The following is a 144,179-nucleotide window of genomic DNA, read 5'->3' as shown; positions in this document are numbered from 1 at the left end:
CGGTCCTTATCAGAGGATTCGCTGGACCCAGCGGCGATGGACAGCGGGACCCTTCCGTCGGCCACCTCTCCCCGGGACCTAGATGGCGCCGAAGCGTCATCCCAAAGGATCCCCGGCCCAGGAGAGAATCCAGCGGCCGTCCGGGAGGCGCTAGAGGGTGAAGCCTCGGCTGCTGGACACACGGGGGAGCAGACCCCCATGGATACTGATGATGGGGGCCGTATTCAATTCGGCCCTCATCCGAATATAATTCCGGAGACCCCTATAGTTCCGGAATCAGGAGAGCAGCCCCCTTCGATGGGAAGGGTCGCGCCTACCCCGCCGGTGACCTCTGTCCAACCAGAGGCACTGGACAGGTTGCTGGAAGCCCTGAAAGGTGCTTCCATCATTGACGAACACCGTACCCTGATGGGTAAGGTGATTGGGAAGGTCCAGTCCGCGAAAAGAGGATTGACCGAAGCCTGCACTAGCCTTCTAACAGGCTTTGAGGTAAGCAACGTAATTAGAAAAAGAATGTCAGAGTATAGACAATAGCCCCTGATGCTGTGTCCGGTGTTCGAAAAGAAAAGCCGAATAGAGGCTCACATAATTTTCGCAGGAGTCTAATCTGATATGTCTATGTGAGTAAGCAGGCGTCGCTGCTGGCTGCGACCACTCACACTGCGGAAGTCTCCGGACTGAAGCAGAATCTGGAGCGGGCCGAGGAGGAGCTCGGCCACGTGAAGAAGCAGCTGGAGGACAGTCAAGGTATGCAGTAACCTTGTATATACTCAGGAAGGATGAATGATTCGTGTTGACTAAAGTGTCATGATCTTTATTAGGGGCAACAACCGAGGTAGCTTCCCTCAAGAAGGCGCTGACCGAGGCCGAGGACAAGGCGGCCAAGGAGCGGGCCGCACATGAAAAGCATGAGGCCCGGGTCAATGAGGTTTAGCAAGAGCTCTAGGACACCGTCAAGAAGTACGTGTCCTTGGAGCGCGATTTTAAGAATCAAGAGTCCGAACTTGCCAAGGCCTGCCAGAGTGCACAAGATGCCCGAGCCGAAGCCTAGGGCGCCCTCCAGGAAATCCAGGCGGCCAAGAAGATTACGGCGGGTAAGGCTTTCATTATGCAAAGCAGATATGTGAAGGAAAGGTTCCTTTTACTTACCCGGATTTGGGGCTCTCCAGGGGCGTTTGTGGATCTGCCGCGCAGCGTGTCAGACGCTGCGGAATTCTATCGAGCCGAAGAGGGGAACTCAACGGAGAAGCTGTTCTGGTCGCAATACCTTGGACCAGAACATCCAGTTCCCTTTAGCGATTAGCTGAAACAGCTGGTCGAGCTGCATAAGGCGGCCAAACTAGCCATGAAGGACTTAATAATCCGGCTATGTCCTGCCGAGCCGATGCCCAACAGCTACTTCGGACTTGTGAAGCGGCTTGTCAGTGCCTGCCCATGGCTTGAAGCCATCAAGTGGTCGGTCTGCATCGAAGGCGCGCGGATGGCCTTTGCCCGCACTAAGATGCATTGGGCGAAGATGGACGCCACGAAGCTTATGACCGAGGGGCCGCCTGAGGGCAAGGAGCACCGCCGACCCGAACTGTATTTTGACAGTGTCTTGGAGGGATCCCGCCTTGTGGCGGAGCAATGCGCTAAGGATATCATATTCCCATGAATACATTCATGTTATCCTGTCCTGTAATATGAAACAAGATCTATTTGTAATATAATGCTTGTTTATTTAAAAGTTTACCTCCTGTGCGGCCGTTTAATGAAATCTGAGAGTTGGCTAGTCGTCGGCTTCTGCCCCCACGTAGATAGTGGGGTGTTCGGGATAAATCTAAACACTCTTTACTCCAAATTTTGGTCCTTAAAGGAGGTGTTTAGCGCAACGAACAAGGCAATCGGACTATACGGCTTTATCACCCTCACTTAGCCATAGGAGTTTGACAATGATAATTTTGGCGCGGCCCCTGGTGTTTGAAAGTCTGAACTTGGGGCGCTATACACGGCTAATCGGATAAAAACCGATTCCTCGCATAATGCGGAAAAATCTCTAAGGATTTGAAACCTCTCGGACAGTTGACCAGCTCTCGCCGTATCATGATAGTCAGTTTTCGGCTTTCTGTACCGAGGTGCTCGTCCGGAAGAACCGGAACACAATCGCAGCAGTTCTCCCTTTAGTACCCTAGCCGATATAGAGGAACGTAAGGTAGTAAGCACAGGAGCCGGGCAACCCAACTATTGACCAAAGACATGATTCAGAGCTGATGCATATAATGCTATAAGTTCGGGGTGCCGAACTATACTATAAAAGTGTTCGGACTTTATTGCCGTGTTATGGGGTATGATGAAGCCCCTGGTAAATTAAGGCATTGATAACCCACAAGTATAGGGGGTCAATTGTAGCCTCTTTCGATAAGTAAGAGTGTCGAACCCAACGAGGAGCTAAAGGTAGAACAAATATTCCCTCAAGTTCTATCGACCACCGATACAACTCTACGCACGCTTAACGTTCGCTTTATCTAGAACAAGTATGAAACTAGAAGGACTGTGTAGGAGTTGTTGCATAGGTTTGCAAGATAATAAAGACCACGTAAATATAAACTAGGGGCTGTTTAGATGAAGACACAACTAAGTTAGTTTTAGTAGAGAGCTTTTTGTCACGAGAAAGTTATTTGTCCCTAGGCAATCGATAACTAGACCGGTAATAACTATTACAATTTTATTTGAGGGAGAGGCATAATCTAACATACTTTCTCTCCTTGGATCATATGCACTTATGATTGGAACTCTAGCAAGCTTCCGCAACTACTAAAGATCATTAAGGTAAAACCCAACCATAGCATTAGAGTATCAAGTCCTCTTTATCCCATACGCAACAACCCCCTTACTCGGGTTTATGCTTCTGTCACTCAAGCAACCCACTATAAGAGAATCATGAACGTATTGCAACACCCTACAGCGGGTGAGGGAGTCCTGGATTAGGGGGTATCCGGACAGCCGGACTAAATACTTTGGCCGGATTGTTGGACTATGAAGATACAAGATTGAAGACTTCGTCCCGTGTCCGGATGGGACTCTCCTTTGCGTGGAAGGAAAGCTTGGTGATTCGGATATGCAGATTTCCTTCTCTGTAACCAACTCTGTATAACCCTAGCCCCCTCTGGTGTCTATATAAACCGGAGGGTTTAGTCCGTAGGACCAACAACATCATCATCAACAATCATACCATAGGCTAGCCTCTAGGGTTTAGCCTCTACGATCTCGTGGTTGATCAACTCTTGTAATACTCATATCATCAAGATCAATCAAGCAGGAAGTAGGGTATTACCTCCATCGAGAGGGCCTGAACCTGGGTAAACATCGTGTCCCCTGCCTCCTGTTACCATTAGCCTTAGACGCATAGTTCCGGACCCCCTACCCGAGATCCGCCGGTTTTGACACCGACATTGGTGCTTTCATTGAGAGTTCCACTGTGTCGTCGCAATAAGGCTTGATGGCTCAGTCAATCATCTTCAACGATGCAATCCAGGGTGAGGTTTTTCTCCCTGGACAGATCTTCGTATTCGGCGGCTTCGCACTGCGGGCCAACTCGCTTGGCCATCTAGAGCAGATCGATAGCTACGCCCCTGGTCATCAGATCAGGTTTGGAAGCTTGAACTATACGGCCGACATCCGCGAAGACTTGATCTTCGATGGATTCGAGCCCATGGCAGGTGCGCCGAATAGTCACGATGAGCACGACTTAGATCTGCCATGGGACAGTGTTCGGGAGATCGCGCCTGCGGCTGCCCCGGCTCTTAATCTGGAGCAGATCGTGCCATCCGAGGACGGGTGGATGGACCCCGCCACGGAGGCCGCACACTCAACGGCGATAGAGCCGAACACAGGCTTCGCCTCCAATGAGGCATGTGTCATCGGATCCTCGGACTCGTTTCCGGCCATAGGCTCCGAACCACGTGCATCCGTGCCTATAGAATCTGATTGGGCACCGGTCATGGAGTTTACCTTCGCGGATATCTCTCAGCACTCGCCCTTGGGCGACGTGCTACATTCATTGAGATCTCTCTCCTTGTCAGGAGACTCGCGGCCGAACTATGTCCGGCTCAAGTGGGAAGCGGACGACGAAGAAATTCGTCTCCCACCCACCACCCACTTAATAGCCACCGTCGACGACGTAACCGACATGCTTGACTTCGACTCCGAAGACATCGACGGTATGGACGACGAGGCCGGAGAAGAACAGGAACCACCACTCACAGGGCGCTGGACAGCCACCTCATCATACGACATATACATGGTGGACACACCCAAAGAAGGCAATGGCAATGAGGCAACGGAGGATAATCCCCTTGAGAAGCAATCTAAGCACCGGCGTCATAGGCGCCACTCTAAGCCTCTCCATGGCAAAAATAATGATACCGGCATAGGAGACAATAACGCTCCGGATGGTGCCGAAGACGAAAACAACCCCGCCAGGCCAGACTTCGAGCACGCCGAACGGGGAGATGGGCAGGATAGCCCCGAGGAACAGGCAACTAATGGAGACATGGAGGACGACAATTACATGCCCCTCTCCGAAGACGAGGTGAGCCTTGGCAACGACGAATTCATCGTGCTTGAGGATCCCGTCGAGCAGGAACGCTTCAAGTGCCGGCTTATAGCCACTGCAAAAAGCCTGAAGAAAAAGCAGCAGTAGCTTCAAGCTGATCAAGATCTGCTAACTGATAGATGGACTGAGGTCCTGGCAGCCGAGGAATATGGACTCGAGCGCCCAACAAAAAGATACCCAAAAGCGCAAGTTGTTACCTCAATTTGAGGAGGAGACACTAGAGCTGGATGCGGCTGAGCGGCCACCACGTGGCCGGTACAAGGCATATCAGCCCAAACACCATCCCACACCCTGTTGCCAGTCAAATAAAAATACGGATCACGGGGGCGCACCCCAAGGCCTGTCGACAATCACCACGCCGGATATTCCAAAAATAAATCTGGCCGGGCCGAATACAACAGACCCAGCTCATCTGAACTGCGTCGTGATATAGCCCGACACAGAGGCGCCGCACACCCCCTATAATTCACTGACGAAGTAATGGATCATGAATTCCCGGAAGGGTTTAAACTCGTAAATATCGAGCCCTATGATGGGACTACGGACCCCGCGGTATGGATAGAAGATTTCTTCCTCCACATTCACATGGCCCGCAGGGATGATTTACACGCAATCAAGTACATCCCACTTACACTGAAGGGACCGGCTCGGCATTGGCTGAATAGTTTGCCGGAAAATTCCATTGGAAGTTGGGACAACCTGGCAGACGCACTCCAGGATAACTTCCAGGGCACTTATGTGTGACCACCAGATGCTGATGACTTAAGTCACATAACACAACAGCCCGGAGAGTCAGCCAGGAAATTCTGGACTCGGTTCCTAACTAAAAAGAACCAAATTGTCGACTGTCCGGATGCCGAAGCCCTAGCGGCCTTTAAGCATAATATCCATGACGAGTGGCTTGCCCGACACCTCGGCCAAGAAAAGCCGAAGTCCATGGCAGCCCTCACGACACTCATGACCCGCATTTGTGCGGGCGAGGATAGTTGGTTGGTTCGCAGCAACAACACAGCAAGCAATCCTGGCACATCAGAGGCCAGAGACAGCAGCGGCAAACCCCGACGCAACAAACATAAGTGTCGTAAAAATGGGGATAACGCGGGTGACACGGCAGTTAATGCCGGATTCCGTGGCTATAAGTCCGGTCAGCGGAAAAAGCCACTACAAAAGAACAATTCGGGCCCGTCCAATCTGGACCGCATACTCGATCGTCCATGCCAAATTCATGGCACCCCAGGAACACCAGCCAATCATACCAACAGAGAATGATGGGTCTTCAAACAAGCCGGCAGGTCAGGTGCCGACCATAACGAGAAGGGGCCTCAAATCGATGACGACGACGAGGAGCCCCGATCACCGAGCACAGGAGGGAAAAGAAATTTCCCCCCGCAAATTAAAATGGTGAATATGATAAAAGCCACCCACATGCCCAAGTCGGAACGGATGTGTACTGTTACGGATGTTGACTTGACGAAGTCTGTCACCCCAGTATGGCCGATCACTTTCGATCGCACGGATCGTCCGGCCAATGTTAATTTGGGCAATTCAGCCGCACTAGTCCTTGACCCAATAATTAACGGATTTCGCCTCACGCGAGTCCTTATGGACGGAGGTAGCAGTCTAAACATGCTATATCAGGACACAGTGCTCAAGATGGGCATCGATCATTCAATGATCAAACCCACTAAAACTACTTTCAAAGGTGTTATACCAGGTGTGGAAGCCCGCTGTACAGGCTCCATCACCCTGAAGGTAGTCTTCGGATCACCGGACAATCACCGTACCGAAGAGCTAACCTTCGGCATCATCCCGTTTCACACAATTATCATGCACTGCTCGGACGAACCGCGTTTGCTCGATTCAACGCGGTGCCACACTATGCCTACCGTAAGCTCAAGATGCCCGGTCCGCATGGCGTCATAACGGTTAACGGCAAGGCCAAACTCCACCCCTGTGCCGAAGAACGTACCGCCGCCTTGACAGTAGAAGCAACTAAAGGCATCTCTCAATCGAACCTCGAGTCGATGGCCAAGCTCCCGGACACCGTCAAGGGTGTCCGGATTACTCTGCGGCAGGATAACCCATAAACAGAAGCACATAGAGGATAGGCCACACAAGGGGGCTCAACTGCTGCATAGCACATAAATTACAGGTCCCCCTTTACGTAGGCCAGGACTAGCGACACGGACACAACTCGAATGCGTAAGGGAATCCTTAGAGACGGCCCTTGATGACCATCCGACCATACTACGGATCCGCACACAGCCTTCTCCCGCCTAAGTCCCAGTAGGTTCCGAAGTCATATTTATTTTTATCACATTATTTGTACTCATACGCATTAACGTGTTATTTTCACAAATGTGGCTCTATATGGCACTTATCTGTTGTTGTTTTTTATTGACACTCTTTGTCAAATGGCATCTGCATATTGTGATACGCCTTAATATGCCAGGGGCTTCACTGCACCCATAATACGGCAATAAAGCCCGAACACCTTCACGGCCGTTCGGCACCCCGAACTTATAGCATTATATGCATCAGCTCCGAATCATGTCTTTGGTCAAATGTTGGGTTTTCCCGGCTCCCTTGTTTTGGTGCCTTACATTCCGCTATATCGGCTAAGGTAGCGTGGGGAGAACTACTGCGATTGTGTCCCAGTTCTTCCAGACGAGCACCTCAGTAGAGAAAGCCGAAAACCGACTCTCATGATACGGCGAGAGCTGGTCGCTGTTCGAGAGGTTATAAAATCTTTAAGGATTTCTTCCGCATTATGCGATAACTAATGCAGCATGCGATGGATCAGTTTTCTTCCGATCAGGTGCTCATAGAGCCCCTCGTGCAGTCTTCCGAACACCAGGGGTTGCGCCTACCTTCCTTTTGTCAAACTCCTATGGCTAAGAGAGAGCGATAAAGCCTTATAGTACGATTGCCTGGTTCGTTGTGCTGAACACCTCCTTCACGGACCCAACACTGGGATAAAGAGTGTTCAGGTTTATCCCGAACACCCCCGTACTTCCTACGTGGGGGCTGAAGCCGACGACTGGCCGACTCTCAGACCTAATATATAAAACGGCCGCGCTGGAGGTAAAAATTTCAAATAACAGGCAATAAATAATAGAAATGACCTTGTTTAAATATTACAAATGACTACATGACTGTATTGATGGAAATATAATGTCCTTAGTACATTGCTCCGCCGCAAGGTAGGACCCTTTCAGCACACTATCATAATATAATTCGGGCTTGCGGTGCTCCTTCCCCTCCGGCGGTCCCTCGGTCATCAGCTTTTCAGCATCCATCTTCCCCCAGTGCACCTTTGCGCGGGCGAAGGCCATTCACGCACCTTCGATACAGACTGACCGCTTGATGGCATCAAGTCGAGGGCAGGCACTCACAAGCCGCTTCACGATCCCGAAGTAGCTGCTTGGAATTCGCTCGGCGGGCCACAGCTGGATAACTAAATCCTTCATGGCTAGTTCGGCCACCTTATGCAGTTCGATCAGCTGTTTCAGCTGATCGGCAAATGGCACCGGATAATTCGGCGCCAGATACTGCGACCAGAAGAGCTTCTCCGCAGTGCTCCTTTCTTCGGCTCGGTAGAATTGGGCAGTGTCAGATATGCTGCATGGCAGCTCCGCAAATACCCCTGGGGAAACCCGAATTCAAATTAGTGAGCATGATTTTCTCTTTTTAAATACAAGCTTCGCATAGACAAAGCATTACAAGCCGCAATCTTTCTCGCCTCCTGAATCTCCTTCAGGGCGCCCTGGGCTTCCCCCGGGCATCATTTTCGGCTTGGCGAGCTTGGGCGAGTTCGGATTCTTTTCCTGATAGACTCTGCTCCAAGGCCTCGCATTTCTTTATGGCCTCTTGAAGCTCTCGCTCAGCTTCAGTCACCCTGGCTTCGTGCTTCTCGCGACGAGCCTGCTCTGCGGCTGCGTTCTTCTCGGCCTCGGCCATAGCCCTCTTAAGAGCCTCGACTTCTGTCATCACCCCTAGAGCGAATCATGAAACATATTTTCATCATACTAAATCATTCATTCGCGTTGAACGCGAGCATGGTTTTTGCATACCTTGTTTATCCTCCAACTGCTTTTTCAGTTGGCCAAGTTCTTCTTTGGCCTTCTCCAGACTCTCAGTCAGTCCGAAGACTTCCGCATTATGCGATGCGACAGTCGTGATAGACGCCTGCTTTTAAACAAGAGAGAGATGCCATAAAGTAAGTCTCCTGCGGAATTATATTTGATCCCCTGTTCGGTTCTTTCTTTCACCGAACAGTGTATCAGGGGCTACTACCTACACTATGACATTCTTTGAAACCACACAAAACATACCTCAAAGCCCGTTATAAGGCAGAAGCAGCCTTCATTTAGTCAACTTTCGGCGGACTGAATCTTCTCAATCACCGTGCTCATAAGGACACGGTGTTCTTCAACGATGCAGGCGCTCTTTAGCGCTGCCAATAAAGTATCCGGCACCTCTGGTTGGACAGAAGTGGCCGGTGGAATAGGCGCAACCCCTCCAACGGGGGGGGGGGGGGCTGCTCCCGTGATCCTGGAGCCGCGCTGGTCTCCGGAATTGCGTCCGGCTGGGGGCTGAATTCAAGATAGCCGCCACCGTCGGCATCCGCGGGAGCTTTTTCTCCCGTGTGTCCGAACCTGGAAGCTCGGCCCCTTGGAGCCGACTTTATGGTCTTCTCCCCCCTCCTTGGCCTTGATCCCTCTTGGACGTTGCCTCGGAGTCATCTATATGTTTTGGGGAAGGGGCCTTCGGGGGTGTCCCGCTGTCCATAGCATCCGAACCGAGGGAACCCTCCGATGAGGATGGTTCGGTACGGGACCTCGCCGGACTATTAAAAAAGTATGGATCGATTATTAAAACATCATGCTATAGTGACTTCGGATACGCAAACGTGTTTGGATTTTATATACTCACGAGTTCACCAGGGGCTGGACCATGGGGTCCCACCCCGGGGTGCTGTCGGCAGTGGCGATGGACTCCTCCGGAAGGGGGGTTTTACCCTTCTTAGGGGACTTGGCCTCCAAAGATACGGAGGCCGTCCTTTTCTTTCTTCCCCTCACTGGGGATTGGTCTTCCTCCTCTTCCTCGACCTCTTCGGGGGAAGAGCGGACATCGGAGTCTTCGGGCATTGCATCCGAAGTATCGCGGCGACGAAGGCCGCCCCTGGTCTTTTTGGCCTCCTTTTCGGTCTTCTTCTCCGGCGCCTTGTAAGGCGCCGGGACCAGCATCTTCGTCAGAAGTGGGCCGGCCAGTTCTTCTAGCAGTGGGGCCGGACAGTAAATCCGCCCCGCCTTCTTCGTCCAGCCCTAGGAGAGTGATGGAAAACGCATCAAGTATTTCCCTCTAGTTATGCGAATAACCCTTATGAATTACCAACGTACAATAACTTACCGGACTTGCAGGGCGGGACAGTTGGTACCCGCGGTCCTCGGCGGAGTCCGGCCACGATTTGCCGGACATGAAAAGCACCTTCCAGATGTCCTCGTGCGAGGAGCCGAAGAGCTCTTGCATGGTCTGGTGCTTGGCCGGATCGAATTCCCATAGACTGCAAGGTCTGCGTTGGCAAGGAAGAGTCCGGTGAACTAACATCACCTGGACTACATCGACAAGCTTGATATTCTTGTCTTCCATATTCTTGACGTGTGTCTGGAGCTACGACAGTTCGTCGGACGAAGACCAGTTCAGGCCCTTCTCGGGCCAGGACGTAAGCCGCAAGGGAGCTGCAGACCGGAATTCGGGAGCTGCATCCCATTTTGGGTCGCGCGGCTCAGTGACATAGAACCACTGCTGCTGCCACTCCTTGATGGAATCATTGAAAGTACCTGATGGCCATGTGACATTGGGCATCTTGCTCACCATGGCGCCTCCGCACTCGGTGTGCTCGCCGCTCACTACCTTGGGCTTCAGATTAAAAATCTTCTGCCACAAGCCAAAGTGTGGCGAGAGGCGGAGAAAGGCCTCACACACGACGATGAATGTCGACATGTTGAGGAAGGAATTGGGAGATAGATCATGAAAATCGATCCCGTAATAATACATGATGCCGTGAATGAATGGGTGGAGGGGAAACCCTAGCCCGCGGATGAAATGAGGGAGGAATACAACCCTCTCGTGGGGTTTCGGAGTAGGGACGATCTGTCCCGCCGTCGGAAGGCGGTGGCTGATTTTCTTGGCCAGATATCCGGCCTCCCGAAGATTTTTGATATCCTTCTCCTGGACTGTAGATGCCATCCATTTGCCTCCCGCTCTGGATCCGGACATTTTCGGAGGGCCTTTGTGGGCAGAGAAGACGAACGCTTGAGCATTGGACTTCGAGCAAGGGATAATGGATGAAAAGAGGAAGAAGAAGGCGTGGGTGAAAAAGGGGAGTCCTTGTCTCCTTATCCTGCGCCCCCCACTTGCCCCGTAAAACTCGCTCATTCCCCAAGCGTCGTGTTAACGGCGCGGTTGGGTTCCCCACACCCGTATTGATGAGAACCCCATGATAAGGGGACATGATCTCTGCTTCGACAAGACATGCCAATGAAACCGCCTCACGATATGCGTAGTGGCTGGTTGAGAAAAATGGTTCGAATAATGACCGGGCCGCGGCGTGATGTCACGCTATGAAAAGTTGTCAGCAGAGTAGGTTTGTGAAATATATTCTCTCTATGGTGTTGTGTGGAATTTGTTTTGCAGAGCCGGACACGATCCTCGTGTTCACAATCTTCTATGGAGTACTCGGAGAAGGAACCCGCCTTGCAATGCCGAAGACAATCTGCGCGTTGGACTCATCGTCATTCAAGCCTATTTTAGGGGCTACTGAGGGAGTCCTGGATTAGGGGGTATCCGGACAGCCGGACTCATCGTCATTCAAGCCTAGTTTAGGGGTATCCGGACTCATCGTCATTCAAGCCTAGTTTAGGGAGTCCTGGAAGACAATCTGCGCTTCGGGTAGCTTTTGGTTGGGCCATCGAGGCCATATTCCTCGGATGCCAGGAACTTAGTCCATCTTTCATTGAGCAGATCTTGATCAGCTTGAAGCTGTTGCTGCTTCTTTTTCAGGCTTCTTGCAGTGGCAATTAGCTGACGCTTAAAGCGTCCCTGTTCGGCGGGCTCCTCGGGCACGATGAAATCTTCGTCACCAAGGCTCACCTCGTCCTCGGAGAGCGGAAGGTAGTTGCTATCCTCCGAGTCTTCGTTCATGGCCTGTTCGCGAGGGCTGACTCGCCCATCCTCTCATTCCTCCTGCTTGGAGGTTGGCTCAACAGGGTCTTCATTGTCTTCGGCATTGTCCGGAGTGTTATTTTCTCCTGTGACGGTATTGCTGTTTCTACTATGACGTGGCTTAGAGTGGCGCCGCTGACGTCGGCGCTTTGGCTGTATCTCAAGAGGTTTATCCTCGAGTGGATTTTCATTGTCGCCTATGTTTACTTTGGGTGTATCCACCATGTATATGTTGTACGAGGAGGTGGTTGTCCAGCGCCCTGTATGCAATGGTTCCTGCTCCTCTCCGGCATCGTCGTCCATACCGTCAATGTCTTTGGAGTCGTAGTCAAGCATGTCAGTTAAGTCGTGGACAGTGGCTATAAAGTGGGTGGTGGGTGGGAAACAAAGTTCTTCGTCGTCCACTTCCCATTGGAGCCGGACATAGTTCGGCCGAGAGTCCCCCGATAAGGAGAGGGATTTTAATGAGTTCAACACGTCGCCAAAAGGCGAGTGCTAGAAGTTGTCCGCACAGCTGAGCTCCAAGACCGGCGCCCAATCATGTTCGATGGACGCAGATGCACGCGGTCCGAAACCCATGGCCGGAGATGAGTCTGTGGTTCTGGTGACACAGGCCTAGCTCGATGTTGGGTCTATGTGCGGCTCGAGCGCCGCTGAGTCTGCGGCCCCCGCGACGGGGATAAGCTTCCCATCTAGGGACGACGCAGTCCGCCCCGGCTCTAGGGCCAGGGCGGTCACATGCGCTATCTCATGCGCGCGGCCAGATGACAGATCTAGGTCATGTTAATCATGGTGGCCGGGGACAGCCGTCATGGGCTCGAACCCGTCGAAGATCAAGTCTCCACAGATATCGGCCACAAAATTCAGGCTTCCAAATCTTACTTGATGGCGAGGGGCGTAGCTATCGATCTGCTATAGATGGCCAAGCGAGTTGGCCCGCAGTGGGAAGCCGCCGAATACGAAGATCTGACCAGGGAGGAAGATCTCCCCCTGGACTGCGTTGTTATAGATGATTCATGGAGCCATCAAGCCTTCTGGTGATGATGCAGTGGGACTGTCAATGAAAGCACCAATGTCGGTGTCAAAACCGGCGGATCTTGGGTAGGGGGTCCCGAATTGTGCGTCCAAGGCTAATGGTAACAGGAGGCGGGGGACACAATGTTTACCCAGGTTCGGGCTCTCGGAGGTAATACCCTATGATACGTCTCCAACGTATCTATAATTTTTGATTGTTCCATGCTATTATATTACCTATTTTGGATTTTTATGGGCTTTACTTTACATATTTATATCATTTTTGGGACTAAATTACTAACCGGAGGCCAAGCCCGTATTGTTGTTTTTTTGCCTAATTCAGTATTTCGAAGAAAAGGAATATCAAATGGAGTCCAAACGGAATGAAACCTTCGGGAGCGTGATTTTTGGAACGAACATGATCCGGAGGACTTGGAGTGCACATCAAGAAGCAATCGAGGCGGCCAGGAGGGTGGAGGGGGCGCCCTTCCCTGGTGGGCGCGCCCCCTGTCTCCTGGGCCCCTCGGGTGGCCACCGACCTACTTCTTCCTCCTATATATACCAACGAACCCCGAAAACATCAGAGGTGACCACGAAAAACAATTTCCACCATCGTAACCTTCTGTATCCGCGAGATCCCATCTTGGAGCCTTCGTCGGCGCTCCGCCGGAGGGGGAATCGACCATCGAGGGCTTCTACATCAACACCATAGCCCTTCCGATGAGTTGTGAGTAGTTTACCACAGACCTTCGGGTCCATAGTTATTAGCTAGATGGCTTCTTCTCTCTTTTTGGATCTCAATACAATGTTCTCCCCCTCTCTCATGGAGGTCTATTCGATGTAATCTCTTTTTGCGGTGTGTTTGTCGAGATCCGATGAATTGTGGGTTTATGATCAAGTTTATCTATGAGAAATATTTGAATCTTTTCTGAATTCTTTTATGTATGATTGAGTTATCTTTGAAGTCTCTTCGAATTATCAGTTTGGCTTGGCCTACTAGATTGATCTTTCTTGCAATGGGAGAAGTGCTTAGCTTTGGGTTCAATCTTGCGGTGTCCTTTCCCAGTGACAGCAGGGGCAGCAAGGCACATATTGTATTGTTGCCATCGAGGATAAAAAGATGGGGTTTATATCATATTGCACGGGTTTATCCCTCTACATCATGTCATCTTTCTTAATGCGTTACTCTGTTCGTTATGAACTTAATACTCTAGATGCAGGCAGGAGTCGGTCAATGTGTGGAGTAATAGTAGTAGATGTAGGCAGGAGTCGGTCTACTTGTCACGGACATGATGCCTATATACATGATCATGCCTAGATAATCTCATAATTATTTGCTTTTCTATCAATTGCTTAACAGTAATTTGTTCACCCACCGTAATACTTATGCTATCTTGAGAGAAGCCACTAGTGAAACCTATGGCCCCTGGGTCTATCTTTTATCATATAAGCTTGCTATTTACTTTTATTTGCATCTTTACTTTTCCAATCTATATCATAAAAATACCAAAAATATTTATCTTATCATATTATCTCTATCAGATCTCACTTTCGCAAGTGGCCGTGAAGGGATTGACAACCCCTTTATTGCATTGGTTGCGAGTTCTTTGTTTGTTTGTGTAGGTGCGTGGGACATTTTGGGGAGTCTCCTACTGGATTGATACCTTGGTTCTAAAAACTGAGGGAAATACTTACGCTACTGTGCTGCATCACCCTTTCCTCTTCAAGGAAAACCAACGGAAGCTCAAGACGTAGCACCCTACTTCCTGCTTGATCAATCTTGATGAATATGAGTATTAAAAGAGTTGATCTACCACGAGATCGTAATGGCTAAACCCTAGAAGTCTAGCTTATGAGGTTATGATTGTTGTGGCTAAACCATAGAAGCTAAACCCTCCGGTTTATATAGACACCGGAGGGGGCTAGGGTTGTACAAAGTAGGTTACAGAGAAAGGAATCTACATATCCGAATCGCCAAGCTTGCCTTCCACGCAAAGGAGAGTCCCATCCGGACATGGGACGAAGTCTTCTATCTTGTATCTTCATAGTCCAACACTCCGGACCAAGTATACAGTCCGGCTGTCCGAGGACCCCTTAACCCGGGACTCCCTTAGCCGGGAAGGGAGATGTCCTCAATATAGAACCAATCGGAAGGCCACTCTTCGGATGCCTTCTTCGGCGTGCCGGACCAGTATCCGGTCTCGGCGATGCGCCATACCTCGGCGCCGCCCACTTGAAATATTGACCTCTCTTGATTACGAGGGACGAGGCATAATAGTTTCTTCCATAATTCAAAATGGCCCTCGCAACCCACGAATATCTCACAAAGAGCAACATAACCCGCAATGTGCAGGATGGAGGCAGGAGTGAAATTGTGTAGTTGGAGGCCATAATACTCCAGAAGCCCTCGGAGGAACTGATGGATTGGAAATCCGACACCTCTCAACAAGTAGGGCGCAAAGCATACTCGTTCCCCCTGGATAGGTTGGGGAAATTCTCCGCGTGCTCCCCACCGTCGAAGGAAGCCAATCCGGCTTGAACAGGACTAGATCTGCGGGGGGAAGAAATCCCTGTGTCTGCAGCTTCACTAGCTGATTGTGGGATACATAACACTTTTCCCAATCGCCCTTTTTGGGGCCGTGGGGGCGGGAGGAAGAGCTGGGAGCGCTAGCCATGTTGGAATGGTTTCTGCTGGCAAGCTCTGAGGATTCCTCGCTTGCTGTGGACTAGATCTGAAGATCCCCATCTCTTTAAATAGACAACTTTCTTACATGGTCAGGATGGTATGTGCAAAAATGACCTGACCTCTCATATTCGCTCGACACGTGGAAGCTGAAATCATGAAGGTGCGGAAGCCGATGAGCAGGACATGAAATGAAAATCCGGATACTGCCCTTTAAGTCAGGTACTTTGAAGTAATCGGAGACGGAACCCGCCTTGCAATGCCGAAGACAATCTGCGCGCCGGACACCTCGTCATTTAAGCCTTGTTCGGGGGCTCCTGAGGGAGTCCTGGATTAAGGGGTCCTCGGACATCCGGTCTATTGACATGGGCCGGACTGTTGGGCTATAAAGATACAAGACAGAAGACTTCTTCCCGTGTTCGGATGGAACTCTCCTTTGCGTGGATGGCAAGCTTGGTCATTCGGATATGTAGATTCCTTTATCTGTAACCGACTTTGTATAACCCTAGTCCCCTCGGGTGTCTATTTAAACCGGAGGGTTTAGTCCGTAGAGACAATCATAATCATATAGGCTAGACTCCTAGGGTTTTAGCCATTACGATCTCGTGGTAGATCAACTCTTGTAATACTCATATTCATCAAGATCAATCAAGCAGGAAGTATGTATTACCTCCACAGAGAGGGACCGAACCTGGGTAAACATCGTGTCCCCCGCCTCCTGTTACCATCCGCCTTAGACGCACAGTTTGGGACCACCTACCCGAGATCCGCCGATTTTGACACCGACAGACACCGCCTGAAAAGAGCCAAACCGAAGAGATGCTGCCGGAGTGGACAAGTGGGCCGATCCCTTCTTTGTCCTCGGTTCAGTCGACTATTTTCCGGTCGGCGCCTTCTTCCCGGACTGGTCACTACTATTTCCATCCATCCCCTGGTTACCACTGCCGTCACCGTATCCGCCTTCGGACATGTGAACATCAGTGTCCCCAATATTATCTGCCTGAGGTGCTGCCTTAACCACAACATCAAGATCACAAATCAGCCCATCATAGTTCCATGGCACATAATCAGGAATGTACTCCGCACCGACCACTCCAACGAGTAGCCTAGCAACTCCATGCATACGAGTTTATGACATATCCACCGTCTTTGTTTTACCGAATAGAGACCCAAGACTCGAGGCAATAAGATAATCATTAAGTAGAGTCCCTTGAACACCTGTGAGTTTGATCCACACCTTCTCCAGCGGTGTCCCTGTCAGCTCAGGCTTAGCGCACCGTCAAACTCAAGAATACACTTGCTCCCGGGCACCCTACTGAGTCCGCACTTAAGCAAGTGGTTAAGATCCTCTCGCCTAGGGACCTCAACCCTGTAAACCTGGTCCTCCAACAAAACAGGTGCCCAATGAAAAGACTCAGACACCAGATGTCTGAGCTGCTGACACACATGTTCCTCTATCAATGTCCCTTTAGTAACTCTAACCAAACCAAATTTCCAGCTCTCCGTTGAGGGACTCACCGAGATCGTCCGAGGAGTCTCGAAGAACATGCGCTTGGTCTTACAAACCCCAAAAATATTCACGATCGGTGCTAGAACCAAAAGCAATGGACAGTGGTCAGCTGAGTGTCCAGGCTTCAAGCATAAGTCACATAACACAGTCGTGCAATCAGTCACAAAGTGTCCTGGAAGCCCATAACTTTATTTTCTTGTTACGATGATTCTCCACTTTAATCTGAAATATCTTAAACTTTTCAAATGGTTCAGACTTGTGTTTCAATAAGTAGATATACCCATATCTGCTCAAATCATCTGTGAAGGTCAGAGAATCACGATACCCGCCGCGTTCCTCAACAATCGTTAGGACCGCATATATCAGTATGTATTATTGCCAGTAAGTCATTGGTTGCTCGATTGTTCCGGAGAACGCAGTTTTAGTAATCTTGCCCATCATGGTTCGCAAGTATCAAATTATTCATAATCAAGTGATTCCAAAAGTCCATTTGCATGGAGTTTCTTCATGCACTTTATACCAATATGACCTAAACGGCAGTGCCACAAATATGTTGCACTATCTTTATCAACTTTGCATCTTTTGGCATCAATATTATAAAAATGTGTATCACCACAATCAAGATTCAACAGAAATAGACCACTTTTCAAGGCTGCATGACCATAAAAGATATTACTCATATAAATAGAACAAACATTATTCTCTGATTTAAATGAGTAACCATCTCGCACTAAACCACATCCATATATAATGTTCTTGCTCAACGCTGGCACCAAATAACAATTATTCAGGTCTAAAACTAACCCCAGAGGTAGATGTAGGGGTAGCGTGCCGATGGCAATCACATCGACCTTGGAACCATTCCCGGCGCGCATCGTCACCTCGTCCTTAGCCAATCTTCGTTTAATCCGTAGCTCCTGTTTCGAGTTACAAATATGAGCAACCGAACCATTATCAAATACCCAGGCGCTACTAGGAGCATTAGTAAGGTACACATCAATAACATGTATATCAAATATACCTTTGTTCAGTTTGCCATCCTTCTTATCCGCCAAATACTTGGGGCAGTTCCGCTTCCAGTCCCTTTGAAGTAGAAGCACTCAGTTTCAGGCTTGGGTCCTTCTTTGAGCTTCTTCCCAAGAGTGGCATCTTGCTTGCCATTCTTCTTGAAGTTCCCTTTCTTTCCCTTGCCCTTTTTCTTGAAACTAGTGGTCTTGTTAACATTCAACACTTGATGCTCCTTCTTGATTTCTACCTCCGCAGCCTTAAGCATTGCGAAGAGCTCGTAAATTGTTTTGTTCATCTGTTGCATATTATAGTTCATCACGTAGCCTTTATAGCTTGGTGCCCGTGATTGAAGAACTCTATCAATAACACAATCAACTGGAAGATCAACTCCCAGCTGAGTCAAGTGATTGTAATACCCAGACATTTTGAGTATGTTTTCACTGACAGAACTATTCTCCTCCATCTTGCAGCTATAGAACTTGTTGGAGACTTCATATCTCTCAACCCAGGCATTTTCTTGAAATATTAACTTCAACTCTTGGAACATCTCATATGCTCCATGACGTTCAAAACGTCTTTGAAGTGCCAGTTCTAAGCCGGAAAGAATGGCACACTGAACTATCGAGTAGTCACCAGATCGAGCTTGCCAGACGTTCAAAATATCAACATCTGGTCCTGCAGCAGGCCTTTCACCTAGCCATACATCAAGGACATAATTCTTAGGTGTACAAAAAGTTTAGTTTTAGCCATGTCCTTGAAGTGTTCGGTGTTCAACCTCGTCCTTTTCCTTGGCGTCTAAACACAGTTACTATTGATAATTTGAAGAAGGTGTTCGTGCAACTAGGTTTAAGTAGAGATGATTTTATCTACTATAGAAGCAGGCTGGATAGGTATGACCAAGTTGGCTGCAGGACGAAAATGCTACCACATCAAAATAGAATTGCTACCATGGTTGAAGAATAAAATTCATGGCAGACTATTGAATTGCATTGTTACAGCAAACCTGATTGGTTTATAGAAGCAGCTCCATATGTTTCCGCACATGGACCTGATGTTGCTGAGCAAGGAGCTGCTGTTGCTGATCATGGAACAACTGTCGAGGAAGAAATTCAGTTAAGTCAAGCTAATTGTCAAGATTGTTTTTTCATCTGATTTCACATGAAAAGTGCAACTTGCTGATTTCATCTGATTGTCTTTTCCTGAGACTACAGAGTTGAGAAAAGAATATGAAGAGAAGAGGCAGAAAGAGATGGCAGAAACTAGTGTTCAATCAGGGGAAGAGTATGAGGACTTGTTTGTTGGTGAGGATGCTGACACAATGGTGATCTGTCACTTAGAAATGTTGAAGCAAATATGTTTTGCAAAGGCAGAGGAGAAAGATCGAAGATAGGAAGATGGCTGTACAAAAGAGGAGGGCTGAGAAGAGGAGGGAGGAGAAGATAAGGTCACTGAAGAGGAAGCTAGATGATGAGAAAAGAAAAAAGGAAGGATGGAGGACTGTGGTTTATTTGATGAGAAAGACATAAAAGAAGAAATGAACCCTAGAATGCAATTTGATGGTTCATGAAAGCTGTATTGAAATCATGCTTTTGCATTATTGAACTATTGAACTCATGCTTTGTTCATCTACCAAGATTGGTACTCTATATTTGATGAGTCAAATGCAATTCTACTTTTGTTCTAAATTACTTTAGCAAACTGGTAGACTGATTAAATTTAGTGTGTTTCAGCAAGTACATTGGTAAACATTTAGAGTGCTTCAGGAAACAAGTACATTGCATAGCAAACTTAAGTCCACAAAACAAACTACTCATTGTTCACACATACATATTAAATGATACTAAACGATAGAACTACAAATACTGGCATTGTTCAAGCTTAGTCAAACTCAAATGTATCTCAAACTGACACTGATACTAAAGCTAAAATTGACAATGAAATTGAAACTAAAAACTGGAACTGAAACTAATACGGAAGCTTTAGTTTACTGCTGCCCAAGTGGTCACGTCATCATGTGTGTTGCTACGAGATCAAACAATATTTGAACAGTAGTGGCATGAGACCGATCATTCTCGAAGGCGTGGTCGGAGCTCTCGACCGTCAGCGCTTGGTCGTCCTCGAGTGCACGACCGTCCACCTCGTCCTCGATCATATGTTGTCCTTCTTCGCGAACGTTTGGGCAGCCGTCACCATGTGGACATCCTTCAAAGCATGGTCATCATCTATCTTGACGAATCCTTGGTGGCCCATGTTGTGAATGCATGTCGACGTCTTGGTTGTTATAAAGTACTGGTCGATCATGTCGCTGAGAGCCTGCTGGCCATGGCCAATGTAAGCGAGAGCCTGCTGGCCGGCCTGGCCTGCAAGCATTCCCAAATTGATTCAACATTATTAACCTGCCTAATTAATTAATTACAATCAAAATTAATTGTTTTCCTAATTATCCGCATACCTAATTAACCGCCTGCGTACTTCTAATAATCTACAGGCATACTTAATTGCATGTCTAATTAACTATTGATTTTCAAATTGATTCAGTGAAAGAAAATAACTATTTAAAAGGACCCAATTAATTGCATGTGTAATTAACCGTCGGGATAATTAACTGTATTAATGTCATAGATTTCCAAATTTGTTTGGCGCTCAGTTTCTGTATTGTTTTCGCATCACTGGTTGCGTCTCAAGGACTAAGCACACATTCCCCTTTAATAGTAGACCAGAACAATGTCGTGTGTTGCAATGAGATATAAATCTTCTAATACGTTGGCTTATAATTTATCTGTCTTTAATACCGTGATTATGTAAACATATGATCTTCAAATTCTACACGCAAAAGGTTGTAGCATCAGGTTGCAGTTCTCTCGTCGTTGAAGCACACACCATCGCCGGTCCTGACATACAGCGCCGCCGGTTGGAACTCCCACATGCTCGTGATTGCAGCCTCGCCGGCGACAGGCCTCACTAGTTGCAGCTTGGCTGGTTGTAGCATCACCAACGGTTGCAGCTATGGCGAACATGGTTGTAGCTTTTGCGGTGCAGGGTTGTAGCATTTGTGGATGACGGCGCCGCCGGTTCCAGCTTCCGTGTGAATGGTTGTAGCATCGACTAGAACTGTTTGTAGCTCCTGCGACACACGGTTGTAACATTCGTCAACGACGGTGTCGTCGGCTGCAGCTCCGGCGAACACGGTTGCCGCTCTGGCGAACGTGGTTGTAGCTTCTGCAGTACACGGTTGTAGCATTCTCCAACGAGGCGTCACCGGTTACAACTCTGGTGTACAGGGTTGTAGCATCACTGTGAATTGGTTGTAGCTTCTGCGGTGCGTGGTTGCAGCATTCGACAGCGACGCCGTCAATGACGCATTTATGCGGCTTGAAACTCCCTCGTAGCACTGGCAGCTCGCGTCATCTCTGCCCCACAGGGGCGCCCCAAGCAGCAAGCCCTTGTCGTGCCGGGTGGCTACAGCAGCAATGCCGTCCCCTGCGCTCGACAGGCCGCCGGTGGTGAGATAAAAAGAGAACCCAAGGTACGACGGAGAACGATAAGAGCAACAGGACAGCGCACGGCGAGCAGCCTGTCATGGCTAGAACAAGGCAGCAATTGTTTTTGGATGAGAAAAATGAGAGGTGGAGAACGATTGGTGAGATGGTAAGACAAAAAAGGAAAAAATAAAGACAGGCTGAATAGCGCACGATTTCGTTTGCTCGAGCGGCGCCAGTTCGACCCGCCCGAGCTTTCCGCCGGCAGTCCGGAAGCAAACGTTTCACTAATAATAAGCAAACAGGATTAAGGAAGCAAAGAATTTAAGACAAACATATGGGACGCCGATAACTGCCACACGTGTGGTGTATCAGATGATTGTGCCGCACACCTCGTGTGACATGGAGAAAAACCCGCCCGCACGACCGCGTCCGGGCGCGCGCAGCCACAGCCCGCACGTCCGGTGTGTGGCAAAACCGCCCACACGTCTGGGCCAGACAACCGCGCTGCCCGCACGACCCAGCTGTCCCGACCTCCTTTCGATCCCCAGTCCGAACTGCCGCCAACGTCTCCCACCTCTCGATCCCCTACCTCCATCGCCGTCCTTCTCTGGTTGCCATGGCAACCAGAGCAGATCCATAGCGCCTTCCCACCGCTAACCACCCCCACCCCCCCACTCCAACCCCGCCCTCCCAAGACGACCAGCTAAAAGCAGGTGAATCTCCGATCTCATACTGTTTCTCGTCCTTCTTCTGGCCAGAATTAGAAATTGCAAATTTGCCAATGAAGATGGCGACTGGATCCACGCTATCGGGGCAAAACACCACACGGATTTGTGTGTATTCGCATTTGCCAACCAGCATACGCCAGATCTGCCATGTACTACGCTAGAGTTGAGCTAAGGTTCTCGGTTGGCTTCTTGCAAGTCGTTGGTAATGAGGGATGCGTAGGAAAAAAGGGAGAGAAAGGAGAAATTTGGCATAGGGGGGTGGGAAAAATAGTTGCCACTTGTGTCTAACATCAGTTGCCACCTATCGTTGCGGTTAACTGCCACCATGTTAACCTGTTGCTTGCCATCCTATTTTAGTGGCTGTTGCCATCGCTTCAAAAATGATAGCTGGCACCCAGATTTCAGAAAAGAGAGTATATGTGCATGTCCTACTTGCCCTGATGTGTTGGTTGCCTATGCAGGAAATGTGATAAGATTGCCGTATTATCTTCTACGTGCAAACAACAAAAAATGCATTTTTTGCGGATTGTTGATGCGTTCTTGTTCATGCAGTGACTGAGAACACATTGGGAAACAAAACGCAGAAGAATGAATCACGAATACGGCACTGATCCTTGGGTTTCTCAAAGGCCAAAAACGCCCCCTTGGGATGCAGCAGAGTACAATCAACTCATTTCTGCAGGGCCGTTGCTGCCACTACTAGAGCAATTCGCAGGCATCGGTATGATGCATGATAACAAGAAAAGAACATTTGCCATGTTCGCGACCATGAAGATGACATTGTACTTATGTCCTACAATGTCATTTTTCGCAGGTTCTTCTGACCAAAACACATTCAGGGGGCACCATGGCAAGTTCAGTCACAGGGTGGTAACACTGACAAATGCACGGGCAGCCAACTTCAACTAGCTAATATGGCAAATCAAGGTAACGCATACGAAAAACAAACATACTGGTGTGGACATGAAAAATAAACTTGCGAAAGGATGGCAAAAGACTCACGAGTTATATCGGAAAAAATGTAGGACCTTCATGCAGCACGTGGCATCAGGCGGCAACCATGTACCTGCCATCGACGTCATACACAGGTGAGTAAATAAAAGTGAAGTTGCGAACGGTGAATTAGAAAAAGGGAGCATAGCTGACAGCTGCAGTTGCCATGTCTGGACAACTGCAGTTGCCATGTATGATCCAATGTGATTGCAATGTCTAAGCAACCATGGATGACAAGTGTGAACAAATTTGTGTGGCATGGTTGGACCACTACATTTGCCATGTTGAAGAAACTACAGTTGCCATGCAGTGACCAACTTCTACCATGATCACAGGTTGTTACGGTGGGACTACATCGGCAAATGTCTCATGGCAAGCTTCACAGTTGTAGGACAATGCTATTGCTGATAGAGCACATCAAATTGGAATGACAGACCACACAAGATCGGCACATGCGGCACAACAAGGTAAGAAAAATTTGAACCAGAAAGCAGTACTGCATTTGTTTTTGTGGGAATAGCATGTGAGGAAAAGAAGATTTGTAACGGTGGTGGTAGAAAAAACAAACACAAAATGCTACCAAGTGGTCGTGTGCAAAGAGTCATATATTGTCTTCGGGATTTGCCAATTGCTAAAAGAGTGTGTGCAACACTAATGATTGATCGCATTTGCCTAGTGAGCTCAAGCCTACAATACAAGTTTTGATGCTAGAATATACTGGTTACCATGTATTGGCAGTAGTAATTGCCATGTATGTTGGACTGCAGCTGCCATGGATATAGAATCCAATTTTTGGTACTGAAAGAAGCTGGATGCCATTCATTGGCAATAGTAGTTGCCATGTTTGTTGGACTGTAGCTGGCATGACTGGAGAACTACAGTTGCCATGCATGTCCATATGCAGACTCACGGCTTGCTGTGTGAATGATGTCATGCCAAATCACATGCAGTTGTTGTACTCCGTTACGATAAACATGCCATTCAAGCACAATCTTACGCTCGTACGTGTTTTTTTATTACAGGACTTTCAACTACAATCAACAGCGGCGCGGGGACATCTACTGCGGGGAGCTCTGAGCGCACGAAAGACGCGTTCCACCACCCAGCCAACAATCATGCCACAAACAATGCCGAGTCAGTATTGGAAATGGCAATCATTCCAGCAATGCCAACAAGCACACCTTTGAACACCAGCACAAGCAACACTCAAGTAGATGAAACTGCCGCCGATACTAAAGTGAATGATGAAACTTATGACGAAGCACAAGGGGATGAAGATGGTGGGCAATCATAAATCATGGTACCTTAGCCACCGTATGTTGGGCAGAGATTTGATTCGTTCGCAGGCGCAAAGAAATTCTACTAGACATATGCAAAGTTCCATGGATTTGCGGTCAACACCGAATACCATAGGAAAATTAAAAAAACTAATGAGTACAGCAGAGGTGATATGAGGTGCTACAAGGCATGAAAGAACAAGAAGGGTAAAGGTGTTGCGCCTGCCGTTCCAGAACGAAAGAGAGGTATCGTTGTGAAGACGGAATGCCCTGTCCGGTGTAAGCTGAACATAGATGGAGCACGGTGGGTGGTCACTGAATATTTTGACGAGCACAACCATGAACTCATAAAGAAGTTTGACCTGGTAAAATTTCTATCCGCCCACAGATGATTCACCCCCCTCGAGAAGAAATTCATAAAGCCGCTACATGATTGTAACGTCGGTCCATCAAGAATGGTCCAGATACTATCCCTCATAAGGCAAAGTACCGTAGAGAGAGCAAGTTAGCTGACATAGAAGCCACGATAGCCTACTTCGATGAGAAAGCGAAGGAAGATCCAGATTTCTTCTAGAGGATAAGATTGGACGATGAGGACCGTGTCAGGAACATGTATTGGGTGGATGGTGCTGCAAGAAGAGCCTACAAACATTTCCGTGATTGCATATCATTCGACGCGACATATCTCACTTATATGTACAAGATGCCATGTGCTCCATTCATAGGAATAAATAACCACAATCATTCATTACAGTTCGGATGCGGGCTCGTTCGGAACGAAGACATCAATGGGTACACTTGGCTGTTCAAGACCTTCTTGGAGTGCAGGGATGGACTTGCTCCGATGAACATAATAACAGACCAAGATTTTAGCATGCGTGCAGGCATAGAGGAGGTCTTTCCGTTGGCAGTGCACAGGCACTGCAGGTGGCACATTATAAAGAAGGCTGAGGAGACGCTAGGACCGTTCTTTGGTGACCGTCCAGAGCTGCACAAGGCATTCGAGCTGTGCGTGGATCACAGCTTGACGGTGGAGGAGTTTGAAAGGAGCTGGATGGCTATTATTGAAACATATCGCTACAAAAAAAAGACACATCCGTGACATTTTGGGCCGAACGAATTTTTTTCTGTCATACTTATGACACTTCTATGACGATAATTGTGACAAAACTCGGTATCATCATAGATGTGGTGGGCTCCTACTTCTATGACAAAAAATCATGACAGAAAATGGGCTTTTCGTCCTGGGCAGGCCGGAGACGCAGCTGCATGACATTCTTTGGGCCGTCCATGACGAAAAAAAGTGGTAGAAGCGAGGGCGAGGAAAATTTCGGGGAGTTCCCTGTTACGGTGGGTGGTCGGGGGCCGAGCGATGCGCATTTCTCTTGTACACGTACGCACGTGTGTGCGAGGCGTTGGCTCTAACTGAACCCGAGCGAGGCGTTGGGCTCTAACTGAACCCGAGCGATTGCACTGCAGGCTACGCGTTACTGAACCCGAACGATCGATCGATGGCTGTTAACAGAACCCGATCGAGCGATTCCTTCGCTACTGCTGCTAACTGAAGCCGATTGATGCTGCCTCTGGATGAATAGTGAGTGTTGCGGGGGCGTTTGGATGAACAATGAGCGGTGGGGGTGGATGAACAGGACCCCGTGGCGTTGCCTCGGGATGAACAGGACCCCGATCGATCGAGTCGGTTGGGGCTGGATGAACAGGACCCCGTGGAGGGCTGGATGAACAGGACGACCCCGTGGAGGGCTGGATGAACAGTAGACGGTGGAGGGGTGGATGAACAGTAGCCCGTGGTGGGGTGGATGAACAGTAGCCCGTGGTGGGGTGGTTGAACAGGAGCCCGTGGAGAGGGGTGGTTGAATAGTTGCCGGTGGAGTAGCGCGCGGTGGAGGCTGGATGAACAGGATCCCGTGGAGGCCGGAGGAGGTCGACGGTGGAGATGAACAGTATCCCGTGGAGTCCCGTTTTAGGGACGCCACACCCCTCTCGATTAACAGGACCCCCGTTTCGACCGTAGCGCTCAAACACAAGTCCGTTTCGTCCGTTTTGCGGCACGCCACACCCCTCCTGATCAACAGGACCCCGTTTCGACCGTAGGAGGTCCGTTTCCTACGTTTTGCGGTACGCCAGGCTCATTTCCATCGCCTGTTCCGTCCAAGCCGGTTGGCTCCCACGCATTCCGTTGCCTCCTAATGAACACGACGCATTCCGTTGCCTGCCGATGAACACGACGCATTCTGTCGCCTCCCCATTGACATGACAACGACGCATTTTCTCCGTTCTGACCCAGCCATGTACACGAGCCCTTGCCGTACGTATGCGCGAGTAGGCGTTCGAGACCCCGCCCGTATGTACGTACATGGTCGTATTTGTTGGGGATCGTAGCAGAATTTTAAAATTTTCCTACGCTCACCAAGATCCATCTATGGAGTATACTAGCAACGAGGGGAAAGGAGTGCATCTACATACCCTTGTAGATCGCGAGCGGAAGCGTTCCAATGAACGTGGTTGATGGAGTCGTACTCGCCATGATCCAAATCACCGATGACCGAGTGCCGAACGGACGGCACCTCCGCGTTCAACACACGTACGGTGCACCGACGTCTCCTCCTTCTTGATCCAGCAAGGGGGAAGGAGAGGTTGATGGAGATCCAGCAGCACGACGGCGTGGTGGTGGATGTAGCGGGATCTCGGCAGGGCTTCGCCGAGCTTCTGCGAGAGGGAGAGGTGTAGCAGGGGAGGAGGGAGGCGCCCAAGGCTGTAATACTACTGCCCTCCCTCCCCCCTTTATATAGGCCCCCTGGGAGGGGGCGGGGCGCCGGCCAAGACCCATCTAGATGGGGGGGGGCAGGGGCCAAGGGGGGTAACTTACCCCCCTAGTCAAGTGGGGCGCCCCCCCACCCTAGGGTTTCCAACCCTAGGCGCAGGGGGGAGGCCCATGGGGGGCGCCCCCCCACCCTAGGGTTTCCAACCCTAGGCGCAGGGGGGAGGCCCATGGGGGGCGCCCCAGCCCACTAAGGGCTGGTTCCCTTCCCACTTCAGCCCATGGGGCCCTCCAGGACAGGTGGCCCCACCCGGTGGACCCCCGGGACCCTTCCGGTGGTCCCGGTACAATACCGATAACCCCCGAAACTTTCCCGGTGGCCGAAACTGGACTTCCTATATATAATTCTTCACCTCTGGACCATTCCAGAACTCCTCGTGACGTCCGGGATCTCATCCGGGACTCCGAACAACTTTCAGGTTTCCGCATACTCATATCTCTACAACCCTAGCGTCACCGAACCTTAAGTCACTACTAGAAAAAGGCCTACTAATGGCGCACCTAATCTGGCCATTAATGGCGCATCAGTGGTGCGCCATTAGTAGCACGCCATTAGTATATTTTACTAATGGCGCACCACTGGTGCGCCATTAGTATCTGGTATACTAATGGCGCACCCCAGATGCGCCATTAGTATATACAACAGTGCGCCATTAGTATGCCTCCCAGGGGGCCATGTATACCCAGGTGCTTTGGCATACTAATGGCGCACTACAGATGGATGCGCCATTAGTAACTTCGGCATACTAATGGCGCACTATTTAGTGATGCGCCATTAGTATCCTTTGGCATACTAATGGCGCACTATGATGTGATGCGCCATTAGTATGAATATTAGTATTTTTTTTGTTTTTAAATTTTCTGTTTTTTGCACAGGTTACAAAATGTATAATTGGACAAAATATAGACAGCACACATCAACAACAGATTCATCGAATACAATAAAAGATTAGTCTCTGAATACAATTCATCATTTTAGTCTCCGAATACAATTCATCATATTAGTCTCCGAATTGAAAAGACCGAACAAAATGTATAAGTATGAATCATTATATTACAAGTCTCGAGACCGCGAGTTTGTCTTCACATTACAAGTCGATATCGATCATCTAAACTACCATCACATAGAAGAGAGCTGCGGTCATCACGATGAGCATCGTCACGATGAAACTCGTCTTCATCCGGTTCCTCCAACGCTCCCTCCCTTCTCCCGCTAGATAGCGGGCGTATCTAGATTCGGCCTCGACCCTAGTGGCGTACCATTTGTAACTGTTACCGCTCAATCGGTGAACCTGTCTCCGACACTCCTCCCAGTCGTCGTAGACTCCGGGAACCTTACCCTTGTACACGACATACCACGGCATCGCTATGCAGTAGACAAACGAAACGTTAGTACCAATTCACAGACAATACATCAGCAATATATAAGTATGCAACAGAACGATCGGAAGAGAAAAGCAAGACATTAATAGCATCGATTACATCTAAGTTGAAGGACTCTCGAAACCAAAGAGACATACTACAAGTTCATTAAAGTTTAATTACAACATGAGCCAATCGATGTTTCAGAACTAGACACAGCATCACTGCTTTCGACTCGACTCAAGGGACCGGAGCGTGGATGAAGCCGCCGTCTATCGTGGGAGTCATGAAACCACGGGCGTTGTCAGCCTGCATTTGTAGGATTGTGTCGATGTCATTGTTGGACGGTTGATTTCTGAGGTATAACTGGCCCGAGGTACGAAGGACATCTTGATGGATGATTTCCGCAAACTCCGAATGGATGCGAAAGAATTCTTGTCTGATGTCCGCGTCCTGGATTGCCGACACGCTCGCGGCCCAATCTTTTAGTCTACTCGGTAGCAGTAGTTGATGATGGTCTCGTACGATCGCCCGCATGTGATGGATGCGTAGTAGGCACCCTTCTGACCGCCAGGCGGCTGCTTGACGCAGCAGAACGTCGTGTTGTGGGAGAACACGTGCTTGCCGTACTTACGAATAGGCCTGGTGAAGGTGCCTCCAGATTTGACGTAGCCGGGGAGAACATCATCAAGAACCTTCTTGACATTTGTGTAGTCTACGTTCGACTGCGGTCCGGGTCGAAATACGTGGCCATGGAATATTTGGGGCTTAGGAGGATGAGTGTGCAACGTGTGTCACTGCAGAAAACACGGAATGTTAAAAGAAAAACGATCGAAATCTAAGAATTCATATGTTACGGGGCGGTTGAGGGGAGGACTTACTCGGGAAAGTAAGGCACGAGGAAGTTGTCCTTATCTTGGTTTGCCAGAATGACGCCTTCGAGGTAAGAACTCGCGACTTGCCGGTCCCCAGCGCTGCCCAAGATCTTGGCACGCATGTAGAAGGGGTCGACTATCACGATGTCCGGGGTCTTGTCGCGAATGATCCGCATCTCCATACTCAGCGAAAATAGTCGAACGAAGGTGTAGTGCAGCGGATGAAGGTTCAACATAGCGTGGATGTCATCAAACCGCAGGACGATCGTACCCCCGATGGAGTTATCCACAAAGCCCTTGCCCTCTGGCACCTTGGCCGCGAAAACCGGGTATGCCACATCCTTCTCTCGGAGACGCCGCTTCTCCAAAGAAAGCACACTGTCATGCAGACTCCGCATAGCACCGGTTGCAGCATCGAGCATATTTCTCGGTAGCATCGGCCTACCCGCCACATGCACCCTCCTCGAGATATCCGCAGTTGAAGGTGGCCCGCCCTGAGCACGGATTGTACTCGGTGCCGGCTGGCCCGCACCCTTGTTAGTCTTTCTTTTGCGTGCCTTCTTCTTGATCTCCTGTAATGGGACCGAGTTCTGCTCACAGACCGCCTTCTTGAGTGTGTTGGGGCTGATCATATTTGGCACCTCGCCTATCTGAGGCTCGGTGAAGTCGGCAGCTGGAGGCGTCTCCTGAGAGCTGAACTGCAGACGACGCCTGTTGCAACTTGGCTTCTCCGCGGTACCAGCTAGATCGCACACGTCTTTTGTTGGGTTGGGTTCTTGAGAAGGAGGACCCATGAAGTCGCCACCATCCCCATGATCGGCAAAGTACTGATCGACGTTGGCAAATGTATCGTCGTCATCGTCGTTCTGATCCTATGCCATATGCATGTTTGGATCCAGTGGCATAGGGATGTCCGGCACGGTTGCGGCGGTCTTGCCATGGGGCCGACTTGGCGCCGGCACGACTGGCGGTGTTGTCTTTGGGGTGGTGTCCCCCGCCCCCAAACGAATCTAGCTCTTCGGCCAAAGCAGGGGCCAGCTCAGGCAGGCGCTGAGGTTCATCACGTCATCATCGTCGGCCCCCATTGGTCGAATCGGAGGTAACACCTCGTCGCAGCCTGGCAGCACCCGAACCAGTTGAACCCTAAACAAGTTGGGTGGCATCTGGGTACCGTGGAACAAGGGGTTGCCCGGTTGAACGATTTTGCCCTTGGCGACATCGACCAACTCGTTGTTCACGAAGTGCAGGAGAGTGCACGGAACGTCGGCGGCGCCCTGCGAAAACATGTAGGGCGTTAGGGATGCCCAGTCAAAGGCAAGGAGATGAAGTCCTTGGCCGAGAGAGGCTTAATTAGTTACCGTGATGATGGCGTCGAGCTCGGCTAATGTCGAGGCACCGCCAACGGCGGGCATGCAGTTGACGGAGGGGCCGCTTGCTGCAGAGGTGCCGGCCGGCGTACACCCGGGTGCATTAAGCTCCCGTGCCGGCGTCGGAGACACCAATTCCGGCTCCGCCGGAGACACCAATGGCCCCACCATCGCGTTCTGCGAGTTGCTGGCCATGAAGCTAGGAATCGGGGGCGGCCCCTGTTGGCCGCCCGCAATCCACGCACTAATCCCCTGGATCAAGGTAGGCACAATGGCGGTGATCGTCGCTCCGAGTTGTTGTTGCACTTGCTCTTGGACAATCTCCGGAATCCGCGCCACCTGTTCCCTGAGTTCTTGAACCTCGCGCGCCTGGCTTTCCGAGCTGGTCTTTTTCTCCTTTCACCCAGCAGTGTCATAGTATGACGACCATTTTGTCGACAAGCCTTTGCCGGCCACACGACCAGCTGACGTCGGCTTACTGAGCTTATCCTTGTTCTTCATTACATTCAACGCCCTATTTAGAGTGTTGTCCCAAGGGTTGCTCTTAGTCGACCCCGCGCTACTGCTTTCAGTCGCCTGCGGAAGGAATGTGAACCATTTAGAAATTTGGCTTCATTAATTAGAATGCAACCATATGGAGCTAATTACGAGGGGGTGTATTCCTTACCAGAACAAGCTCAAGCGCCCTGGTCTTCGGATCTGTGGTAAGCTCCTTCGTTTTCGGGTCCTTCTTGTACCGGGCCCTGACAAAGTTCCTGGTCTGCTTGTCACCGTATTTATCGAAGAGGGGCGGTAGGCCTTGCTCGGCACGGTCCGCCTCCTCCGTGTCCCATATAGGCTCCGCCACACTGTAACCGCCGGGACCGAGTGTGTGTTCCCCTAAGTTCAGCTCCCGCATTTCTTTCCCCCACTTACTTGATTCGGAGTTTGCGGTGCTCGAGCAATTGATCTTGAAGTCATTGTAGTCATCTTCGGTGATCGAAGGATTTTTCTCCTTGATCTGCTCATAACTCTCACCTTTCTCGACCATTCTCTTCACATTGCTTTTCCAAGTAGACAGGGCCTTGCTCATCTTCGTGAGGGCAGCATTGTTCACTTTATTCCCTTTGAGGCTTGTGTTTTCAAATTCAGCGGGGAACTTGTATCGTTCGTGCAGCTTCGTGAAGAGGAGGTTGCGCAAATTCCCTCGGTCAGGATGCCTCAGGTTCTCGGTGTTGATCGAGACGGTGCTCCGGAGAATGCACCCGAGCTGAAGCGAGTACCCCTTGACTATTCGTTCGGGCGCTGTTGGATTCCCGTCGGAGTCCACTTCAGTAACTTCCTCCTTGAGGGTGTGGAGCATGGTCGGGCGCCGGTCCTTCCGTTGCCTCTTCGGTTGGCTGCCATCTGTGCGTGCGCCGCCATCATCAGTGGTGGCATCCTCGGCGGCACCATCAGTGGTGGCATCAGTGGGGTCATCCTCGGCGGTACCATCAGTGGTCTGAGGATCGGTGGGGAAGGCGGCGTCCTCATACAAGTGAGGTTGTTCCTCCATCTCCTGGGACAGCATCCAGAATGGCTTGACGCTCGAACCCCCGGCCTCATCGTTGTTGGCCATGTTTCTCTCTAAATAGGAACAAAGTTTGGTCAAAAAGTTGGTTATTGTCAAGGAACAAGATCATGGTCTCATCATTTAGGGTTTGTCGACACCGAGGCATCCTAAAAGCTAAGCTTTTATCATTGAGGGTTTTTCGACGCCGAGGCACCCTAAAAGCCTAAGCTTTCATCATTTCGGTTTTTATCGACACCGAGGCACCCTAAAAGACATGCATTAGTCACAAGTACGCCGGGGCACTTGATCCTACTTAATTAACTACTAAGATACCCCGGCCCATGCATTAGTCACAAGTACCCCATATGTCCTATTTTTAGCAAAGTCATGCTAAAATTTACGGAAAATTTCAGCATGACCTTTGCTGAAAATAGGACATATGGAGTACCCGAATTTGCCGGAACGGAAGTTAATCGACATTCCGGCAAACTCAAGGGCCTCTCGGGTGGACAAGGCAAAAAAGGCCTCCATCACAACATGGAAAATACACCAAGCAGTATCATCTCCAAGCAGTATCATCTCCAAGCAGTATCATATTTCTAATGACTGAAAATATTTACTTCAGGAAATATTTACTACTGTAGTTTCTGTTACAAACAAAAAAAAGACTGAAGTTTGTCCTAGCTATATTTCAGGATGATTTTTCAGTTGCTCATGCTTTTTACAAATTGTAGCTACTGTTTTTTATACCTAAACAAAATTGCCCTAGCTATATTTGATACTGTTTTTATACCTAATTTTTTGCTACTGTTTTTTTAATTTTCTACTGCTTTTTTTAATTTTCTACTGTTTTTATACCTAAACAAAATTTCCCTAGCTATATTTGCTACTCTTTTTTTATTTGCTACTGTTTTTATACCTAATTTTTTTGCTACTGTTTTTAAAATTTCCTAAAAGATTTCTAACTTTGCTAACTGTACTGTGCTAGATTTGCCCTAAAATCTATGCACAAAAACACAGAGAAGGCATTAGGCATTACACAAAAACACAGAGAACTGCTATAATGTACAACAGGCTTTTGGTTTCTGGAACCATTTCATGCCCAAGTGATCTGATCCTTGTACTTTTGCTACAATGATACAGTGATACAAGTAGAATATGAAGGCATTAGGCATTACAACAAAAGGAACAGAGCTGCTATATTTACAACATGCTTTGATACATACACCACCAAAGTCCAAAGAGTAACCACTTATTAGCTACCAGGAGTAAGTAACTAACTAAATACACGACCAGAGAATAACTCACTTTGCCTCTCACTTGCTTCCTTCACCTCAGAGCGATCTTCTCTTATTACTACTCCTGCACAACATTGTCATAATTTTTATTATCTTCACAACCAAGGTACTGCATTCTGTAACAACCAACTACAAATCAATCAAGGACATGTGGTTATTTCCTCCGCACTAAATTGGCAGGTGAGTCACAAAAGGAACCCCGCCAAGTTTCATAGCACTATCACCCAAACAAGGTACTGAGTTTCTTGGAGCAACTCATAAGCTGGTCTGTGGTGCTAGTTCATGATGAACTATGCAAACGTGTACAGAGATACACAAAAGATTTAGTCTTATACTCCATCCAGCACTGTGTCCACATATTTGGCAATATCTGCCTAATCAAAGCATGTAGAAAATTGTGCCATGTAGAAAATTGCCATGCTAATCTTTAGATAAATACAAATAGAACAAACTATTAGATAAAAATTTGCCATGCTATTTTACAGAACAAACAAACATTTTGCCACCTTGATACATAACTGAATTTTTGTGTAGTAGGTTCAGATCTCATTTTTTGAGCTATCACACTTTTTTTTGTTTACACAGCTACAATCTTTTGCCATGGCAAATCTTGGGACCATGGTCACATGGCAAATGTAGGATTGCTCTTAGCTAAAAACACGGCAAATGTAAAACATGGCAAAGTCTGAAATTTCCACAACATGTCAAACTTATTTCAAGTACCATGGCACTGAATGTTTTTATGAAAGTTGCCATGGCAGACTTTGCTATGAGTAGTTTCCATGGATAGAATCTCTACGAGTTTTTGACATGGCCAAATTCTGGAGTAATTGCCATGGCAAAATTCTGTAGTAGTTGCCATGGCAAAATTCATGCAAAGTGCACCAGCGATTTTTTTCTGTAACTTCTAATAGTGTCTTATCTCTCAATGCAGCATGGAAGATAATTGAAATGCGCATCTCTTATATGATCTTATGCTTCCTCTACAATAGCCAAATAGGTTCATACATGACAACTAATTCCTGAAATGTTATAAATTGGCCGGCTAGCTGACAGTTTCAGAAGATTCAGTTACATGGATATGGAATTTCTAAATTTCCTGTTGCACCAAGATATCAACTAATTCTTTTCTTCGGGGCACAACGGTCAGTTCAAGGCCAATGTGGTGGAGGGAGAAGAAGGAGGAGGCCAGAGGGGGAGGGAGAGGTGGGGCAGTACCTGAGGAGGCGGAGGAGGCCGGAGGGGACAAGGAGGAGGTCGGAGCGGCGCGGCGGTGGCGCGGACGAGGAGGAGGGCGAGGACGAGGACGACGGGGCGGCGTCGAGGCGTCGGGGTGTCGGGGCGGAGACGAGGACGACGGGGCGGAGAGGGGAAGGGGCAGCGGCGTCGGGGCGTCGGGGCGGAGACGAGGACGACGGGGCGGCGTCGAGGCGGCGGGGCAGGGGCGTCGGGAGAGGAGAGGGGAAGGGGATCGAGGGCAAGGGAGAGAGAGGGGATAGGTTTGGGCCGGGGATAGGCGAGGGCGAGGGCACAATACTAATGGCGCACCACCCCTCGGTGCGCCATAAGTACATCCATACTAATGGCGCACCTCACCCTGGTGCGCCATTAGTATTTTTTTTATTTCTGCTCGAGCCAACAGGTTATCTTCCACCTTACCTGATCCACACCAAGTCCCCTCTACTAGCTCGACTGGTCAGCAGCCAGTTCTCACACCAGGAGGTCCTGGGTTCGATTCCCAGGCTCCACAATTTTTTTATAAGACAGTAATAATTTTTTATAAGACAGTAATAATTTTTTTATAAGACAGTAATAATTTTTTTTATAAGACAATAATATTTTTTTTTAAATATCATCAAACAGTAATGCCGGTGGAGCGGGGGAGGGTGCGCGGGGTGCGGGGGGCCGGTGGACCGGAGGGTGCTCGGCGGCGAGGGTACCGGATCTGGCGAGGTGGGATAGCTAGCGATCGAGATGGAGGGGGATCGAGATCGAGTGTCCATGAAATTTAAAAATATTCATGATAGTTCAAAAAGTGCCCATGAAATACAATCGAGAAATGAAGGCTACGATTTAAATACAATCGATCTTAGCTAGCTATCTGTTCACAATCTTCTTGCCCTTCTTTTTCGCAAATGGAGTTCTTCTGTGGAACGGACGTCCTTTAGGTAGGGTGGTGCTGCTTCTTCTTGTGGTGTATGCTACTACTTCATCATCGTCATCATGTTCGATTCTCGGGTCGCCGTACTTGTCGAAGTATTGCTCATTGGCTACTCCATCCATTCCGATGATCTTCCTTTTGCCTCTCCTCACGACAACACGACTGGGCTTTGACGGGTCGGTAATGAAGAAGCATTGGTCCACTTGGGAAGCCAGTACCCATGGCTCATTTTTCGCGGTGACGTTTGCGCCTGCGGTCTTGGATTTGGCTTCGGGTATAACCATGGTGGTGAAATACCGGTCTTCTTTTAGGACGCTCTTGGCCCATCTGACACGGAACATCGGGACCTTCTCTCCAGCGTAGCTCAGCTCCCAGATCTCCTCGATCCTTCCGTAGTATCTGTCCTTGTCGTTATCGGTGTAGGATTCCATCGTTACCCCGGAGTTCTGATAACCATCGCTCTTCATGTCCTTGGCCTCGGTGTAGAATGTGTAGCCGTTGATATCGTACGCCTCATAGGTCATCAGGTTGTGATCGGCGCCCTGTGACAAGGCGAATATGAGTTGTTCTTCCGCGGAAGAATCCTCATGTAAAGGGTACGACAGAAGCTTCTGCTTGAACCAACGCGTGAAACATGAGTTGTGCTCTTTGAGTATATCTCCGTCCGTCCTCTGTTGGCCTCGGTTATTGTACGTCTTCTTAATAAAGGTTTTGTGCTCTACCACTCAAGGATCGACCACGTCTATGTGTTGTAGCGCGACTAGGTTTGCTCTTTCAAAGTCGGCGAGTCGACCCTCGAAGTCGACATGCATTTCGCGGCGACCCTCACGGTGACCCCATCCAGCGAGCCTGCCGAGGTGCCTGTTGACGGGCAGACCAACGGGGTTCTCAATGCCTAGATAATTCGTGCAGTAGGAGATGCACTCTTCGGTCAGAAAGCCCCTGGCTATGCTTCCCTCTGGACGTGACATGTTGTGAACGTATCCTTTGATGACACCATTCATCCTTTCGAACGGCATCATGCTGTGCAGGAACGTCGGCCCGAGTTGGATGATATCGTCCACGATATGGACCAGCAGATGCACCATAACGTCGAAGAATGCGGGCGGGAAGTACATCTCAAGCTCGCATAGTATCACCACGATCTCTTCCTGTAGCCTTCTGAGTTGCCTCATGCCAACAGACTTCCGAGAGATGACGTCGAAAAAGTTGCATAGGCCAAATAGCGTTTCACGGACGTGCGCGTCCATGATCCCACGGATTGCAACTGGAAGTATCTGCGTCATCAGCACGTGACAGTCGTGAGACTTCATCCCGCTGAACTTCAGCTTCGCTAGGTCTAGGTATCTGCTTATCTTCCCCGCGTAACCGTAAGGAAGTTTTACTCCTATGAGGCAGGTGAAAAACTGCTTGATCTCCTCCTGACTTAGAGTGAAGCACGCGGGAGGGTAGTCATTTCCGGTCTTCTTGGCCTTTTTGCCTTTGCGACGACTTTCCGTGTCCTGCTTCGCCTCATCATCATCATCATCATATATAGCGTGAAGCTCCTGCCTGATGCCCATTGATTTCAAGTCTGCCCTTGCTTTCGGCCCATCTTTTGTCCTCTCTGGCATGTTGAGCAGGGTACCAAGCAGACTCTCGCACACGTTCTTCGTGATATGCATGACATCAAGGCTGTGAGGCACACGGTGGATCTTCCAGTACGGCAAGTCCCAGAAAACAGACCTCGTTTTCCATACCTTTAGCAGTGGCTCTGGCGCCTTTCGCTTCTTTCCCGGCTCTGGCGCCTTTTGCTTCTTTCCCGGCAGTGGGCAGTCTTTCCAATTTTTCAACAGCTCGTCTATTTCCTCGCCGCTCCTCGTACGCGGGCGTCTTCGGGGTTCGGTTTCACCATCGAACAGATCCTTGCGTTTCCTCCACGGGTCATCGTCGCGAAGCCACCTTCGATGTCCCATGAACACGGTTTTCAAAGACCCGGGATCTCTATCTAGCTGGCGATACGTTGTGTCATCCATGCACCTGACGCATCCAGAAAATCCGTGGACCACCTGCCCCGCGAGATATCCGAAACCGAGATAGTCGTGCACCGTCGTGAGCAGTGCGGCTCTCATAGGGAAATATTCTTTCTCGGCGGCGTCCCACGTATTGGCTGGCGTTTTCCATAGCGTGTCAAGCTCCTCTTTCAGCAGCCCCAGATACAGATTGATGTCGTTCCCTGGTTGTTTTGGTCCTTCAATTAGCATACTCATGTGAATGTACTTCCTCTTCATGCACAACCAGGGGGGAAGGTTGTACATCCACACAAACACAGGCCAAGTGCTATGTGTGCTTCTCTGGCTGCCAAATGGATTGACTCCATCGGTGCTCGCGCCCAGCACGATGTTCCTTGGATCGTTCCCAAATTCTAGGTCTTCGAAGTTCAACGCTTGCCACTGGCTTGCATCCTTAGGGTGACTCAGCATCTTGTCTTTTTTATCTATCTCCGGATCATTTGCGTCATCTTCTCGCTTCTTCTCCTCCCTATCCGCGTGCCAACGCAGGAGCTTTGCTACCTTAGGGTCCGCGAAATACTGCTGCAGACGAGGAGTGATCGGAAAGTACCACACCACTTTTCGAGGAGCTTTCTTCCTCTTCTTGTATCGAGTGACGCCGCACACCGGACATATGGTAGACTCCACGTGCTCGTCCCGATAAATGATGCAATTGTTCATGCACACATGGTATTTCACGTGCGGTAAATCCAGAGGACACACGATTTTCTTCGCCTCCTCGAAACTGGTCGGGCACTTGTTCCCCTTGGGAAGACGTTCGTGCCAGAATGACATGTTCTCGTCGAAGCATGCGTCGGTCATTTTGTGCTTTACCTTCATCTCCAGAGCCATGAGCGTTACTTTCAGGCGGGTATCCTCGGGCCTGCATCCTTCATACAATGGAGTAATCGCGTCTATCTCCAATTGATCCAGCTTGGCTTTCTCTCGGGCGGCAGCTCTTGCGTTATCCGTCTGCTTGAGAAGCAGCTCTTGAATATGAGGGTCTTGCACCCAGCCCATCGATGGTCCAGCGTCGTCTGCTCCGCCGGCATCATCATCTTCATGATCATGCCCGTCGTCTGCTCCGGCATGTTCCTCATCATCATGTCCTGCATCTTCTACATGATGACTCTGTACAGCATCACCGTCATGATCATCTCCTGGGGATTCTTCGTCTTCTCGCCCGCCCAAGCCGCGGTGGTTGTCTTGCTACCCTTCCTCATTTCTTGCCCGGCCCCCATGGACGACTTCGTAGTCATCTTCATCACCTTGCCACCGATAGCCATCCATGAAACCACGCAAGAGCAGGTGGTCCTGCACCTGCCAGGATTCCGGGTCCGCAATAAGGCTCTTCAGCTTGCATCTTCGACACGGACATCTTATCTCCGTCTCGTTCTTTTCAAGCATCTCGGCCTTCGCGGACCTCAAAAACCTATTCACGATGCCTTCGGTCATCATGCGGACCATGGTCGCCTGCGGGGTAGAGCAAAACAATATTTTAGAACCAAGAAAAAATTTGGCATGACTTTCCCTAAAAATAGGACCAAGAAGAATGCTTAATGCCAAAATTCTCGCCGAAACGGAAATGAATCAACATTCCGGCAAAATATTGGCAACTATCGCATTTCAAATACCGGTACACCTCCAAACACAAACACATATGCAACACCACAAACATATGCAACACCACAAACATACATAGATCTTGCTAGGCCATAAAAAGTGCATGTGCACATTGTTGTAGGGAGAACAACATAAATATAGCTGCCCCCCTTACTTACCTATCAAAACAAGGTAATTTAACCACTTAAATTGAATGAATCTATGGTGGAAATGAGGTGAAAAAGAGGAGGCACCCAAGACAAGGAGGAGGTGGAGAGAATGAAGTGGGGAGAAAGTGAGTGTGGGTAGGAGAGGCTGTCCAAAATATCTTGTTGCTGCCCACTTACTAATGGCGCACCAACTCTAAATGCGCCATTAGTAATCCAGGTTACTAATGGCGCACCTGCTGGTGGTGCGCCATTAGTATGTTTGGACAGGCGCACTAGTTAAAATTTTTTTTTGATACTAATGGCGCACCCTGGGCCAGGTGCGCCATTACTAGTTGCAACCACTAATGGCGCACTGTGTCTGGATGCGCCATTAGTATGTTTGGACAGGCGCACTAGTTAAATTTTTTTGATACTAATGGCGCACCCTGGGCAAGGTGCGCCATTAGTAGTTTCAACTACTAATGGCGCACTGTGTCTGGATGCGCCATTAGTATGTTTGGACAGGCGCACTAGTTAAAAAAAAAATTTGATACTAATGGCGCACCCTGGGCCAGGTGCGCCATTAGTAGTTTCAACTACTAATGGCGCACTGCGTCTAGATGCGCCATTAGTATGTTTGGACAGGCGCACTAGTTAAAAAAAATTTAGGATACTAATGGCGCACCCTGGGCCAGGTGCGCCATTAGTAGTTTCAACTCTAATGGCGTATCAGAAGGTGGTGCGCCATTAGTATATACTAATGGCGCACCACTTGTCTGGTGCGCCATTAGTGTCAATCCCATCTATAGCCCTTTTTCTAGTAGTGAGTGTGTAGACCCTACGGGTTCGGGAGACATGCAGACATGACCGAGACGCCTCTCCGGTCAATAACCAACAGCGGGATCTGGATACCCATGTTGGCTCCCACATGTTCCACGATGATCTCATCGGATGAACCACGATGTCGAGGATTCAATCAATCCCGTATACAATTCCCTTTGTCAATCGGTATGTTACTTGCCCGAGATTCGATCGTCGGTATCCCAATACCTTGTTCAATCTCGTTACCGGCAAGTCTCTTTACTCGTACCGCAATGCATGATCCCGTGACTAACTCCTTATTCACATTGAGCTCATTATGATGATGCATTACCGAGTGGGCCCAGAGATACCTCTCCGTCATACGGAGTGACAAATCCCAGTCTCGATCCGTGCCAACCCAACAGACACTTTCGGAGATACCCGTAGTGTACCTTTATAGTCACCCAGTGTACCTTTATAGTCACCCAAAGTACTCCTACGGTATCCGGGAGTTGCACGATCTCATGGTCTAAGGAAAAGATACTTGACATTGGAAAAGCTCTAGCAAACGAACTACACGATCTTTGAGCTATGCTTACGATTGGGTCTTGTCCATCACATCATTCTCCTAATGATGTGATCCCGTTATCAATGACATCCAATGTCCATAGTCAGGAAACCATGACTATCTGTTGATCAACGAGCTAGTCAACTAGATGCTTACTAGGGACACGTTGTGGTCTATGTATTCACACGTGTATTACGATTTTCGGATAACACAGTTATAGCATGAACAATAGACAATTATCATGAACAAAGAAATATAATAATAACCATTTATTATTGCGTCTAGGGCATATTTCCAACAGTATTTTCCTTCTTGTACCCTGGCCGTTGTACGTACGTGTACATGCTACGTGCGCGCCTCTACTACGACACGTGCGCGCCTCTACATCGACCAGTATGTATGTACGCGTTCGCGACCAGAATGACAACGCTACGTACGCTTCGACCAGGTGGGTCCCGACTGTCAGGCACTTCCTTGCGTGCGAAGATGTAGCTGGTGGGCCCCAGCAGTCAGGGGGGCGAATCGTTTTTTTTGCCCAGACGCACTTCCTTGTGTGCGAATGTGCTGGTGGGTCCCAACAGTCAGGGGGAAACGTTTTTTTCACGAAATACGGTGGCCCGTCCGGTGGATCCCTGCCGTCAGGAGGAGGAATAATTATTTTGCGCGTAATAAGGAGGCACTTCCTTGCGGCTGCCGTGGACCCAGCTGTCAGCCTCTCCACGTACAGTACTCTTCCGATGGAAGTCGGTCGTTAACCACATGGACAACACCGCACCGAGAGCACCACGGCGGTGGACGACGGCGAGGCCTAGGAAGGGGACGACGCGGAGCTGGGGAAGACGCAGCAGTGGATGCCCATGCGACGAGGAGTACGAGGGTTCACTGGTTCGGCTGCGGTGTGAGGCCACCGTCGCCGCAGAATAACAGGGGGTGTGGGTGAGTAGATGGATGGCCTGGCCAGCGGTGGGAGTAGTAGGGGGCGGTGAGGCCTCCGCGGCATCACAACCGGCCAGGGGAGGCAGGACCATGTGGCACGACCGGCGCTGGTTTGGGCGGCTGGAGCAAGAAGACCAAAGGTTGAAGAAGCACTACGGCCGTTGGATGAACATTGTACGGTAACAGGAGCTAGAATCGTTCATATTGACTAAGTTGACAAAGCCCTCCGTCCCCGTCAACTTGGTAGGCCCACAAGTCAGCCTCTCAATATTCATTTTTTTGTGCGTAATAAGGAGGCACTTCCTTGCGTGCGAAGATAGCTGGTGGGTCTGACCTGTCAGCGGGGGGCATTTTTTTCGCGAAATACAGAGGCCCTTCCGGTCAGTCCTAGGTGTCAGGTGGAGGAATCATTATTTTGCGCGTAATAAGGAGGCATTTCCTTGTGTGCGGCCGTGGAACCAGCTGTCAGCCTCTCCACGCACAGTCTACTTCCGATGGTGTCGTTCGTTGATCACGTTAACCACGCCGCGCCGAGCGCATCCAAGGTGGTGGACGACGGCAAGGCCCCGGACAGCAACGAGCCGGAGATGGGAAGACGCAGGAGGCGAGCCCACACTACGGCAGCGAGGAAGAAGGGTTTGGAGGCCCTCCCTTTCCAGCGGTGCTTGGGAGAGAACGGCAAGGCAGGCTGATCGGGACGCGCCAGCAGTGGGTAAGAGCCGTCGCCGAGGACGACCGCATGAACGTTGCACCTTCTCACCTTCCCCGGCGGAGAGGATCCGGCTGGATCTGTGACCAGCGGTGAGCAGAGAGAGAGAGAGTGTGGCCACCACTTTCGTGTTTAGATCTGGAGAGGACGAGACAGTGTGAAGAGAGCAACACAAGCAAGCAAGCGCGGAGGCTCCTGCCTATATAGTGGAGTAGTACTAGTTTTCTTTTGTCTACCGGAGCCGGCTTGACCTCGTCAATGACTGTCGAGAAGTCTTCATGCACGTGCCCAGGTTGGCTTGGATTACTTAGTGTTGCGCGCGAGGCGCAGTTGTCGTCATTTTGATCTGAAGCGCCGGATTATAACATATAACATGAAAAAATGCCACATGACAAGAAATCATAACCTCACTGCCCAAAGGAGACAACATGAATCCCGACGGACAAACTAGATGAGGAACAAAGCTCAAATAGAATATAAACTCCTAGAAATGGGGTCCGTCGATAGATGTCCTAATTAACATAGTCGGCTTGACCTAGATGGCAGCCGAGTAGTCTTCGTGCATGTGCCCCCAATGACTAGCCCAACTCAGTTGTCGCTGTTTAACCCTCGTAGTGATCCGAAGCACATGACACCTAATTTTGCGAGATGAAAAGAAACCTTTTTTTAGATTTCTCACCACAACTACAACCATGTACAACACAGCCTGCACGATATGTAGACGATAGCCAATCCAGGCGTGTCTGCTGGAGTCTGGTCACATGCATGGACGAACAGATCTTCCATGTCTTGCAGGGATCGTCCAGACACCAACGTAGTACAACACTTCTCTAGTGCTATCGCTCGTCTCCCTCTTCTATTAAATCACCCGACTTGCGGGGCTGGGGAGTGTGCCTATGGTCGGTTCTCAATTGCGGTCCCACATGTGTGTGCAAACGGAATATGACGCGCGTTCCATTCGGAGAGCAGCGTGCCAGGCCGACCGACCGTCTGGGGTGCGACGCAAACGCGACGGGCGTGCTGTATACTCCATACATGTGTACCGCCGTTTTCTTGAGGCTTTGCTCCATGGCGCAATCCATGGATACAAAATTAATATACTGTACTATTTAAAAGTCGAGGGTGGGGCTTTTCCTGCGCGGTAGGCGTGGCAGTTCCGCCTAGTCGGTTCGACAAAGACGCGAGAAGATGAGGGAGTAGGCTGCTCCAAACGTAGGGCTGTGAGATTTGACAGCGAGTTACTGCTGGACAGGTGGGGCCACGTGATTTGACTTTCCATTATCATATTAACTGCGGCGCTACGACCGGCGTGAGTCTCCCGATTCCTGACCACCTCCATCCAGGTGCCTCTCCCAATGCTCCACCATGTAGTAGAGGTTGGCTCTTGCATGAGAGCCCACTTCTCCACTTTTTCCTTGCCTCTCTTTCCTCCACATATGCAAAAATGCCATGTAAAGCGCACTATTGTACTTTGGTTGGTCGTAATGGAGAGTATCATGTACTAGTATCATGCATATGATACTTTTGTATGATACTACATCCGTAATGCATAGTATCATGTGGTGGTATCATAGGATAGTTTATTTATTGTCATACATGACACATAGTAGCACATCATTTAATATGATACAATATCATATTATGATACTCAACTCTCTCTTTTCTTCATTTAATTCGATGTCACCTCATCAAGATTGCATAGTTGGCATGCATGATACTACCTATGATACTCCCATTACAAGCAGCCTTACTTGCTCCTACAGGTGCTAAGCTTGCCACATAGCCATAAAGTCTGATGTGGCAAGTTAATCAAGAAGAGAGAGACTAGTTTGGTGACCCAAGGAAGAAACGGTGCTAAGCGCGTGTACCTAGGTGAAAAGACAATTTTGAGCCTATAGCTAATTAAATGAAGCAAACTTAGCAACAAAAAACTAATAAGCACACCATTTCATTGGAAGGGGTCACTCCTTGGCAAATGCAATAAATACTACTCCATGTGTCCCATAATATAAGAACGTTTTTGGCACTACACTAGTGTCAAAAACGTTCTTATATTATGGGACGGAGGGAGTACGAAGAAAGAGATAGAGAGAAGTAAAAAATACACTTATAGCCAACCTTATAGCTAACCTTGTTGTAGTATGAGTGACTAAGTGATGACTATGCATGACATGCCAACATCAGATAGCCTAACGCACCGTGTTAAATCTACAAGGGCGCGACCGCGCGAGCGACGCGACGGTTGTGGTAGGCGCGACCTTGATAAGGGCTGCTGGCAACCCTTGGATCTGAGATCAAACGGTCGCACGCTAAGTTGCTGAAAATTTGTAGAATAACCCTCCAGGATAGGATATTCACCCATAGGTCTAGAATCACGCCGTGCAACCGTTCGATCTCAGATCCAAGGGCTCTCGGAAGACCGTATCATGGGAGAATGGAAAGCCACTACCCTGCCGTTCGCACGCTGGCAGTTCGCTCCTACTCGTCCCCACACGTCCTTTAATACTACGGCGGTTCGCTCCTAGTCGGCCCGTCCTTTCACATTACGACAGTTCCACTAATCCTAACCCTCCTCCCAAATCCATGGCGTCCCACATCTCCATGATCGGCGGTGAGTACAAGGTTAGAACCATCACAGACGATGAGTTCGACGTCATCTACACCCTTCTTCCGCGACGGTGAAAGGATGCCTTTCTCACTTCAGACGCATGTTTGAAAACTCAGATGATGAGTGGGTCGCTGGGCTAGATGTTGAGTACACCACAGTCCTGGGACGAGAGAAGGATCTGAAGGACGAAGAGAGGAAGAAGCCCGTCGTCATCTAGGTTTGCGTGTATGACTTATGCTGGGTCTACCACATATGCCATGCCGACGTTGAATGCCTTGATTTTAAGAACTTCCTCGAGAGCAACCTAGTCAAATTCGTTACTGTTGACTTTACGAACGACAAAGAAGTCCTGGGTCGGATAGGCCTCGTTGTAGGCAACCCCTTCGACCTCCAGAAGAATCGGCTGGTGTCCTCTCGTCAGCCTTCAATGCTGACCCTGGCAGGAGCCGTAGTTCATCCTTCGTATGGTAAACTAGAGAAACCTCCATACACGTTTCATCATTATGCATGGCAGCGGAATGTACTAGATATACACCACATCCACTATGCTGCAATGGATGTCTACCTTTGTTGCAATATCTACAAGGGTTGGATGAAGAGCAAGATCCAAGTGTGCGGTTCAAGCAAACAAGTATCGTCCAAGAGGAAGAGGGACAAGGACGAAGTCGAGGACGTGGACGAGGACTCCGAGTAAGGTGGCAGTCTCGTTGCTCATGGTGGTTCTAATGAAGTGTCTAACGGAATAGTTGCAAAGTTTAATTTCAGGTGTGCTTAATTTAATTTGAGGGGTGTGTTGTGCTGAACCCCAGCAGAACTATGTTATGTTTCTTCTCATTACTTTAACTCTTCAGTATGTACATACTAGTATTTCTTACATTTCATCTTTTAGTTGGTATAGTACTACCACTCGTTTCTTCACATTATATATGTACAATATATATGACCAACATCATATAGCCAGCAATTTAGTTGTCAAAGAATTTTAGGGTGCTTAGTTTTGTCAAAGAATTCCAGGATGCTTAGTTTTATTTGAGGGGTGGGTTGTGCTGGACACCATTATTGTGACTAGCCTTTTTATTAGTACTATATGCATAATTTGGCGACGAGCGCTCTCTATATGTACCACCTTTTTTTAATTTCAAGTTTTGCTCCATGGCGCAATCCATCGATACTACTACTGTACAAAAGTATACATTTTTAAAAGGCTAGAGGGCGGGGCAGTCCAGCTTGGTCGGTTTCACGAGAGGCGAGGGCCTTTGTGAATTGACGGCTCATTACTGCTGGAAGGAGTCTAGCTTGGTCAGTTTCACGAGAGGCGAGGACCTTGTGATTTGACTGCTCATATAAATGTGCCAACGACCTGAGTAGTAGCAAAGAACCGTGCGGTATACTCAAGTTTTCCACTGGAGTAGTACTACGACGGAGGAGCACGAAACTCGGCAGCCCAGTGCCATATGGCGATAAAAAAGATCTAATTTGCTAGTCCTCTCATGGTTAGCATTGTTCTATTCATTCCCTCAAAAAAAAAACATTGTTCTATTCATGCCTCGCAGAGAACGTGACACGTGCGGCGAAATACCCGAAGCAAAAGATGAAACACACGAGCAAAAGAAGAAGGAAGATTATCACCCCAAATGCTCTAATTCGCCGCGGAGTCGTAATTTCTTCTTCATCGCCTCCACGACCTCCATCTCCTTGCGCGTCTCCTCCGCCATCTTCTCCATTCTGTCCATGACGCGGGATTGCTCGACGCGAGACTTCATCATCTGTTCCACGGCAGCATTATGTACCTTGACAGCAGCCGGGTGCTTGATGCGGAGCATCGCCAACTCCTCCTTCTGTTCCATGACGAGGGCCTGCAGCATCTTCATCGAGGAACTACTATTCTCATGCAGCTTCTTCCAGCCGGCGTTCTTCTCCTTCAATAGGTCGATCTCGTGGCAGAGCTTCGCCTTGTCCTCCCGAAGTCGCAGGATTTCTCCGGTCGCCTTCTTCTCCGAGGCAATGCTCTTCTTCAGCAGCATCACCAAGCCGGCGGTCAACTCCCCCTGCTTATTGAGCTCAGCGGGCATGTCGTCGAGGCTCTCCTTCAGCAGCTCCACCAAGCCTTGGATGAACTCCTTCTGCTTATTGAGGTGCTTATTGAGCTGATCGGGCATGCCGTCGAGGGATAACGACTCCAGCGCCGCCGGCTCGGCATGTTCGCCTCCGCGGCTAGGGCGCTCCTGGGAGCCATCGCCTGCCCGTGAGAGATCTTTCGAGGTCCCTGTGTGGCGGCGAGCCCTCTCTTTTTTTCCGCAGCCTTGGTTGTCGCTCCCTTGTTACGAGTAGTTCTCGACCTAGAGCTCTGCTCACCGGCCATGGCAAGGACGGACGAAGAAGAAGCACTTATGAGGAGGAAAGGTAGAGTAATTTTTGGTTAGGTAGTTCCCCTTTTTATAACCTAACTACTAGCACTAGTACTAATACCTGCATAGTGGGAACACTTTTAGGTATCGTACGTACTAGTAGGTGTGAGCAGGCTTTCGAAATGGATGGGAACAAGGTAAAGATTAATTGATGGTTTTGGTTACGAGGCCCGAAACAACGCCCGATGAGTTTAGTGGAACATAAATTTCAAGTAGACTACACTGGTCAAATGCGTAAATATTACGTTACTGTCAAAAATTGGCACAAAATACGAAGGAGACCAGTGGAAGTACTACTAGCAACCCATGATTTAACTACTCGCATGCGCGCAGTGGAGTAGTAATGTCTTTCTTCCGCCCTCACGTCCACTCAATTTGCATGCGCTGTATTAATTGACCATCAATGAAGTGAACGACTTTACACGCGTCAAATTATCACATGGGGGTGATCTTGGTACAAAATTGCGTCCGCCCGTGTACCCGCGTGTGCGTGCGACGGAATGAGTGCGTGCGTGGAGTGCGTGCACATCTTCGCTTCATGCATATACCGACAGTATGGCTCAGGGAGGACGAGTACATTCTTCTGGAACCAGCAGCACGTCACTGTGATCAATCCACACAAGGAGGTCGTGACAACGCCTCCACATGTGCCACGTGGCTTCATGAATGTAGCGTCCCATTGGAATTCTAATTTACGTGTTTTGCACATACTCGAAGTACTAGTAAGGTACACGTGCATTGCACGCATCAGGTTTTGCAACCAAATTATGAATAAATACCACACTATAGCATGTAAGCTCTGAGTCATATATGCCAAATGTAGACCTTCGTTTAAATCTTATAGTTCATCTCATTCAAAATCAATTAGTTTTTATAAAAAAGCTAGGGCCTCTTGGATTCGTAGGATTTCCAAAAGGCGGGAATAGGAAAAACCTGGGATTATAGTGGAATGTCGTCTTGAATCCTACAGGATTGTACGAATGTTTGATTGTGCATAGAAAAAATGCAGAATTCTTTCAAAGAGGTTTGACTGGATGGGATGTTGCCTATGAAATCTAGTGCAAATGAATCATATGGAAAAATTCCTATGGTTTACAATCCTACGAATCAAACAACCAAGATAGGAAAAATTCCTAAGGATTAGAATCCTCCAAAATTCCTTTGAGAATCCTTTGAATCAAAACCCTTAATCTATTTTATGATTCATGGAATTGTGCATTGTAAAGCATGAAGTGAAAACAAATAATGGCAATTCAACTAGAAAAAAAGTTTGGGCAGTTATGATACAGAAGATTCTAGAACAAAAGAGAACCACTATTGTTTTGAGGTTTGTGCATTATGCTTAAGTTCAACCATGGAGTCTGCTAGATTGTACATGTGGCAACATCCGGTGGGGGGCTAGAAGATGGTGCGACGCGCCGAGTGGAGGGAGACTATGGAGGAATGCACAAGTGCGAGATCGATATTTAGAGAGAGGGGGCGTGAACGTGTGTTGTTGCGTGCAATGGCGGAGCCATGAAAAATAAATGAGCTAGGGGGGCAAGCATTGCTAATCCTTTACGAGGAGGGTCAATTCATGAACTTAAACCATTTTTAGCAGCAATTGTCTAATGATCACATTCATATTAGCCTCGATATATAGTGATGTAAGGGGGGGGCAGGGCCCTTACTGCCCCCTGTCTTCGCGATTGTGCGCGCGTCTGAGAGATGAAGCGGAAGGCATGGAGGATGAGAGGGGGACATTGGATATATAATTAATGTGGGTGTATTAGCTATATATGTTAATCCTATATAGAGAGGTATAGATTGATCGATGTGGACGTGGGAAAGAGGGTGAGACCTCACTGGATATATCGATTGATCGGTTTGTGTGGAAAACTATGAAAGACCTAGCTATATACACACATACATAGAGGAACATCGATCCTTGCGCATGCACGCGTGAGAGATAAAGAATGCCCGATATGATGGAGAGGGGGATGTGTGTGGGTGTGTGCCTTCATGGGAGACCGACCTGAAGAAAAAGATTGCATGTGTGCGATGGATAATGCCGACTGGTAATGACCTGAAGAAAAAGATTGCATGTGTGCGGTGGATAATGCCGACTGGTAGTGTGTGTGCATGCTTGCACGAGAGAAAGTTAGTGGTACAATTATAAAGAGAAGACGACTGTGTGGGTGTAAAAGACTAGGTGAGGTCATAATCAATGTAAAGTTGAATTCAAATATTTGAATAAGAGATCCTGATGTTTGAAACCCATGCATGCATGAATATAACGGAGATCTGCGTGGTGTGGTTTGGAAACGAGCATGTTGTAATGTATACACATTGAACAAGATCACACTGATTTGAATTTGAGATACCGATGTCAGACATCATTTGGCAACGTCGCATCCGTGCATGCACACACTATTCTAATTGGAGATGATGGGTGGCTTTCGCATAACATATCTATATCTATACCCCTATATATATATATATATATATTATATTTTATATTTTTTTATATTGTGTGCGGGTAAATTTAACTTTGAAAGATGGTCGTTGGATGAGGTGAATCCGATGGTCCAAATATGGCAAATTTGAGCACTACTGGCCGTTGGATAACATCTAGATTCCACCAGATTTCGCCACATGTATAATCTAGAAGACTCCATGGTTGAACTTAAGCATAATGCACAAACAACAAAACACAAATGTTTTTCTACATGATTTGCCATTATTTGGTTTTACTTTATGTCTTACAACGCACAATTCCATGAATCTTAAAATAGATTAGCTTTCTTATAAAAACTAAATGATTTTGAATGAAATGAACTATAAGAATTAAACGAACATCTACATCATGCTGTTGGAAATATGCCCTGGAGGCAATAATAAAATGGTTTTTATTGTATTTCCTTGTTCATGATAATTGTCTGTTGTTCATGCTATAATTGTATTAACTGGAAACCGTAATACATGTGTGAATACATAGACCACAACATGTCCCTAGTGAGCCTCTAGTTGACTAGCTCGTTTATCAACAGATAGTCATGGTTTCCTGACTATGGACATTGGATGTCATTGATAACAGGATCACATCATTAGGAGATTGATGTGATGGACAAGACCCAATCCTAAGCATATCACAAGATCGTGTAGTTCATTTGCTAGAGCTTTTCCAATGTCAAGTATCATTTCCTTAGACCATGAGATTGTGCAACTCCCGGATACCGTAGGAATGCATTGGGTGTACCAAACGTCACAACGTAACTGGGTGGCTATAAAGGTGCACTACAGGTATCTCCGAAAGTGTCTGTTGGGTTGGCACGAATCGAGACTGGGATTTGTCACTCCGTATGACGGAGAGGTATCTCTAGGCCCACACGGTAATGCATCATCATAATGAGCTCAATGTGACTAAGGAGTTAGCCACGGCATCATGCGTTACGGTACAAGTAAAGTGACTTGCCGGTAACGAGATTGAACAAGGTATTGGGATACCGACTATCGAATCTCGGGCAAGTAACGTACCGATTGACAAAGGGAATTGTATACGGGATTGATTGAATCCTCGACATCGTGGTTCATCCGATGAGATCATCGTGGAGCATGTGGGAGCCAACATGGGTATCCAGATCCCGCTGTTGGTTATTGACCGGAGAAATGTCTCGGTCATGTCTACATGTCTCCCGAACCCGTAGGGTCTACACACTTAAGGTTCGGTGACGCTAGAGTTGTAGAGATATTAGCATGCGGTTAACCGAAAGTTGTTCAGAGTCCCGGATGAGATCCCGGACGTCACGAGGAGTTTCGGAATGGTCCGGAGGTAAAGATTTATATATGGGAAGTCCTATTTTGGCCACCGGAAAATGTTCGGGATTTTTCGGTATTATACCGGGAAGGGTCTAGAAGGTTCCGAAGTGGGGCCCACCTGCATGGGGGGCCCACATGAACGTGGGTAGTGGGGGCAAGGCCCTACACCCCTGGTCAAGGCGCACCAAGATCCCACCTTAGAAGGAATAAGATCATATCCCGAAGGGATAAGATCAAGATCCCTAAAAAAGGGGGATAGCAATCGGTGGGGAAGGGAGATGATGGGATTTCTTCCCCCCACCTTTGCCAACGCCCCAATGGACTTGGAGGGCATGAAACCAGCCCCCTCCACCCCTATATATAGTGGGGAGGCGCATGGGAGCAGCACCCCAAGCCCTGGCGCCTCCCTCTCCCTCCCAAGACACATCTCCCTTCTCCCGCAGTGCTTGGCGAAGACCTGTTGGAATCCTGTTCCACCACCACGCCGTCGTGCTGCTGGATCTCCATCAACCTCTCCTTCCCCCTTGCTGGATCAAGAAGGAGGAGACGTCTTCCCAACCGTATGTGTGTTGAACGCGGAGGTGCCGTCCGTTCGGCGCTCGGTCATCGGTAATTTGGATCACGACGAGTACGACTCCATCAACCCCGTTCACTTGAACGCTTCCGCTCGCGATCTACAAGGGTACATAGATGCACTCTTTTCCCTCTCGTTGCTAGAAGACTCCATAGATTGTTCTTGGTGATGCGTAGAAAAATTTGAATTATTGCTACGTTCCCCAACAGTGGCATCATGAGCCAGGTTTATGCGTAGATTCTATGCACGAGTAGAACACAAAGTAGTTGTGGGCGACGATTTGTTCAATTTGCTTACCGTTACTAGTCTTATCTTGATTCGGCGGCATTGTGGGATGAAGCGGCCCGGACCGACCTTACACGTACTCTTACGTGAGACAGGTTCCACCGACTGACATGCACTTGATGCATAAGGTGGCTAGCGGGTGTCTGTCTCTCTCACTTTAGTCGGATCCGATTCGATGAAAAGGGTCCTTATGAAGGGTAAATAGCATTTGGCATATCACCATTGTGGTTTTGAGTAGGTAAGAAACGTTCTTGCTAGAAACCCATAGCAACCACGTAAAACATGCATCAACAATTAGAGGACGTCTAACTTGTTTTTGGAGGGTATGTATGTGATGTGATATGGCCAAAAGGATGTGATGAATGATATATGTGATGTATGAGATTGATCATGTTCTTGTAATAGGAATCACGACTTGCATGTCGATGAGTATGACAACCGGCAGGAGCCATAGGAGTTGTCTTAATTTATTGTATGACCTGCGTGTCAATAAAAAACGCCATGTAATTACTTTACTTTATTGCTAACCGTTAGCCATAGTAGTAGAAGTAATAGTTGGCGAGACAACTTCATGAAGACACGATGATGGAGATCATGGTGTCATGCCGGTGACGAAGGTAATCATGCCGCGCCTCGAAGATGGAGATCAAAAGGCGCAAGATGATATTGGCCATATCATGTCACTTTTTGATTTGCATGTGATGTTTGTCATGTTTACATCTTATTTGCTTAGAACGACGGTAGCATAAATAAGATGATCCCTCACTAAAATTTCAAGAGATGTGTTCCCCCTAACTGTGCACCATTGCGAAGGTTCGTGGTTTCGAAGCACCACATGATGATCGGGTGTGATAGATTCTAACGTTCGCATACAACGGGTGTTGACGAGCCTAGCATGTACAGACATGGCCTCGGAACACAAGCAAAACATTTAGGTTGACATGACGAGCCTAGCATGTATAGACATGGCCTCGGAACACAAGAGACCGAAAGGTCGAACATGAGTCGTATAGTAGATACGATCAACATGGAGATGTTCACCGATGATGACTAGTCCGTCTCACGTGATGATCGGACACGGCCTAGTCGATTCGGATCATGTATCACTTAGATGACTAAAGGGATGTCTATCTAAGTGGGAGTTCATTAAATAATCAGATGAACTTAATTATCATGAACATAGTCAAAAGGTCTTTGCAAATAATGTCATAGCTTACGCTTTAGTTCTACTAAGATATGTTCCTAGAGAAAATTTAGTTGAAAGTTGATAGTAGCAATTATGCGGACTGGGTCCGTAAACCGAGGATTGTCCTCATTGCTGCACAGAAGGCTTATGTCCTTAATGCACCGCTTGGTGTGCTGAACCTCGAGCGTCGTCTGTAGATGTTACGAAACATCTGACATACACGTTTTGATGACTACGTGATAGTTCAGTGTGTGATGCTAACGGTTTAAAATTGTGGCACCAAAGACGGTTTTGAAACGTCGCAGAACATATGAGATGTTCCAAACACTGAAATTGGTATTTCAGACTAATGCCCACGTCAAGAGGTATGAGACCTCTGACAAGTTTCTTAAGCCTGCAAACTAAGGGAGAAAAGCTCAATCGTTGAGCATGTGCTCAGATTGTCTGAGTACTACAATCACTTGAATCGAGTGGGAGTTAATCTTCCAGATGAGATAGTGATGGTTCTCCATAGTCACTGCCACCAAGCTATTAGAGCTTCGTGATGAACTATAACATATCAGGGATAGACATGATGATCCTTGAGCAACTCGCGATGTTTGACACCGCGAAAGTAGAAATCAAGAAGGAGCATCAATTGTTGATGGTTAGTAAAACCACTAGTTTCTAGAAGGGCAAGGGCAAGAAGGGATACTTCATGAAACGGCAAATCAGTTGCTGCTCTAGTGAAGAAACCCAAGGTTGAACCCAAACCCGAGATTAAGTGCTTCTGAAATGAGGGGAACGGTCACTGAAGCAGAACTACCCTAGATACTTCGTAGATGAGATGGCAGGCAAGGTCGACAGAAGTATATTGGATATACATTATATTAATGTGTACTTTACTAGTACTCCTAGTAGCACCAGGGTATTAGATACCGATTCGGTTGCTAAGTGTTAGTAACTCGAAATAAAAGCTGCGGAATAAACGGAGACTAGCTAAAGGTGAGATGATGATATGTGTTGGAAGTGTTTCCAAGGTTGATGTGATCAAGCATCGCATGCTCCCTCTACCATCGAGATTGGGGTTAAACTTGAATAATTATTATTTGGTGTTTGCGTTGAGCATAGACATGATTGGATTATGTTTATCGCAATACGGTTATTCATTAAAGGAGAATAATGGTTACTCTGTCTATTTGAATAATACCTTCAATGGTCTTGCACCTAAAATGAATGGTTTATTGAATCTCGATCGTAGTGATACACATGTTCATGCCAAAACATATAAGATAGTAATGATAGTACCACATACTTGTGGCACTGCCACTTGAGTCATATTGGTATAAAACGCATGAAGAAGCTCCATGTTGATTGATCTTTGGACTCACTCATTTTTTAAAAGATTGAGACATGCGAACCATGTCTATTAGTATATATGCATGAAGAAAGTCCATACAGATGGATCATTTGGACTCACTTGATTTTGAATCACTTGAGACATGCAAATCATACCATATGTGCAAGATGACTGAAAGGCCTCGTTTTCAGTAAGATGGAACAAGAGAGCAACTTGTTGGAAGTAATACATTTGATGTGTGCAGTCCAATGAGTGCTGACGCGCGCAGTGGATATCGTTATGTTCTTACTTCACACATGATTTGAGTAGATGCTGAGAATATTTACTTGATGAAACACAAGTCTGAATTATTGAAAGGTTCAAGTAATTTCAGAGTGAAGTTGAAGATCGTCGTGACAAGAGGATAAAATGTCTGTGATATGATCATAGAGATGAATATCTGAGTTACGAGTTTGGCACACAATTAAGAAATTGTGGAAATTGTTTCACGACTAATACCGCCTGGAACACCATATTGTGATGGTGTGTCTGAACATCATAACTGCACCCTATTGGATATGGTGCATACCATGATGTCTCTTATCGAATTACAACTATCGTTTATGGGTTAGGCATTAGAGACAACCGCATTCACTTTAAATAGGGCACCACGCAATTCCGTTGAGACGACACCGTATGAACTATGGTTTAGAGAAACCTAAGCTGTCATTTCTTAAAAGTTTGGGGCTGCGACGCTTATGTGAAAAAGTTTCAGGCTGATAAGCTCGAACCCAAAGCGGATAAATGCATCTTCATAGAATACCCAAAACAGTTGGGTATACCTCCTATTTCAGATCTGGAAGCAAAAATGATTGTTTCTAGAAACGGGTCCTTTCTCGAGGAAAAGTTTCTCTCGAAAGAATTGAGTGGGAGGATGGTGGAGACTTGATGAGGTCATTGAACTGTCACTTCAACTAATGTGTAGCAGGGCACATGAAGTTGTTCCTGTGGCACCTACACCAATTGAAGTCGAAGCTTATGATAGTGACCATGAAGCCTCAGATTAAGTCACTACCAAACCTCGTAGGCCGACAAGGATGCGTACTACTTCAGAGTGGTACGTAATCCTGTCTTGGAAGTCATGTTGCTAGACAACAATGAACCTACGAGCTATGGAGAAGCGATGGTGGGCCCAGATTCCGACGAATGGCTCGCGGCCATAAAATCCGAGAGAGGATCCATGTATAAAAACAAAGTATAGACTTTGGAAGAACTACTTGATGGTCGTAAGGCAGTTGGGTGCAGATGGATTTTAAAAGGAACACGGACAATGATGGTAAGTGTCACCATTAAGAAAGCTCGACTTGTCGTTAAGATGTTTTCCGACAAGTTCAAGGAGTTGACTACGATGAGATTTTCTCACTCGTAGCGATGCTAAGAGTCTGTTAGAATTATATTAGCAGTTACTGCATTATTTATGAAATCTTGCAGATAGGATGTCAAAACATTGTTTCCTCGACGATTTTCTTGAGGAAAGGTTGTATGTGATACAACCAGAAGGTTTTGTCAATCCTGAAAGATGCTAAAAAGTATGCAAAGCTCCAGCAATCCTTCTAAGGATTGGAGTAAGCATCTCGGAGTTGGAATGAACGCTTTGATGAGATGATCAAAGATTTTGGGTTTATACAAAGTTCATGAGAAACTTGTATTTCCAAAGAAGTGAGTGGGAGCACTATAGAATTTTTGATGAGTATATGTTGTTAACATATTGTTGATGAGAAATGATGTAGAATTTCTGGAAAGCATCCAGGGGTATTTGAAAAGTGTTTTTAATGGAAAACCTGGATTATGCTACTTGAACATTGAGCGTCAAGATCTATAAGGATAGATCAAAAACGCTTAATAGTACTTTCAAATGAATACATACCGTGACAAGATTTCAAAATAGATCAGCAAAGGAGGAGTTCTTGGCTGTGTTACAAGGTGTGAGTATTGAGTAAGACTCAAGACCTGACGACGGCAGAAGAAAGAGAAAGGACGAAGGTCGTCCCCTATGCTTTAGTCGTAGGCTCTACAATACGCTATGCTGTGTACCGCACCTGAAGTGTGCCTTGCCATGAGTTAGTCAAGGGGTACAATAGTGATCCAGGAAGGGATCACATGGCAGCGGTTGAACATATCCTTAGTATCTAGTGGACTAAGGAATTTTCTCGATTATGGAGGTGGAAAGGGGGTTCGTCGTAAAGGGTTACGTCGATGCAAACTTTGACACTAATCCGGATGACTCTGAGTAGTGAACCGGATTCGTATAGTAGAGCAGTTATTTGGAATAGCTCCAAGTAGCGCGTGGTAGCTGCATCTACAAGATGACATAGAGATTTGTAAAGCACACACGGATCTGAATGTTGCAGACCCGTTGACTAAAACCTCTCTCGTAAGCATAACATGATCAAACCCTAGAACTCATTGAGTGTTAATCACATGGTGATGTGGACTAGATTATTGACTCAAGTAAACTCTTGGGTATTAGTCACATGGCGATGTGAACTTTGAGTGTTAATCACATGGTGATGTGAACTAGATTATTGACTCTAGTGCAAGTGGGAGACTGTTGGAAATATGCCCTAGAGGCAATAATAAAATGGTTATTATTGTATTTCCTTTTTCATGATAATTGTCTGTTGTTCATGCTATAATAGTATTAACTGGAAACCGTAATACATGTGTGAATACATAGACCACAACATGTCCCTAGTGAGCCTCTAATTGACTAGCTCGTTGATCAACAGATAGTCATGGTTTCCTGACTATGGACATTGGATGTCATTGATAACGGGATCACATCATTAGGAGAATGATGTGATGGACAAGACCCAATCCTAAGCATAGCACAAGATCGTGTAGTTCGTTTGCTAGAGCTTTTCTAATGTCAAGTATCATTTACTTAGACCATGAGATTGTGCAACTCCCGGATACCGTAGGAATGCTTTGGGTGTACCAAACATCACAACGTAACTGGGTGGCTATAAAGGTGCACTACAGGTATCTCCGAAAGTGTCTGTTGGGTTGGCACGAATCGAGACTGGGATTTGTCACTCCGTATGACGGAGAGGTATCTCTGGGCCCACTCGGTAATGCATCATCATAATGAGCTCAGTGTGACTAAGGAGTTAGCCACGGGATCATGCGTTACGGTACAAGTAAAGTGACTTGCCGGTAACGAGATTGAACAAGGTATTGGGATACCGACGATCGAATCTCGAGCAAGTAACGTACCGATTGACAAAGGGAATTGTATACGGGATTGATTGAATCCTCGACATCGTGGTTCATCCGATGAGATCATCGTGGAGCATGTGGGAGCCAACATGGGTATCCAGATCCCGCTGTTGGTTATTGACCAGAGAAATGTCTCGGTCATGTCTACATGTCTCCCGAACCCGTAGGGTCTACACACTTAAGGTTCGGTGACGCTACAGTTGTAGAGATATTAGTATGCGGTTAACCCAAAGTTGTTCAGAGTCCCGGATGAGATCCCGGACGTCACGAGGAGTTCCGGAATGGTTCGGAGGTAAAGATTTATATATGGGAAGTCCTATTTTGGCCACCGGAAAATGTTCGGGATTTTTCGGTATTGTACCGGGAAGGTTCTAGAAGGTTTCGAAGTGGGGCCCACCTGCATGGGGGGGCCCACATGAACGTGGGTAGTGGGGGCAAGTCCCCACACCCCTGGTCAAGGCGCACCAAGATCCCACCTTAGATGGAATAAGATCATATCCCGAAGGGATAAGATCAAGATCCCTAAAAAAGGGGGATAACAATCGGTGGGGAAGGGAGATGATGGGATTTCTTTCCCCCAACTTTGCCAATGCCCCAATGGACTTGGAGGGCAAGAAACCAGCCCCCTCCACCCCTATATATAGTGGGGAGGTGCATGGGAGCAGCACCCCAAGCCCTGGCGCCTCCCTCTCCCTCCCGTGACACATCTCCCTTCTCCCGGAGCACTTGGCGAAGCCCTGTTGGAATCCCGCTACTTCCACCACCACGCCGTCGTGCTGCTGGATCTCCATCAACCTCTCCTTCCCCCTTGCTAGATCAAGAAGGAGGAGATGTCTTCCCAACCGTACGTGTGTTGAACGCGGAGGTGCCGTCCGTTCGGCGCTCGGTCGTCGGTGATTTGGATCACGACGAGTACGACTCCATCAACCCCGTTCACTTGACTCCATAGATTGTTCTTGGTGATGCGTAGAAAAATTTGAATTATTCCTACGTTCCCAAACACATGCATATATGACTCAAAGCTTACATGCTATAATGTAGTATTTATTCATAATTTGGTTGCCAAATCTCATGCGTGAAATGCACGTGTACCTTACTCTAGTCTAAATGGTGTTTGTGTGTGTGTTCTGCGTGTTGAGGTGCAAATTGTCTTTTTTGGGTACAGGTTAAGCTTGTTCTCCCGAAATTTCAAGCCGCGCCATGTTATGCCGAAAATTCAAGCTAGCATCTCTATCTATCGTGCTGCAAAACTCCCGCCTCTTCAACCTGCGCCTTGTTAGCCCAAAATAATTAAGATATATCTTTGTCTCGTTGTGCTCCGACAACTCCCTCCATCTCAACCCGCGCCTTGCTTCCGAAATTACAACGTGTGCGAAAACTCCCACCTCTTGTGAAATCCCGACATGCGAAATGCCCGTGGTACCCCTGAACCGAAAGAACCGCCTCAAATCGGTGGGGGTACTTTCGTAACTTACCCCACATTCCGGACAAGCGCATCCCTAAGCCATGGTTCCCCACTGCCATCCCATCCGCCCAACCATTCGTACACCGAGGCCGCGAAAACCCGCGACGAAACCCCACACCCTGCTCCGTCCGCCACCCAGCCGGAGCCTCTATCCCAACGACGTCGTCCACAACAACGACAGCCACTACCGGCTCAGATCTTCTTCCCCGCCGCCTACAGCCACGACAACTGCATTACCATCATCAACTGAGCACATGACCTTGAGGACTACACTGGTCCGCAAGATAGGTAGCACTCTTCCGTGTCTGCTTACGTTATGCGTCGCTTAATATGATGACATGCTACATTATCGTCGTGTTCACCTATTAGACTCCGAGTCAGGTCCAAACTAATGCTGAAACTTGAGTTTTTAAATGGTTGTGGGGTACATATTGGGGCAGCAATCAGTATTATCTGTCTACTATATGGTTAATCTCGGGTGTCTACTATGAGTTTCATGTTGGGTGCAAACAAACATTAAAGGAGCCATTATCTGTATTTTTTAACTAAAGCTATTATCTGCCTGCTATCATTGTTTTTGGGTCTATCCACAGTTTGCTACCATCACTCTGGATTTGTGCATGCACTCCTTACATAATCTCACTATCTTTTATTCCTATGTATGCCAGTTATTGTACACAATGGAACTGATCATGTAGAGCTAAAGAGACGAGCCTTCCGTGGCAATAAAATTTCATGCAGACGTCGTTCCATGGTGGGCGCAAAGGCAGCCCCCTCCACCCATTTCGGATCGTAATCAAGAGGAAGATAATTGTTCTGAGGGGATTCAGAAGGAGAAGACCACTCCTATTTACCCCATGAGGTCTTCGCTCTAACTTGGCATGCTGATGTTGGTAATATCATGCATATGGTTCCTTGCATTGCTTACTGTATACATTAAAGATGTCATCTGCTTAGTTTAGACATGCTTTGTGTCAATGCCATCTGTTTAGTTTCTTTATCGTATATGTGAATCATGCAATGCCATCTTGTTTAGCCAGGCATCATATATGTGAATTTTGCAATGCCACCCTGGTTAGCCAGTCATCTTATATGTGAATTATATCATGCCATCATTTTTTTATTATGTGTTAAATTTGTCAACAATTTTAGTACATTCAATTACTCTTCCTGTGGATCATCCATTCGGCACGGTCATGGAAAAATCTGGAGTGGAGACAAGGTCTTCAGAGCAGACAATGCTATCTGACGAAGCGCATGTCTTGCTGGTTACCGATAGCTCCTCAAAGGAGGATTCAGAGACAGATGACCAGTCATATTCCCCCCCCCCCCAGAGGTGCATGCTCTAACTTGGCAGGGTTAGGTTGCTCATATCGTGCGTATGGTATCTTGCATTGCTATGTCATTTTCTTAGTTTAGACATGCTTTGTGTGAATGCCACATGTTTAGTGTCTAATTACCATATATGTGAATTATGCAAAACCATCTTGTTGCAAGACATTATATATGTGAATTATGCAATGTTATCTTGTTGCAAGGCATTATGTATGTGAATTATGCAATGCCATGCTGTTTAGGCAAGCGTCATATATGTGAATTATATCATGCCGTCCTTTTTTTGTATTTCTCATTGCTTTTGTCAATGTTTGTATATTCAACTGCTCTTCCTGTGCATCAGCCATTTGAATTGGTGATGGAGAAATCTGGAGTGAAAACAAGGTCTTCAGAGCAGACAATGCTACCTGCAGAAGCAGATATATTGCTGGTTACGGATAGCTCTTCAGAGGAGGATTCAGAGGTAGATGACCAGTCCTATTATCCCCTTGAGGTGTGTGCTCAAACTTGGCAGGGTTATATTACTCATATCATGCATATGTTGTATTGCAATGCTTAGTTTTTACATCATATACACAATATTGAATGCCATCTCCTTAGTTGACACATCATATATGCGATTGCCCTCTGCTCACTTCCTTAGTATATAAATCGTATATTTGAATTATGTCATGCCATGATGTTTACACGGACAGCATGTATCTGAATTATGGCATGCCAACCCATTTTCTAAAGACATAATATAGTTATATCATCTCATCCTATTTACATAGTCATCATAATTTAAATTATGTCATTCTATTCGTGAATTATATCATGCCATCATGTTTCCATCGACGGCATGTTTGTTATTTATGGCATGCGAACCACTTTAATAGACACATCGTATAGTTATATCATGTCATCCTGTTTACATAGTCATCATATTTTGAAGTATGTCATTCTATCCTGTTTAGTTAGCCATCATACATGTGAAATTGTGTCATGTTATCCTGTTTAATTAGGCATCATATATGTGAAATTATGTCCTGCTATTCTGTTTGGTTAGACAACATAAATGTGAATTATTTCATGCCTGTTTTCTTCCCTACTATCCATTGCACCTGTCTATCTTACAATGTCTGTACATTCAATTACTTTTCTTGTTTATCAGCCATTTCAATTGGAGGGAGTGATGGCAGTATCTGTGGGAGTAAAAACACGGTCTTCAGAAAAGATTGTGCTACCTGTCGATGCAGATAGAAGCACGGTTGTACTTGCCCAAGAACCAGCCCCACCACACATAACCCACACTCATGCAGATTGTACCCCTACCCAGTTGGACAGAGAACCAGCTAGACCCCTTCTAACCCCAACCCAGCAGATAGACACCCAATTCCCATTTACACAGCACCGTCTCCACCATAGAGCACCCAAACACGAGCAGTTAGTAAGGCAACTGCAGTGCCCAAAGCACGAGGACCACCAGTCCGAACCCCAAGTCAATGCTTAAAGCAGAAGAAGAATTGTTCTCAGGACAGGTTCCGTAGCTATGGTTCATACTACTTTGCTCTTGCATCACTGTATTTACTCATACCAACTAATTTCAAATTTGAAATATGCAATTGAAAATCCAGTGGCGCAACAGGTATGTTTTAAACCTGTTTCTTCAACGTGTTTGGCTGTTTGCTGTTGTAACTTGCTCTATGTTGATTTTAGTTTCAATTGAATAAACAATTATGTTCTCATTCCATGCACAATACAAGTGTTGTTATTGCTGTGTAGTTTCCCACACTTATATTCTGTCTATGCTGCTTTGTCTTAAATAGATATGATTCGAACTGTATCTATCTTGATTTGGCAACATAAACTAGAATGATATATACCATACAGTGACCATACTACATAGATATATGTTTGTTTCATGCTGTTATCCTGTCCACCTTACTACTGAACTGGTTTACCAAAATGAGTTTCATATACTACATTGTAAACCCATGATGTGTTTGTTTGTTTCTCTTTTAGAACGCGGATAAAATATTAGAGAAGAGTACCCCGTTATGCAATGGTAAAGGAAGTAATGCAGGTAGTGTTCAAGATAGTGAGACATCCCTGTTGGTCTCCAAAAAGCTGATAAAAACTATATTGAAGACACTAAGACAACCCCAAAGTCCTGTCTTGATGTAGTATTCTAGTTACTGGCTACTACTGCTGGCACCAGTTCTCGGAATCATTGCCTGAATCAGTTCAGCTTCTTGAGTCTCAACTTCAAGTTGAATGACATCGATCAGATGTTATGCGACAGGAAGCCGAAGGACTGAGGAAGTCCCTGCAGAATTTAGATGCATACTTTCTAGTGTGACAGCAAGTGCTGGAGGACTTAAGTGCCAAACAAGAGAAAGTTAATAAGCTTGCTAAGCATCTTGCCGGCATTATGGGTACCCAGGATATTGTTTCTTGAGCTCTTCTGAAGTGGTTTCAGTTCTGGACTTGTTTTGCTGCGGCGTTTATATGCTGTTGTGTTCCCTATATTTGCACTGGTGGCAAACTTTGATGCCCAGTGGATGTAATATGTGTAATAGCCGTGATAGCCTAGCGTAAGTTGCTTGCTTATTTATTTCCTTATTGTCTTATTTATTTCTTTGCTTGTAGTCAGTGCAGTTCTTTTTCCGCGGTTTGCTAGTGGCCGCAATAACCTATTTTTTAAAACTAGGCCACAATAACCATGGGCTACATATTTACTATAGTTACCATTTCCCTCCTACGGGCCGTAGAAACAATGGGCGTTCTACGTGTCCTAGACACAATGGGCCTTCTATGGGTCGTATCATCAATGGGCCTTGTACGGGCCGTATGATGGGCTAGACTTGGAATCGTCTGTTCATGGGCCGACCATAATGGGCCGTCGTTAATCGGCCGTCTTTGATGACGCTATGAAAATGGCCCAATGTATTAACGGGCCACAAAACGGGCCGACTATAACCATGGGCTGAATTTAGCCCACAAGCAGAAAATGACAGTAACGGGCCGTAAGTAAACGAATGCTAGAAATATGCCCAAGAGTAAATGGGCTCTGAGAAGGCCGAAAGATAGCATGGGCTGGAAATGGCCCAACAGAGTAACGGGCCGTTAATGGGTATAAAGTGATACACTGTTCATTACGGGCCAGTTTCACCACGGTTCGTTAATGGGTATAAAGTGATACACTGTTCACTGCGGGCCAGTTTAACCATGGGCCATTAATGGGCCAAGAGTTACAAAGGGCCTCATATGGGCCGAAAGACGTCATGGGCCATACATGGGCCAGAAGTGAAAACGGGCTGGAATCATATTGGATGGCCCAGATAACACTACTGGGCCTAATTCAGATAGGGCATAACGGGCCTTGGGTTAGCGGGCTGTAAATGGGCTATATGCGAACAGGCCGTTAACAGGCTTTCCATGGGCCGGCCCACCACCTTTTGACCAAGTCAAATGGGCCGGCCTTTTCATAGGAATGGGCCTCTATTGGGCCGTGCCACGTGTCGTCGTATCATAGGCGCGTCCTGTCCAATGAGTGGATGACATCTGTCCCAACAATGAGCCGGCACGTGTTTCCTCCAGCCAATGATGATTTTACACATGGAAAATCCCCATTGGTCGGGGTTGTTAACGGGTTATCGGATCCAAAACCCGACCCGATAGCTTAACGGCGTTCCGTTACGGTGGATGCCACGTGTCGGTCACCCTTGACGAAAGCACTTCTGTGACGCACGATTTATCGTCATGGAAGTGGACACTTCCGTGATGATAATTTTGGTAATATCATGGAACACTTCTACGACAGTACATGTATGACTATCTTGATTCTGTCATAAAATCGTCATGGATGTACATGCATGACAAAAAACGCGACCTACTATGACAACACGTATCATCACGGAAGTGTATTTTTTGTAGTGTATCAAGTCCAAGATAACGAGACACTTGCTAGCCTATGGGAGAAGCGAATGTACTGGGTGCCGCCCTAATTCATGCCGTGCTTCTTTCCGTTTCTGTAGACTATGCAGCGCAGTGAGGGGTTCAATGCTGTTTTGAAGCAGTACGTGAGCCCTGGCAACTCATTGCTACAGTTTGCCAAGCAATACACCGCTTTGCAACAAAAAATACTGGGATTTGAGCTACAGCAAGAAGCGACCACCGCGCTAAAGCAGCCAAAATTGCCAACGTATTTACCGATGGAGAGGCAGATGAGCAAGATATACACCAACAAGATCTTTAACAAGTAAGTCAGTTGTGTTACAAATCTTATTTGCACAAGCATGAAGGTTGTAGGTGCCATGTAGAATGCAATGCATTTGAAAAAGCTTATTTGAAAATGATGATTTTTCAAAAGTAGACATTGAGAACAGAGTAACCATGTTATGTAGTTGACATGTTTAATGAACTACAGTTTGCCATGTTTAATGAAGTACAGTTGCCATGTTTACTCAACTGCAGTTGCCATGTTTACTCAACTGTAGTTGCCATGTTTACTCAACTACAGTTGCCATGTTTGATGGACTGCAGTTGCCATGTTTAATGAACTGTATTTCCATTGGCCATGATGGTATGGAAATGCAAATGCCAATTAAAGATGTTATGCAAATGGCCATGTTTAATGAACTGCAGTTGCCATGTTTAATGAACTACAGTTGCCATGTTTACTCAACTGTAGTTGCCATGTTTAATGAACTGCAGTTGCCATGTTCAAACGAAATGTACTTCCATTGGCCACAACAACATAAGGTGCTACAAAAAACATCAGACAAGAGTTTAACAAAACCACACAGAACTTGCTGATTCCAGGAAGAAATAAAGCGTGCCAGCATGTACACAACTTTCCAGGTGGACGAACATACGTTCAAGGTGTGTTCTATCTTGGGCATGTCGGATTCAGAACCTGAAGACCCGGAGAAGGGAAGGAACTACTTTGTGAAGGCCTCAATAAGCGAAGGCGAATACTACTACCAATGCTGCAAATTCGAACGGGACGGTATTGTGTGCTGTCACATACTAAAAGTAATGGACATGAACGTGGTGACACGAATGCCCCGCCATTTCATAAGGCGGTGATGGACTTGGGACGCTGACGACGCATTGGCGCCGCAAACATCAAACGAAGTTTTGGCTGTGCATGACGAGAGACTAGAGTCAGCCATGGAAGCCATGAGGCACGTTGTGTTGACAAAGAACGATGCTGAACTAATTGACGAAGCGTGCAAGAGGGATGAGACACTGAGGGTCGCAGAAAACACACGAAGTCCCTGAAAAGAGAGCTTGATGAGATCAAGAAGAGGAAAGCTGAGGAAGCCTTACACAGGTTCCCCCGCACATCAAGTGTGCCTTCTTCCATGGGGCCATCATCTGAAACCTCAGAGGTAGGATCTGGAACAGCAAGCACACAAACCCAGGTCAGGAACCCGCCCCGTTCCATCACAAAGGGGCGTCCAAAAGAGATAAGATACAAATCAGGATTGGAGATTCAAGCAAAACACAAGAAAACAAAGAAAGGGACGGGCAATCCGTAAGCGACATTGGAGCATTGTGACTTGGTCCTTGGTGACATTTTTTTGTAATCTAGATGTCCTAAGTTTTTAAAAATGGGAGAATGACTCTTGAGGGGCATCAGAATTTGGAGGAAAATGCCATGAATGGATAACTACAGTTGCCACGTGTATGGTACTGAATTTTCCATGTCTTTTCTACTGAATTTGCCGTATTTTTTCTACTGAATCTGCCATGTTATTTTCTACTGAATGTGCCATGTTATTTATACTGAATCTGCCATGTTATTTATACTGAATCTGCCATGTTAGTTCTACTTAATATGCCATGTTATTTGTAATGACTCTGCATCGCGTAGATTTCGGTGTTCAGCCAACGCATTTTAGTCACACATATTGTATTGTGTGCAAACTATGGGAAACAAGTTGAAACGGTCACATGCAGCAACCGCAAATGTTACGGCTGCGTGATCAAACTACCATGCGAGCCGGTACAGTTAGCAATGAAAAAAAAGAACCAAATAGACAAATGAAAAAAGGACGATAACTTTCACTAACCGTGTCTGATGAACTACATTTGCCATGTTTTCAAACATCGTAGACCCATTCAAAACACCAAACTGGTACTACCAACGATGAACGCATAATAATACTAAAAAACATAAACGTATCTGCTGTCACACCTAAAGAGGTTCACATCCACACATATATTATAGAAAATATTCAAATGTCGCTCACACGCCACCACTACATACTAGGCTACGCGGAGATGCAGTCATAACAAAGTACACGGACATAGTTTTGAAAATAACAAAGGTAATACCTTACATTCCTCGGCAACAGAATGAAAGGTAGGTGTTCGGTGTGGAGCACCACGTGATCACTTGTACTCCTTGGTGGCTTTCTTGACAGCTTCTTCTATGAACTCACATGCCTTGGACCGCGTGTTGAAATCTTCATTTATCAACCAGTTCCATGTGTAAATTTTGCGAAGCTGAACGACCATTGCAGCTGTGACGACAGGAACCCGTCCACCTTCCCACATTGCAAGGTATTCCAATGTGTGAAAGCCACAGTCATGCCTATACAAGAAAAAAATCAGGTGAACTCACAAGAACAGAGAGAAAAATCGTAAACTTCAATTCAGAGGTGAAATGAGGGTTAGCATTGGTGTAGAGGGCACATGAAGAAAAGATGGGAAAATACCGGTTTCCTTGCTTCATAGTGGCCACATACTCAATTGGAAAATGTATGATCTAGACCTTTGAGTTTTCATAGTGACGGTTCCAGGTCTCTTTGAGGTTGTTGACGAAGTATTCAGCATGCGTAGTAAGGTCTGCATCAGCTTCCGAACGCATTGAATCAAGCACCTCAAAACGTTGGTTCTTCAGGTCAAGGCAGATCGCATAGTTGTGACCGCACTTGTCATGTGGGTCGTGTGGTGCAAGCTCCTAGAACATGGGGAACAAGACCTGATAGTAAAATGAAGGAAAGAAGAAGCAGAGTTCACATGAAGAATAGAAATGATGTAATTGGGAAAATGACGTGTAAGGATATCACCGGTTGCACTAAGAGGCACATGAGTGACATAAAGCAGGGGTCCAAAAAGTAAACCCACATAGAATGTTTAGTTATAGTGGGTAATTAAAAGAAGTTGCCATCCATGTTTGAACAAAGTTGCGCTGTATTTTAGTTTGAAGTTGCCACATAGGTTGTATGGAGAAGCAAATCAAAAGTCAGTTTACATGGCAGCTTTTGCCACATGCAACAGCTGTCACAAAAACAGGGTGTAGCCCACATGTGAAGCATAGCTACTGGCAAAAACATACCATGGGAGGAAAAATGTGCAAAAAAGGAAGGAGTACTCACACATTTCTTCATTGTGAGCTTGAAATCACCATGTGCAGCAAAATGCTTCCTCGGGATTTTGTGGTGGAAGTCACCATCCCATATTTTGCAGGTCACACTGTATTGCATGATTGTTTTGTCGGGAGACATATCCATATGCTTGTTGATGAAGTCAATCCCACATGAAACTACATTGTTCGACATTTTACCGAGTGGCCTCACAGACTCGGCAAGATCACCCAAGTCGACGTACGTCGCATCGCATTGTATGATCTTGGTTCTGTCCAAACATGAGCTGTATGAAAATGATGTAACATGAAAGAATCATGTCTACTAAGTAAAAAAAAGAAATAAAATGTAAACGGAGCATATCTCGAAATAGCAAAAGGAGGAATTGTAAAAAGAGCAAAGCAAATGCGACGTTATGTGGTGTGGTCATTACGCTTTCAGCTCCTTCATGTGCTTACTGTTGGACCTCGCATTTCCAAAGCGCTTGACAATACCATACAGCTGGTTCTGATCCTTTGTGGCCTTGACTTCCGGCTCGTAATCATCCGCGGATGGTGCGTGAACTACCATATGCTGCCTCACAGAACCAGGGGTGGCACTTCTAATGGTATCCTCAGATACGTTGGAACTTGATTGCCCCTGACCTCGTGAGGACCTCCTCTGCAATGCTGCCTCCTCAATCATGTGGTAAGCTTCATCAAGTGACGGTGTAATCTCCTCAGGGGTGGCTGCAAGGATCAAGAAAGTGGGTTAGGATACCTGGAAGACAAAAAAATGTAGTGCGAAAGAAAGGGTGCAGGATATGAAATGTAGGAACAAAAAGTAGGGAGTTGCCATGTGGAGGCAACTCCAGTTGCCATGTGTAGTGCATCGTAGTTGCCATGTGACAACAGCTACAGTTGCAATGTTCTATCAACTCCAGTTGCCATGTGGTTGCCGAATGGAAAATGCAGCATGGCAACAAAAATGTATGTGACATTGTGTAGCAAATCTAGTTGCCATGTCATCAGATAACAGTTGCCATCACAAGTGAGAACCCAAAAAAAATGCTTGGGACAAAAGTTAGACTAAAAATATGTATACAAGAAAATGATAAACACAGAAGAAATGTACCTTCCATAATCGGCTCTGTGAACTTCACAGCCTTCCTGCCCTCGACCATTGGCTGCACCATCATTGCGGCCATGCCTGCCGGGAAAGCAAAGGCAACTGGCGTAGGTTCTTGCACCACTGGTTGATCTTTACTGATGCCAAGGCTAAAGCTCGGTTGGGTGAAGGCCATTGGGTGCCTCTCCTGCCTACTGGCCGGACCGTGAACAACTTGCTGGGTAGAATCCAAGGGTGGAAGATCAACAAACATTTCTGAATCGGCCACTGCAGAATCATCGGGCTTATTCGTAGGGCGGGGCGTGTTGTCAGCGGTATCAGTCACAACTTTCTTGACAATCTTCTTGTTTGGACTGTAGGAGACACCAATGTTGACTGGGAGCTTAGAAGTGCGCAGATTTAAGCTGGGGGTCTCCGCGGCGGGTAAAGACGTAGTCTGCTCCGGACGTTCACCTCCGTCAGTTGTGCCCGGCTTGCCACCAGGGCAGTTGTACTCCGGTCTTCCGTTTTCTCCATAACATTGCTTTTGGCAGGTGGTGGGAGCAGTGTGGACGCAGGCACATAGTCAGAGTCTTCTCTGCTGCTCCTTGCTACAGCTGGTGCGTTGGGTATGTCTGCTGATTGCTTGCGGGGGCTACGACGCCTAGGTGGAAGGCCAGCTCGTGAAACGGTCGCCTTAGCAACCTCTGGACCACCAGAAGCTGGAGCTGTTGTGCCAAGACTCTCACCTGTGGATGGCATATCATTATGAACTGTCGCCTCAGCCCCTTCTGTCGTGGACACAGAAGTGCCACCACCCACGCGCTTGGAATCCATGTCAGATGAGCGGGAATCTTCCTTGCTTAGGTTGATCTCGGGGGCGTCCACTTCAACACTTGCTGATTGGGTGGCATGGCTCACATCAGCATCCTTCATTGCCAGTAGAGTGTGCAATATTTTAGCAGTCCTGGTAGATACCGACTCGTCACTCCCAGATGTACAGATGCCTGTTGTTGTAGCCTGCACATCTGCAACCGGCGGAGATGGTCGGCCACTTGCATCAGAGCTAGTGGGAACAGTTGACGGTGCAGCAGCAGTTTTGTCGACTGGCGCCTCATGAACATCTGAGTTGCCACTTGTCGACAGCTTTGAATGAAGGCGTTCGAGTGGGTCTCTAAGGGTCTGCTTGGTCGCGCGTGTGGTAGTCTTCTTCACCCTGCAAAGAAAAAGCACATGAAAAAGTATTAAAAAATGAACAAAAAATATTTGCCATGGTAGCCATCTTAAAAAATGAAAAGAAATGTGTGATGTGATAGGGCTGCCATTTCAAAACTAGCTATGGATGAGCACACAAGCCAATGGAAAGCTGGTAGTTGCCATGTAGGTGGAATAAGAGTTGCGATGTGGCATAGTTAGCAGTTGCCATGCAGAACAAGTAGGAGTTGCCATGGTAGCCATCTTGAAAAATGAAAAAAACTGTCTGATGTGCTAGGGCTGCAATTTCAAAACTAGTATGGATGAGCACAGAAGCCAATGGAAAGATGGTAGTTGCTGTGTAGGTGCAATAAGAGTTGCCATTTGGCCTAGATAGCAGTTGCCATGCAAAACAAGCAGGAGTTGCCATGCAGTTAAAACAGCAGTTGCCATGTGGGAGTGATGGCAGTAGCCCATGTGGCAAGCTGAACAACTGCATTGAAAAGCAAAAATATAGCACTATCTCAATGAAAGAACAGGGATAACCTACTTCTTGACTGGCTTCCTCAAGTCTGGCAACACGACAGGATCCCCGCTGTTGGACGTCGTCGTACGAGGAGATGACCTGGTGGAAGGGGTGTCACCAGCAATGGGGGCACCTTTGTTCAATCGAGCAGAAACACGGGTTGGCGTTGGTGCTTGTTTCTTCGTAAATGCTCGTCCACCAGCTGTCGCCTCGCTACACGTATAAGAAAGTGGCAAAAAAGGGTGCCAAGTGTCAGACACCAAAATCATTGCCACGCTTAGCAAAACAAAATGCAAAAAAGGGGCACTCTGTTCAAAAAGATAGACAAAACAAAACACTAAAATAGAAGTCGAACCTCCTCCTAGCAGCTATGGGATCGGTCCTAGACCTCTTGCCAGGAGAGCCCTGCCCAACATCCTCTGGAGCCATCCCCCTCTTTGAGGGCGACACCCCCTTGCCTCTCGCAGCTGTATGTTCTTTGACTTCCTCCGGTGAGGGGACATCTGGTGCAGCGTTGCCCTTCTTAACACCTGCACGAACTTCAACATGTTCATCATCGTCGGTGATGTGCTGCACGTTCTCCATGTCATCGTCATCATCCTTGTTGAGAGCAACATCTCCATCTAGTTCATCTTGTGTGTCAGGAAGCTGCTGGGAACTGTTGTAGTCGTACCGGCCAAGGCAACCAGTTGGCCGATGTGTTCGTTCTACAACAAATGTAGTGAACTACCTCGCAACCGCGTCTCTGTGAGAGCCATTAAGGGACGTCCAACCCTCAACCAACTTCCCGAGCAAGCTGGTCATTCTGGATGCAAACTGCCCAATTAAATGCTCAACAGGTGCCCTCGCCTGTGCACGAAACAAGAAGCAGCAGTAACCAACCATATTAGTGTAGGGTAACGTAGCAGAAAACAAAAAATTTCTGACCTACGCACCAGCCCAGGAGCACTATGGAGACTGCATACAAGGTTTGATCTTTTTCGTTACCGACTCGTAGCGCAGCGGGAAGTAGAGTCAATGACGATCGGCGGTGCAGATCCCCGCAGCTAGGATTTACAACCTCCCAACCGCGAGGATGTATACCCTCATTACCCATACGGACAGCCCTCCGGGAGGCGGTCGAACAGTCCCCCGGACGGTGTCGCGGGAAGCCCTTCGGGAGGACCTTTGAAACTCGAACGGTCACTCGGACAGCCCTCCGGGACGACCCACAGAACTCGGACTGTCACTTGGACAGCCCTTCGGGAGGCACACTCGAACAGCCCCTCAGGGCACTAAGATCGAAACTACGACCTCTCTACAGAGTTGCACACATACGGTGTCAGCTATCCGGCAGGGCTTCGCCGTCCAGAACTAGTTCCTGCCGGAACCCAGACAGCCTTTCGGCTCTACGAAACTATTTCGCTGGGAGGGAGAGAAGAAGCCAGATCATTGCAATGGCATGTATGTGAGAAGGGATGATCCTTTAGGCAGCCCCCTCCAACCCTATTTATAGGCCAAGCCCAAGGGTGGCTTCTCCAAGAAGCCAAGGGGGGAAATACCAAAAAGGCCCTCAAGGTGGCTTCTCCAAGAAGCCAAGCAAAAAGCACTTTCACTATTCATGACGACATTTTTCAGCGTCTGTTCGAATTGAAAATATTTATGTGGCCTCAGAACATTTCCAGTACCCACTAAAATAATTTTCAACGCGTTCCGAAACAATTTCGGTTTAGTGATTTTCATCTGCGAAAAGCAAACAAGAATGCGTTTTCACTATTCATGAAGACAATTTTTCGCGTCCACTAAATCCGAAAATATTTCTGTGGGTCTTAGAATAATTCCAGTACCCACTAAAATGATTTTGGATTCGTTCTGAAACAATTTCAGATTAGTGAATTTCATTTGCGAAAAACAGTCAAAGCGGTACCGGCAGCTCCGAAACATTTTCGGTTTTTATTTCTGAAAATTCCAAAAAGTTTCCAGAATGATTCTGGCACCCTCCAAGAATTATCAGGCATGTGCCGAAACCATTTTGACTTAATGGCATACCCCGAAACAACTTTTTCGGTTTCACCGAAACTCATCCGTTGACCTCTCTCTGCGGTACGATTCCGCTGTCCGAAACTTTTCGGTGTCCGAAACTTTTTCGGTGATTTTCTCTCAGACTCCCTGTCTAGTATTCAGCAGATAGATGACCCTTAAGCATGTGACCCTATAGGTTCGGTGAAGTATAGACATGACCTGGAACCCCTTCCGATCAATGATCAACATCGGAGCCGTGGACACCCATATTGACCCCTATACCCACACGAATGAATATTCGAGTGAACCTCCAGTTGAGGTGAGCTATTCCTGTTGCTTCACGATATATCACAAACACCTGAGGTGAGATTTATTGCATCCCCGTGGGCCAACACTTTGTCCACTATGCAAGTTACCTCGTTACCGGTTTTGTTCTCTTTTCTCGTTTCTTGTTCCGGCATCCCCGTGATCAAATCACAAAGTGTTTGGCCAGACGATGATGGACACCGTAACACCGAGTGGGCCCGAGTATATCTCTCCATCGTCGGAGGAGCAAATCCCAATCTCGAGCTATCAAGTTACTTAACATACTTTCCCATGAACCCGTAAGCCGCCGTAATAGCCATCCAGTTACGGATGACGTTTAACAAACCCCAAAGTTCATGAAGCAAGCATGAAGAAACTCGATACTCTCATGGTCTAAGGAATTATGCAAACATTAACTATCTCTGTGTTATAAACCATTAACTTGTGACGAATGTATCTCATAGCATAACATCAATTCGGGTCGATTCAACACAAATGTCCTTCCTGACATTGTGCCCTCAAAGTTGCTTGGCATAGACATGCCCATGATTGGGAAAACATAATCATCATGCAACACTTGAGCTAGTCTTAGAGGCACGATTAGGACTACATTTTACCGTTTATTATTCCACACGTGCATATGGGTTCTCCCCAGAGCCTTTATGGATATACGGGCTCGGGAACCACGGCAGTTATAGCATGGAACATAAACATAATTATGAACAAGGAGATAATCAATAACATTTATTATTGCCTCTAGGGCATATCTCCTACAGACTCCCACTTGCACTAGAGACAATAATCTAGCTTATGCTAATGCACTTCACACCTGTGGCACACCGGTGTAAATATGCTTCGCTTGTGGTATAGTCTGATGTCCAACGGATCTGACGACTTCAGTTCCGTGTGTATCTTTGCATGTCCTCGCGTTTTCACAAAATTCATATTTTGTGTGGACTTGGCTTTGTATGTATGTGAATCACAGGTCGAACCTAGATTCCTCAGACTAAGTTATGGAGCAACTACCTGCAGTAGTGTCCCATTGTCAAAAGCCATCTTGGAACTATACTAAGTTCATGAATGAACTATATGATTCAACATCTTCTTTGTCGCTTCTAAAGCGTCAACATACTTAGCCCTTGTTATAGAATTCGCCACAGTAACTAGCTTGAACAAATTCCAACTAACTGTGCCACCACATTGTGTGTTACACAAAACCCTTAATTTAAATCGAAAATCGCATGGAGAAAAGATGAAGACTGTATCGATGTAACATTTTACAACGAACTCTTCATGATCTCTGCTTGCGAGAAAACCATGTCATCAGTCCTTACTCTAGTACTCTGTGACATCTTTCACTGTTGTCCCATGATCAGTAATTTGATCACTTTGGTATCCATACTCGCAACACCTTGGGAGTATCGGACATATCTGGTTGTTTTACATACCATGGAATACATGATTAATCCAAACACAAAAGTGTGTGGAATCTGCATCATGTATTTTACTCATCAGTGTTTTGGGACACCGAGTCTTGCAAAAACTCTTTCCATGTGACTTTGGCAAGAATCACTCCTTGGCATTTTAAATGCTAAAAGGTTTTAGCATCTTGTCAATATGTATTCATTGCTTAGCCCCATTAGGTAAATCTATCTCCATAGATCATCATGCCTAATATTGAGGCTATTTAGGCTAAGCACTTCATCGAAAAATTATTTTCAAATGAAGTCCTAATTTGTGTCAAGAAATTTATTTCCAATTACCAATGTGCCAAGCACATAAGGTTTTTAGAAATATTATTACGCTCCCACTTACTTTCTTGAATTACAAGAATCTTCGTTACCCATTGATGAAGTCAAAACCCCTTTGACCATTTCATCAAAACACGAAGATTCCAACTCCATTTTGCTCTCTTCTGTCCATTGCTGGAACTCTGAAGTTTGCATACCTACTAGCATCCTCTGGATCGACAAATTACTTTGGACTGTATCATATACAAGTCCTAGCTTTCATTTCCATCAGATGGAAATCCTTTTATCATCCATGTTTCATATCTCATGATTGAAATATGTATTAATTGCTAGTTCAACCCGAACCGACTTTAAGCATCGCTACGATGAAAACAACCTCATCGTAGTCAACTCTTGAACTTGTTATTTCAACAAGTCTAGCTTTATGGATAAAACATTTTTATCCGTATCAGTTTTAAGTTCCATAAATATTCGTTAGACTCTAAGTCTTCCGAAAGGTGTATCAAGGTTTTAATCTTGAATCACTTATATGGAAACTAACTCGGGTTGTATTGGCATTTAGCCAATTCTGGAGTCAGGGCCCATCAACGCTTCCTTGTGTATCGTAGGTATAATTTTGTCTAACAACAATATCTCGTTTGCGCACCTGAGAGGTTTGCACGAGCCTTGCCTACGTGGTTCAGCTGCAAGTTCGACCGAAGTTCATACATTTTATTGTAGAGACTTCCGTATCAGTCGCAGTAGGAAACTCTGGAATTACTTCCAAGGTCTCTTTCCTTTGATCTGATGAAGATACTGTTTATCTCGTTGAGTTGCACTATTCTCCCACTCACCTTTTAGAAAGAACCATTCTCTTTAAAAGCATACCGTTCTTTGTGGCAAACCTATTTGCCTCGGTATAGTGAGGGAGGAATACCCAATGACTTGGGATAACCTACAAAGTAGCACTTGTCTGATTTGGAATAGGTTTGTAACCTTTTACACAAGCCCCATATTCCAAATGTTAAGAAAAGATACAACATGGTTGGGCGTACCATACCATGGCTTCATTTCAACAGACCCGATGTAGCTCTTTTCAGTGTAAAAGCCGCAGTCTCTAAGGCATCACTTTAAAAAGGATAATGGCAAATTTATTTATGTCATCTTTGACCTTACCATGTCATAAATGGTTAGATTACATCTCCACGGACTTTTCACTTGCAGTGGTGTTCCGGGAGGTGCAAGTTATGAAACCCCTTTCACAACTCATCAGACATTCGCTAAACATGTAACTCAAATATTCCTTTGTGCAATCAAATTGCAAAAACATAATTTTCTTGTTACAATAACTTCTACTTCATTTTTGAAAACCTTTCGAATGATTTCAAAAGATCCAGACTTACGTGTCATCAAGTAAATATCCATATATCTACTTGAGTCATTTCTGAAGATAAATAAATCCCCCACTAACAACACTTATCGGACTACACACATCAAATGTATGATCACTAATAAGTTTGTTGTTCGTTCCTTATGGCCTGTGAACGGTATTTTAGTCACTTCACTTTTCGGAGGAAAGTTGCAAGTGTCAGATGATTCAAAATCAAAAAGACTTCAAAATCCATCATAATGGAATTTTCCATGCGGGTTTCTCCAATGTGACCAAATGTAGTGCCACACTTGTGTGGTATTCTTTTAGTCTTGCGACATTTAGCGTCAGTGTTATGGATGTATCATATTACCCTCAATATTCATAACATACGTCCCATCTTGGATGGAAGCATGGCCCTTCATGTTATTCATAATACTTAACAACAATTGTTGTTTTTATGAACAACTCTTTTGCAACAAACATTGTGCAATGGGATAGAGTGTATGAAACTCTAAAATGAATTATGAAAGTAAACCCAGAGGTATTGTATTATTATCAATATTCATAACATACATCTCATTCATAATGAAAGTATGGCCCTTGTGTTATTCATAACATTGAACATAAAAGGTTCTCTTATGAACAACCTTCTTGCAAGATACCTTATGCAATGGGCTAGAGTTTGTAAAACTCTAAATGAATTATGAAAATAAATACAGACGGCAATACACCGATGGAAGGTATAGTAACATTTACTATGTTCCCTGTGTATACCTTAACCTCATTTATGGCTAGTCTTTTTTGGCCACAGTAGCTCTTATAGTGATTCGCAATTGAATGCAATCGAGCGGGTATCTTTGTGATTAACTCACAATACCCAAGAATTAGTGATTAACATGTTTAACCATAATTCCCAAGAACTATATCTTTGAACAGCCTACTATACATCAAAAACTTGTATGACATTCATACATGAGCTGGATATTCCAGTCATCTTTCTTTCTGCCTTTATACTTCTAACAGTTTAACTTTTAGTATTTCTCCTACTCGCAAAAGAAGCACCCAACTTAAGAGTGGCGTTAGCCCCGGACTTCCTAGGCGTGTAAGTCATACTAACACCCTTTGGACACTTCCTTTCTCTTTAAGTTGTTGTTTTATTCACCTTTCATTATATGACAGGCGTTCTTCTGGATCCCTTTCCCAACAGTCAAATGCATAGTAAACACATTTACTAATACTTGCAAACAAACATTGCTTTGTTTGTATCTGAAAATAATTTTCAGTTCCATGAATATCATATAACTATCCCAACTTTCGAAGTTTGGGTTTCATGGAAGCAAACATATTGCACTTGACTGAAACGGAATTATAGCTTTTGGATCGAAGGACGAGAGTCACATGATCCATAGCATTAGCGGGAGGATACGGAAAGCATGCGATAGGACAAAGTCCTTCTCGGCACTTTTGAGGACAATCCTCATATTACGTTACCAATCGTAAAGTTTTAACCAGATATTTAGCAGCTATTCAATTTTAATAGGGAAGGTGGAAACACGAGCCATTATTCTACAACTATTTTGCAAGAAACACTTAGACAGTGTTCATAATTAATTGCACTGAGAATTAAACATGTTAATTCAACAGTGCGCTCCCACTCAAATCAATATCTCTTAAAATTGATTGTGAGTGATACAAGACCCACATTTCAATTGTTCGCCATTGGTGTAACACCACTGATGATGAAAAATCTCAACCGGTAGGCCAACTTGCCAATCACATCTCTATGTGACTCTTGTTCATCTTTCGATGCGTGTGTTCCGAGCTCATGACGGTCATGCCTGAACGTCAAGACAACCAAGTGATCTCGCTGCAAGGTCTCAACTCACCCGCCTCACACTTCTCTAATCGTTCGTACCCATGTGACACGGCGCACCCCGAAAAGATAGGTGCCGTGACGGTGCTACACTTGGGAGAACACTAACTACTTGGTATTTTTGTGAGAGATCACCCTAATAAAAAGCGACTACCGCGCAATCAAGAAGGGTGCAACATAAGGGATAAACATCTCAGGCAATTCATAATAGCATGATATGGTATAGCCCTTTCTGACGGAGAAGTATTTCATTTCTTCGTCTTCGGCATTCGTGTTGGTGTTCACCTTCGCGAAGATTGCCACCACCTTGTCGATGCACCAGATAATATTGCTATCTCCATAGCGTATAAAATTAATGCATTACTTAAGGTTGACACGCAGGTCATTAAAGCGCAATCATATGGCTCCAGCCATCATGCCGAACCATGACACGCAGGTCATGTTAATCAAATTACATCATATAGTCATCTCATACATAATCGAATTAGTATGAGCACTGCTATACCACATCACATGCACATCCTGCAAAACCAAGTTAGACACCTCTAATCGGTTTATGCAAAATTTTATTTTACGTGGCTTCTAAGGTTTTGACTTAAACCGTAGCTACCAACGTTTTATCATCAAGTATGGTTATTCAAGTTGCTAGATTAACATCTCGGGGTGTATGAAACACGAGATAATTAAATCTCGAGCCCCATACTAAACTTCGTCATACGCATGACCCCGTGCAGATAATATCTGCAATGCCCTTTCATCTGCGAATTTCATCTTTCTTTTGACTACGGCAGAACCCAAAGAACTGATAGCACTTCCATGATCAATCAGGATCACGGATTGCCAGAACTTTGTCAAATTCCACCATGCTATCTCGAGATTGAGCAAACGCAAATTCTAGGGAAGCAACAAGAACGTCAGGTAACAGATTTCATCTGTCACCCGCATAAATAATTTTCAGCAATAGATCTCATCTACTACCTAATTATATTATGCAATACCCATACATCTCCATGTATTCTAGATCGAAACCTGCATCTACGCATAGCACGGCTCTTGATGCCACTGTAGGGTAACGTAGCAGAAAACAAAAAATTTCTGACCTACGCACCAGCCCAGGAGCACTATGGAGACTGCATACAAGGTTTGATCTTTTTCGTTACCGACTCGTAGCGCAGCGGGAAGTAGAGTCGATGACGATCGGCGGTGCAGATCCCCGCAGCTAGGATTTACAACCTCCCAACCGCGAGGATGTATACCCTCATTACCCATACGGACAGCCCTCCGGGAGGCGGTCGAACAGTCCCCCGGACGGTGTCGCGGGCAGCCCTTCGGGAGGACCTTCGAAACTCGAACGGTCACTCGGACAGCCCTCTCGGAGGACCCACAGAACTCGGACCGTCACTTGGACAGCCCTTCGGGAGGCACACTCGAACAGCCCCTCAGGGCACTAAGATCGAAACTACGACCTCTCTACAGAGTTGCACACACACGGTGTCAGCTATCCGGCAGGGCTTCGCCGTCTAGAACTAGTTTCTGCCGGAACCCAGACAGCCTTTCGGCTCTACGAAACTATTTCGCTGGGAGGGAGAGAAGAAGCCAGATCATTGCAATGGCATGTATGTGAGAAGGGATGATCCTTTAGGCAGCCCCCTCCACCCCTATTTATAGGCCAAGCCCAGGGGTGGCTTCTGCAAGAAGCCAAGGGGCGAAATACCAAAAAGGCCCTCAAGGTGGCTTCTCCAAGAAGCCAAGCAAAAAGCACTTTCACTATTCATGACGACATTTTTCAGCGTCCGTTCGAATTGAAAATATTTATGTGGGCTCAGAACATTTCCAGTACCCACTAAAATAATTTTCAACGCGTTCCGAAACAATTTCGGTTTAGTGATTTTCATCTGCGAAAAGCAAACAAGAATGCATTTTCACTATTCATGAAGACAATTTTTCGCGTCCACTAAATCCGAAAATATTTCTGTCGGTCTTAGAATAATTCCAGTACCCACTAAAATGATTTTGGATTCGTTCTGAAACAATTTCAGATTAGTGAATTTCATCTGCGAAAAACAGCCAAAGCGGTACCGGCAGCTCCGAAACATTTTCGGTTTTTATTTCTGAAAATTCCAAAAAGTTTCCAGAATGATTCTGGCACCCTCCAAGAATTATCAGGCATGTGCCGAAACCATTTTGACTTAATGGCATACCCCGAAACAACTTTTTCGGTTTCACCGAAACTCATCCGGTGACCTCTCTCTGCGGTACGATTTCGCTGTCCGAAACTTTTCGGTGTCCGAAACTTTTTCGGTGATTTTCTCTCAGACTCCCTGTCTAGTATTCAGCAGATAGATGACCCTTAAGCGTGTGACCCTATAGGTTCGGTGAAGTATAGACATGACCTGGAACCCCTTCCGATCAATGATCAACATCGGAGCCGTGGACACCCATATTGACCCCTATACCCACACGAATGAATATTCGAGTGAACCTCCAGTTGAGGTGAGCTATTCCTGTTGCTTCACGATATATCACAAACACCTGAGGTGAGATTTATTGCATCCCCGTGGGCCAACACTTTTTCCACTATGCAAGTTACCTCGTTACCGGTTTTGTTCTCTTTTCTCGTTTCGTGTTCGGCATCCCCGTGATCAAATCACAAAGTGTCTGGCCAGACGATGATGGACACCGTAACACCGAGTGGGCCCGAGTATATCTCTCCATCGTCGGAGGAGCAAATCTAAATCTCGAGCTATCAAGTTACTTAACATACTTTCCCATGAACCCGTAAGCCGCCGTAATAGCCATCCAGTTACGGATGACGTTTAACAAACCCCAAAGTTCATGAAGCAAGCATGAAGAAACTCGATACTCTCATGGTCTAAGGAATTATGCAAACATTAACTATCTCTGTGTTATAAACCATTAACTTGTGACGAATGTATCTCATAGCATAACATCAATTCGGGTCGATTCAACACAAATGTCCTTCCTGACATTGTGCCCTCAAAGTTGCTTGGCATAGACATGCCCATGACTGGGAAAACATAATCATCATGCAACACTTGAGCTAGTCTTAGAGGCACGACTAGGAATACATTTTACCGTTTATTATTCCACACGTGCATATGGGTTCTCCCCAGAGCCTTTATGGATATACGGGCTCGGGAACCACAGCAGTTATAGCATGGAACATAAACATAATTATGAACAAGGAGATAATCAATAACATTTATTATTGCCTCTAGGGCATATCTCCTAACATTAGAATCACGTGCACAAGATCAAATAAACCAAAGCAACCATAGATATATATCCTTGATTACCTCAGTAGGACAAGACGGAGCTGAGTGCACGTCCATCCACTTTCCAAAGTTTTGAGGCCCACCAAACACGTTGTAGTCTATAGCATGCTTGCCATTGAGGGAGTCCTGGATTAGGGGGTCCTTGGACAGCCGGACTATATACTTTGGCCGGACTGTTGGACTATGAAGATACAAGATTGAAGACTTCGTCCCGTGTCCGGGTGGGACTCTCCTTTGCATGGAAGGCAAGCTTGGCAATTCGGATATGTAGATCTCCTTCTCTGTTGCCCACTCTGTGTAACCCTAGCCCCCTCCGGTGTCTATATAAACCGGAGGGTTTAGTCCGTAGAACAACGATCACAATCATAGGCTAGCTTCTAGGCTTTAGCCTCTACGATCTCGTGCTAGATCAACTCTTGTAATACTCATATCATCAAGATCAATCAAGTAGGAAGTAGGGTATTACCTCCATCGAGAGGGCCCGAACCTGGGTAAACATTGTGTCCCCCGCCTCCTGTTTCCATTAGCCTTAGACGCACAGTTCCGGACCCCCTACCCAAGATCCGCCGGTTTTGACACCCACATTGGTGCTTTCACTGAGAGTTCCACTGTGTCGTCATGATACGATCCAGGGTGAGGTTTTCCTCCCCGGATAGATCTTCGTATTCGGCGGCTTCGTACTGCGGGCCAACTCGCTTGGCCATCTGGAGCAGATCGATAGCTACGCCCCTGGCCATCGGGTCAGGTTTGGAAGCTTGAACTATACTGCCGACATCCGCGAACACTTGATCTTCGACGGATTCGAGCCCATGGTAGGTGCGCCGAACAGTCACGATGAGCATGACTTAGATCTGCCATCGGACGGTGTTCAGGAGATCACACCTGCGGTTGCCCCGGCTCTTAATCCGGAGCAGATCGTGCCATCCAAGGACGGGTGGATGGACCCCGCCACGGAGGCCGCACACTCATCGGCGATAGAGCCGAACAAAGATCTCACTTCCAACGTGGTCTGTGTCATCGGACCCTCGGACTCATTTCCGGATATAGGCTCCGAACCGCTCACGTCTGTGCCTATCGAATCTGATTGGGCACCGATCATGGAGTTTACCTCCGCGGATATCTTTTAGCACTCACCCTTGGGCGACATGCTAAATTCATTGAAATCTCTCTCCCTATCAAGGGATTTCGGGCCGAACTATGTCCGGCTTGAGTGGGGAGCGGACGACGAAGAAATTCTTTACCCACCCACCACCGACACGCTTGATTTCGACTTCGAAGACATTGACGGTATGGACGACGATGCCAGAGAAGAACAGGAACCACCGCCCAGAGGGCGCTAGACAGCCACCTCATCATATGATATATATACATGGTGGATACACCCAAAGAAAACAACAGCGAGGAATGGAAGGATGCAACGGGGCATTATCCCCTTGAGAAGCAACCAAAGCGACGACATCGGCGCCGCTCCAAATCCCGCCACAGTAAAAAGAGCGATAACAGCGCAAGAAGAAATAATACCCCGGTCGAATCCAATGGAAACGATGACCCCATGGACCCAGCGATGGAGCAGGATGAGCCAGGAGACGGCGAACATAGTCCGGGGCCACTGTCCAATCATAGCAACGGCGGAGATAAAACTCATAAACATATCTCCGGAGAGGAGAACAGTCCTGGTGACGATGCATTCATCATCCCGGAAAAGCACTTGGAACAAGAAGACCTCTGCAAAAGGCTTATCGCCACCGCGAGGAGCTTGAAGAAGCAGAAGCAAAGGCTTAAGGCCGCGCAGGATACGCTCAACCAAAGATGGAACAAAGTGCTCGACACTGACGAAAAATACGGCGGCGATCGCCACACCAAGAGATAGCCAAAGCGCAAGCTTCTGCCCGAATTCGACCACGAGGCTACAGAGCCCATTCAGCCAAAAAATAAAATGGTCGCTCAATCGGACCGACCACCCCGTGGTCGCGACCAGGCGGCTAATAATGCCGCACACAAGTCAGCGCATGATTTACTTGAGCACCTAGACAAAAAAGCCGGTATGGCCAGGTCCATCTATGGATCTAGGAAGTGTGCTCCGGCGAAGGATCATGGCCGCCCAAACAATTATGCTGATCGAATAACAGCTCGGAATCAAAACCGAACACTACAACCGTCGGAAGCATGCCATGACACATCAAAATACAGGGGTGCCGTGCACCCCCTGTGCTTTGCCGATGAGGTGCTGGATCATGAATTTCCAGAGGGATTTAAACCCGTGAACATAGAGGCATACGACGGAACGACAGAACCTAGGGTCTGGATTGAGGATTTTATCCTTCACATCCACATGGCTCGCGGAGATGATCTCCATGCCATCAAATACCCGCCCCTCAAGTTGAAAGGACCAGCTCGGCACTGGTTAAAAAGCCTCCCCTAAAACTCAATTGGATGTTTGGAAGAACTTGATGATGCTTTTAGGGCTAATTTTCAAGGGACCAATGTCTGACCTCCAGATGCAGACGATTTAAGTCACATAATTCAACAACCCGGAGAGTCAGCCCGAAAGCTTTGGAACATATTTCTCACTAAGAAGAATCAAATCGTCAATTGCCCAGACGCTGAAGCCTTAGCGGCTTTGAAGCATAGTGTCCAGGACGAATGGCTCGCCAGACACCTCGGCCAAGAAAAGCCGAGGCCAATGGCAGCTCTCACAAGCCTTATGACCCGCTTTTGCGCGGGCGAGGACAGTTGGTTGGCCTGCAGTGGTACCAACGACCTAGGCACATCCAAAGTCAGGGAAGTCATGGAAAGCCACGACGCAATAAAAATAAGTGTCGAAACAATGAAGACAGCCCAGACAGCACGCCGGTCAACGCAAGATTCAGGGGCTCTCGACCCGGTCAACGGAAAGAGCCATTCAAAGGCAGCAGAGATGGACCGTCCAGCCTAAACAAGATTCTAGACAGATTATGTCAGATTCATGGCACCCCCGACAAACCTGCAAATCACACCAACAGAGAATGCTGGGTCTTCAAGCTTTCCAGCAAGCTAAACGCCGAACACAAAGGGAGGGAGCAGCCAAGTGAAGACGAGGACGAACCTCGCCAGCCGAACACTGGGGGACATAAGAAATTTCCACCAGAGGTCAAAACAGTGAACATGATTTACGCAACGCACATACCAAAGAGGAGGCACAAACGCGCACTCCGAGACGTATACGCTCTAGAGCCCGTCGCCCCCAAATTGAACCCATGGTCAGCCTGCCCGATCTCTTACGATCGCAGGGATCATCCGACTAGTATCTGGCATGGAGGTTCAGCTGCCTTGGTACTCGACTCAATAATTAACGGATACCATCTCACCCGAGTCCTTATGGACGGCGGTAGTAGTCTCAATCTAATATATCAGGACACTGTCCGCAAAATGGGGATAGACCCATCAAGAATTAGCCAAAGCAGTACTACCTTTAAAGGAGTAATACCAGGAGCAGAGGCCCGCTGTACGGGCTATCTAACATTAGAGGTTGTATTCGGTTCTCCCGACAACTTTCGAAGCGAAGAACTAATCTTCGATATCTCTCCATTCCGAAGCGGCTACCATGCACTACTCGGAAGAACGGCCTTTGCTCATTTTAATGCAGTTCCGCATTATGCTTATCTTAAACTCAAGATGCCTGGTCCACGTGGCGTCATCTCAATTAGCGGAAATATAGAGCGTTCTCTGCGTGCGAAAGAATATGTGGTGGCTCTAACAGCCGAACCACTAAACGGCCTCCCCAACCTAAATAAATGATCGGTCGTCAAGACCACGGACACGGCTAGACGTGTCCGGCGCACAACTAGTTGTAGCAGCCCAGATAAACCTGAGCTTTGTCGGCGGACACGCCCCCACATGTGGTGCTAGGGGCTGCCTGCACGTAAAAGGGTCCATAGTTAGGCTCGACCCTATTCATATACAATAGATTGAATTTTCATGGTTCATTAGGAATAACCAACTTTTCGCACGATCACTGAAAGTGCGTTATATCGACTAGAGGGGGGTGAATTCTTCACTGAGGAATTTCAGGGTGAGGAAATTCCTAAGCGAAGAACTACTTGCAGCGGAATAAGTACTCAGAAGTAAACATAACAGAATACAAGCATGGTCATCATGATGAAATGAAGACAAGCACGGGTTACAGAACGTGTAAACACAGGATAACACAGGACAAAGACAAATAGACTGAAGAAATTGAACTGAAGAAAATGAGAAAGTCTTCAGTCAAAGTCTTCAAACAGATATGAACAAGCACGCACAACTGAAATGAGGAAATGAAAGAGTTGAGGAAATAGAACCAGTAATCTTGGTGAAGAGAATGATTTGGTAGACCAGTTCCAACTGCTGTCTCAGTTGTACATCTGGTTGGAGCGGCTAGGTATTTAAACCTGAGGACACACAGTCCCGGACACACAGTCTTCACCGTATTCTCCATGAGCTAAGGTCACACAGACCTCGCCCAATCACTCATGGTAAGTCTTCAGGTGACTTCCAAACCTTCACAAACTCGGTCACTCGGCGATCCACAATTTCCTCTTGGATGTTCTAGACCATGACGCCTAACCATCTGGAAGAAGCACAGTCTTCAAAGGTAACAAGCATTGGATCCATGCATGATCAATCTCTTCAGTGATCCTCAATCTCTTTGGGTTTGTAGGTGTTTGGGTTTGGGTTTTGGTTTTCCTCAGTTGATGATTTTCGCTCAAAGTCCTCAGAGGATGGGATGCTCTCAAATGACAAGTGTCAGTTTCTCTCGGAGGAGCCAACCTGCTAGTGGTTGTAGGGGGCGGCTATTTATAGCCTAGGGAGCAGCCTGACATGATAAGACATAAATGCCCTTCAATGATATGACCATTAGGTGGGTAGATATTTTGGGACAGCTGGCGCGTAGCACAACAACGGTCGGAAATTTGAGGTTCAAATTCCTCAGGGCTATCATGTTCCTCACTGTGTAGGCGATCCGCATTGGCGAATTACTAACTTCTCAGTCAGAACAAATTCATCAGTGACCAGAAGAACTTCGTCTCAGTCACTAAAGAAATTGACTGAGCTGTATGAGATTTCCAATGGCTTCACTCGAAGGGATTGGTAGATGTAGGATTTTGAGTTGAGCATCACATGGAAATTTTTCCTCAGTATTTCCTCGACCCCCTTTAACAGTACAATGTTTCCTATGACTCAAGAAAGAGAAAATGAAACTACGAAAACAAAAGTCTTCACGCTTCATGTTCCTCGAATGAGTGCCAAGTCTTCAAGGTCACACCAATTTCTTCACTTTCAAAGTCTTCAGAAAGTCTTCAGAAATCCAAAGTCTTCAGTCGAAGAACTTCATTTTTAGGGGTCGACTTTCTCTGTAAATATCAAACTCCTCATAGACTTATAGACCTGCGTACACTCACAAACACATTAGTCCCTTAACCTATATGTCTTCAATACACAAAAATCACTAAGGGGCACTGGATGCACTTACAATCTCCCCCTTCTTGGTGATTGATGACAATATAGTTTAAGATATAGAAGAACTCCCCTTGAAGATGTGCATAGTGATGAATTTTCTTTTGAACCAATGCATGAAGAGTAGAATCATGGAGATCTCCCCCTATATCTTGTAATTCATACATGCATTTGACATATAATATGAAGAATTTGAAATGCATGATGAAATATGGTGACTGATGTAATTCAGCATGCGTGCATTAACATTTGTGAGGAATGAGCATGCAGAAAAACATAGGAAAAGTATCAGACCACCATAGAGTTTAAGTTTACAACTCGATCTAGCAAAGTCATCAAAAGAACGAGAGTTGTAACTTGCCAAATAAACACCCATATAAGATAGACCCACTTGAAGACTAACTCAAATTTCTCCCCCTTTCTCATCGAATGACTAAACGGATCGAAAAATGAGGACTAACGCCCCTGAAGAATATCATGTTGATGGAGGAGCGCCAGCGTTGTTGGGGTCGTTTGTCGTTGTAGGGCCTGCTGCAGTGTCCTCAAAGTCTTCATGCTCGTCCGTGTCGCGTGATGAAGAATATGAACTGGCCACCAAGGAAGGAACCTTGACCTTCTTGTATTTCTTCGGTGGAGGAGCAGACCAGTCAAAGTCCTCCTTGAAGCCCATTTGCTTCAGATCTTCTTCACCATACAGATGTGATAAGATAGCCCAGGTGCAACCGAAGAGTTCATTGAGGTAGTAATGGTTTTTCTTCACTCCATTATATGTAGCAGTGATGTTGTGAAGAATAGAACCAAACTGACGCTTAACCCATTTATGATTTCGATCCACCTTCTGGTGAAGACTAAGAAGCAGCTCGCGGTCAGTCATCACTTGAGGAGCTGTGGCTTGAGGATTTGGCTTGGATGCATTGGCAGCAGAATCATGAGTGGCAGAGTCATCATTGGTGGAATAAGATGCAGCTTTGCGAAACTGGCCATCCAATGGACGAATGCCTTCATCAAGAACGGCCGGTGCCTTGCCCTTCTCATCAGCTGAGGAATACGTCCGCTTGAGTACTTCACTCGGGGGCAAGTAGCTGAGGTGATTCTGAAAATCAGCTTTGTAGTTGAGTGAATACCTTGTTCGGAGGAATCTCATAACCCAAGGAGCATAAGGCTTCAGCTCAAACGGAGAAAGTGCAACATTTGCCAGAGTCCTCATGAAGAAATCATGATAGTTGACAGGGATGCCATGTATGATGTTGAACAATAGATTCTTCATTATCCCAATAACTTCTTCATCATTCGAGTCGTGGCCTTTGATTGGACTCATAGTTTTCGTCAGAATGCGATAGACTGTTCTTGGCACATAGAGCAATTCCCTCACGAGGAATTTGGTCCTTGGGACTTGACCAGATTTCAGAGGCTTCATAAGAACTTGCATATAATGAGCAGTCAGTTCAGGCTCTTTGTACAGGCAACGAGCTCCTTTAGGTGGAGGACTGATGGGCAGGGCGTGAAGTAATTCAGAGGCCGGTGCCTTATAGTGAGTATTTTCGGTCATCCAGTCCAAAACCTAGGAGTTCACATCGTCAGCATCTCCTGTGATGTGCAGTGTTGCGTAGAATTGAAGAATGAGTTGTTCATTCCAATCAACTATGTCTGTGCAAAAGTTGAGGAGGCCTGCGTCATGAAGCACACTAAGGACAGGTGAGAAGCATGGTGGTGATTCCATGTCCACATGAGTAATATGCTCCTGGTCGAAAACTTTGTCCTTGTTGAAGAGCAGTGAAGAATAGAAATTGGCCTAGCTGGCAGTCTAGAAGCGCTTCCTTCTAAGACGAGCAGAATCATAGGGATTATAGTCAGAGAAGAACACGTGCTCGCCGAAGAAATCATCAGCTTTGAATTTCTGCTCTTTGAGAATGGATCCTTTGGTTTGGGTTGAGGAGTGTCAATCAATTGCATTATCACCTCAGGAATCGCAATCTCAGGTTCCACAGGCTGAGGAATTTCAGCTTCTTCTTCAGTGGCAGCCTGGGTCTTCAATTCTTCATTTTCATTTTCTTCAGCACTAGTGGCTGGAATTTCTTCATGGACAGAAGGGGTGGCACGTGGTTCATCAGATCCCATTTGAACTGTAGTTACTGGGGACTGCGGAATTTGTTGTAATGTTGTAAACAGTGGAGAGTAGGGGTGCTGACTTTCCCAAAAGTCATCATTCAGCACAGGTGTGGTATAGCCAATGTCCACATCTTCATCTTCCATTTCTTCAACGCCGGCCTCTTCAGCAGTAAACTGATGCATAGGCGAGGAGACAACTGGAGTTGAAGGGATTGCATCCACTTCAATTTCTTCATCCAACCGCTCCGAGAAAGCAGCAGAAGGATTCTCTTCATCGGATTCGCTTGGAATCATATAATCTTCATCATAAGGAACAAAGTCCTTTGATGGCATGGTTGAGATAGGAACAACATCAATGGGATTTGTGAAAGAGCTGGTCAAAGGCTTCATCTTCTTCGGAGCTGAAGAATCTGATGAAGTTGATTCCTTCCGTTTCTTCACTGTTGCACGCTCTGCAGCCTTGGTCTTCTTCACATCTGATGCAGATGGAAGGATCGGAGTCGGTGTAGGCGCAGGAGGAGCAGAGTGTTGGAAATATGCCCTAGAGGCAATAATAAATGGTTATTATTATATTTCTGTGTTCATGATAATAGTCTATTATTCATGCTATAATTGTATTGTCCGGAAATCGTAATACATGTGTGAATACATAGACCACAACCTGTCCCTAGTAAGCCTCTAGTTGACTAGCTCGTTGATCAACAGACAGTCATGGTTTCCTGACTATGGACATTGGATGTCATTGATAACGGGATCACATCATTAGGAGAATGATGTGATGGACAAGACCCAACTTAAGCATAGCATAAAAGATCGTGTAGTTTCGTTTGCTAGAGCTTTTCCAATGTCGAGTATCTTTTCCTTAGACCATGAGATCGTGCAACTCCCGGATACCGTAGGAGTGCTTTGGGTGTGCCAAACGTCACAACGTAACTGGGTGACTATAAAGGTGCATTACGGGTATCTCCGAAAATGTATGTTGGGTTGGCACGGATCGAGACTGGGATTTGTCACTCCGTGTGACGGAGAGGTATCTCTGGGCCCACTCGGTAATGCATCATCATAATGAGCTCAATGTGACTAAGGCGTTAGTCACGGGATCATGCATTGCGGTACGAGTAAAGAGACTTGCCGGTAACGAGATTGAACAAGGTATTGGGATACCGACGATCGAATCTCGGGCAAGTAACATACCGTTTGACAAAGGGAATTGCATACGGATTGATTGAATACTCGACACCGTGGTTCATCCGATGATATCATCGTGGAACATGTGGGAGCCAACATGGGTATCCAGATCCCGCTGTTGGTTATTGACCAGAGAGGCGTCTCGGTCATGTCTGCATGTCTCCCGAACCCGTAGGGTCTACACACTTAAGGTCCGGTGACGCTAGGGTTGTAGAGATATATGTATGCGGAAACCCGAAAGTTGTTCGGAGTCCCGGATGAGATCCCGGACGTCACGAGAGGTTCCGGAATGGTCCGGAGGTAAAGATTTATATATGGGAAGTCTTATTTTGGTCGCCGGAAAAGTTTCGCGCTTTATCGGTATTGTACCGGGAGTGCCGAAAGGGGTCTGGGGGTCCACCAGCCCCGGGGGGGCACATGGGCTGTAAGGGGTGCGCCTTGGCCTATATGGGCCAAGGGCACCAACCCCAAGAGGCCCATGCGCAAGAGATAAGAAAAAGGGGAGAGTCCTAAAGGGGGAAGGCACCTCCGAGGTGCCTTGGGGGGGAAGGACTCCCCCCTGGCCGCACCCTTCCTTGGAGGAAGGGGCAAGGCTGCGCCCCCCCCTCTCCCTTGGCCCTATATATAGTGGGGGGAAGGGAGGGCAGCAAGATCTAAGCCTTGGGCGCCTCCCTCCTCCCCTGCAACACCTCTCTCTCTCTCTCAGAAGCTTGCGAAGCCCTGCCGGAGAGCCGCTACATCCACCACCACGCCGTCGTGCTGTTGGATCTCCATCAACCTCTCCTTCCCCCTTGCTGGATCAAGAAGGAGGAGACGTCGCTGCACCGTACGTGTGTTGAACGTGGAGGTGCCGTCCGTTCGGCACTCGGTCATCGGTGATTTGGATCACGGCGAGTACGACTCCGTCATCCACGTTCATTGGAACGCTTCCGCTCACGATCTACAAGGGTATGTAGATGCACTCCTTTCCCCTCGTTGCTAGTAGACTCCATAGATGCATCTTGGTGAGCGTAGGAAAATTTTAAATTATGCTACGATTCCCAACAGTGGAATCAGAGCCAGGTTTATGCGTAGTTACTATGCACGAGTAGAACACAAAGTAGTTGTGGGCGTTGAGTTTGCCAATTCTTCTTGCCGCTACTAGTCTTTTCTTGTTTCGGCGGCATTGTAGGATGAAGCGGCCCGGACCGACCTTACACGTACTCTTACGTGAGACAGGTTCCACCGACTAACATGCACAAGTTGCATAAGGTGGCTAGCGGGTGTCTGTCTCTCCTACTTTAGTCGGAACGGATTCGATGAAAAGGGTCCTTATGAAGGGTAAATAGAAATTGGCAAATCACATTGTGGTCATACGTAGGTAAGAAAACGTTCTTGCTAGAAACCTACAAACCACGTAAAAACTTGCAACAACAATTAGAGGACGTCTAACTTGTTTTTGCAGCAAGTGCTATGTGATGTGATATGGCCAGAAGATGTGATGAATGATATATGTGATGTATGAGATTGATCATATTCTTGTAATAGGAATCACGACTTGCATGTCGATGATTATGACAACCGGCAGGAGCCATAGGAGTTGTCTTTATTATTTTGTATGACCTGCGTGTCATTGAATAACGCCATGTAAATTACTTTACTTTATTGCTAAACGCGTTAGCCATAGAAGCAGAAGTAATCGTTGGCGTGACGACTTCATGAAGACACAATGATGGAGATCATGGTGTCATGCCGGTGACAAAGATGATCATGGTGCCCCGAAGATGGAGATCAAAGGAGCATGATGATATTGGCCATATCATGTCACTATTTGATTGCATGTGATGTTTATCATGTTTTTGCATCTTATTTGCTTAGAACGACGGTAGCAAGTAGGATTATCCCTTATAATAATTTCAAGAAAGTGTTCACCCTAACTGTGCACCGTTGCGAAGGTTCGTCGTTTCGAAGCACCACGTGATGATCGGGTGTGATAGATTCTTACGTTCGAATACAACGGGTGTTGACGAGCCTAGCATGTACAGACATGGCCTCGGAACACACGCAATACACTTAGGTTGACTTGACGAGCCTAGCATGTACAGACATGGCCTCGGAACACGGAGGACCGAAAGGTCGAGCATGAGTCGTATAGAAGATACAATCAACATGGAGATGTTCACCGATCTTGACTAGTCCGTCTCACGTGATGATCGGACACGGCCTAGTTGAACTCGGATCATGTTTCACTTAGATGACTAGAGGGATGTCTATCTGAGTGGGAGTTCATTATATAATTTGATTAGATGAACTCAATTATCATGAACTTAGTCTAAAATCATTACACTATGTCTTGTAGATCTAATGGCCAACGTTGTCCTCAATTTCAACGTGTTCCTAGAGAAAACCAAGCTGAAAGATGATGGCAGCAACTATACGGACTGGGTCCGGAACCTGAGGCTCATCCTTATAGTAGCCAAGAAAGATTATGTCTTAGAAGCACCGCTAGGTGATGCACCAATCCCACAGAACCAAGACGTTATGAACGCTTGGCAATCACGTGCTGATGATTACTCCCTCGTTCAGTGCGGCATGCTTTACAGCTTAGAGCCGGGTCTCCAAAAGCGTTTTGAGAAACATGGAGCATATGAGATGTTCGAGGAGCTGAAACTGGTTTTTCAAGCTCATGCCCGGGTCGAGAGATATGATGTCTCCGACAAGTTCTTCAGCTGTAAAATGGAGGAGAACAGTTCTGTTAGTGAGCACATACTCAGAATGTCTGGGTTGCACAACCGCTTGTCTCAGCTGGGAGTTAATCTCCCGGATGACGCGGTCATTGATAGAATCCTCCAGTCGCTTCCACCAAGCTACAAGAGCTTTGTGATGAACTACAATATGCAGGGGATGGAAAAGACCATTCCCGAGGTATATTCAATGCTGAAATCAGCGGAAGGGGAGATCAGAAAGGAACATCAAGTGTTGATGGTGAATAAAACCACCAAGTTCAAGAAGGGCAAGGGTAAGAAGAACTTCAAGAAGGACGGCAAGGGAGTTGCCGCGCCCGGTAAACCAGTTACTGGGAAGAAGTCAAAGAATGGACCCAAGCCCGGGACTGAGTGCTTTTATTGCAAGGGAAGTGGTCACTGGAAGCGGAACTGCCCCAAATATTTAGCGGACAAGAAGAAGGCCGGCAACACCCAAGGTATATGTGATATACAAGTAATTGATGTGTACCTTACCAGTACTCGTAGTAGCTCCTGGGTATTTGATACCGGTGCGGTTGCACATATTTGTAACTCAAAGCAGGAACTACGGAATAAACGGAGACTGGCAAAGGACGAGGTGACGATGCGCGTCGGGAATGGTTCCAAGGTCGATGTGATCGCCGTCGGCACGCTACCTCTGCATCTCCCTACGAGATTAGTTTTAAACCTCAATAATTGTTATTTTGTGCCAGCTTTAAGCATGAACATAGTGTCTGGATCTCGTTTAATTCGAGATGGCTACTCATTTAAATCCGAGAATAATGGTTGTTCTATTTATTTGAGAGAGATGTTTTATGGTCATGCCCTGCTGGTCAATGGTTTATTTTTGATGAATCTCGAACGTGATGTTACACATGTTCATAGTGTGAATACCAAAAGATGTAAAGTTGATAACGATAGTCCCACATACTTGTGGCACTGCCGCCTTGGTCACATTGGTGTCAAGCGCATGAAGAAGCTCCATGCAGATGGACTTTTGGAGTCTCTTGATTATGAATCATTTGACACGTGCAAACCATGCCTCATGGGTAAGATGACCAAGACTCCGTTCTCCAGAACAATGGAGCGAGCAACCAACTTATTGGAAATCATACATACCGATGTGTGTGGTCCAAGGAGTGTTGAGGCTCGCAGAGGATATCGTTATGTTCTTACTCTCACTGATTATTTAAGTAGATATGGATATGTCTACCTAATGAAACAGAAGTCTGAAACCTTTGAAAAGTTCAAGGAATTTCAGAGTGAAGTTGAGAATCAACGTGACAGAAGAATAAAATTCCTACGATCAGATCGTGGTGGAGAATATTTAAGTCACGAGTTTGGTGCACACTTAAGGAAATGTGGAATAGTTTCACAACTCACGCCGCCTGGAACACCTCAGAGAAATGGTGTGTCCGAACGTCGAATCGCACTCTATTGGATATGGTGCGATCTATGATGTCTCTTACCGATTTACCGCTCTCATTTTGGGGCTATGCTTTAGAGACTGCCGCATTCACTTTAAATAGGGCACCGTCTAAATCCGTTGAGACGACACCGTATGAATTATGGTTTGGGAAGAAACCTAAGCTGTCGTTTCTAAAAGTTTGGGGATGCGATGCTTATGTCAAAAAACTTCAACCTGAAAAGCTCGAACTCAAGTCGGAAAAATGCGTCTTCATAGGATACCCTAAGGAAACTATTGGGTATACCTTCTACCTCAGATCCGAAGGCAAAATCTTCGTTGCCAGGAACGGGTCCTTTCTGGAGAAGGAGTTTCTCTCGAAAGAATTGAGTGGGAGGAAAGTGGAACTTGATGAGGTGATAGTCACCCCTTCCGAACCGGAAAGTAGCGCAACGCGGGAAAATGTTCCTGTGGTGCCTACACCGACTGGAGAGGAAGTTAATGATGATGATCATGAAGCTTCGGATAAAGTTGCCACTGAACTTCGTAGGTCCACAAGGACACGTTCCGCACCAAAGTGGTACGGCAACCCTGTCCTGGAAATCATGTTGTTAGACAACGGTGAACCTTCGAACTATGAAGAAGCGATGGCGGGCCCGGATTCCGACAAATGGCTAGAAGCCATGAAATCCGAGATAGAATCCATGTATGAAAACAAAGTATGGACTTTGACTGACTTGCCCGATGAGCGGCGAGCCATAGAAAACAAATGGATCTTTAAGAAGAAGACAAACGCGGATGGTAATGTGACCATCTATAAGGCTCGACTTGTCGCTAAGGGTTATCGACAAGTTCAAGGAGTTGACTGCGATGAGACTTTCTCACCCGTAGCGAAGCTGAAGTCAGTCTGAATCATGTTAGCAATTGCCGCATACTATGATTATGAGATATGGCGGATGGACGTCAAAACGGCATTCCTTAACGGCTTCCTTAAGGAAGAGTTGTATATGATGCAGCCGGAAGGTTTTGTCGATCCTAAGAATGCTAACAAAGTGTGCAAGCTCCAGCGCTCAATCTATGGGCTGGTGCAAGCATCTCGGAGTTGGAATATTCGCTTTGATGAGATGATCAAAGCGTTTGGGTTTACACAGACTTATGGAGAAGCCTGTGTTTACAATAAAGTGAGTGGGAGCTCCGTAGCATTTCTCATATTATATGTGGATGACATACTATTGATGGGAAATGATATAGAATTCTTGGAAAGTATTAAGGCCTATTTGAATAAGTGTTTTTCAATGAAGGACCTTGGAGAAGCTGCTTATATATTAGGCATCAAGATCTATAGAGATAGATCAAGACGCCTCATTGGTCTTTCACAGAGTACATACCTTGACAAGATATTGAAGAAGTTCAGTATGGATCAGTCCAAGAAGGGGTTCTTGCCTGTATTGCAAGGTGTGCAATTGAGCACGGCTCAATGCCCGACCACGGCAGAAGATATAGAAGAGATGAGTGTCATCCCCTATGCCTCGGCCATAGGGTCTATTATGTATGCCATGTTGTGTACCAGACCTGATGTAAACCTTGCCGTAAGTTTGGTAGGAAGGTACCAAAGTAATCCCGGCAAGGAACACTGGACAGCGGTCAAGAATATCCTGAAGTACCTGAAGAGGACTAAGGATATGTTTCTCGTTTATGGAGGTGACGAAGAGCTCGTCGTAAAGGGTTACGTCGACGCTAGGTTCGACACAGATCTGGATGACTCAAAGTCTCAAACCGGATACGTGTATATTTTGAATGGAGGAGCAGTAAGCTGGTGCAGTTGCAAGCAAAGCGTCGTGGCTGGATCTACATGTGAAGCGGAGTACATGGCAGCCTCGGAGGCAGCACAGGAAGCAGTCTGGATGAAGGAGTTCATTACCGACCTAGGGGTGATTCCCAATGCGTCGGGTCCGATGACTCTCTTCTGTGACAACACTGGAGCCATTGCCCTTGCGAAGGAGCCCAGGTTTCACAGGAAGACCAGACATATCAAGCATCGCTTCAACTCCATTCGTGAAAGTGTTCAAAATGGAGACATAGATATTTGTAAAGTACACACGGACCTGAATGTAGCAGATCCGTTGACTAAACCTCTCCCTAGGGCAAAACATGATCAACACCAGGACGCAATGGGTGTTCGATTCATCACAATGTAACTAGATTATTGACTCTAGTGCAAGTGGGAGACTGTTGGAAATATGCCCTAGAGGCAATAATAAATGGTTATTATTATATTTCTGTGTTCATGATAATAGTCTATTATTCATGCTATAATTGTATTGTCCGGAAATCGTAATACATGTGTGAATACATAGACCACAACCTGTCCCTAGTAAGCCTCTAGTTGACTAGCTCGTTGATCAACAGATAGTCATGGTTTCCTGACTATGGACATTGGATGTCATTGATAACGGGATCACATCATTAGGAGAATGATGTGATGGACAAGACCCAACTTAAGCATAGCATAAAAGATCGTGTAGTTTCGTTTGCTAGAGCTTTTCCAATGTCAAGTATCTTTTCCTTAGACCATGAGATCGTGCAACTCCCGGATACCGTAGGAGTGCTTTGGGTGTGCCAAACGTCACAACGTAACTGGGTGACTATAAAGGTGCATTACGGGTATCTCCGAAAGTGTCTGTTGGGTTGGCACGGATCGAGACTGGGATTTGTCACTCCGTGTGACGGAGAGGTATCTCTGTGCCCACTCGGTAATGCATCATCATAATGAGCTCAATGTGACTAAGGCGTTAGTCACGGGATCATGCATTGCGGTACGAGTAAAGAGACTTGCCGGTAACGAGATTGAACAAGGTATTGGGATACCGACGATCGAATCTCGGGCAAGTAACATACCGTTTGACAAAGGGAATTGCATGCGGATTGATTTAATCCTCGACACCGTGGTTCATCCGATGATATCATCGTGGAACATGTGGGAGCCAACATGGGTATCCAGATCCCGCTGTTGGTTATTGACCGGAGAGGCGTCTCGGTCATGTCTGCATGTCTCCCGAACCCGTAGGGTCTACACACTTAAGGTCCGGTGACGCTAGGGTTGTAGAGATATATGTATGTGGAAACCCGAAAGTTGTTCGGAGTCCCGGATGAGATCCCGGACGTCACGAGAGGTTCCGGAATGGTCCGGAGGTAAAGATTTATATATGGGAAGTCTTATTTTGGTCGCCGGAAAAGTTTCGCGCTTTATCGGTATTGTACCGGGAGTGCCGAAAGGGGTCCGGGGGTCCACCAAGGGGGTCCACCAGCCCCGGGGGGCCACATGGGCTGTAAGGGGTGCGCCTTGGACTATATGGGCCAAGGGCACCAGCCCCAAGAGGCCCATGCGCAAGAGATAAGAAAAAGGGGAGAGTCCTAAAGGGGGAAGGCACCTCCGAGGTGCCTTGGGGGGTAAGGACTCCCCCCTGGCCGCACCCTTCCTTGGAGGAAGGGGCAAGGCTGCGACCCCCACCTCTCCCTTGGCCCTATATATAGTGGGGGGAAGGGAGGGGAGCAAGATCTAAGCCTTGGGCGCCTCCCTCCTCCCCTGCAACACCTCTCTCTCTCTCTCAGAAGCTTGCGAAGCCCTGCCGGAGAGCCGCTACATCCACCACCACGCCGTCGTGCTGTTGGATCTCCATCAACCTCTCCTTCCCCCTTGCTGGATCAAGAAGGAGGAGACGTCGCTGCACCGTACGTGTGTTGAACGCGGAGGTGCCGTCCGTTCGGCACTCGGTCATCGGTGATTTGGATCACGGCGAGTACGACTCCGTCATCCACGTTCATTGGAACGCTTCCGCTCGCGATCTACAAGGGTATGTAGATGCACTCCTTTCCCCTCGTTGCTAGTAGACTCCATAGATGCATCTTGGTGAGCGTAGGAAAATTTTAAATTATGCTACGATTCCCAACACAGAGGAATTTGGTTGAATTTCTTCACGCACAACTGATGCGGTTGCCCTAACTTCTTCATTTTCTTCAGGCGCACCACTAGTGGATGCCCTGGCAATTTCTTCAGTGGCTGGAATGCAGTCATCAGTCTGTGTACTTTCATTTTCTTCAGGAGCTTGATTGTCATCAGCGGTGCTGGCATGTTCTTCAGTAGGCTGAGCAGATGCTCCAGCCTGAGTAATTTCTTGTTGCGTTGGGGCTGCAACATTAGAGGTGAACTTTTCAGACAACTTCACAAACCTGACTTTGGCTCCAAGCTAGTCAGCACGGTATGCGTCAAATTCATCACTGAGTTTCTTGATCTCAGATTGAGTTGTGATGAGTTCTTCGGTTGTCATAGAGACAACGTTTTGCTTCAGGAAGCGCTCCTTCTTGTACTGCGCTTTCTTGATCTGCCTGGCCTTCTCAAATTTCCATATCTCTGCTTGGATGAAGGCAGTCAGCATATGACTTTGGCCAGGAGTCAGCTTGAAATCAGGCATAGGAGTGTTGGGGTCCTTGTTCCAGAGATCAATGTAGTTGAGGATCAACTTTGGATCCAAAAGCAGAGGCACATTTGTGCCTTTGGCTCTAGCGGCCCTGACCTGCCTGTCTCTAATGATTTCTGCAAGTTCTTCATCATCAGCTTCGTCTTCATCATACGGCACTTGGAAGGCTACCTGCTTCTTGTGAGGACTTGGGCGAGAACCTCGTCCAGCAGTGGCCTTTGTCTTCAGTAGAGAGGTGCCAGTTGAAGAATTTGGTGCTGCCGAGGAACTGGCAGATGCTCCTGAGGCAATAGAGATGCATGTTGTCCTTTGGCACGTGGCAAGGTGCACAGGTGCTGAGGACTTGGTCGGACCAGCTGAGGATTTTGGCGGAGGAGCTGAGGACTTTGAAGGTGCAGGAGCAGCTTGAGGAGGTGGCCGTGAGGGCTTTGAAGATTCTGGCCGTGAGGGCATTGCTGAGGAACTTGGCCGTGAGGGAATTGAAGAAGAAGCACTTGGCTTATGAGCAGGCTTCTTTGACATGGCCTTCTTCGGCTTGATAGCAGAGGCCTCAGCAGCACCAGCAGCACCAGAGTCTTCGTTGAATTTCCTCACTGCTTCTCTGGCTTGTCTGGCCAATTTGGCCTGGCGCTTGGCCCATTCATCAGGATAATCCTCACCGCGCTTGAGGCTAGTGGGAGTTGCTACTTGGCCAGGTGCCAATGGAGGTCTTGGGCATGGAGGATTTAGAGCTAATTTCTTCATGTATTTGGGAGTAACATATTTGTACTCCCTCCACTCTCTTTCCCATCTCCTCTCTATACTTTGGATGCGCACCTTGCGCAAATTTTTGTCCTCCTTACCAAACTTGGCCTCATTAGGAGTGCAATCATCTTTGTATATGTCATCAGGGATCTCAAAGGCAGTATTGACCTCAGGCCTCTTTCCTCCTTTCTGTGGCTTCTTACCAGCAGCCATTTTCTTCAGCTGAGGAATTTGAACAATGGAATTCTCTAAAGATGTATGCAACTTTTCTTCGAGGAACGCTGCAAATGAGTTAAGTTGATGAGAACCTAGTGATTCAGCAGCGGACATGAGTACCTGTGAACAGAGTATAGTTGCAAGGAATTTCGAGAGGTCATATGCGTTCTCAGAAGGTTTTTAAAAAAGAACAAGTTTGAGGAATTTGACCAGATGAGTCTTGAAGAATTTCACTAAGCGTTCTTTGTCTTAGGTTCCAGAGTTGTATAGATCGAAGATCCACACAATTGAGGAATCTTGAAGAAAAATTGTTGCTTAGAGAAACGAATCAAGAATAGATGACATGTGAGGTGTTTATTGTGTGAAGAATTTGAAGAATAAACACCTTTGAAGATTTTGTACAAATCATTTGAATCAAAGAGGGCAATAAAAGTAACTTTTAATTACCCTGGACGAAGAACACGACGAACTGAGAGGTGTAGGTGTGAAGTTCGTCAGTTCAGATCTTCCACGCCCTAACTCGGCAGAGGAAGACGGCTACGGTGGCGGCGGGGTGAAGAAATCGGTAGCCGGCTCGAGTACGACGGCGACGAGGTCGAGGCAGTGAAGCTCTTCCTCCCCAGCGGCGATGAAGTAGCGGCGGCGGTAGGGTTTGAGAAGATCGAGCGAGAGTGAGGTCGAGCGGAGGAAAAGTGAAGTGAGGAAGGGGAGGGGTATATATAGCCACGGTGAAAAACTGTTCGCCCGAAGAATTTGGATGAATGTGCCCCTGATCCTTCTCATTCGCTTGACATGTGCCACCCACGTACTGAGTGTGAGATCATGGGTGAATAGATAAGGATTATCGTGGGATGTGGAACGGTTTGAGCGGCAAAGCCAGAAATTTTGATAAGATAAGCTTAAAGTTCCGTTCGCAAATTCTTCAGCTGACAAGGAGACAGTGAAGATTTTGAACGAGTTTCGAATAGAACGCACATGAAGAATTTGTGAATAGATTGGGTTGAGTATAGCATAGAGGGGGAAGAATCCGATCACATTCACTTAGCAGAAAAAGCAACATGAAGATTTAGCAATAAGTGAATGCTGTAGAGGACATAAACTCTATATATATATAGCCAATGAAGAAAAACGACGGAAACAGTGAAGACAATGCAAAGTTGAAGAATTTGAACAACTGAGGAATTTCAAAAACATAAGAAAAACTCAACTTGAAGATTTTCAACTTTTGGTGGTGTAGGAATGATGATTTCAGACACCGCGTACAATTGTCGTAGGGCTCAGAGAATTAAATTCTTCGTTGATTTCTTCACACTTAGAGTGCTAGTCTTCATTGATTGAAGAAAAACATTTCTTCGCGTGTTGCACATCTAAGTCATCAATTTTGCATAAGTGTTAGGATGAGTGTCCTTTTCAAAGTACATTCAAAGATTCTAGGATATTTAGCTCACACCTCAACTTGCTAAATCTCTTCTCATCCAAGGGCTTTGTGAATATATCGCCTAGCTGTTCTTTAGTTTTCACATGCTCAATAGAAATGTGGCCCTTCAACACATGATCACGAAGAAAATTATGACGAATCTGAATGTGCTTGGTCTTCGAGTGCTGAACTAAGTTATGAGCAATCTTGACGGCACTCTCATTGTCACAGTAGAGAGGCACATTCCTCATGTTGACGCCGTAGTCCTTGAGAGTTTGCTTCATCCACAACAATTGAGCAAAGCAAGAACCAACAGCAATGTACTCAGCTTCAGCAGTAGACAGTGATTCGTAGTTCTGTTTCTTCGAGGACCAACAGACTAAGGATCGTCCGAGGAAATGGCATGTGCCAGATGTTGACTTGCGGTCCACACGATCACCAGCATAGTGAGAGTCTGAATATCCAATGAGATCAAAAGCCGAGCCCTTGCGGTACCATAATCCAAGTGTTGGTGTGTGAGCTAGATATCGAAGAATATGTTTCACAACCTTATGGTGTGATTCCTTCGGTGTAGCTTGAAATCGGTCACACATGCAAACACTAAGCATAATATCTGGCCTAGATGCACATAAACACAATAAAGAGCCAATCATGGAGCGGTATACCTTTTGATCAAAGTCAATACCATTTTCATCAGTGCATAGATGACCATTTGTTGGCATAGGGATTTTGTCAGCGTTCTGGGAACGGGGGTCCCTAGACTTGCCTGCCTGCGGCCTGCGACGTGGCTCAAGCAGTGGCCTAGTACGGCCTGTCTTCATCAACCCAAGCTCAAGACCCTCGCGAGGCGCCAAGCCTCGTGGGGCGGACAACACAAGGCCTCCTCAGGGGCGGCCTCACCAGACAGGCTTGCGAGGAGGCGGAGAGATCAAGGCAAGGGGTACCTCGCGAGGTGCTCATGACGTAAGCCATGACGATCGAGACCAGACGGGCGCTAGGCGGGTGCCAGCCTGCGCAGTGTCCTCGTTTCCTCTTTGGTGCAAAGGGAGCAAGCGCATGCGTAGAGTACCGAGGCATCAAGCAAAGGTTACCATATCGGTGCAACGAGACCAAGACGCAGGGCGGCAGGACGGAGGTCATCGTGGAGCCCAAGATGGCGTCATCGCCAGTGCTTTTGGCAGCCGAAGACCACCTTTAGTCAGGATAGCTTGTACTAGCTGTCCCCCTTCAAAATGGCCGTTGTTGGCTCCCTTCCCGTTCAATATTTGGGAACAGGACTAGGGCCTCTATAAATAGGGCTAGCCGCCACCTTAGCAAGGGACGGATCATCCAGATCATCCTCAACCACACAAGCTCACTGAGCTCAAGAACACCCCTCGCGAGGCTGTTCTTCCTCTGTACTGTTCACCATCAGCCCTAGAGGCAATCCACCACACCACACACTGGATTAGGGTATTACACCACAACGATGGAAGAACCAGTATAAACCTCGTGTCTCTTGTGTTGCTCATCGTGTAGCTTAGAATCGCGGCGGGGCTTTGGGGCGTGGATCAGTAGGGAGTAGATCTTCGCGTGCACCCCAGTGTTTGAACCTTAAGGGTTTTGCCGGAACCCACAATCCGACATTTGGCGCGCCAGGTAGGGGTCCGCCGGAATCACTTCCGCTGATCTGCGTCCCACCGCTTCGTCGCACACATGTCCGGTGACCCGACGACCAACGCCGACCGCTGGGCGGCATGGCCAACCCATGCCGCGGCGCCTGCCCAAGGTGACACCAACCCCGCACCTCAGGCAGCCCGCGCTCCGCAGAACGCTGCGAGGCGCAGGCGACGTGGTCAGATGCCGCCTGCTCTCACCCCGCGGCAGGAGCGTTCGACTGCAAGGGCCTCAAGACATGCTGCAGCCACGGTGCCGCACACCCGGCGGGAACAAGCGAACATGAGAGTCGCGCTCACTGTGGCTCGGGAGCTGCTGCGGTGCAGGTTGCAGGAGAGCTGCCGGGACGTGCTGCTGGAGCGGGTTGCCGAACTCCTGGATGCCGCCGCTTCGGGGGCGCCTCCCTTCTGCATCCAGCTTCCACCCCAGGCCCCGGTCGAATCACGCGGCGGGCCCATTCGCGCTCATGCGCCCACAAACACGCCCCAAGGCTTCAACAACATCAGCTCAACCATCGGCTCCGGGCGTCAGGCCACGCCGGCACCACCCCCGGCGAGCGGGGGCATGCACGTTGCCGCTCACGGCCCAGGAGGGCCGCCGCCCTACCATCCCCAAGACGGTGCGCTGGGCCAGGCCACATGGAGCGCGGGGCACTACGGCGAAGTCTTCGGGGCGGCGACCTCGGAGGCTTACGTGCCCCACATGGTGGATTGTGGCACCCCGGCTCAGAGTAACCGGTTTACCCTGCATTGCGAGCCCAGAGATCGAGTCTTCCGGCAATAAACAACAACATGGTACAGAAATAACCGCTTTATTGATACTAGCATGGTACAAGGGTCTCATATTACATCGAGATTCGAGGCAAAGCGGCACACACGGTGCGGCTGGACAGTATGTACATTATTTAATGAACATGGCTGGGGCCCCGATCACACGAAACTACGCGGCAGCGGAAGAACGACGTAGCGGAACTCCATGGCACAGGGACACCGACGTGGACACGGCCTAGACAAAAGATGCACTCTGATTCGAATTGACTTGCCTGAAAGCTGGGATGACACGCCAGGTCAGTACATTGACTGTACTTGCAAGCTCACAACAAACATAAGCACGATGACAGACAATATCATGATAATTAATCTAGTTAAATTAATGCAAGAAATTACTACGAATGCAAAGCTATGCAAACCAACCAAACAGCACACCGAGTCACACGGACTCGCTTACCAGACGGTTACCTCGTAACCAAGCGGTGAATACACCGGGGTCACACCTGAAACCAATCACTCATGAACACCTAGAGTGTTCACAGTTCACCACGACACAAAGCATCACAACCATTACTAGTTTGCAAGATTAATTATAAAAGAAGTTGATCCATGGTGTGACTTACTCCCGAGTCTTGCCCATAACCGAGGGCGCGGCTATCGATAGATTAAATACACTCTGCAGAGGTAGCGCACTTTACCCACACCACGGAATACCTGGCCTCGCACTCCCATTCGGGTGGATAAAATATTTCGACGAAACCCTCCCTTTGCCATGCACTCTCCGCGGCCACTAAGACCATCTCCCTCACCGGGCTAGGTCTTGGGTGGCCCCGTTTCTACCAAAGACACCAACGGCCACCGTCGTGGCAAAACGGTCCCAACAGGGGACAAGGTACCATAAAAACAAAAACGAGCACACAAGGTTATGTCTGCCTACCGGGCCAGGGTATGCACGCCCATAACCTTCCCTCGCGGGAAGCACCGGTGAGAGCCACGACAAAGGATCGAATCAAGACCTTCCCATTAGGTAAATGTGGTCGCACTGAACTAAAACCCGATTCAATGGCACCATGATGTGATCAACATCATATTCAGGTTGAACTTAATCAAGTTTTAATTTTCAGGAAAAAACTTTTTATTACTAGCATAGCAATATACCGGGAATCATGCAACTAATCGTCACACAGAGCAAACAACTCTTAAGCATGGATCCAAACAAACAACATGACTATGTTGCACTATTGAGATCAGAAACTTCTCTGGTTGTAACTTATTTTTAACTATCAACAACATTTTTATTTGTTCATTATTTAGGTGAAACTATTACTAGGAAAAATAGCTACCATAATTTTCCATAACAAAATACCTAGTGCAAAATCCTACTCTACTTTGCCAAACAATTCTATGCACTCAACCAGAAGCTAAAACAAGCATATCAAGCATTATAAAACAACTAGAAATTCACCATATTAATTTATCAAATTTTAAATGCAAATAAAGACTCATATTCAAGTGGAAAATGATAGATATTGAAATAAAACCATCCAAATGATGTTGTGGCTTGCCTTAGTGCAGAGGAGGGTCACACTCCTCCTGGTTAGCTTCAAGGCAAGATCCTCCTTCTGAAAATATTTTAAAACCACAAAAATAAATGTCAAAACACATTCTAAAAATTACCAGCAATTCTAGACAGCAAGGAAAAATCAACCCTTTGGTGTGCTGCTAGAGCTTTCTGTAATAAAGACAATGCAAAAAGAATCAATTCATTTGGACTTGTGGTTTAGAAATTAGGGCTGGTCAAAGTTGGGTCAGATTTCTGAATAAATTTGAATTAAACAGAAATTCCAGGGGGGTGACGTCGAAGGCGTAAAATAGAAGTACGCCTCCACTCGTACCGCTTCGGGTGCGAGTGGTGAGACCGACACATGGGTCCCGCGCGTCAGGAGAGGGGGAGAGAGGGCAAGATCAGAGGGAGGTGGGGCTTCGCCGGAGCGGACGCCGGCGACAAGGGGGTTTGGGGCTAAACGAGAGGGATAGGATGGAAGCTGGGGTCGTGGCGCACCTGCCCGTACCCGTGGCTTGGCGAGAGGTGGCCGGAGTTGGTCGCGGTCGAGCTCGCAAGTCAAGGTGGCGGACGGGGTTTGCCGGAGAGGAAGAAGACGGCAGCAAGAGGCGGCTCCGAGGGCTCCGCAGGGTCCATGCAGCTCCAGCTGACCCCCAATGCCCTGCCCAAGCAGCTGCTTGAGCTCGAGAGGCACCGGAGCATGGCGGCTGGACTGCGGGGATCGCCGGAGTCCTCGGGTCGGGGCGACGGCCAGAGGCCTGCCTGACCGGGCTGCAGCTCGTCTACGTGCTCATGGAGGTGGTGCGGAGTGGTGCGTGGCTAGCGAGCGAGGAGGGGATGGCTTTAAATAGCTGCAGCACAGGGGGGGACGTGTCGCCGCCGGAGCGCTCGGGACACGCGGCGAACGTCGACGAGAGGCTCCAACGCGAGAGGACAGGATGCAGCGTCAACGCCGGCGCTTGCCCACGCTCGTGGACAAGCACAGGAGGCGGTTGGAGATGGGGACAAGCACACGCGCGCACTGTGCCGTTTTGGCCGCGACTTAACCGGACTTACTGCGGCGGCTCTGGCATCGGCGAGCGCCAAGGAGGGGTCAAGTGTGATGGTTCGAGGGTGGTGGCATGATGAAGCAGTCGGAGGCGAGCGTTGGCATGCACACGCGCAAAACAGAGCGCAAGGCGCCAGCCAGAGCGCGTCAAGACGCATGCCAGGCACCGTGTCCACTCGTGGTCACCAGGTTGGCATGGTCAAAACGACACCAAGGTGCGGCCAAACCTTGTCTACGCTCTCGACCATGCAGTGCTACGTCTAGGAGAGGTGATGGCTCATGCCCAGGTCGACCAGAAGTGACTGTACTTAGCTGACAAGTTTCTGTACAGTAACTTGGTCGCCAAGTTTGGCCACCTTCAAAAGGCCATTAGGGCTGATCTCCTGGGGTTTAGGGTTTCTTAGGAGGGAGTTTGAGCTCAAGAAAGAACAAGGCTAAAAGCTTAGGGAAAAATGCACTTGCTGTACAAAGTGCATTTCTGGTCCAGAAGTGAAAAGATTTTCTACAGCAAAAATATTACAAAAAGTGATGCAATATTTTTGCATGGGAAGGTGTGTCATGGTCCTAAGAATATTTAGGAATTATCTCAGATTTTTCTGAGCAAGAAAAATTGACGTTCCGTTCGAGCACAAAGTTCTGAAATGAACTTAAGAGAGAAAAATGGATATTTTCCTTTTAGGTAAAATATTCATTTTATTATTTTGGGAATTTGTGGGAGGAATAAGGTTGATAGGTCACTTGGGTGAAAGCCAAGGATATGCCCAAGTGACAAGTCCATTTGAATTGATCCAAAAATCCAAATCAAATCAGGGCAAAAATCACGATGAAAACCAAGTCCGGAAAGAGAGAGAAGGCAAGTTCGGTAAAAAGGGAGAAGGCAAAAATCCAGGCTGTCACAAACCTCCCCCACTTAGAATGAATCTTGTCCTCGAGATTCGGTTGCTTGGGAAAACCATTCTGGGTATGCAGTCCTTAAAAATTCCTCTCTTTCCCAGGTTGCTTCTTCTGTGTGATCCTCCAACTGAACCTTGTAAAATCTTATCTCTTTGCTGCGAGTGACCCTTTCTGTCTGATCCAATATTCTGATTGGCTTTTCCTCCTAAGTCAAATCCTTAGCCAATTCTATCTCTGACATATCAGTCCTCTTCTCCGGTGGCGAGATGCATCTCCTTTGCTGTGAGATGTGAAATACGTTGTGTACTTCTGACAATTCCGGTGGCAATTCCAACTGGTAGGCAACTATTTCCGACTCTGGCCATGACAGGGAATGGACCGATATATCTGGGTGCCAATTTTCCTCGCGTCTGGAACCTCTTGACTCCTTTCATAGGGATGACTAGGAGATATATGTGTTCTCCGGGTTCGAAGCGGATCTGACGATGTTTGGCATCACAGTAGCTCTTTTGTCGGGATTTGGCAAGTTGCAGTTTGTCTCGTATCTCCTTGACTTGCTTCTCTGCTTCAAGCAATAAATCAGTCCCGAAAATGCGGCTATCTCCGGTTTGAGACCAATTCAATGGGGTACGGCATTTCCGGCCATACAGGGCTTCATAGGGTGACATCTTTAATCTGGCCTGGAAACTGTTGTTGTAGGAGAACTCGGCGTAGGGCAGACAGTCTTCCCACTTGGTTCCTTGGGCCAATGTGCATGCCGGGAGCATATCTTCGAGTATTTGATTTACTCGCTCAGTCTGTCCATTTGTCTGAGGATGGTAAGCTGTGCTGTACTTCAGAGCGGTCCCCAAGGCTTGATGAAGTCGGGACCAAAATGCGGATGTAAAAAGAGATCCCCTGTCGGAGGTGATAGTCTTGGGTACTCCATGCAGACTGACGATTCTTGATACATACAACTGTGCAAGTTGATCGGCACGGTATGTGGTCCGGATAGGTATGAAGTGTGCCACCTTGGTTAGAGTGTCCACTATGACCCATATCGCGTCGTTTCCTCGGTGATACCTTGGTAATCCGGTGATGAAATCCATGCAAATATCGTCCCATTTCCATTGGGATATTGGCAGAGGCTGAAGGAGTCCGGCGGGTTTTTGATGTTCCGCCTTTTCCTTATTGCAGACATCGCAGCAGGCCACAAAATACGCGATGTCTTTCTTCATTCCATCCCACCAAAATATCTGACGAAGATCCTCATACATCTCGGTACCACCGGAATGAATTGAATATGGTGCTTCATGTGCTTCCGCCAATATTTTCTTCTTCAGATTGTCTTGGTTGGGTACGCAAAGTCCTCCTCGGAACCTTAGCGAACCTTGCTGGTCCATAGTGAAGTCCGGTGCTTTCCCTTGGTCCAGCTTTTGAATAAATATCCGTAGCACCTTATCATCCGCTTGAGCTTTGCGGATTTCTTCTTCGAGAGTAGGACCAACTTCCAATATATTGGTAAGACGAGCGTCGGTGATCACGAAGTTTAGCTGCCTGATTTCTTCATAAAGCTCCAGAGGTAAGGAATCCATTAGAGCATTAAGGCTGGCTGGTTTGCGGCTAAGGGCGTCATCCACCACATTAGCTTTGCCCAGGTGATAATTTATTCCGAGGTCATAGTCCTTAACCAACTCGAGCCATCTTCGTTGTCGAAGGTTCTAGTCGGGCTGAGTGAATATATACTTGAGACTTTTATGGTCGGTGAATATCTGGCACTTCTATCCAACAGATAATGTCTCCAGATCTTCAAAGCGTGCACCACTGCGGCCAATTCCAAATCATGAGTAGGGTAATTTCCTTCATGTTGTCGCAGTTATCAAGATGCATAGGCCACCACTTTACCATCTTGCATGAGTACGCACCCCAGTCCTTTTTTGGAGGCATCGCAGTAAACATCGAAACTGCGGTAGATATCTGGAAGAGTTAATACGGGTGCTGATGTCAGCCTGGTTTTTTAACTCATTGAAGCTCCGTTCACAGTCTTCCGTCCATACGAACTTCTTGTCCTTCTTGAGGAGCTTAGTCATCGGCTTGGCGATCTTGGAAAATCCTTCGATAAAACGGCGATAATATCCGGCCAGTCCAAGGAAACTCCGGATTTCTGAGACGGTAGTGGGTGCGGACCAAGCAAGTACATCTTTTACGTTGCTTGGGTCCACCGAGATTCCTTCTCCCGAGAGGATATGTCCGAGGAATCCCACTTGTTGGAGCCAAAACTCACATTTGCTGAATTTGGCATACAATTGATGATCACGAAGCCTTTGCAGAACTGCCCGAAGATGCTCCTTATGTTCTTCCTTGCTCTTGGAGTAGATGAGGATGTCGTCAATAAACACCACCACGAACTTGTCCAAGAAATCCATGAACACCTTGTTCATCATATGCATAAAGAATGCAGGAGAGTTGGTGAGGCCGAAGGACATAATGGTGTATTCGTAAAGACCGTATCGAGTGGTGAACGCGGTCTTAGGAGTATCTTCCTTCTTAATCTTGAGTTGATGATATCCCGTCCTCAAATCAATCTTTGAGAATACTTTGGCCCCACTGAGTTGATCAAACATGTCGTCAATCCTCGACAGTGGATACTTGTTTTTAATGCTGACGTCATTCAGTTGTTGGTAGTCGACGCACATTCGTAGACTGCCATCCTTTTTGTCCACGAAGATTGCTGGTGATCCCCATGGTGAAGAGCTTGGACGAATGTATCCTTTTTGCAGCATCCCATCCAGTTGCTTCTTCAATTCCGCCAATTCTGAGGAGGGCATCCGATAGTATTTCTTATGTATCGGGGTGGTTCCAGACACTAGGTTAATAGCGAACTCCAATCCTCGGTCTGGCGGCATGCGGGTAATTCTTTAGGAAATACATCGGGATACTCGCTGACCACTGGGATTAATTCCACTTCTTCTGCCACGGCTGCGAAAACCATATCCTTCGTGGGGATGCGCTTGCGGGCATAAAAACTTGTGGTGCGACCTTCCATATTTTTCAGAGTAACTTCTCTAGTCGCACAGCTGATGCAGACTTGGTACTGGGTTAACCCATTCATGCCCAGAATGACATCCAACTTGCCGGAATCGATGATTATCAATGATGTTGGAAACTTGACACCCTTGATGTCAATCTCCAAATTTCGGCAGACGAGATTGCTTCTAAGTATGGATCCCGGGGATTGTACCAGCATGTGTTTTCCCAAAATTGAGCAAGAAAATTTGTTTTGGGAAGCAAAACTTTGCGAAATGAAAGAGTGGGAAGCCCTAGAGTCAAATAAAATTACGGCGGGTATATCGTTAACGAGAAACATACCAATGACGACTTCCGGGTCCTCTTGGGCTTCCTCTGCGGAGATGTGATGAACTTGCCCTTGGATTATATCGGGGGCGGAATACTGCTCCATGTAGTTGACTTGCGGCTGAAATGGAGCGCCGTGCTTGGTGTTCTTGGGACACTGTCGGGCGTACTGTCCGCTTTGACCACAGCTGAAGGACGAATTGTTGCGCTGGCAATCGTCGCGCACCGGGATGGTCATGACATTCTTGACTTGTATAGTAGTCTTGTTGACGTTCTGCTGCCAATTGGGTTTGTACTCCACCTGAGTTTGTTGCTATGTACGAGCCTTTTGCACTGGTTGCATATCCTTCTTGGGCTCAAATTTGCGCTTGTGGTCATTAGCAACTAGCTTGTTGTTGTGCAGGAGCTTGTGTTCCCTCTTGGCGATTAGGGCGTTGTTGACCAGGGTCAGGAAGTCCAGGAAATCAAACATACTGAGAGTGCACCGGAGATGTTGATTTACGCCTCCAAGGAACCGATCGATCTGCCACTCTTCTGTGGCCACATCGTGGAGAGAATAGCGGGCCAGATGGTTGAATTTATTCAGGTACTTGGCGACGGTCATGCTGCCTTGAGTGAGAGCGAGAAATTCGCGTTGCTTGGTCTTGATGACTCCGGAGGGAATATGATACTTGCGGAAATGATCGTTGAATTTTGTCCAAGTAATTTCCTCGTCGGCAGGCCATATTGCTTTGGCATTATCCCACCATATAGCGACAGCTCCTTCGAGATAATGCGTTGCGAAGGTAACCTTGCCTCCGTCGTCTGTTCGAGAAATCTCCAGTTTTCGCTCAATAGTCCTGAGCCAGTCATCGACGTCCAAAGGATCAGTAGCATGGCTGAAACTGGGAGGCTTGGTTCGCTGAAAATCTGACATCTTGGAATGATGGCCACTCTGGTTTCCATTCTTCCCAACCATAACTTGTACACTTTTCAGTATTTCCAGTAGGTCATTGTTCCTTCTTTCTTCAAACATGCACAGGATTTGCTCGGTGGAAGGCGGTTGTGGCGGTGGAGGCGGAGGTGGCTGGTATGGTTCAGGGGAATGTCCTGCCTGTCTTGCGGAGCAGCGGACAGGGACATCCTCACCAGCTTGACTGCTGCTGCCTCCACGCGGCATTCTATTTTTCGTTTTCCCAATACATAGCAACCATGATGAGAAAATTCCAAAATGGGGGAAAAACCAATGACAAATCCCGAAAGAAACAGCGAATAAAACCAAGTCGAAATAAAAGAGTCCAACATAATTATTCATAGACCCAACATGAAAATAAACATCGCAAAGGGTCTACTAACCTTGTACATGAAACGGCGCATCATGACAAGTGCGATTACAACCATACATCATGCTCATAACTACCGCGATACCCTAACGATCTACTGCTCGGATGGTGCTGCTGCAGGCTCGCCTCTTGTGCCAGACCCAGATCCTGAACTGATAGTAGAGACCTCCGGGGGAAGAGAGGTGCGCTGGCGCTGGCGTGAGGGCTCTCCCTCAGGGGCAGGCGGGGGATGGGATCTAAGCATAGGAGCGGCAGGGGTAGCGACAAGAGAAGACCATGCAGCAGGAGCGCTGCAAGGGTTCACCGTCAAAGGGTTAACGGTACCCTGCGAGGTCGTCATAGGAACGAAAGTGGGAGGAGCAGGAGTGTAGATGACAGCGGGAAGAGGGTTCCTTGCACGAGGAGTAGCGAGAGCGGCGCGAGTGCGTGAGAGCTCCCGAGCTCACTCGTAGTTAAGGAGATAGCTAGCAGTGATGTAGCGTGCAAGGTGGCTAGTGGGACGATTGCACGCCGGATTAATCAAAGGAAAGCGGATACGCCCATTCTCGTGCAGAGATGGGTACAAGAAAAGTCCATGGTGGGTGTGCATGCGAACCTCATTGTAGCGCCAGTCTAGAAGAGCCTCGATAGCAGCAAACTGAACCGCCTGAGATGGCGTAGAGGCAAGACCACCCTTAGACGAACTAGTGTAAGCACCGGATGGGGAACTGTGGTGTAGAGTGACCTCAGCATAATACTCATACACTGCACCGGCCAGATGCTCGTGATACACCCGATACTCTGGATCAGCACCCTCTGGATAGAGTCGTCGCCACACGTTCTGGAGCAGGTGCGGCGATGTGCACGGAGCTGGCTCAGGGTGGTACAAGATCGGTACTGGTACCATCTACACTCACAAACCATACGGTTAGTAATAACAACAATAAGTCATGCATGCAATGCAATAACCAATTCCTATGTCTACCGGCACTCAAACGAAACTATCTACCGTGTTACTAACGCACTACCGCTCTAGCGTGTCCTACAATCAGCGCGGCTCTGATACCAAGCGTTGTGGCACCCCGGCTCAGAGTAACCGGTTTACCTTGCATTGCTAGCCCAAAGATCGAGTCTTCTAGCAATACACAACAACATGGTACTAAAATAACCGCTTTATTGATACTAGCATGGTACAAGGGTCTGATATTACATCGAGATTCGAGGCCAAGCGGCACACACTGTGCGGCTGGACAGTATGTACATTATTTAATGAACATGGCTGGGCCCCGATCACACGAAACTACGCGGCAGCGGAAGAACGACTTAGCGGAACTCCATGGCACAGGGACACCGACGTGGACACGGCCTAGACACGAGATGCGCTCTGATTCGAATTGACTTGCCTGAAAGCTGGCATGACACGCCAGGTCAGTACATTGAATGTACTTGCAAGCTCACAACAAACATAAGCACGATGACAGACAATATCATGATAATTAATCCAGTTAAATTAATGCAAGAAATTACTATGAATGCAATGCTATGCAAAGCAACCGAACACCACACCGAGTCACACGGACTCGCTTACCAGACGGTTACCTCGTAACCAAGCGGTGACCACACCGGGGTCACACCTGAAACCAATCACTCATGAACACCTCGAGTGTTCACAGTTCACCACGAAACAAAGCATCACAACCATTACTAGTTTGCAAGATTAATTATAAAAGAAGTTGATCCATGGTGTGACTTACTCCCGTGTCTTGCCCATAACCGAGGGCGCGGCTATCGATAGATTAAATACAATCTGCAGAGGTAGCGCACTTTACCCACACCACGGAATACCTGGCCTCGCACTCCCATTCGGGTGGACCAAAATATTCCGATGAAACCCTCCCTTTGCCATGCACTCTCCCCGGCCACTACGACCATCTCCCTCACCGAGCTAGGTCTTGGGTGGCCCCGCGTCTACCAAAGACACCAACGGCCACCGTCGTGGCAAAACGGTCCCAACCAGGGACAAGGTACCATAAAAACAAAAACGAGCACACAAGGTTATGTCTGCCTACTGGGCCAGGCTATGCACGCCCATAATCTTCCCTCGCGGGAGGCACCGGTGAGAGCCACGACAAAGGACCGAATCAAGACCTTTCCATTAGGTAAATGTGGTCGCACTAAACTAAAACCCGATTCATTGGCACCATGATGTGATCAGCATCATATTCAGGTTGAACTTAATCAAGTTTTAATTTTCAGAAAAACTTTTTATTACTAGCATAGCAATATACTGGGAATCATGCAACTAATCGTCACACAGAGCAAACAACTCTTAAGCATGGATCCAAACAAACAACATGACTATGTTGCACTACTAAGATCAGAAACTTTTCTGGTTCTAACTTATTTTTAACTATCAACAACATTTTTATTTGTTCACTATTTAGGTGAAACTATTACTAGCAAAAATAGCTACCATAATTTTCCATAACAAAATATCTAGTGCAAAATCCTACTCTACTTAGCCAAACAATTCTATGCACTCGACCAGAAGCTAAAACAAGCATATCAAGCATTATAAAACAACTAGAAATTCACCATATTAATTTATCAAATTTTAAATACAAATAAAGACTCATATTCAAGTGGAAAATCATAGATATTGAAATAACACCATCCAAATGATGATGTGGCTTGCCTTAGTGCAGAGGAGGGTCACACTCCTCCTGGTTAGCTTCAAGGCAAGATCCTCCTTCTGAAAATATTTTAAAACCACAAAAATAAATGTCAAAACACATTCTGAAAATTACCAGAAATTCTAGACAGCAAGGAAAAATCCACCCTTTGGTGTGCTGCTGGAGCTTTCTGTAACAAAGACAATGCAAAAGGAATCAATTCATTTGGACTTGTGGTTTAGAAATTAGGGCTGGTCAAAGTTGGGTCAAATTTCTCAATAAATTTGAATTAAACAGAAATTCCAGGGGGGTGACGTCGAAGTCGTAAAACAGAAGTAAGCCTCCACTCGTACCGCTTCGGGCGCGAGTGGTGAGACCGACAGGTGGGTCCCGTGCGTCAGGAGAGGGGGAGAGAGAGCGAGATAAGAGGGAGGTGGGGCTTCGCCGGAGCACACGCCGGCGATGAGGGGGTTTGGGGCTAAACGAGAGGGATAGGATGGAAGCTGGGGTCGTGGCGCACCTTCCCGTACGCGTGGCTTGGCGAGAGGTGGCCGGAGTTGGTCGCGGTCGAGCTCGCAAGTCTTGGTGGCGGACGGGGTTCACCAGAGAGGAAGAAGACGGCGGCGAGAGGCGGCTCCGAGGGCTCCGCAGGGTCCAGGCAGCACCAGCAGACCCCCAATGCCTCGCCCAAGCAGCTGCTTGAGCTCGAGAGGCACCGGAGCGCGGCGGCTGGACTGCGGGGATCGCCTGAGTCCTCGGGTTGGGGCGACGGCCCGAGGCCTGCCCGACCAGGCTGCAGCTCGTCTACGTGCTCGTGGAGGTGGTGCGGAGTGGTGCGTGGCTAGCGAGCGAGGACGGGATGGCTTTAAATAGCCGGAGCAGAGGGGGGACGTGTCGCCACCGGAGCGCTCGGGACACGCGGCGAACGTCGACGAGAGGCTCCAACGCGAGGGTGCAGGATGCATGTAACACCCCGGATGTAACTTTCCATATTTGTAACTCCAACTCTTGCCATTTTCGGCTATGTGTTATGATATTCCCTCCGTGGTCGGGTTTTGTTTTCGTTTTGCATTTTGTTCATGTCATGCATCTCATATCATGTCATCATGTGCATTGCATTTGCATACGTGTTCGTCTCATGCATCTGAGCATTTTCCCCGTTATCCGTTTTGCAATCCTGCACTCCCACCTCCTCCGGCGCACCCCTCTTGTTTCTTTTCGTGAGCGGGTGTTGAACGTTCTCGGAATGGACCGAGCCTTGTCAATTGGCCTTGGTATACCACCGGGAGACCACCGGTCAAGTTTCGTTCCATTTGGAGGTCGTTTGGTACTCCAACGGTTAACCGGGCAACCGCAAAGTCCGTTTGTGTGTTGCAGCAAAACCCCCCTGAAAACAGCTCAAAACCTCTCTAAGTCATCTCCATGCTCTAGGTCGTTCGATCACGATCATGTGGGCGAAAACTGCACTCCATTTGGAGCCTCCTAGCTCCCTCTACCGATATATATGTGTGCCTCTCCAGAAAATTCGCTGTGCAAACCCTAGCAAACTTCCCCTCCGCGCCGCCGGACATGTCCGTCCGCTCCGGACGTAGTCGTGCCGCCGCTCCCGGCCAGTGGCGTCGCGCCACGTCACCCCGCCGCCGTCTCCACCGCGCCAGGCCCGCCAGGCCCGGATCGGGCCCGCGGGGCCCATCTTGCCGCCGCCGCGACCCGCGCGTGCCGCCCCGCGCGCCTCCTCTCTCCGCCGCCGCGTGCCTCGCCGCCGCCGTGCCCCCGTTCGTCGCCGTCGTCTGCCCGACGCGCCCGTGCAGCGGCGCCCGTCTGTCTCCGCCCGCGCCCGAGGCGCGCCGCCGTCCGCCGCCCGTCGCCGCCGGCGCTCCCCCTCCTCTCCGGCCACCGGCTTCTACTTCTCCGGCGAGCTCGAGGTCATGCCGCGCCGGATCCCGATCGGGTCAACACCGAGGTTGACTTTTCCCCCTCCTCTTGAATTCTCTAAGTCCTTTAATTTTCACATTACATGCCCCTGTTCATTGCATAGTAACTATCTGCATATAGCTCCGTTTCGCGCGTATAATATATCGAAATGTTCGCCTCATGATGTTCAACATTTCGTTCCATTGCACCATGTTCATTTGAATCCAGCTTGTTGCCCAAATCATCGTTGCAAGAGTGCTAGTTGTTGTTATCTGTTGTTACTTAGCAGAAGTTGGAGATTTGTTATTTTTTTTGCGTCTAATCTGTGCATCTTATGGGCATGAGCTCTACATGTGTTTTGTTGTATGCCATGCCATCTTTACAGAGGTGTATGTCATGTATTTTTGTGGTCTCTGTGGTGACTAGAACAAGCATGCAAACTAGGCCCCGTAATGTGGTCTCTGTGACTGCTGTTATTTTGTTGCTATGTATCCATGTGCCTAAAGAGAGTTCCATGCATATTTTGGGGATATTCAGTAAGGATGTTTTGTAGATATTGTTGTGGTTGATCCATTCGTGCCTTTGTTTGCAATTATGGAGTGCCATAGCATGACTCAATCTTGCTCTACTTTTGCAATAAAATATTTCTGGCAGATTGTTAACATGATATTCAATTTTGCCAAGCTTGTTGTACTTGATCCATACATGCTATGCTTTTGTTATTGCCATGGATAGCTTCATAAACATGCCATCTTTCTGTAGGTATGCTTGTTTTGTCATGCATTGCTTTGTAGTGAGTGCATGAAGCTCACCAAGTCTGAAACCTGTTAACGAACTTGCTATGTTTATATGGTTGCCATCATATCTGCTGGTCCTTTTTGACTTATGGTCGGTAAGGGACTTTTGTCATATGGATTTAGTAGAATAATTCCATGCCTTGTTTTTCCATGTTAAGTTCCTGTAGCATGTTGTTTTCGTCCTCTAAACATTGCTACCTGATGCTGTTTCAGTCATGTCCAGTAATTTCACCAAGTCTGTGAACCTGATATCTTTTGTACTATTGCCATGCTTGTTTGAGCCTGTTATGTTGTGATCTAGCCATAGATCAGTGTTCATCTTTTGTCAAGCATCTCCTGTAGATTACTGACATATGCTTTGTTGCTATGTTTGGGTGTTGTAGCTTTGTTACGTGTTGCATTTTAAGTGCTATCATGCTGTTAATCGCAGATTCGTGTCATTCTTGTTTTGCTTGCCATTTGTAAACCGTGCATCCGTTTCCGGTGATCTTTATATCGATTTTGACCGAAATCATCTCATCTTTGCAGTGGCATGCTTGGTTTGCCAAGTTACTGCTTTGTTCATCATTTTCCTTCCGGAGCACGCATATGCATCGCATATCATATCTGGCATATCGTTCATGTATTGCATCATGTTGCTTGTGCATTTCCCGTGATTGATTGTGGTTTCGTCACTTGTGTTCTTGTTTTGGGTAGAGCTGGGAGACGAGTTCGTGAACGAGGAACCTGTTGAGTACGCTTACGAGGATCAAGTTTTCGACAACTCTGAGAACCTTGCAGGCAAGATGACCATACCCTCGAAATCACTTCTATCTTTGCTTTGCTACTTGTTCGCTCTATTGCCATGCTGCGATACCTACCACTTGCTATATCATGCCTCCCATGTTGCCATGTCAAACCTCTAACCATCCTTTCCTAGCAAACGTTGTTTGGCTATGTTACCGCTTTTGCTCAGCCCCTCTTATAGCGTTGCTAGTTGCTGGTGAAGTTGAAGTTGGTTCCATGTTGGAACATGGATATTTCTGGGATATCACAATATCTCTTATTTAATTAATGCATCTATATACTTGGTTAAGGGTGGAAGGCTCGGCCTTATGCCTGGTGTTTTGTTCCACTCTTGCCGCCCTAGTTTCCGTAATACCGGTGTTATGTTCCTTGATTTTTGCGTTCCTTACGCGGTTAGGTGATTTATGGGACCCCCTTGACAGTTCGCTTTGAATAATACTCCTCCAGCAAGGCCCAACCATGGTTTTAGCATTTGACTACCTAAGCCTTTTTCCCTTGGGTTCTGCAGACTCAAGGGAATTCTTTATTTTAACCCCCGGGCCAGTTCTCCTTCGAGTGCTGGTCCAAACCGAGCGATGTCCGGCGCCCCCTGGGCAACCAGGGTCTATGCCAACCCGACGTCTGGCTCATTCGGTGTGCCCTGAGAACGAGATATGTGCAGCTCCTATCAGGATTTTTCGGCACATCCGGGCGGCTTTGCTGGTCTTGTTTTACCATTGTCGAAATGTCTTGTAAACCGGGATTCCGAGACTGATCGGGTCTTCCCGGGAGAAGGAATATCCTTCGTTGACAGTTGTGGAATTGTCACGGCAGATGTCCTCCTGCTAGGACTTAGTCGCGGAGCCATCGCAGCTAGGAAGCTTGAAGGGGTTAAACGGGACAAGGAACACGAGGGTTATACTGGTTTGGCCCCTTACGGTGAAGGTAAAAGCCTACGTCTAGTTGAGGTGGTATTGATTAGGGTTTCGATCACCAGGGAGCTTAATCGCTATGCCTAGCTCTCGGCGAGATCTTACCTCCCCCTAAACCGCCGCCGGGTCGTCCCTTTATATAGAGAGGTTGACACCCAGCGGTTCTCAGAGTCCCGGCCGGCTCATAACAGTGTCCGGCTCGGACTCTTAACTATTCTTGCCTTACACTACAACACTTGCCATAACGGCGGTTTATCACTATGGGCCTTAAGCCATCTCCGGGTCTTAAGCCCATTATTGACCCGCTGTCTTCAAGCTTGGTGCTGGGCTTCGCGTGATGACCATTAGGACATAACCCGGCCCCTCCTGGGCGGGTGACTCTAATGGTTATATCCTCAACATTAGGCCCCAGATTGATTTGAACCGGTTCATGTCAATCTTCAATCCTTCTGAAAGAAAATCTTCCGGCTTCTGCTTGTGCGAAAATTATAACCCGCCGTGACGTCATCTTCTGGATCTTCGGTAACCCGCCATGACGTCATCTTCCACTAAATTAATTTCTTTATTCTTTCATATCTCAACGGATCTTATCTTTAAAGACCATCCCGAGGATCGAGGCGTTTTCCGCGGCGAGATAATCACACCTTTGCCTCCTCGTTTCTCGCGCCCACTTATCTGTCACCCTTATAAATAGGCCCGGCCCATAGCCTCCATTCACTCCTCTCTTCTTCGTCTTCTTCCTCTGACGCCCGAGAGCTCGAGCTCCGCCGCCGCCGCCACGGATCTCCTCGTCTTCACCAACTCAGGCCGCTGCATCAACCTGACTTGACCAGAGAAACGGCGGTGACCTCCGCGACTCCTCAGCACCCGTAAGTCCTTGCCACTCCATAGGGTAGATCCGCATTAGGGTTCTTGCCGTTCTCCCCTGTTCTACGCAGTTCGTCACCATTTCTTCACAGTTTGTTCTACACGGACCCCTTAGATCCAGAAACCATACAGAACTCGTGCAGCTGTGGTTTCGCACCCATTTTCAATAATAGCATGTTCCCTTTACTTGCAAAGAGATCCCCTTAGAGCTCATGAACTTCTCTGTATCAGCTTTCTAGGTCTAGAATTTTTTTCTTTCTAGTCGATCGTTTGATCCAAAATAATTACCACGATCTGTGGAACTTGTTTGCGCCATACTTAGTCAAAAATTGTATCTGTTAGCTATGGCGGCTTACATCTCCGGCTTAAAAGAGGCCAGGCACTGTGAAATTTTCAGCTCATTGATGATAGAGTTTTAAACAATTTGAATTGCTCATGATGCCCACAGCGACTTAAATAACCCGACACAATTAGCCATATGTCATTAGGCCCCTTCATAAGCCGTCATCTTGAACACTGAACTGTAAACTTTCTCCGGCTTATAGTTGAACCAGACATTTCCTTTTTTCATAGGCTTTCGTCTTTCACAATGCCGCCCAAGGCTCCCAAAGCACCCATCACATCCAACTGAACAAACTCCAACGTTACTGATGACACTTTAGCTGATTTCGTGAAGACGGGTTACCTGCCCAAGAAGGAGGTCATGTCTTATCGTGCCCCTGACACGTCGGAGGAAAGACCTCAACCAAGAGATGGCGAGGTTGTGATATTTGCTGATCACATGAGCCGGGGCTTCGCACCTCCCGGCTCAAAGTTCTTTAGAGATGTTCTGAACTTCTTCGATCTGCGGCCGCAAGACATAGGACCCAACTCCGTGTCAAATATTTGCAACTTTCAAGTATTCTGCGAAGTATATCTTGGAGAAGAGCCCAGCCTACTTCTCTTTAGGGAGCTGTTTTATCTGAACCGCCAGAACGAGTGCGCCAACAGGCCGAGCTTGGAACTTGGTGGAATCTCCATTCAACGACGGAGACACTGCCTCTTTCCTTATGCTGAGCTGCCAAGCCACCCAAAGGACTGGAATCAGACATGGTTCTACTGCCAGGATACTTCTCCGGCTGATGAGAACCCTCTACCCGGCTTTCGTGCTCTGCGTCTGGAACCAAATCACCCCCTGCCAGACAAACTAACTCAAGCTGAACGTCAACCACTGATCCCCACCATCAACAAGATCAGGGCTGTTTTGGGAAATGGCCTCAACGGCATTCACCTGGTCCGGGTCTGGATTTCATGGTGGGTGATCCCCTTGAGCCGCAGCCCCGGCTTAATGTGTGATTACACGGGCCAGAAAGATGACCCTCTGCGGCACAGCCGCAACAATCTACCCGAGGATGTCGTTGATGACATGACCAAGTCCCTCTTGAATGAGAGCTTGACAGACTGCGGGAGGACCAGCTTAAGCCCCTTCTGCCGAACTAACCCGGCTCCGGCCGTAAGCTACCAATCTGAGCATTTTTACTTTCCATTTCAACAATTTTCGTTTGAACCTTAAGAAATCTTTGTCGTATTTTTCAGGCTAACGATAAGTTCTGGAAGGTCAAGTATGACCATGATGCGGCTAAAAAGGCCAGGAAGGATAAGAAAGCCGCCAGGAGAGCCGCTCCCCGCAAGCAGGGGAGTAAGCCTAGCGCCTCAGAGCTGCTTCAGCTAGATGATAGCTCCGAGTCAGAGGTAGTCCTTGATTCTTTAGGCTCTTCCTTTGTTTCTTGCTTGTTCTTAACCGCCTTATCGATACTGATTATCAGCAGGATGACACCGGAGCGAGTAACCCGGTGATTGAAGAGGTAACTATACTTTCCTCCGACTCGGACCCCTTGCCAAGGCTGAAAGTCCGAAGAGTAACCCGGAAAGTAAGATTTTCGCATCCTTTAGCTTATCAAGATCCTCAATTTCTTTTGAAGCAACAGATTCATCAGAGCCGGAGGCAAACCCGGGCCAGCAAGGATGCAGACCTCTCCTCCGGCTTACCTGAAGCATCAAGGAAGCGCCGGACCGAGGTTATCTTCAACTCATATCCTTTTCATCCTTCGGCGGGCGTCACTCGTCAACCGCTCAATTCTTCTGATTCAAATTATCAGGAAACTTCACCTTCCTCCGGTGACTCCATGCAATCCAACTTACCGGCTTTCAAGACCGCACCCGGGTAATGATGATCTTCTCATTTTGGGCTTATCTTATCTATGCTTTTGTACTAACCTTTTTTCTTGTTAGTGCTCAAGCAAAGCTCAGCAAGAGGGCGAAGAAGAGTAAACCGATCGAAGAGCCAGTCTTGACTGAACCGGAGGCTTCTGCTCCTGAGCCGCCGTCTGCCTCAGCTCCTGACACCACCGCCCCAACTGAAGAACAAATTACGGAGGGTGCTGATAACCCGGAGATCCCCAGCTCAGCTCAATCGGCCGATGACCCGGACGTTGTAATCACCCGGACAGAGTTTGTCGAGCCGGGAAGACCCACCGCGCTGGCTAAATGCTCTGCCAAGGAAGAATTGCTGGAGCGCCGCAGGGCCAGGCTGGATATCACCGACTATACAAACCTGAGCATTGGAGATATTGTCTCCGGCTATGTTAATCAGGTGCACAACAGCCGGGACCTGGAGATTGACATGGTCAAGCAAATCCAGATTAAATCTGAGGTACAACTCTTCCTGTTTATTCCATAGTTATTCTTGCCATGCTAGTCCCCAAGTCTATTACTTATGATAGAATATGTTGTAGACTTAACTTCCGGCTTACCTAGTAACACTCAAGGGCCGGGTTAGACAGCATCTTTACCTTATGTCAATCAAGTAACTGATCAATTCTATACATTAGCCCCCAAGTGCCAAGTATCTTTGCTTGCGAAGTGCTTGGGACTTACTTTCATGAACTGGCACTATAATTAGAATCTATCAGCATACATTAGCCCCCAAGTGCCAAGTATCTTTGCTTGTGAAGTGCTTGGGACTTTAATGTTGCATGATAATCACTCACACTGTAACCCGGAATTTGTGCAGGCTGCCTGCAAGAAAAAATTTGAGTCTGAAATCTCTGAGCTGAAGAACAGCCTGAAGACTCAGGAAACTGAGACCCGGAAGGCCAATGCCAAATTTGAGTTCAGTGTTGCTGCACAGGAAAAGCTGAAAAAGAAATTTGAGACAGAAAGAATGACTTAGGCCGAGGAGAGAACCGCCTTGCTCAGCCTGGCCGAACAAGCAGAGGCTGCTCTGACTGAGAGAACCGCCGAACTCTCCGGCTTAAAACGCCATGTATCACAGATGGTCTCCGCAATCTTCGGTAAGTCATTCTGCAAGCCTTTAACAAGCTTACCTTCTTTGTGTCTTAGAAGTCCCACAATTGCCATCGGCTCACCTAACTTTGTTATGCAGGCCCCAGAAGCTCCAACCTTAACCAAAATGTTCTGACCAAGCTGAAAGCTGTCTACTCCTTGGTGGAGCAACTCTACAACGGGTCACAGCATGCATTAGCCGTTGTGGCCCTGTCCAGTGAGGTTCCGACTCACCTGGCGGACGTACTCAGGCGGCTTGCCGTTCTTCCTCAGCGCTTCCAAGAGCTAAGATGGGCCTCTGCAAGAGCCGGAGCGATAGCTGCTCTGAGCCGGGCCAAGGCCTTTCTCCTAGAGCTAGACCCGGCCGACATCGCTCTTGGATACCCCAGCCTAAAGGAAGACGGCACCTCCTTTGACCAGAAAGATTTCGCTGCCTATGTGAAGAGCGTGCGCCCGGAGGCCACCCTGATTGGGAATGACACCGACGTTACCAAGTATCAGCCGGGCTATGACGCGGAGAATCAGAGGAACCCCACTCCACGTTATGAAGCAATCAGCTTGATCCCTCCGACTCGTAAGCATACCTTCGCCCCGGAAGTTGACCCGGCCGGGTTAATTGATGACGAGGCTCAATTTGAAGCTTTGAGCGGCATTGATTGGAAACCATCCACCTTCCAGGTCATGGAACCAACCGGAGGAGCGGGGAGGGATGAGCCGGAAGCTTCGACCCAACAAGCACCTTAATTTTTAGGCGGCTCATGGTTACACCTTAAAACAATGCCTCACCTTTTGGACTCGGGGAGTCTTGTAATAGAGTAGGACAAACACTTAACTTTGTCGTGCCATCGTGCACGTGCTGAATGCTTAACTCCATCGAAGCTGCTTCTATATATTCCTCCGGGTTATAATTGATCAGTTATTTTCCTTAAGCTTGAAGAACTGCCTTTAATTGTTCTGCATAGAAAAATAAATCACAGGTCTCTAGGCAGCTTACCGCATGGAGAGTCATATACTTAACCCGGGGCATAACCAAGGTCGTAAAGAACCGGCTCTCAACCGTATCTTAAGGATAACCACAATAGCCAACCTGCAAACCTTGCAAGTATAAGTCCGGCTTATGTAACCCAAATAATGAGGTTGAGAACTCAACTCCGGTTCACCAGCATCGATAATGCTTATTGTGTGCTAGCAACATTGTTAATCAAAGTTAAGCCGGCGGAGTAAGAACCGCCCTTGCACATTGTTGGTATGATCAAAGGACTTGTTGCATCCCAAAAGGTCAAAACATAGGGGCTTCTGGTTCGAATACGACAGAGAACCGTCCCAAAGGGGTTAAGCTAAGATTCGAATGCGATCATATAGCCCCCAGTGGGTTTGGCGTTGCCAATCAAGAGGGTGCCGACAACTATGTTCTCTTGGGTTCGAATACGACCCATGTTTGAACAGGAAGCCCCCAAATGACCTTAAGAGTTGTTTAACGACGCTGATTCGAATACGATCCATGACGGTTCCCAAAGGGGCTTTAAACTATGATTCAAATATGATCAAGAAAAACTCCCCAATGAGCTCGGCAATTTGCCAATCAAGTTGGTATCGACAGCTATGTTCTCTATGGTTCGAATACGACCTATGTTTGAACAGGAAGCCCCCAGGTGACTATATTGTTAACGGCTAGATTCGAATACGATCGTAAGCCGGATCCACCTCCAAATGACCATGTGATGTTATAATGGAAATAACACGTTTACCTTTGGAGGAGAAAAGGACAGAGGTCCTGCTTTATTATTTATCATAATATATACATGGCTATAGAAATATCTACATTATGAGAGTCGGTGGCTCAAGTGTAATAAGGCCGAAGCTGAGCTATGTTCCACGGCCGACGGGTCTCTTCCTCCGACTTGCGTGAATCTTTGTGCTCTCGAACATCGATAAGGTAGTATGACCCGCTGTGCAAGTTCTTGCTGACCACAAAGGGCCCTTCCCAAGGCGGGGATAACTTGTGCGCATCTGTTTGATCTTGGATGAGCCGGAGCACCAGATCACCTTCCTGGAAGACCCGGGACTTAACCCGGCGGCTGTGATAACGGCGCAGGTCTTGTTGGTAAATCGCCGAGCGAGCTGCTTCCACATCACGCTATTCGTCCAACAAGTCAAGAGCGTCTTGCCGCGCCTGCTCATTATCCGCCTCAACATAAGCCGCCACTCGAGGCGAGTCATGACGGATATCGCTAGGGAGGACCGCCTCCGCTCCATAAACCATGAAAAAAGGCGTGTAAGCCGTAGACCTGTTAGGAGTAGTATTGATACTCCATAACACGGAGGGTAACTCCTCCACCCAACAACTCGGCGTCCGTTGCAAAGGGACCAAAAGCCGGGGCTTGATGCCCTTCAAGATCTCCTGATTAGCTCTCTCAGCTTGACCGTTGGATTGAGGGTGAGCGACTGATGAAACATCAAGTCGAATATGCTCTCATTGACAAAACTCCTCCATGGCGCCCTTAGACAGATTGGTACCATTGTTAGTTATAATGCTGTGTGGAAAACCGAAGCGAAATATCACCCTCTTCATGAACTGAACTGCCGTGGCCGCGTCACACTTGCTAACTGGCTCTGCCTCAACCCACTTTGTGAACTTGTCAACTGTCACCAAGAGATGGGTCTTCTTATCCTTGGACCTTTTAAAAGGCCCAACCATATCAAGCCCCCAGACCGCAAATGGCCAAGTAATAGGAATCATCCTCAGTTCCTGAGCCGGCACATGAGCCCGTCGCGAGAACCTCTGACAACCATCACATTTACTGACCAAGTCTTCCGCATCAGCATGAGCCGTCAGCCAATAAAAACCATGACGAAAGGCCTTGGCCACAAGGGATTTTGAGCCGGCATGATGGCCACAATCCCCTTCATGAATCTCTCGTAAAATTTCTTGACCCTCCTCAGGGGAAACACAACGCTGGAAAGTTCCAGTAATACTGCGATGATGCAGCTCGCCATTGATAATGACCATCGACTTGGACCGCCGGGTTATTTGTCTGGCCAGAGTTTCATCCTCAGGCAAATCCCCCCGGGTCATGTAAGCCAAGTATGGTACTGTCCAGTCTAGCGTGATGTGGAGAGCCGCCACCAACTGTGCCTCCGGGTCAGGAACAGCCAAGTCTTCCTCTGTGGGCAACTTGACAGAAGGGTTATGCAAGATGTCCAAGAAAGTATTAGGCGGCACCGGCTTTCGCTGAGAGCCCAGCCGGCTTAATGCATCAGCCGCCTCGTTCTTCCTGCGATCGATGTGCTCTACTTGGTAACCCTGAAAGTGTCCAGCAATGGCATCAACTTCACGGCGATAAGCCGCCATGAGAGGGTCCTTGGAATCCCACTTTCCTGACACTTGTTGGGCCACTAAATCTGAGTCGCCAAAGCACCTCCCCCGGCTCAAACTCATCTCCTTAGCCATCCGAAGACCATGGAGCAAGGCCTCGTACTCAGCTGCATTGTTAGTACAGGGAAACATCAACCGTAGGACATAGCAAAACTTGTCACATCGAGGAGAAGCTAATACAACTCCAGCCCCCGAGCCTTCCAATTGCCTAGACCCGTCGAAGTGTATAGTCTAGTATGTATTATCCGGCTTCTCTTCAGGCACCTGCAGCTCTGTCCAATCGTTGATGAAATCCACCAATGCTTGAGATTTGATAGCAGTGCGTCGTACGTATTTCAGACCATGAGGCCTAAGCTCTATAGCCCACTTAGCCACTCTTCCTGTAGCTTCTCTGTTTTGGATGATATCTCCAAGGGGAGCAGAACTAACCACAGTGATGGGGTGACCCTGGAAATAATGCTTAAGCTTCCAGCTTGCCATGAACACCCCATAAACAAGCTTCTGCCAATGTGGATACCGTTTTTTGGACTCAATGAGCACTTCACTGACATAGTAAACCGGCCGCTGAACCAGATGCTCCTTACCCTCTTCCTTGCGCTCCACCACCACAGCCACACTGACGGCTCGTGTGTTAGCAGCGACATACAGTAATAAAGGCTCCTTGTCAACCGGAGCAGCAAGAACTGGGGGCTCAACCAGCTGTCTCTTCAAATCCTCAAAGGCAGCATTAGTAGCATCGTTCCAGACAAAGTTATCTATTTTCTTCATTAGTTGGTACAGTGGCATGGCCTTTTCACCCAAACGGCTTATAAACCGGCTTAGAGCAGCGATGCGACCCGCCAGACGCTGGACATCATTTATACACGCCGGCTTAGCCAGAGAGGTGATTGCCTTGATCTTTTCTGGGTTAGCCTCAATGCCTCTGTGAGAAACAAGAAAACCCAAGAGCTTGCCTGCAGGAACACCAAAAACACACTTGGCCGGATTAAGCATCATCTTGTAGACCCGGAGATTATCAAAGGTTTCCCTCATATCATCTATCAAGGTCTCCTTCTCCCTAGATTTAACCACGATATCATCCACATAAGCATGAACGTTGCGCCCAATCTGGTTATGAAGACAATTCTGCACACTACGCTGGTAAGTCGCCTGTGCACTCTTGAGCCCAAAAGGCATAGATACATAACAGAAGGCTCCAAAAGGAGTGATGAACGCTGTCTTCTCCTGGTCCTTAACTGCCATTTTAATCTGATGGTATCCAGAATAAGCATCCAAAAAACTTAAACGCTCACAACCCGTCGTAGCATCAATGATTTGATCAATACGGGGGAGAGCAAAAGGATCAGCCGGACACGCCTTGTTTAAGTCCGTGTAGTCCACACACATCTGCTAGGTGCCATTCTTCTTGAGCACGAGCACCGGGTTAGCTAACCATTCTGGATGAAAGACTTCGACAATAAACCTGGCGCCAAAAGCCGGGCCACCTCCTCACCAATGGCTTTCCGCCTCTCCTCATTAAACCGCGGAAGGAATTGCCTGACCCGCTTAAATTTCGGATCGATATTGAGAGTGTGATCAGCGAGTTCTCTAGGTACACCTGGCATGTCAGAAGGTTTCCATGCAAAAATGTCCCTATTCTCATGGATAAACTCCATGAGCGCGCCTTCCTATTTCGGATCCAGATTGGCACTGATGCTAAACTGCTGAGATGAGTCACCTGGAACGAAATCAACAAGTTTAGTCTCATCAGCTGACTTAAATTTCATTGCCGGCTCATGCTCCGTGGTCGGCTTTTTCAGAGATGTCATATCTGCTGGGTAAACATTGTCCTTGTAAAACTTCAACTCCTCTGTTGCAGAAATAGATTCTGCATAAGCCGCGTCACCTTCCTCACACTCCAAGGCTATCTTTCGGCTGCCGTGAACCATAATGGTCCCATTGTGACCCGGCATCTTGAGCTGTAAATATACGTAACACGGCCGTGCCATAAACTTGGCGTAAGCCGGCCGCCCAAATATGGCATGGTACGGACTTGTTATCTTGACCACCTCGAAGGTCAATTTTTCCGCCCTGTAGTTGTACTCATCTCCAAAGGCCACTTCCAGCTCGATCTTACCAACTGGATAAGCCGACTTACCAGGCACCACACCATGGAAAATAGTATTGGACTGGCTGAGGTTCTTATCAATCAACCCCATACGACGGAAGGTCTCATAATAGAGGATGTTGATGCTGCTGCCTCCATCCATGAGGACCTTAGTGAACTTATATCCTCCCACCTGAGGAGCCACCACCAGGGCTAGGTGACCCGAATTATCAACCCGGGGAGGGTAGTCCTCCCTACTCCACACAATAGGCTGCTTAGACCATCTTAAATAGCGTGGAACCGCCGGCTCAACAGCATTCACAGCCCTCTTATGAAGCTTCTGATCTCGCTTACACAGACTGGTGGTAAACACATGATACTGTCCACCATTGAGCTGCTTTGGATTGGTCTGGTATCCCCCTGCTGCTGTTGATGACCCTGGCCGGACTGCTGATTAAAGCCCCCTTGAACATTCTGAGGATTGGAATTTGAGCCGTCGCCCGGGCCATGAAAGCAGCTAGCGCCTGAGCCGCCGCCCGAACCATTGTTGCCATTAAAGGCATTGGAATTCTTAAAGGCCTTCATGATTGCGCAATCTTTCCATAGATGAGTAGCTGGCTTCTCCCTAGAGCCATGCCTCGGGCAAGGCTCATTCAACAACTGCTCAAGCGTTGGGCCTCAACCGCCGGCTTGGGGAGGTGGCCTCCCCTTACGTCGCTGGTTGTTACCCTCTGAGATGGTATTGGCTACAAACTCTATGCTGCCATCAGCCTTACGCTTGCTACCTCCTTGGTTCGCCGGGTTATGCTGAGGACCCTTGCCATTGCCGTTCTTCTTTCCCTTCCCTGTCCTTTCATCATCTGACGGGGGGTCCTTGGTACTATCAGAGTCGGCGTACTTGAGGAGAGACGCCATCAGCGTACCCATATCATTGCAATCGCGCTTGAGCCGCCCGAGTTTCATCTTCAGGGGCAGGAAACGACAATTCTGCTCCAACATTAAGACTGCAGAGCCAGCATCCATCTTATCAGATGAATGTATTATCTCTTTGACCCGGCGAACCCAATGGGTTGTAGACTCACCCTCCTGCTGTTTATAGTTAGTCAGATCCACAATTGACATAGACTGCCTACAGGTATCTTTGAAGTTTTGAATGAACCGGGCTTTCAGCTCAGCCCAAGACCCGATAGAATTCGGTGGCAGCCCTTTCAACCAATTGCGGGCAGTCCCATCTAACATCATGGTGAAGTACTTGGCCATTGCCACTTCGCTGACCTCCAGCAACTCCATGGCCATCTCATAACTCTCGATCCAGGCTCCGGGTTGTAAGTCAGCCGTATAATTAGGCACCTTCCTAGGCCCTTTGAAATCCTTGGGCAGACGTTCATTGCGGAGAGCCGGCACCAGACAAGGGACACCTCCAGTCCTTGTAGGGATACCCACGTTGATGGAAGCCGTCGGATAAGCCGGGGGTGGCTGGTAAGCCGTCAACTGAGGCACCTGCTCTGCCTCCTACCGTGCTCTGTCTTGGTCTACTGCGTGAAAGGCTCCGTTATGAGCCGGGCCGTGGCCAGGAGGCAAGTCATGGCGTCGGACATTACTTGAGCCGGTCGCAGTGACCATGTGTCTGCTATAACTCGGGCTCCGGCCTGGACGAGGGGTTGAATGAATCCTGTCCCGGCTATAAGAATACGCCTCTTACTGCGCCAGAACCGTCTGAAGGAGTTCTCTGACCTGGCGGGTTTCAACTGCTGTTGGAGAGTCACCATCAATTGGGAGAGCCGCCAGCCGTGCCGCCGCGGCGACCATGTTTTCCAACGGGTTGGCATAATGACCCGGGGGTATTGGCACGTACTGAGGCGGGGCAGGGTTCACCCGGCGAGGTCCCATCACTTGGGGCTGAATTGGCGTCCCAGCCCCGGGCACTATGATCTCCGGCGGGTTACTAGACCCTGCACCCGGCGTGTTGAAGAGGTTTCGGGGATCGTAAACCAGAGGGAGTCGAGATTGGGCCTTTTGATGCCTCCTTCTCATGACCTCATTGGACGCGTTTTGATCCATCGTGAGCCGGAAGGACTGTGCCTGAATCAGCTGAGTCTGGGCGTCGAGAGCCGCCCTCTCTGCAGCCATCCTGATCCCCTCTGCCGCCAGATCCTCCTTGGCTTTTGCTAGATCCAACTTTAACTGTGCTACCTCCGCGTCATGCTGAACTTGATCCGCCAGAGCAAACGTAGCGGTCAATAGGACCGTCATCTTGTCTGTGAGATCCATCAGCACCTGAGCCGGCAAAGGCACCGGGCTTCCTGACCCGGCGGCGGGGTTTTGGACAGGTTGCACGCCGGCCATGAAGATTCCAACCCGGTTTGGCGGCTCGAAGGGGTCCGGAATGCTGTCGCCATCGGAACAACCCCTGAGCCTGCCATCTTGAAGTTGATACAACGAGTTTGACTCATCCGTAGACGACTCGCCGTCAGAGCCGGCGGCCGTCTCATCACCAGATCCAGATCCTTCAGAGAGTGGTCCATGGACACATCCTATGAAAGCATGCTTCAAGGCAGGTAGAGCCCGGGCGGGTCGTGCACGCTGAGCCGTCTCGATGAGATCGGCGTAGAGATCCGGCTCAGGGCCCGACTCACCGATCTTGCCAATGAAGACGTGGATTCCGCCGAAGGGGACCCGGTACCCGTACTCGATTGAGCCGGCGTCGGGGCCCCAGTTTGCATCGTCGATGTAGAGCTTGCCGCGACGACTCTTGGTCATCCGGCCCACGGCGTATCCCTTGAGCCCTTCGAAGCTGCCCTTGAAGAACTCAAATCCACCGTGCGCTGGCCCCACGGTGGGCGCCAACTGTCATGGAATTGTCACGGCAGATGTCCTCCTGCTAGGACTTAGTCACGGAGCCAACGCAGCTAGGAAGCTTGAAGGGGTTAAACGGGACAAGGAACACGAGGGTTATACTGGTTTGGCCCCTTACGGTGAAGGTAAAATCCTACGTCCAGTTGAGGTGGTATTGATTAGGGTTTCGATCACCAGGGAGCTTAATCGCTATGCCTGGCTCTCGGCGAGATCTTACCTCCCCCTAAACCGCCGCTGGGTCATCCCTTTATATAGAAAGGTTGAGGCCCAGCGGTTCTCAGAGTCCCGGCCGGCTCATAAAAGTGTCCGGCTCGGACTGTTAACTATTCTTGCCTTACACTACAAGTCTTGCCATAACGGCGGTTTATCACTACGGGCCTTAAGCCATCTCTGGGTCTTAAGCCCGTTATTGACCCGCCGTCTTCAAGCTTGGTGCTGGGCTTCGCATGATGACCATTAGGACATCACCCGGCCCCTCCTGGGCGGGTGACTCTAATGGTTATATCCTCAACATTGACCGTGAGAGCTTATAATGGGCTTAGTTGGGACACCCCTGCAGGGTATTATCTTTCGAAAGCCATGCCCGCGGTTATGAGGCAGATGGGAATTTGTTAATATCCGGTTGTAGAGAACTTGACACTTGACCTTAATTAAAACACATCAACCGCGTGTGTAGCCGTGATGGTCTCTTTTCGGCGGAGTCCGGGAAGAGAACACGGCTTTTGGGTTATGTTTGACGTAAGTAGGAGTTCAGGATCACTTCTTGATCATTACTAGTTGACGACCGTTCCGTAGCTCCTCTTCTCGCTCTTATTTGCATATGTTAGCCACCATATATGCTTAGTGCCTGCTGCAGCTCCACCTTATTACACCATCCTTTCCTATAAGCTTAAATAGTCTTGATCTCGCGGGTGTGAGATTGCTGAGTCCTCGTGACTCACCAGATACTTCCAAACAGTTGCAGGTGCCGATGATACCTGTGCAGGTGACGCAACTGAGCTCAAGTGGGAGCTCGATGAAGATCGTGTTCGTTGTGTTGTTCTTTTCTTGTAGATCAGTAGTGGAGCCCAGTTGGGACGATCGGGGATCTAGCAGTTGGGTTGTCTTCTTTTATTTTGGTTCCGTAGTCGGACCTATGTGTGTATCTTGAATGATGTATGTTTTATTATGTATTGTGTGAAGTGGTTATTGTAAGCCAACTCTTTATCCCATTCTTGTTCATTACATGGGGTTGTGTGAAGATGACCCTTCTTGCGACAAAACCACAATGCGGTTATGCCTCTAAGTCGTGCCTCGACACGTGGGAGATATAGCCGCATCGTGGGTGTTACAATGCAGCGTCAACGCCGGCGCTTGCCCACGCTCGCGGACGAGCACAGGAGGCGGTTGGAGATGGGGACAAGCACACGCGCGCACTGTGCCGTTTTGGCCGCGACTTGACCGGACTTGCTGCGGCGGCTCCGGCATCGGCGAGCGCCAGGGAGGGGTCAAGTGTGATGGGTCGAGGGTGGTGGCACGATGCGGCTGTGGAGGCGAGCGCTGGCATGCACACGCGCAAAACAGAGCGCAAGGCGCCAGCCAGAGCGCGTCGAGACGCATGCCAGGCACCGTGTCCACTCGTGGTCACCAGGCTGGCCTGGTCAAAACGACACCCAGGCGCGGCCGAACCTTGTCTACGCTCTCGACCATGCAGCGCTACGTCTAGGAGTGGTGATGGCTCATGCCAGGTCGACCAGAAGTGACTGCACTTAGCTGACAAGTTTCTGTACAGAAACTTGGTCGCCAAGTTTGGCCACCTTCTAGAAGGCCATTCGGGCTGATCTCCTGGGGTTTAGGGTTTCCTAGGAGGGTGTTTAAGCTCAAGGAAGATCAACGCTAAAAGCTTAGGGAAAAATGCACTTGCTGTACAAAGTGCATTTCTAGTCCAGAAGTGAAAAGATTTTCTATAGCAAAAATATTACAAAAAGTGATGCAATATTTTTGCATGGAAAGGTGTGTCATGGTCCTAAGAATATTTAGGAATTATCTCAGATATTTATGAGCAAGAAAAATAGAGGTTGCTTCGGAGCACAAAGTTCTGAAATGAACTTAAGAGAGAAAAATGAATATTTTCCTTTTAGGAAAAATATTCATTTTATTATTTTGGGAATTTGTGGGAGGAATAAGGTTGATCGGTCACTTGGGTGAAAGCCAAGGATATGCCCAAGTGACAAGTCCATTTGAATTGATCCAAAAATCCAAATCAAATTAGGGCAAAAATCACGATGCAAACCAAGTCCGGAAAGAGAGAGAAGGCAAGTTCGGTAAAAAGAGAGAAGGCAAAAATCCAGGCTATCACCACATGGTGGATCGGGAGTACGCGCTGGAAGACGACCCAGGCTAGGTTCTTGGATCAGGCTGGGAGGAAGAAACGCCAGAAGCTGAGCCCTTTCAGGAACCCCAAGGGAGCCTCACCAACCGCGTCGGTGGCAGCAGCTATCAGGTACCGCTAATTCCTAGGGAGCAAGCTTATGCTATCCATGGGTCGCAGGGAGTTCAGGTGACTGCAGCGGAAGGCTGCCCCAGCTCGACAGCCACCCTCCCACCAGGAGGAGCACACACTAGGGGCTGCAGGAGAGGGGCCGGGAGCCAGGCCCCTCCCCGCAGCGCGCGCAGCAAGGTGTTTCCCGGAGGAAGGCCCTCTGCCGGGGAGGTGCCGCGAGGCCTGGCCCCGGCAGAGGACCCGTGGTCGTCGGGCGAACCGCTGGCGTCCCTGTCGATGTCAAAACCGGCGGATCTCGGGTAGGGGGTCCCGAACTGTGCGTCTAAGGCTAATGGTAACAGGAGGCAGGGGACACGATGTTTACCCAGGTTCGGGCCCTCTCGATGGAGGTAATACCCTACTTCCTGCTTGATTGATCTTGATGATATGAATATTACAAGGGTTGACCTACCACAAGATCGTAGAGGCTAAAACCTAGAAGCTAGCCTATGGTATGATTGTTGATGATGATGATGTTGTCCTACGGACTAAACCCTCCGGTTTATATAGACACCGGAGGGGGCTAGGGTTACACAGAGTCGGTTACAGAGAAGGAAATCTACATATCCGAATATCCAAGCTTGCCTTCCATGCAAAGGAGAGTCCCATCCGGACACGGGACGAAGTCTTCAATCTTGTATCTTCATATTCCCACAGTCCGGCTGTCCGGACACCCCCTTATCCAGGACTCCCTCAGTAGCCCCTGAACCAGGCTTAAATGACGATGAGTCCGGCGCGCAAATTGTCTATGGCATTGCAAGGCGGGTTCCTTCTCCGAATACTCCATAGAAGATTGTGAACACGAGGATCGTGTCCGGCTCTGCAAAACAAATTCCACATAACACCATAGAGAGAATATATTTCACAAATCTGATCTGCTGACAACTTTTGACAGCATGACATCGTGACGCGGCCCGGTCTTTATACGAACCATTTTCTCCCAGCCTGCTACTACACGTATTGCAAGGCGGTTTTGTTGGCACGTCTTGTCGAAGCAGAGATCGTGTCCCCCTTATCACGGAATTCTCATCAATACGGGTGCGGGTAACCCAATCGTGTTACTGATATAACTCCACGGTTTTAGGCAAGTTCCAAACGGTCAGGCGGAGGACGCTTGATATTCACCCCCTTTATAAAGAGGTCCAGACAAGTCCCTTTCTATCCACGCCCAATCCTTCCCTTTCCCTACCTCGAGTTCCAACACCCAAGGCTCAGGCTAAGCGCTTCGGACCTTCAATCATGTCCGGATCCAAACTTCAAGGCCGGTGGATGGCCTCTTCCGTGACAGAGGAGGATATCAAAAAGCTTAGGGAGGCTAGGTTTCTGACCGCCGAAATCTTCCCACTCCCGAACCCAGCGAGAGTGTCGTATTTGTTTCCAACTTCCTTCGAGGGCTTGGCTTTAGTCTTGATCCCTTTGTGAGAGGGCTCATGTTTTATTATGGGCTAGATTTCCATGATCTGGCTCCAGATTCTATCCTTCACATCTCGTCGTTTATCGTCGTGTGTGAGGCCTTCCTCCGCATTACCCCACACTTCGGCTTATGGCTCAAGACCTTCAATGTAAAGCCGAAGATGATCGAGGGGCGACACGCAGAGTGCAGAGGCGGGAGTGGTTTTACATCACTGCCCCCCGGGGTACAAAGTGGGTGGCCACCCCCGCCTTTCGCCCAGGCCCTCCCCCGCAACTGCCATCATGGGTCAACAAAGGGCTGGACTGGGGGCCAGTCAATGATGTGCTGACATTCCAAAGGCGCATTCGAGATCTCCTTAGGAGGGACGTCAGTCTTGTCCAGGTAATGCAAGTAATGCTGGTTCGACGGATCGCGCCGTGCAAACGTCGCCCTCTCCGTATGTGGGAGTTCAACCCGGAGGGACCGCGAACTATTCAACACTTCTTCGGCGCGAACTATTCAATGCTGGTCCGGACACCACCGAGGATTCAGGTCTGAACTGCAACCGTCCAGATACCCAAGTAACTCTGCAACCGAACACACCGTTATTATGTTTGTTATAACATCATTCTAATAAACCACCCTCGGCCAGGATTGGATAAAGAAGGCGGAGAGGATCAGGTGTTCGGCCCCTCTTCCCGAAGGCTCGCCGAATCCTGTTCTAGCCAGGATGCTGGAGCGCGCCCCTACCAAGTGCCATCAGGAGAAGATGAAGGGAGGCGCAGAGAAGCCGAGAGCGGGCTCCATGCATTACACATCCAAACCGGGGGAATTGGTACATCCGCAAAGGAGGGTGATCGGAGAGGTGAATCAAAAGTCCCTTCTCCCCATGGGAAGAAAAGGGGCGGCCCTGAAGATTTGGAAACGAGGCTTCCAAACGAGGGAAGAAACCGTCGCCAGGGGGCCCCGGCCCGGAGGGCATTCTTGCCGCACAGCGCCCGCAAGGGGGCCAGCCATCAACCGAGCCGTAAGTGAACAAAGGCACTATGACAAATATATCTTTTTCTTCTATGAGAATAACGACCAGGACACGTGTTTTGCAGTCCGGCTCCTAGCCCTTCTCAAGAGAGTTCGTCTTCGGGGGATCTTCTTCCGGAGATGATGGAGAGCGAGACGCCTTCTCCTACTTCCCCGCATCGCGAGACGGACAACCTTGAGGTGTTGTCGCGGAGGATTTCACCTGATCCGCAAAGGCCAGAAGGTAAGTCTTCGGGCGCCCGGAGTCCGGAGTATCCGGTGCCCAAGGAGAGCAACAGAAAGAGCCTGGGATTGCCCGGTGCCCAACCGGACACATTGGTGGGTCTTTTGGAGCAAGCGGCTATCTCAGAGGCGCATCGTACCTTGATGGGTACGGTGATTTAGAGGATTTCATCCGCTAAGAGCAGGTTGAATGAAACTTTTACAAGCCTGCTAAGAGGCTTTGAGGTACGCAAAGTAATGTATATATTTTTGACTGTACTGCACATGATAGGTGTGCTCTGTATAGATGGTAGCCCTTGAGACTCTGGTTGCCGACCAGCGGCGATCAAAGGATCATAGTCCCAGGTAATGACCGTGTTGCTTTCATGTGCAGGCGGCTGAGGGTCCTGCGGCTGACCGGACTGCTGATTTTGCTGAACTGAGGTGGCAGCTTGACGTGGCCGACGCCGACATCGTGCTTGGGAACAAGCGGCTTGACGAGGCACAGGGTATGTATTTTTGGATGGTTAGCGAATATTAAGGGGTGCATTATGCTAGTATCTATAATATGCTTCCATTGCAGATGTAGCTCCTGCCGTGGAGACCCTGTGGGCGGAGCTTGCCCGAGCCAAGAAGCAAGCCAGGAGAAGTGATGCGGCTGCCCTGAAGGCCGCCAAAGAGTTGAAAGCCGAACAGGCTGCTCGTCGCCAGAGCGAAGAGAAAATAGCCAACATGGCTCTTGAGCTGCAAAATGCTGCCAGCCGCTATGAGCTCCTCGAGAGGGAGAACCAGACGAAAGCGGCCGACTTGAAGAAGGCTTTAGATGCGGCCAAGGAAGCACGCTCTGCAATCAAAGTGGCGCGGGAGGAGCTTCGCCAAGCCGGAGATATGACGGCTGGGAAGCCCTTCCTATTATGGACGAAGTTCGGCGATCCGAAGCATGCCCCTCTGGATAAATTATGGAGTGCTGCAGATGCATACCTGGACTTAGCAAAGAGTGATGTTGATGCGACTGCGTATTTCAAAGATCAGAAGGATCATGAGGTGGAAAAGTTGTTTTGGTCGCAGTTCAGTGCGCCAAAGCGTCTGCTGCTGTTAAATGAACAAATGGCCGAGTGGGCCGAGCTCCATAGGTTGTCCGGGCTTGCCATGAGGTCTATTGTGGATCATCTTTGGCCGAAGGAACCAAGTCCGGAAAGTTATTTTGGTTTAGTGCAACGATTTGTTTGTGCTGTGCCGCATATCGACGCTATAAAGAGGTCGGTGTGCATAGAGGGTGCGCGGATGGCTCTTGCCCGTGTTAAGACATAACGGACAGAGATGGAGGCCGCCGCCATTGCAACCAGGGGTCCGACCGGAGGCCAAGACCCGCCCGAGCACTATTTTAAAGAAGTCCTAGAAGGTGCCCGCTTAATAGAGGCTAAGTGCTCGAAAAGTACCATGTTCTAATGACATGTATCTTGATTGTAAAAACAATGCTATTTTGACTATAAAGGCTATTTTTATACTTTTGCCTGTAAAGTATTAAGTGCCTCCTGTGCGGCCGTTTATGTATGTATGTATATAACCTAAAAGATTGCAGTCGTCGGCTTCAGCCCCCACGCATATAATGCGGGGGTGTTCGGTAAAGCGCATAGTCACACTTAATCCAACGTCTTGTTCCGTTTGAGGAGGTGATAGCGCGGCGAACAAGGCAATCGGACTATATTGCTTTAACACTTTCACTTAGCCATAGGAGTTTGACGGTGGGGCTACTACATAGCCCCTGGTACTTCCGCGTTCATCCGAATACGGTGCACGTACGTACATGACCAGGAAACGGTCCTTTGTTAATGCGGAGGAATCCTGAAGATTGCGATGAGTCATCGAGTGGTTGACTAGTCTCTCGCTTTATCATGACAGTCAGTTTTCGGCTTTCTCTACTGAGGTGCTCACCCGGATGAACCGGGGCACAATCACAGTAGTTCTCCCGGTGGCACCTTAGCCGATAGAACGGAACGTAAGGTATCAAAACACGGGAGCCGGGCAAACCCAACATTTGACCAAAGACATGATTCGGAGCTGATTCATATAAGGCCAAACTCGCGACGCCAAACACTCCCTAAGGTATTCGGACTTTACAAATTATTCTGGGCTGAGCAACGCCCTCGATAATGAACTCTAACTTTCCAGGTACATGCATTAATCCTGGCGTGACGAAATGCCAATAACGCCGTTACCCCATCGGTTGTCTAAAGTATCCGGAGGGTGCGAATCAACAAGAGACATTAAAAAAGGTTTACGCAGGGTCTTAATCTAAAAAGAAACCTTTGGCCGGGGCCCTGCTATACGTCTGCGCCATTGTCTCTGTTGTGCCGTATCCTGGAAGGGTGTAGCACGATGATCGTCTGCAAAAAACAAAAAACCCAGGTGAGAGAATCTGGTAGTCGTGCAAAAAATTGGTTGTTCTTAATGAACCTTAAGAATGAAATCTATTAATTTACTAATAGGATCTAGCCGGATTGTGAGCTTTTATACGTGTGGGCAGCCCCTAGCACCGCATGTGGGGGCGTGTCGGCCAACCAAGCTCAGGTTTATCTGGGCTGCTACAACTAGTGGTGTTCCGGACACATCTAGCCGCGTCCGTGGTCTTGACGACCGATCATTTATTCAGGTTGGGGAGTTGGTCTGGCTGTTAGAGCCGCCGCATATTCTTCCGCATGCTGAGAACGCTCTTTATTTCCACTAATTGAGATGACACCACGTGGACCGGGCATCTTGAGCTTAAGATAAGCGTAATGCGGAACTACATTAAAATGGGCGAAAGGCGTTCTTCCGAGTAGTGCATGATAGCCGCTTCGGAATGGAGCGATGTCGAAGATTAGTTCTTCGCTTCGGAAGTTGTCGGGAGAACCGAATACCACCTCTAATGTTAGAGAGCCCATAGAGCGAGCCCCTGTGCCTGGTATTACTCCCTTAAAGGTAGTACTACTTTGGCTAATTCTTGATGGGTCTATCCCCATTTTGCGGACAGTGTCCTGATATATCAGATTAAGACTACTGCCGCCGGCCATAAGGACTTGGGTGAGATGGTATCCGTTGATTACTGGGTCGAGCACCAAGGCAGCCGAACTTTTATGCCGGATACTAGTCGGATGATCCTTGCGATCGAAAGAGATCGGGCAGGCCGACCATGGCTTAAATTTGGGGGTGACAGGCTCTACAGCGTAAATCATGTTCACTGTTTTGACCTCTGGTGGAAATTTCTTCTGCCCCCCAGTGTTCAGCTGGCGAGGCTCATCCTCGTCTTCACTTGGCGTCTCCTTCCCTTTGTGTTCGGCGTTTAGTTTGCCGGCCTGCTTGAAGTCCCAGCATTCTCTGTTGGTATGATTCGCAGGTCTTTTGGGGGTGCCATGAATCTGACTAATTTGTCTAGAATCCTGCTTAGGCTGGACAGTCCATCTCTACTGCCTTTGAATGGCTTCTTCCATTGACCGGGTCGAGAGCCCCTGAATCCGGCATTGACCGCCGTATTGTCTGGGTTGTCTTCATTATTTTGACGCTTATTTCTATTGCGTCGTGGCTTTTTGTTGCCATCCCTGACTTCGGATGTGCCTGGGTCGTTGGTACCACTACGGGCCAACCAACTATCCTCGCTCGCGCAAAAGAGGGTCATAAGGCTTGTGAGGGCTGCCATTGTCCTTGGATTTTCCTGGCCGAGGTGTCTGGCGAGACATTCGTCCCAGACACTGTGCTTGAAAGTCGCTAAGGCTTCGGCGTCCGGGCAATCGACAATTTGATTCTTTTTAGTAATAAATCTGTTCCAAAGCTTTCGGGCCGACTCTCTGGGCTGTTGAATTATGTGACTTAGATCGTCTGCATCCGGAGGTCATACATATGTCCCTTGGCAATTAGCCCTAAAAGCATCCTCAAGTTCCTCCCAACTTCCAATTGAGTTTTCGGGGAGACTTTTCAACCAGTGCCAAGCTGGACCTTTCAACTTGAGGGGCAGATATTTAATGGCGTGGAGATCATCTCCGCGAGCCATGTGGATGTGAAGAATAAAGTCCTCAATCCAGACCCCAGGGTCTGTAGTTCCTTCATATGCTTCTATCACTAGTAGAAAACAGGGCTTTTGTCACAGGGCAGTTTTCACATTAGTCCCGGTTCAGTCACGAACCGGGACTAATGTGAGCATTTATCCCAGTTCGTGCGGCTAAGGCATTAGTCCCGGTTCACCTGAGCCCTTTAGTCCTGGTTCGTGCCACGAACCGGGACTAAAGGGTGCGATGCCCATTAGTCCCGGTTGGAGGCACCAACCGGGACTAAAGGTTAGACCTTTAGTCCCGGTTGGTGCCACCAACCGGTACTAATGGGCTTTGAGGCATTAGTACCGGTTCATGGCACGAACCAGTACTAAAGGTCCCATTTTCAAACTCTCCCCCCCCCATGGACCGCCTTTTCAGTTTTAGAAAAAAACAAAAGAAAATGATGGAAATGTCAAAAAAATAAAATAAAATAAGTTTCCCATGTGATATGTGGTCTAGTTGTTGGGAAAATTTACAAATATGAATTTCGACTTTATTTGCAAAATCTCTCTGGAATTTGTAAAATGGGCATAACTTTTGCATACAAACTCGGATTAAAAAGTTTTTTATATGAAAAATCATCTACTCGAAAAGTTACATAAGAAAACCTAACAGAAAAAAAATTAAACATTTTCAAAATCCTCAAAAACCTAACAGAAAAAAAGTTACGGGGCTTTTAAGATCTAGAGTGGAAAAAATCGAAAAAATTTCAAACTTACTAGTGGCGCACCATTTGCTAGGTGCGCCACTAGTAACAGAAAAAATATAGTTTCAATTTTTTTTTGGAAAAAATGTGGTCAAATATGGTCAAACTGTGGTCAAACAATGGTCAAACTAATTATTAAAGAAATATTAGTGTTACTAAATAATTATTGTTTTTTAAAACAATAGTTTCAAACTCAAACAGTGAAATGTGCACTTCATGCTCAAGCAAAATTCCTGAAGGTTAATAGGATTGACATCTTACTATAGTCAGGAAAACAACAATTGCAGACTTGGAAACGAGGGAGAATAGAACCTGGAAGTTAAGTGTGCTCAGGCTGGGGGAGTGGGAGGATGGGTGACCGTTCGGGAAGTTAGATGATTTGGAATGATGAGGGGTGATTAGAGGATAAATTGAGCAGTGATGAGGGGTGGTGATTAGAGACTAGAGGTTAAAATAATTCAGAAATTTGAAAATCAAAAAAAAATTCAAATTTTTTTTCAAAAAAAATCATAAAATTTCCTTTAGTCCCGGTTGGTGTTACCAACCGGGACTAAAGGTGGAGCTCCACGTGGCCACGCCCTTTATGCCCGGTTCGTGTAAGAACCGGGACTAAAGGGGAGAGGCATTAGTAACGACCCTTTAGTCCCGGTTCGAAAACCGGGACTAAAGGGCCTTACCAACCGGGACAAAAGCCCCTTTTTCGACTAGTGTATGTTTACGGGTTTGAATCCCTCTGGAAATTCATGATCTAGCACCTCATCGGTGGAGCACAGGGGGTGTGCGGCACCCCTGTATTTGGATGCTTCCGACGGTTGTGGTGTTCCGTTTTGATTCCGAGCTGTTATTCGATCAGTATGATCGTTTGGGCGGCCCTGATCCTGTGTTGGAGCACGCCTCTTAGATCCATAGATGGACCTGGCCATACCGGCTTTTTTGTCCAGATGCTCATGTAAATCATGTGCTGACTTGCGTGCGGCATTATTAGCTGCTTTATCTCGGCCACGGAGTGGTCGGTCCAGCTGATCGGCCATATTATTTTTCGGTGGTATGGGCTTTATAACCTCGTCGTCGAATTCGGGCAGAAGCTTGTGTCTTGGGTAGCTCTTGGTGTGGCGATCGCCACCGTATTTTCCTTCAGTGTCGAGCACTTTGTTCCATCTGCGGTTGAGCGTATCCTGCGCGGCCTGAAGCCTTTGCTTCTACTTCTTCAAGCTCCTTGCGGTGGCAATAAGCACTTCGCGAAGGTCTTCTTGTTCCAGTTGCTTTTCCGGGCTGAATGCATCGTCGCCCGTACTGTCCTCCTCTCAGGAGGTAGGTTTATGAGTGTTATCTCCGCCGTCACTATGAACAAACAGCGGCCCCAGTCTATGTTCAGCGTCCTCTGGCTCATCCTACTCCATCGCTAGGTCTTTGGGGTTGTCCTGGGTATTATTTCCTCTTGCGCTGATATCGCTGTTTTACTGTGGCGGTATTTGGAGCGGCGCCGATGTCGTCTCTTTGGTTGCTTCTCGAGGGGATTATCCTCCATTGCATCCTTCTGTTCCTCGTCGTCTCTTTCTCTGGGTGTATGCACCATGTATATATCGTATGATGAGGTGGCTGTCCAGCACCCTGTGGGCGGTGGTTCCTATTCTTCTCCGGCATCGGCGTCCATACCGTCGATGTGTTCGGAGCCGAAGTCAAGCATGTCGGTTATGTCATCGACAGTGGCTATTAAGTGGGTGGTGGGTGGGAGACGAATTTCTTCGTCGTCCGCTTCCCACTCGAGCCGGACATAGTTCGGCCTAGAGTCTCCTGACAGGGAGAGCGATCTCAATGAATTTAGCACGTCGCCGAAGGGCGAGTGCTGAAAAATATCCGCGGAGGTGAACTCCATGATCGGTGCCCAATCGGATTCTATAGGCACAGATGCACGCGATTCGGAGCCTATGGCCGGAAACGAGTCCGAGGATCCGATGACACGGGCCTCATTGAAGGCGATGTCTGTGTTCGTCTCCATCACCGATGAGTGTGCGACCTCCGGGGCGGGGTCCATCCACCCGTCCTCGGATGGCACGATCTGCTCCGGATTGAGAGCCGGGGCGGCCGCAGGTGCAATCTCACAAACACTGTCCGACGGAAAATCTAGGTCATGCTTATCGTGACTGTTCGGCGCACCTGCCATGGGCTCGAATCCGTCGAAGATCAAGTCTCTGCGGATGTCGGCCGTATAGTTCAAGTTTCCAAACCTGACCTGATGACCAGGGGCGTAGCTATCGATCTGCTCCAGATAGCCAAGGGAATTGGCCCGCAGTGCAAAGCCGCCAAATACGAAGATCTGTCCAGGGAGGAAAACCTCACCCTGGATTGCATCGTTGTAGATGATTGAAGGAGACATCAAGACTTATCGCGACGGCACAGTGGAACTCTTAATGAAAGCACCAATGTCAGTGTCAAAACCGGCGGATCTCGGGTAGGGGGTCCCGAACTGTGTGTCTAAGGCTAATGGTAACAGGAGGCAGGGGCACGATGTTTACCCAGGTTCGGGCCCTCTCGATGGAGGTAATACCCTACTTCCTTCTTGATTGATCATGATGATATGAGTATTAGAAGAGTTGA

This window comes from Aegilops tauschii, chromosome 5, assembly GCF_002575655.3.
Source record: "Aegilops tauschii subsp. strangulata cultivar AL8/78 chromosome 5, Aet v6.0, whole genome shotgun sequence".
Lineage (NCBI taxonomy): Eukaryota > Viridiplantae > Streptophyta > Magnoliopsida > Poales > Poaceae > Aegilops > Aegilops tauschii.
This window is presented reverse-complemented; position numbering follows the sequence as displayed.